The following is a 144179-nucleotide window of genomic DNA, read 5'->3' on the forward strand; positions in this document are numbered from 1 at the left end:
GAGCGCATGCACTTATCTTCGAAAAAAAAAATCAAATGTTATGTTTTTTTAAAGCCCAGGCAGCCTTTTTTTACTTGTTCTGCTCTCTGAGAGCAACAAACTTCTTGAAAGCTACAACACCTACATTTTTATAGATTATGCTCAACTGTTCGGCTACACAGATGGCCTGTTGAAGATGTTATTATCTTATTAGCAACCAAAATTAAGCGAAAACAACAGTAAGGACGCCGCCGAGCTTGGAATTGGCAGTCCTACTTAGATATGCCAGACTATGTATAGACAAAAAAAAAAAAAAAGATACATGAAAAGAGGGATACATGCAAAATGAAGTCGGTATAGGTGTCCTTCTTTTTTCAGTGTCTGCCTCCATATCTTGGGTTTTAGATAATGACAGCTTCAGCAGACCTGAGTAACGTCACAATACTCAAACAACTGTTTTACTGGATGCTACTTCGTTCCTACATACAAACATGACATACTGTTACTCCAGCAGCTTCCACTGCCAAAAAACCCGGCCTTCATTCATGAAATAGTCTCTGAAGACCACACGAGCAGCCTTGGTGTCGTCTGGTTATCCGCCACCAATGCGCTTTAGGAGGAAGACTGCATTGTCGTTCACACCCTTTCTCCAACTGCCTTGACGTACAGTGACTGCAACAAGTGAAAATGAAAATTGATCTGTTTTTAACACATTCACTACCAACTAACAGTATTAGAGATTAACCGAGTTTTTACCACAAGTTGCAAAGACCCTCACAAAAGAACCACGAATGCTATGAGGATGTAGAGTTTATCTGATGCCAAACATTCGCAAGGCAAGAGTCCTGCCAGGGAAAGACGGCTGCACAAAACATGAAGGAGAGCAAGGAATGCATGGCACGACACCGATATAACAAGGAATGTTTTTAATGGTGTTGCTTTAGATGGGTTGTTAAGCTCAAATGTGACATGACCAGCTACGTCCACATCCGGCTATGCACATCCTGCTTTCTTTGCATTTTTATTGCACGCCTTGCATCGCAGAATGCCTAAATTACGAACTTATTCCATAATGCACTTATTGCTGTGCAAGAGGTTGTCACACTCTTTGGAGGGAAATAGTGTTGTGCAATAAAAAAAGCCATGAGCAGACTGTTGTTCTTTTGGTCATAGTCATTTCAATTCGAAGGGAAGCATATGTCTTTTCACAACAGTGTGTTTGTTTGATGTGATATGTTGCAATCTGGCATTGGTACACTGAATAGTGCTGTTTACATTCAGAAATAGTTGTTTGCAAGCCATAATAATGAGTGGCATCGCCACGGCTGCTGACCAGAAAAACCGGGGGACCCTCGCTAGAGCGCTAAACATTTTGACTGTAAGAAAGCGAGCAACACGCTGGAGACGTGCCTAGTTGTGCATTACGAAACTATTGGTGTCTTCAACATCAAAGGTGTCGGAGGCATGCACCTTGCCCGCGTACCGTTCTTCGTCCGAATGTAGTTTTGCAAGGCAATAGTCGCCTTCACCATCTTCACAGCTCTGTCTGACTTGTGATGAAGAGGTGCCCCATACACTTGAAATCTGTTCCGGAGGATGCCGAAGCCATTCTCAACAATTCGGCATTCCCAGGAACGCCGGTAAACAAGATTGTAATCTTGTTCAATCAATGAGGGAAAAAGGCAAATTAGTCATGGTGTTGCACTACCCTAAAACACACATATAAAAAGATGCCAGTGGTCGATTGATTGCTAAGATAACGACTGAACCTGTGGATGACACTCTGCTATTTGACTTTCAGCAATATTCCTGTGCGCAGGGCCGAGCAAGCAAGGCTAGGTCACTGAATTCTAAAAGATTTGTGTTTATTCTTGCTCGGGACATAACTGTTATCATTTCGTCCTACTTTCTTGTTCTCGAAAGTGCCTGTTCATTCTCACCCCGAACGCTCTAACTTTTTAAGCCGAATTTTTAAGATGCTGACGCACACAATACTCTATCTCACAATAAATTGGCGAACTGCGGAGGCTGCGGCCCTTGCGACCCAATAAGCGTGTCGGAGCAAAGCATGTGACAACACTCAAAGGCAAAGGCTACGGAGGCCTCGTTACCACAACAGCAACAGCGGCGTCCACAACAAAAAGTAGTTCTGGGCATCTTTTTTATTATAACGGCAATTGAGGTTGTGCAATTGCATATCTACCGACACTACACTGCACTACACGGAAGAAAGACGAAGACATGTTACTTTTAAACAATACTTTAAATAATGCTGACACCCCCAAATGGTGTTTTTTTTTTTTTGGTGGGGGAAGGGGGGTGATCCATTATGGTGTTAAAAAAGTTACGCAATCAGTATTTTGGTACAGCGTCACAAAATTGTTTTGATAACGTAAAAAAGTGACACTCATTGAAACTGAAACCAAAACTGAACTGGGAAGGAAGAAGAAACAGAGGTAAAGTGTGTTACCAAAAGTCACGTGACTGTGCAATTTTTTTTTTTCAAATGAACATATTTGAAGCTTCCTAGAAGCCACAAAAAATGAGTATCATATTTTTCTTCTATTTTTCATATTGAGTGTGCGCCTTCGATGACCCACGACTCTGATTACCTTTGGTAGTTGTGTCTAAACCATAGAAAACGGCACATGACCACGGAGAAGAGAGTGAGCGCCACATGTCTGAACGAACGGAGCCCTGCAACCGACCGCTTCCACTCAAAATGTCACACCCGCAACAGATTCGCGGATAAATTGATCGTATGTTTGTCTCATGAACTGTTCCCAAAGATCTCACTACTCTAGCGGAACGCAATGTTGCGGCGGTAGACGTTCATCCGGAGAGTGCTGGTTTCGCAGCGGATGACCCTTTGCCAGCAGACGACAGCCAGTTCCTCCGGACCTCACATTTGGCGCAGTGACACGAATGTTCCCATGACATAATGTCATGTGCCTCACTCCGACGTTCTCATTGGGTCGCGGGGGCCGTAGCCTCCATAGTTCGCCAGGTTATTGTAAAATTAAGTATAGCTAAGGAGCTGCACGGGACCTTGTCAAGTCAGTCTCGCTTCAGCGCTTCATCCTTTTGGTGACGCTGACTTAGACGCTTGCGACGCTACTGTTTCTCTTTTGTTTACTCAGCACAAGTTTGCCACATTAAACGTTCAGTTTCATTCATTATTTATCGCTTTATGAATTGTCATTTGTGACAATATTTGCACACCCCTACTGATTTCTTATCACCATGGCTTTGCTACTTAACTCTCTTCAGCTTCGCCCACCACTGTACTTTCCTAGCTAATAAATTCACAGGTCTGGGATCGCAAGAAAAGAAACTTGCAGCAAGGGGGAAATCAAAATAATGAAGCTACAATTTTGGCTGATAACACACAAGATAGCAAAGCACACCATCGTGCTTGTAGCTTGCAACTTTGCTCAAATAAAAAAAAGTCACCTTCAGCAATTTTGCTAGCGAGATTGACATACAGCCATAGCATTCTTACGGGGCACATGTGTCGCCCATCTGAAACTAGTGTTCTTTATTAACACCACTTCTGTCTTTTCACCTGTCAGGAGTGAGCATTTGAAATTAGGGGTGTTGACTACGCGGAGTCGGGCTATCTGTGGGTCGGAAACGTCAGAAACCACTGTTTAGCTATCAAATGCAGGCCCTAGGGACTTTTCCCCGGTTTAGGATAGTTTCGTATTACTTGTCAAAGACAGTGACCAAGGAACTTCATTTTTTGAAGTATAAACAGATTTTATTATTTAATAATATGTTCAAACAACATAGAAATATTCCTCCGATAAGGAAACACGTTAATTGTTGCTTGCGAAACTGGAACGTGAACTCCATGGGGAAAAATGTAGGGATTTGTACCTAGATATTCAAGGAAGAAAGGCTAAGAAAAAGAGCCTCGCCCTCCATCAGTCATATGCATGCTCATTGTGCGGTGCGGCAGTTGCACTTCCAAACTTCCCTTTGTTGATATTCTCAGCGGTCCGAGAATGCCCCCGCAGCCATGCCGTCAGTACAGCGCGTCTTTTAAACGCAAAGTGATACTGTACGCCAAACAAAAAAACAATGTTGCAGTCGAATGCAACTTCGGAGACTTGTCAGCAGCGAGACAAGCTTTTTGCATGCGCTGGTTTGCGCCGGTCGTTCCGTGGTCCCAAACACGGACAGTACCCGGCAGTGAAAGAAGCAGTGAAAGAGTGGGTGCGCGAGCAACGATTGAAGAGCCAGAGCCTGTCGTACGATGACATCCAAAGAAAGGCACGCGCCGTCGCCATCAAGCTGGACATCGACAGAAACGAGTTCAAGGTATCCAGGAGGTAAGTCGCGAACTTAATGAAGCGTAACGGCCTAAGCCTAAGGAGGCGAACAACGGTGTGTCAGTGCCTGCCAGACGCATACGAGAAGCGGCTCGAATTTCACCGCTACGTCGCCGAGTTGCAAATGAAAAACGGTTTCGTGCTTGGCCAGATCGGCAATGCCAAACAGACTCCGGCCTGGTTCGATATGCCCAGCAGGAGGATCCCTAGTAGCACGAGATGTTGCAGGAACGTTACTGCAACGTGGCTAATGTTGTGCAACGTTATGCAACGTGTAACAATGTAACGACAATATTACTAAAACCGTATTGCAAAAACATTATTTCGAAACATCAACACAATGTTAGACAAGTGAGATGCAACGTTACACTACTTTTACGTATGTTACTGAAATGTTGCTGCAGAAATGTTAGGGCAATATAATCCAGAAACAAAGAGCCTATGTTTCAAAGGTAACATTAAGGAGATGCATCTGTGATAACTTATAAAATGTTACAAAAACATCCCGCAACTTGAGAGGACAACACACCTTTCTGTCTGCAGAAACATATCTCACCTGTATTTATTTCATAAGATCCACCACCACGACATCCCCCTTTGTCACACCTCCACCTATTGTCAGTCATTCCCGCCTATGTCATCACTAGGCAAGAATCATCTCCCCGTACTTATCGCTGGCATAGCTGATTGCACCGAATTTAAAGATGCAGTGTGTTTGTTTGTTTGTTTGCAATTAGATATTTCTGTCCACTCCACTCTGTAATGTCTCAATGCCCTAAGGAAATAAACCGCTACAATATTTCTTCGTCCGCACCCGGCGTGAAGCCCACAAGGGTTAATTTTGGCTCGAAAAAAGTGTTTTTCTTATACAGTCCCCACTCGGTGTATAGTCCACAGGGGCAAATTCAAACTGAATATCTGTTTCCTTAGACGGTCCACATTATGGGGAGAGGTCCTTTTGAGCCCGCTTGTCGTGGTGAATCACAGAGCTCATGAGGATTAAGCTTGACAAACAAAGATTGCCTGGAGGCACTTAAGCTAACAGCCTGTCAACCCCAAGACATCAAAGGCCTGGACGACACACTGACAGTATGACCTGTTTCTCACTTAAGCAAAGCAAAACATATTGTAAATATTGTATTGTAAAATATCTAGAACGAAAGACACAAAATGTATTGTATCCTCTGCACCTGCAGATAGTCTGCAGAGTGAAATATTAACTTTTAGGCATGTATAGTCTGCAGACTATGGTCTGGGAAGTATTGTACTTTTGTGTGTAAAGGGCTGCATTGAATGGATGTAGCAGTTTGGTTTTACTGAAGTAAAATAGATAAATGGGCTAGTTGGTACATCATTGAATGGAAAGCGCCGAATGAACAAAGACGAAGAAGGGGACAGAGACGAAGCGCTTCGTCTCTGTCCCCTTCTTCGTCCTTGTTCATTCGGCGCTTTCCATTCAATGTTTTACTGAAGTAATTTCTGAATTAACTAATGAATATTTAATTAAAATGAACGGAGCATGGCCTCCCAGTAATCAGAAATAGTAAACGGAATGCACAGTCTCCCCAATAGACCCTTTCCGGAATTCAGTCTGGCCACTTTGATCACTATCATCATCATCTGAAAACGGCATATGGCGGCCTTCTGTTTACTGATGAAGGAAGAAGTTGAAGATGCTCCTAAGCAGATGATTCGAGGCCTATATCATTGTAGATGTTAGCGCGGCGTGAAGCAGGATTTGGACGCAAGAGCTGCGCAAGCGTTCATTTCTAACTCCGTCCCAGTCAATGTGTTAGTAGAACACACTCGGCTTCAAAGCCCCCTGATGTATAGAACTCTTTCAAGACGTCTATGTGGGCTGGCGCTTCGTTCCGACTGGCTACATTTGTTTCGCAATCGACACTAAAAAAGACTGAAAAATAATTGTAGTGAAGTGCACATTCCCGTTTACTGTTAACCTTTAAGTGACGGTGCCCCATTAAATACTGCAGAGCACAGGTTCATTGCCGCCATTAGTATAGTAAAAGATAAACTGCCATTTGAGTCACCAGATGGCACTGAATTCCGGAACGGGTCTATTGCCGCTTCAGTTTTGGTAGAGCTACACCTGCATGCAGCACGAGCAAGCTCAAAAGCTTTTGAATGGCCCCAGTGAGCAAGCGCCCACGAAGCAGGATGCATGCACCACGTGCCCTTTCGCTCACTCATGTCCAAAGGGCCGTCTCACGCTGCAAAGCTGCGGTCTAGTGGCTGTAGCCTTCGCTGCACCTTATTTAAGGGTCAATGCAGTGTATAGTTGTGCAGGAATACTTGTCACCATTGTTTTTGTTTCTGTAATCGTAACTGCGATTGCAATTTATTTGCACACGGATTTGACGTGTATGCGACGACGTACAAGCCTAGACAAGAAGGTGATAACCCTTATGCATATGCGCCTACTAGCAGGCCGCCCCCTACAGTGCAGGAGACAGGAGAAAGGGGACTCAGTAGGGTAAAACAAAACAAGCACACACAGCAACAAGAAAAATAATGGTGCAAGTCACTGGTCGTCACGAGCTCAAAGCCAGTTGGCGAGAGAAGAGCTAGCAGTGGCGGGTGGTCCTCCCACGGAGAGGCTCAGGCTGCCCAGGGGTGCTATGTTGCGCTTTTTGCACTCCCAGGGGATTTGAAAGAGGGAAGTGACGTCAACAACACAGCAAATGCAGATTGGATGTTGACAGAAGAAAACGAAATCAACACCCAATCTGCGTTTGCTGTGTCGTTGACGTCACTTCCCTCTCCCTAGTCTCCTGGGAGTGCAAAAAGCGCAACATAGCCCCCCAGTTCTTTTGCTTGTCCGCACTGCGGAGTACAACGGGATCCCGGAAAGCGGTCCATCGAGCATCCGGCACAGTGCGCGCATCCGTGAGGCCCGTCGCCTCTCGGGGGGGGGGGGGGGGGGGGGGTCGCCGACCAAGGGCACCCGCACCAGGCGTGCATCGTACGAGCCGTCCGCTGTGCCACAGATGATCCGTGTCGCACGGCGCTGCACACTTTCGAGCCGTTCCCAGAGGTGCTGCTGGGGCGGGGACCAGGTCGCCGAGCAATACTCCAGTCCAAAATGGGAAGTACGAGGGCCGTGTAGAGCGCTCGCAGAGCTTCCGTTCTACAGTTTCGTCACCCGCGATATGAACTCACACATCTGAAGCGCCTATCAAAGAGTATGCACAGATGTAGCACTCGTAAACCTGAGTTTTTAAACTTCTGATGATGAAAAGCTTGTACGCGGATCACTTCGTCTGCTCTCAATCGGTGTCATCGGAAAAACGCTTAGAAAAACGCTTAGGAAGAACGGGAAAACACGGCTGCCATTTTGTGTACGCTGCCTGGATGGATAGATAAATACCCTTTGTAACGAGTAGTAACTAGGGAGGCTCAAGTGAGGGTGGGTGCAACTGCTAGATCGGCGATCACGGGACATGGACGCCATTTAATTGCTAAATTTTGCTGGGAGCCTATGGGGCAAAGGGTCGTTTTCTTTCCTAACTCGGGTCATAAAAGCCCATTAAGGTGCTTGAATAATTTACACAAGGTATAAATGATTACTTTTCCATAGCCACCAGTTTTGTTGCGATAGGTTAAGTATTTTTTTTTAACGCGAAAAATGGTAAATTCCGCCATCTTGGACGTTGCTGCTTGTCTGGCAACTTTGCTTTCTCCGCTCGACGTTTGCAATTCTAGGAGCGAGAAGGAAGCGAGAGAGGCTGCGCCAAGGCGCTCGTTGCTTGCAATGGGAGGCGAGAGGAGGAAAGGCGCATGGAGCAACAGAGTTGCAACAGAGCGGGCGCCTGCTCTCGTGCAGGCAACACTGGCGCATATCCTTTCTCGTATCCTCTCCCTCAGGCGCCGCCATTAAATTGCAAACGCTCTCCAGGTTTTGAGTTGCGCCCACCCTCACTACAGCCTCCCTAGTAGTAACGAGCGGTAGCTTGCGTCACCTAGCGACGTCGACCCATGTTCACCAACACAACCAAACTTTATTACCGACTAAAGTGCTAAAGTGATTAAAAACAATTTTATACTTAAAAAAACGTGTTATTTGGTACTATATACAATACAATTATTTATTTTGTTCATTAATAAAATGATCGAAAGCGGGGCCATTCTGGACTCTATCGGGCTCTAGGCCTTTCGTCTCTAGCCATAGCCAGAAGTAGCACTTTTCTTTTGTTTGCGCAGCCGGTAGTGTTCCCGCGCAAGGCCGAGGCTTTTGAAAGCGCTATCCGCACCATCGTCACCATCGTCCTATCGTTCAATCGCCGTTCTCCCTGCAAATAACACAAAACAAGGTACGTGGTATTTTGTTACTTGTTATTGTGGAGAATGGAGCGCGTTAAGCGTTCGCTGTCGGAGTTGTCCGATCGCCAGAAAAGAAGAATCGCGCAAAACGCTCAGAGGGAACTAGAAAGGTACTGCAAAGAAGATCCCGTGGACTCTAGCACCGATGAAGACGTTTGCGCTCCTCCGGTGACAACAGAAGGTGAGGCAACCGAAAGCTTGATTGAGGTCAGAAGTCAGCAAGGCTCCGAAGTTACTTCAAACGAAGACGATGACGTTTCCCTGATAGATCCTGTGGACTCTAGCACAGATGAAGATGTTTGCGCTCTTCCGGTGGCGGCAGAAGCCGAGGCAACAGAAAGTTTGATTGAAGTCCAAAGTCAACGAGGCTCCGAATTTACTTCCGAAGGAGACGATGATATTTCCTTGAATGACCCAGACTACCAGTTGTACTGCACTGGCTAAATATCTCATCTATAGCGTAGACGTATGCGCATCATTTGAATGGCTGATCAACATCACGCTGTCTAAATATCCACAACCCATTTTTTATTTTTTTTTTCCAAGCTTTTAAGATTTGAGCATACAGAATGTTTTTTCTTATTTTTTACAAAATCTTTTAAAAATAAGAGCTGATAGCTACGTGAATGCCGCTTCACTGTATGTCTCTGGGGCTCGGCGTACATTAGGTGAGGAGATAAATGTCAAAGTATGTTCACTAATTAACAAAAACTGATAATTAACTTTTTATTTGATGGCTTAATTGGCCATGTTGCAATTGCAGTTTTAAAGGAAGCAATCAATAAAGCCCATCCCAATCGAGGTAATTTGCGAAAAGACAATGAGCTTTGTGATACTCGTCGTTAAAATTTTGCCGTTCTTCGCTTGATTCAAAACGCGCACCTGATTATGCTTGGTAGAAGAGTGACAGCCACTCCTGTCCATCTGTCACAATCTCAGAAGAGTGACGCCGGCGCGTCTATGAAAGGCACGCTGTAGAAATAGTGACGATGAACCAGAAACAAATCCATCACTATTCTATGAATCCTAACCAGGCGCGGTTTTCAGCACGCGGTTTTTAATCAAGCGAAGAAAGGCAAAATTTCAACACTAAATATCTTAATGTTGTTTTTTTCTTTTTCAAACTGTATAATTTGGGTTAGCCTTTACTAATGGCTCCCTTTAAAACTGCAATTGCAACGTGGCGCATTAAACCGTTTATGAAAAAGTTAATTAACAGAATTTTGTTAGCCAACATACTATTTATCCCCTCATATAATGCCCTCCAAGCCCCACAAACATACACTGAAGGCGAATCCACGTAGCTAACAGCTTTTTTTTTTTTTTTCAATTCCGTAAAGAATTAAAGAAACGCCCTGTATAGCTTTACTCTTTAATATGCTTTTTGCAGGAGGGCACTGCTTCTGCCTAGAGGTGACTTCGTAGAAAGAGGCAAGCACTTTTTTTACTCTTATTATGTTTATAGTCAGCTTCTTTCACTCTTTCCCTTTTATAACTACTTTACAGGCATTGAGTGACCTTTGATGTGGAAATTATGTTCCTTAATATGTCAGTTTGTTTTGCTGACTTTGACTGCACTTTAGAAACAGTACTGAGAAAAGTGAGTGTTTATCTCGTTAATGTCATTACCAAGCAACATGAAGCCTGCCATGTGCGCAGCTTTTTTTAGGTTAGGGGGTGGGGACCCATGTAATTTATTGATCACAATAATTATGACGTTAATGTTATTGACAGAGGACAAGCAGGACATTTGCCTGTCTCATTGAGGTTTCTGAAAATAAGTTTTTGACTTCTGAGAGTAATCTACAGCTAATAATGACACTTGGTGTAGAGAAAGGGTGACACTCCGCTCAAGATGGCGATAAGGGACTGTGTGCCCTCTAGTTTTATGTAACTGTTCCTTTTCCTTCTCTGTTCATTAATATGACATATGTTTGTTTTATGATAACTTTGAGCAGCAACAGATATGGTAACATCAGTGGCAGGTTACTCTAGTGGTTTTTTTTATTGAACTTCTTTACCACTATTTTCACAATCTAATATCTGTGTATATAGAACTAAGCGAGTAGCTGTCACACCTATTCCTGGTAAACGTCGATACTGCCTATGAATAGGAGGTAAACATTTTTGTTATAATTTTCGTCTGTGTAATTACTTTTTTTTTTCCTCTTGCAGTTGCCCTACGGATGCAAGAATGATCCGTTTGTAACACACCTTTGTTTATATATCTAGTCAATTTTATTTAGTTCAAAGTTACTTTCAAACTACATGTTTCTTCTGCTAACTTAAGCTTGGTTGTTACCACTCATTATACTTTTTGAGAAGTTGAGTATGTTTCTTAGTGAATCTGCAAATGTTTCCGCAGTATATGTCTGGTCCAGTTGCTGCAACCTTTTTCGTGATGTTTTCTCACAGTTTATTTTAATCAAGTTGGCTGAGCTTACAGCTTCTACTGAGTGCAATGTAAAACTTGGAAGATTTATGAAAATAAACCCCATCTCAACAAATCCTTTGGATTCCTCTAAGCGTCCTACTTTATAGTCAGTGACAGGTGCCTCTTAGAGGGCCACTAAAATAGTTAGAACAAGTTAGAACGACATGGATAGGACTCCCATGTCATAAAATGCATTTTCCTTGAAAAAAAAAATAAAGTATAACTATTTTAGGGCGCAAGACTCATTTTGGCAAGACTGATTTTACATGGCTGCCTGAAAGGTGGTTGCTATTTCAAGGAGATAGCTTTCTTTTTGTAACTTCCTATTGGCTGGAAGGAAGTGATGGAGACGGATGTGCATACTCTTCCCAGCAACCCCTGCTTCCTTCTCTGCTTGCCACGAGCAGATGCGAGAGAAAAGTAGAGTGGAGGACTGCTTTAAATTGTGTCACAAAGTGAAAATATTGCTGAAATTATACTGTCTGGGGGGGGGGGGATGCATCTTGTGATAGGCATGTTCTATTAGTCAGTCTTCTGCTGTAGAGAGTAGATAATCCACTCCAAAATAATTCAAAATCTTGCATTTGGAGAAAAAATTGTAGAAGTTATCATGCAAATCAATTGCCCAATGGTTGGGGATACTGGTAATCCATGAAACCTTTTACTTTTGTGGGTTGTGAAAGTTTAATATAAAAGAAATGAAAATCAACACTAATTAATTTCGAAATATTGAGCCTGAATAGTTACAGTGCTGTCTCCACTATGCTCCGTTTCCCTTTAAGTTAAAGCATAGTGAACGGTATGGGCCATCCCAGCTGATCCAGCGCCGGAAGAGTATCACATGACTTTCCAGTTGTGTGGAACGGGAGGCAGAGCTCAAAGTCGCATCAGACTTGACGCTAAATTGACTGGGATGGCTCGTAGTGTATGCTGCGCTTCAACTGAAGGTGAAACGGAGTATAGCTGCTAAATTTGGCTTTGGAGTTCCGTGAGGCATATATATTACAGGCTACATTTCTGGTAACCGACATGTTGTCAACAAGTGCTGTGCTCAACAGCTACTAAGGTGTCAACTTGGGTATTAAGGCAACTTGGGACAAACATTTTATCTTCACTATACCCATTCATTAGCTAAATGTGTCTAGCCTTTGTTGGTTATAAGTGCTAATTATTTTGGGAATTAAAATCAATGTTTGTCCTTTAAGATCATCAGAAGTTCTTTATTTCTCTGTCACGTAAGAAAGATTTTTTTTTCCTCACAAAGTTTACTTCACAATTAGGCTAAATGTCTTTTTTAGTGACTTCTCTGCTCAGAAAATTCTTGTGCAAGAACATTGGAGTGACAAACATCTGAAAGTTAAACATTCTGATTGGCTGAAAAAAGTTTTAAAAAAAGTGGAGCTTTTTATAAAAGCTATTACCTCGAAATAAAACTGGGATAGATCGACATGATTGAAAGCAGATTACAGAAAAGAGTATTCACGTTTTTTCAAGTGAAGTGAATAACTTCTTAGAGCGGTTCAGCAGCAGTGCTATTTGATGAACGACTTTCACACAGGCGAAGGTGGGGTGAAATCGCTGAGAGAGCTAGTCTGCGACTAATTTGCCCGAGACGAGGAAAGATAGAAACGAAGCTAGCACACTGCGGCTATGTATATGTGCTTGTCCGTTTTTAGCTGTCCTTGTTGTGGGTAAATTGATTTTTTTATAATGTAGCTCATGTAGAAAAGTAGTGGTCAATTGGCAATATATTGGGTGTCTCAAATAGTGGCCAGTCTCTTTAAATCGACCACAAAATTCGAGTTTCTTAACCTGTCGCGCTAGAATTTTGTGCACCGTTGCCCACAGGTGGTGTATTTTTTTCTATAAAAATTGCAAAGAGTGAACTAACTGAGGAAAAAATAAAGAAAGAAAAAGGCTTAATTGCTATGGAAATGCAGCGAAGCCAATGGTGTTCAAAAATAGGGCGCCCTATTGTTTGAAGACTGGTGCCTTCGCTGAATTTCCAAAGGAGTTAACCCTTTTTCTTTCTTTACTTTTTCCTCAGGTAAGTTCGCTCTTTGCAATTTTTATAATAAAAAATGCACCGCCTGTGGGCAACGCTGCAAAAACTCCTAGCGCAATAGGTTAAGAAACCAAATTTCGCGGTTGATTTAAAGAGCTTGGCTGCTACTTGAGACACCAAGTTAATGTTACACGAATGTTGAGGACAAAACATACCACAAATGTTTGCTGTGTGGTCATTGGAAATATATAAACAATGTTAATAAATTATGTTCCACTAATGTTGAGGGCATAACATACCACAAATGTTGAGGGCATAACATAGCACAAATGTTGAGGGCATAACATAGCACAAATGTTTCCTGTGATGTTACGGGAATGTTTTCAGATAACGTTCCAGCGACATAACATTTTGCGGACATTAGCCACGTATACACAACGTTGGCGGAGCACATTCCAGTAACATTGTGGCAACATTCGGTGCTACTAGGGATTGTCTCCGAGAAGAGAGAGCGGCAGGTGCGCTTGCTGACGGGCAACGAGCACAACCGCTTCACCGCCATGCTGTGCTGTACAGCGGACGGCCACAAGCTACCACCCTTCCTCGTCTTCAAGCGAAAGACGATGCCGACAAATGAGAAGTTCCCGCCAAAAGTCATCGTCCGGGTGAACAAGAAGGGGTTCTTCAATGAGGAGACCATGCAAGACTGGTTCCGCATTGTGTGGTGCAGGCGTCCGGGTGCCCTGCTGAAGCCCTGGAACATGCTCGTCCTCGACTCCTTTCGTGGCCACATCACCGACCGCGTAAAGAAGACTGGCCAACCAACGCTGGATGTGACCTGGTCATCATCCCGTCATGCTGGTCTTTACAGCGTAACATCATGCTGGTTTTTTCAGCAGCAGCCCTGAGGACACTGGCTTCTATGAAGGCATTGAACACGAAATCAAGCTGATGCCCGACGCCAAGCCCTACAGTCGACAGCCATACTGCTACACAGCCAGTGACAGACAATTCCTCGAGCGTCAGACAGCATCTCTGCTCGAGAGTGACATCATTCGCCCATCCTCTGAACCATGGGGATTCCCACCAGTTGTTGCGAAGCAAAAATACAAAAAGAGGCTATGTGTGAACTACATACCTCTGAACCAGATGACAGTGAAAGTCCTGAAGCCACTCCCCCGAGCTGATGACATTTTTGATGACCTTGGTGGAAGCTCCCTTTTTGTGGTCTTGGACTAATGCTGTGCGTACTGGCAGATCAGGGTGAAAGATGAAGACCAAGAGAAAACCACATTGATCACTCACCAAGGTACCTTCAAGTGGATCTGAATGTCTTTTGGCTTGAAGAATGCACCGTCCACCTTCCAAAAGACAATGCACAAGATATTTTCTCAGCTGAAACCCCGACAGTCCAAATCAGGTGTGCGCACATACCTAGATGACATCCTCATCTTTGACGACACCTATTCGGAGTTTCTGGATCTTCTCAAAGAGACCCTACCCTGACTCTCCTGCAGCAGGCCGACTTCAAGATTTCCTTGAAGAAGTGCAAGTTTGCAGTTCCTTCTGTGAAGTTTCTTGAATTTCTGATCTCGGGACAAGGCAAACAACTAGACCCTTCAAAGATCGAAGCACTCCTGCGAATCCCAGCGCCAACGTCGAAACAGCTGCTATCGTGACTCCAAACGGCCAATTGTTACAGATGCTTCGTATGTGACCTTTCAAGGATTGCAGCGCCTCTTCAAGTCGCCATTGGGAACATCGAGTTCCAGTGTACACCTGAGTGCCAGCAAGCTTTTGAAACTATTCGCTCTGCGCTAACGTCACCACCAAATTGGGCCACTTTGATGCTGACGCGCCTACGACAGTCACCACGGACGCATCCGCTACAGCCCTTGGAGCAGTACTCACCCAGAAGCAAGACGGAAAAGAGACTGTGATTTGAGTATGCCGGCCGATTGCTCACAGCACCTGAACGGAAACTGCACAGCAATGTTTGGAAAGCCATGGATGGCCGTGCATTGGGCCATCACAGTGAAATTTCGACATTCCCTATTGGGACGACGGTTCCATCTTCTGACTGACAACTGGTCAGTCACCTGTTTGACCACGGACTTCAAGCCGTCGCGACACTTTACGGGAATGCTACTCCACCTAGCGGAGTTTGACTTCTCGGTTGAGCACCAACCAGGATGTCAGAACCATGCGCCTGACATGCTTTCGCGATACTCATGTGCCACGGTGTCCCAGGTCGACACACTCATCGCAATGCAAGCTGAAGACGAAACATGCAAGACTATTCGTGCAAAACTTCTGTCAGGATAGGACACCCAGAACTTTTTTGTGGTCAATGACACCCTGTGCAGTTGTGAATCCAGAACTGTGCACAATTGTTGTCTTGGACAAGATGACACAGCAGGTCCTTGAACTTGCTCGTGACACCAATGGACACATGGATGTGAAACACACACTCTCACAAAGGTCAAAGACCGTTATTGGTGGCCAAAGATGATGGCTACTACAAAAGAGTACGTCGAAGCCTGTCAAGTTTGCAAAGCGCACAACCGGCCAACCACGCAATCAGTCGGCACGATGTGTTACATGCCCACTACAGAGATCCCCTTCAGTACCATAGCCCTTGATCACATCACAATGCCAGGAACAGTAGAGAAGTACATACTCAACGTCATCAATTTTGCAACCAGGTACATCGTCCCAGCAGCAGTGCCTACAACTTCAACAAAAGATGTGCTGAAACGCTTGCATTCACTATTCTACAGATTCGGAGCCTGTGATGACTCTCTCCGACCATGGCAAGTCATTCGAGTCCCACCAGTTCAGGAGCTTCATGTGCGTGCAAGATGTAACATGCACTTTTTAGTAGCATACCGTGCAGCCAGGAATGGACTTGTTGAACGCGCCAACAGGACACTTGTGACAGTACTTTGGACACTGTATGACGGTGATCAGTCACTCTGGGTTACTAAACTAGAAGAGGCCGCCTTTGCTGTGAACACAACTAGCCATCTAAGCACCGGATTTTCGCCCTTCGAACTTTTGTTCGGGTTCCTACCAAAACTGGCACACCAGAAAGTCCGCCCACATCAAGCCTCCGACCTCAGCAAAAAACTTCAAGCACTACCAGACCTGCGAAGCGAAGCGGTCAGTAACTCTGAACAAGCTCAAGAAACACGTACGGAAGACAATATGTGACAGGACCCACCGCGATGCATCTTTTGACATCAATGGCTTTGCATGGATACGACGACAAAAGCCTATCCTTCAAGGATCGGGGAAGCTTGCTCCCAAATTCAGGAATGGAAGCAAGCTTCAGCCTTTTGGAGCAGGCCTGGGAGCAGCAAAGACGCCCCTTTGGAGCAGCTTTGGAGCAGTAAAAGTTCAGCTTTAGAGCAGCTCAGGAGCAACAAAAATCGAGTTTCGGAGCAGTATAAGCAAATCTTGGAGCTGCTTGGTGCTATAAGCACAGGTGTGTTTTTCAAAATAATAAAAAGAAATATAAATAAAACAGCATCTCCATGTGACGTTCTAGAACTATTTCCAAACATGACCTTTCCTTAAATATATTACAGCCCATAGCAAAAAAAAATATTTGAATGGCTGCCATTGAGTTGATGATGATGATGATTAGGAGTTTACTGGCGCAGCAGCAACGAGGGCCATAATGCGCCAAACTTAATGTATTTAGAGCATATTGTAACAAAAGTTTACTTTGAGGCTACATATTTACAAATGGTATAAATATCCAGTTTGTTTTAAAAAGTCTAAGACACGGCTGAATGGAACTAAAGGTTTATCACCAAGCAAAAAAGAGGGATGAAATGGGAGATGATCCCTAAAAAGTTCGAGAAAACATGATTGACGGAGTGGTTGATGGGGCGAACAATGCCACAAAATGTGCAACACGGTCAGAAGCTCTCCACAATGTTCACATAGTGCAACATCCTCACCACGAAGCAGATACTGATGTGTCACACGGGAGTGACCTATTCTTAGACGGCATAGAAGAACCTCCACACGACGTTCCCTGTTGTAAGAGCTCTCCCAAACGCCCAGAACGGGCTTGATAATGTGAAGTTTGTTGTTGCTCTCTGTATCCCATTCAAGCTGCCATTTGAGAAAAATAGATTTCCTCAGAAGTGGTTTCAAGTCTTGATAAGGTAAGCAATTGAATGTCATGGACGAGCCTTGGGCAGACACGGCCAATTTATCCGCCTCTTCATTGCCCAAAATCCCAACGTGGCTTGGCACCCAGCAGAACTTAATGTCCCGACCGCGTCGCAGGGCGCTATTGATCTTACCATGTAGATGTTGTGCAAGGCGGTTCTTTGTGGGCATCAGGGAGGACACAGCCAATAAGGCACTCTGTGAGTCGACAAAAATTACAGCTTTCGTTATACTATTGTCGAGTATATGTTCGACCGCTAGTAAAATAGCATAAAGCTCTGCAGTGAAAATGCTTGCCCTAGAGTCAACTTGTGTGGCTTTGCTGTAGGAGGCGGAATAGAAAGCACACCCTACAAAAGACGACGATTTAGACCCATCTGTATAAAACTCCAGGTAGTCTGCATATTTTTGTTGCAAGGAGAGGAACTCCTGCCGGAGGATTTGTGGTGAAATGACCCTCTTACTGTATTTTGCAAGTGACCAGTCACAGAAAATCGGCAGAACATCCCATGGAGCAACCCTATGAGTGTTTTTAAGCAAGGGAATCTCATGGAGGGGGATATTAAGGGATTGACAAGTACTTTGCAAACGGAGGCTTAATGGTCTAACAATGCTTGGCTTGTTTTCGAAAAGTTGTGAACTTCTGCAAGCATGAAGGGCACTGTAGGAGGGATGCTTTGGATTTGAAAATATTTTGGAAGCATAAGAGACGCTGAGGTACTGCCTCCATTTCTCAAGGGACATTTGATGCGTATCAGCATACAAACTCTTCACGGGAGATGTGCGAAATGCACCTGTAGAAAGTCGTAGTCCAAGGTGGTGTACTGGGTCAAGCATCTTAAGAGCGGATGGCCGCGCTGACCCATATACTACTGCACCATAGTCGAGGCGGGATCGAACTAAGGAGTTATACAGTCGTAGAAGACAGCGCCTATCAGCACCCCACGACATATGCGATAGCACTTTTAGGATGCTTGATGACATCAAGCATTTCCGTTTCAAATTCTTCAGATGGGGTACAAAGGTAAGTTTCTTGTCAAAAATAACACCCAAAAATTTGTGTTCTTGTTGGACTGATATCTCAATGCTATTAAGATGCAAGGAAGGATCAAGAGACAATCCCCGGCGTAATGAAAAAGGAACACAGACTGTTTTTTCAGGAGAAAATTTGAAGCCGTTTTCGTCTGCCCACTTACACATTCTATTGATTGTAAGCTGCAATTGTCGTTCACAACTGGAGAGGTTACAGGAAGACACAGAGATTTGCACATCATCCACATATAGAGAGTAAGTTACTGATGATGGCATAACCTTAGCTAGACTGTTAATCTTTACAGCAAAGAGGGTAACGCTCAACACTCCTCCTTGAGGAACACCATTTTCTTGAGAAAAAACATCTGAAAGTGTGGAGCCCAATCGGACTTGAAAGGTTCTTTCGCTGAAAAGCTCTGTATGCACTGAAGCATGCGGCCCCGTACACCACAGTTGTACAAGTCACGAAGTATTCCATACCTCCATGTGGTATCATATGCTTTGTGTAAATCAAAAAACACCGAGACACAATGCTGCCGGTGTACAAATGCCTCACGTATAGCGGTCTCTAGGCGAACCAAATGATCGGTGGTCGCTCGTCCCTCCCGAAAGCCGCACTGGTTTACATCAAAAAAATTCTCAGTCTCCAAGAAATGGACAAGACGACGATTCACAAGCCGCTCATAAGTCTTCCCTAAGCAACTTGTGAGTGCGATGGGACGATAGCTCGTAGGAATGGAAGGGTCTTTCCCAGGTTTCAAAAAAGGGATTATGTGGGCATGTTTCCAGCAACGAGGAAAGGCAGCAGCTTGCCATAGATGATTAAAGAAAGTTAACAAACCGTTCATAGATTCAGGGGACAGTTTCCTCAACATTTCATAGTGGAGTCTGTCTGGCCCTGGTGCAGACTGCTTCTTTGCACCAAGAGCGACTTTGAGTTCACACATTGTGAATGGTCTATTGTAAAAAAATGAACCACCCTCCGACATCGAGATGGGCTGCTTTTCAACAGTCGACTGGAACTTCTTGAATTTTTCGCTAAAATTAGAGGAGCTACTAATAAGATGGAAATGCTCCCCAAGAACATTTGCTTGATCTTTCAGCGATACAGAGGGGGAAGAAAACAGAGGAGTTCGGAAAGATTGGTAATCTCCTCGAACTTTCCGCAGGCGATCCCAAACTTCTTTAGCTGGGACAAAGCTATTTAGAGAAGATATATATTTTTCCCATGATGTCCTCTTTGCCTGTTTCCGTGTCCAACGTGCCTTGGCCCTACATTTTTTAAATTCAATCAGGTTCAAAGCAGTGGGATAACGGCGAAATATACCCCATGCCTTGGTCTGTTTCCTGCGAGTGACTGTGCAGTCCTCATTCCACCAGGGTTTGCATCTCCGGGGTAGGACGCCGGATGTTTGCGGAATAGAAGATGCAGCAGCATTAATTAGACATTCAGTGACAAACACCGTCGCCTCCTCGGGGGACATACTGCGAAAAAGCGATGGATCCAGTACGGCATTTAAACCAAAAAGAGCCCAGTCAGCCTTCTCTAATTTCCACTTTGGAAGGCGGGTCGAAAGCGAAGGAAGGGGTATTGAACTTTCTAAAATTATGGGGAAATGATCGCTGCCAAATGGATTATCTAAAACCTTCCATGAAAAGCATGGAAGTAAAGCTGATGATGATATGGAAAGGTCTATTGAAGTAAAGGTGTTATGAGCAGCACTAAAAAACGTTGGCTCCTTTTTATTCAGAAGACAGAGCCCGGAGGATAATAAAAGTCGTTCTAAAACTCCACCACGAGAATCCTGACGAACACTACCCCACAGTGGGTGGTGGGCGTTAAAATCACCTAGAATTAAAAAAGGCTTAGGCAGCTGATCTATGAGTCCTTGTAGCTCGTGGAGCTGCAGTGGAACGTTGGGTGGCAGGTAGAGAGAGACGAGGGTGACGAGTCGGTCAAGGAGAACGCGAACTGCTACTGCCTCGAGTGGTGTTTGTAGAGGAACCTGAGCACACACAACCCCGCTCTGCACTACAACTGCGACACCTCCAGAAGGGCTAGGAGAAAGGCGATCCTTCCTAAAAACCTGGTGCCGGCGTAAGACCTGTGTGTGTTTGTCGGTCAGATGGGTTTCCTGCAAACAGAGTGCCACAGGACGAAGCTCATCGAGAAAAAAATTAACGTCATCAATATTACGAAGAAGGCCGCGACAGTTCCACTGCATGATGCCTAATTTTTTAGTCATAGCAGTGCTAAAATTAAAATAAACTTTAACTTATAAACTGCAAGAATGGGTAAAAACGGGTTACTAAGGTTTAAAATCGATTTTTATGCGCGGAGCGTTTTTCTTTTTCGCGCAGTCATTCTGCTTGCCACTAGAGGTAGTGGGAGCAGCGAGGGAGGACTCCGATCCCGAGAGGATAGCCTCGTCGTCGGATCTGAGCCCACACTCTTCCATGGGCTCTTCCGGTGGTGTCGTCGGTTGACCCTTAGGGGCCAACTGCTTCGACGTCTCACCGGGCTTCCTCTGGGGAGCAGAGGAGCGAGGGGGTAGGCCTCGGCCCTTAGGGGCCAAAGGGCCAGGTGCAGCAGGGGGGGTCAGCCCCTGCCCTGAGGTGGATGCCGAAGAGGCAGCATCCACCTTACGGTTCGAAAGCGGTGTCACTGGCACCGCTCCCGAGGACGGAGACCTCGACGGGAGGCGCAGACTGTCCGTAGACGTCTGCGTTCCCGTCGAAACCATTGGCCGTACCGGTCCCCTGCGTACGGCCTCGGCATAAGAGCCTTTGGATACAAAGGCGAAACACTTCTTTGCATCAGCGTATGAAATATTTTCGGTAACCTTCAAGGTGAGGATTTCTTTTTCTTGTTTCCATAATGGGCAGGATCGGGAGTACGCTGGGTGCTTACCGCTACAGTTAGCACAGTGGGGCTCATTCTCGCACACATCAGCAACGTGCTCCTTGCTAGAACACTTGGCACAAGTGTCACTTCCTCGACAGTTCCGTGACCCATGGCCAAACCGTTGGCATTTAAAACACCGCTGAGTGTTTGGCACATAGGGGCGGACGCGGCACTGGAGATATCCTGCCTTCACAACTCCAGGAAGTGTAGTTGACTCAAATGTGAGGATGATGTGTTTCGTCTTGCGTTCAACACCATCGCGGCGAAGGGTAATACGCCGAGCAGCGATTACCCCCTGTGTGGAAAGGCCCTCAACTACTTCGGTTTCTGTACACTCGAGCAGGTCGTCTTCTGAGATCACTCCTTGAATTGTGTTAAGTGTTCTATGAGGTGTGACAGTGACTTTGTAATCAGTCACACAGTTTAGTGCTAATAGTGAATCACTTTGTTGCTTACTGTGTATCTCCACTAGGAGATCACCAGATGCCATCTTTTTTGCATTGTAATTCTTCCCAATCACTCCTTCAAGAACTTTTGAAATGAGGAAAGGGGACAACTTGCCAAGCGGTTTTTCATCCTCAGAGTGCATGACAACAAACTTGGGGAACTTTGAAAATGTGTATGTTGGTTTTTCTATCTGCAGTGCTTCGGTGCGGACCCTTTTCGGGGCCCGATCAAAAGGTTTTTTAGCTTGAGAACCCATATGAAGGGGGAGGGTTTTCGGAAACTGTGGTGCACCGCCCACCACCGAGCCCAACAAGGGAATAGGTAATGCTCCATAACAAGAATGGCTTGGCTGAAGACGTTACGCTATTAGTGCTGCCCAGTCTCTATAACCAAGAGTGGTTCTGGACAAGGTGTCTGTCGCCACCCAAGGTTAGCCCTTGCCGCCAAAGGAGTTGAAATTGAGAACTCTCCAGGTGGCAGCAGGTTGGTTTGGATTTGGATTGGGTTTTTATGGCGCAAGGGCTGCTAAGGCCAAAAAGTGCCAAAGAAGGAGACTATTGCATTGAGGGTAAGCGAGAAGAAAGGACTCTAGTGGTCAGGGTTAAAAGTAAAGGAATGAGACATGAATCGGATAATGTCACAAACAAAAATAGATATGAGTGAAAAGCTTTGAAGTTCACAGTCGATGTAGAAGACCAATAGCTTCTAAAAACTTAAAAACCTGCTTGTAAGTTACGAATGGTTCATCACCCATTAACAACATTGGGTGTAAGGAAATGTGCTTTCTGTATAACTGTGTGAAGTGAGATCGGCGTTCCCGTTCATAGAAAGGGCACTCAATTAGAAAATGGAGCACTTAGAGGTTTGTCACACTGTTCACACAAAGGGGCATCCTCCTCATGGAGCAGGTAGCCATGAGTCAGATGAGTGTGGCCAATGCGCAAGCGACACAGTACTACTTCATAAAAGCGTTCCTGGTGCCGGGCGCTCGCCCATTCAGCCAGGTTTGGCTTAATGAGAAGCAGCTTGTTGTAGATCTCCTCATTCCACTCGGCTTGCGTATGCGGGACTTCACAAAAGTGCGATAGTCCATGTAAGGGATCCTTTTAATATCTACCTCTCTGCTGACGCATGTGCGGGCAGCACGGTCGGCTGCCCGCACTGACTGGGCAGCCGACCGTCCCCGAAATCCCCGAACTGAGTTGCAGTTCGGGGATTTCGGATTGTTAGATCTGCTGAGACACTCGTTGCTTGATCTCAAGTGAACGATACGAGCCTGAATGTATAGCTTTAGAGAAGAAAATTTTCCGGGCAGCTGTCAGTTCGGAAGTTGTTATTGCGTATCCGCGAGGAAAGTTAAGTGTGGTTTAAGCATCTCAAAACTAAACTATTGCTGAAAACACTGACTGGGCACACTTTAAAAAATGAAGTTTTGGGATTCAAAATTAAGCAATTTTGGGGGAATTTTCGATGAGTGGGAAGTGGGGTTAGAAGGGGGGGGGGGGGGGGGGGGTCGGTGGGTCAGGTCGGGTCACGGGTCATTACCTCCGGACGTTGATGACTATTTAATAAAATAACAGTAGATGCCGAAAAATTTTGCATCTCATCCGGCAGGCTATTTGCAGCTATCTCACTCGGGGTAAGTTCAAAAACCTACCCGCGTCCAGCGTTGCCTCTGATCCATTCGAGTAAGATTTGGAACACAGCCTGCAAAGCATAATTTCTTTTCGAGATACGAGAGACTTATTTTTTCACCCATGCACACTTTAAGCATTTTTCAGGTGCACTGGCCAGCTTTACAGAGATGCCTTTGAATTGATGTTTTTTCTCCTTATAGCAGAGAATGTCTCACAGGCTCATAGGAAACTTGGCACTCTTAAACTATCCCACATGCAAATTTAGCCCAGTCTCGGCAAAAGCTTCATCTCCTAGTTTTAACCAGACTGTTTCAGTCACCCAGGGATGTTTGCCTTTTATTGCAAGGCTGTTTTCAGTGCAATGATTGCAGGTTTATACCACTGCAACTAATTTCTTTGCAGCAAAAAAAAATGTTTAGTATGTTTCTAAGCTTGATTTAAACATTTATAGTCCCATAAAGTCATTTAACGCACATTAATCCTTTATTTTAGGGAAGCTGCAGCTGCTATCCTGGAAGAAAACGATGATGCCTAGAAGCAAGAAATCATTTCTAATCAGCTAAATAAAAACTGTTGTGATTATCTACCTTTAGATCTAGTTGCAACTTTTTCTAGTTAGGGATATTCAAACACTAGTAGTTGTCCCAATTCATATCTGTCAATTAGATTTGAACAGTTGGACCAATTGCTTTTTTCCAATTGGGAGTCCGAGAACAGAAACAGATTTTTCCTATTGGTTGCATCCTATTGACAATACCAAACTGGTTCCAATTGGTGATGTTTAATTAGATTTCGACAATTGGAACCAATTGACTTTTTCTAACTAGGAGTCCGAAATCACAGATAACATTCCCCATTGGTTCTAATTGTCAATAACTAATTAAAACCAATTGACTTTCTCTAACTAGGAGTCCGAAATCACAGATAGGATTCCCCATTGGTTCAAATTGTCAATAACTAATTGGAACCAATTGACTTTTTTAACTAGGAGTCCAAAAAAACAGATAGGATTCCCCATTGGTTCTAATTGTCAATAACTAATTGGACCCAATGGTTATTTTTAACTAGGAATAATAATACTTTTTATTGCATTTGTTGTAGAAGAGGTGTATGCAAGGCAAAAGTAACAACTGATTTGACTGCCAGTCGGATTATTGCTCGTTCAAGCCAGCATGCGCACGCAGGGAACCCAACTGAGATCAACCTGCTGAAGACTCGTCATATGATGAAAGAAAAAGTGGGAGAGTGCCAAAAATGTTTTTACATTGAGTATTGTAAGATTTGTTTGTCTAACCATTGGTTTATGTCACAGTGGGAAGTCATGAAACTCCTCATTAGTGAATGTGGGCGGTTGTTGGAATTTACATTTTACTATCGTCCCCTGCGCGCTCCATGAGACCAGTTGCCCGCATGACAAGTCATCCTGTGACAAATGTTCCTATATGACCAATCGTCCTGTAACCAATCATCCTGTGACGAGTGCACATGTGAAGAATCGTCCTCATCCCAATGATTAGTAGAAGAGATTACTTTCAAAACAATTAATGTGATTGACAAGTTTTCTCTCAACCTTAAACATGGTAGAAGCTAGAGAGGTCTTGCATAACAAAACCTTCTTTACAAACTCAAATAATTCTTAATCCATCCCTTGTAGCATACAGCCATTGGACCCTATGCACAACACCCAGAGTAGCACATGTGATATGCAAGAAACACTCGCATATCACTGCTTCCGTAGAGACAGTTTTTTTGTGGCCAGTGATATGTTGATTACCGTAGTGCTACCTGAGGCCTTCCACATCCAGAGTAGAGGAAAAAAGTGTATCAGCGCAGTATCAGTGGCGTTGTCAGGCAAGGAGCTGGAATTCCTGAAGTTGACAATGAGGGTCCAGCACGTACCGTAGTCAGCTACCATGGGTGAAAGGTGCGCGTGTGATTGTGTACAGTAATGTCTTTTTTCTTTTTCTTTTCCTGTATAATTTGATATGTTTTCTTTCTCTTTGTCTTTCTCTTTTTCGTTGAGTAAAAAAGCCGTAGTTGCGAGTCAGCGCTCTGTCCTGTCTGGTGTGTCTCTTCCTATTTCTATCTTCGCGCTGTTTTATTCCATTATGTACTACGATCACCAAATAGCCCAGCTTTCAACCTTAGTAAACATTTTTGTTTTGCTTTCTGTATATTTTATCCCGCTAAAGCAAAACGTCAAAGTTTTTATTTTTTTTTTGTCAGTCCTGCATTTCTTGTTCTCGCGAACACTGTCGGCAAGGGAACATTGATAAGCAGAGAACAGTACAGGAAACGAACTGCGAGCTGGACGACCTCTCAAAATCCCAACAAAGCGCCCTCCTAACGCTGACTGCTTTCTGAACGCAACCTACTTGAGGAAGGTGCGACCACTGCCGTGGCTATTACGTGGGTTCTCTTTGTTATCCATGCACTCATATCCGTGTCCCAAGTTCGTTTATAACGAACTCCCGGTATAGGGAATATGGATTTTAGTAAAGCGATGCGTCTAATGTGCGCCGCAGCATGTGATATTCAGCGATGTCACGATTGACGAAGCGCTCTGACCCGTTTGTCGCCCCCACACCTCGGTGTTTACCCAACACAAGGCCTATGCACATACCCGCAGGCCTTGTGGGTATGTTCGTGTCATCTTTTTTTAATAGAGCATAGGGCATAGTGTAGTGAAAAGAATACCAAAAATTAGTGAAGTGACTGTAAATGCCGGATCTCCCCCGAAAGCAGTCGTCGGAGGATGCGAACTTGACCCACTTGGGCTTTTGTGCTGAGTTGGGCAGGGTGCGTGCGGCATCGTTCATGCAGGCCGGAGAAGTATCACTAGAGCCCCTCCTCCCCCTCACCGGAGAACACGAACTCCAGCCGAATGCTGACGCCGTGTTCGGTTAAGTCAGCCGAGCGCTGAGCCATTGTATATGTTGTCCCCATCCATCTAGTTCTAAAGTTAATCGCTTGGGGCGCCACGGTGTGATCTCCTCTCCAATAGCTAAAGCGACCTCTGTCGTCGTGTTGTCCCAGAAATGGTTTGTAACATCTATCAGTAATATTGCCATGTGTGTCGCCCAGCGTGGCCGAATGGTTACCGCGCTTGGCTCTCGCGCGGTGGCTCTGGCGAGGAGGCTCCGGGTTCAATACCAGAAAGCGGAATTCTTTTTTATTTATTCCTTCAACCTGACATTCTGGTATGTTCGAGAATTTTGTCGTCTGATTGAGTTACAAATGTTCTACGCGCCAAACTTTCTACGCCAAATGTTTCAGAAACCCATGCGGGTAGAAAAGGTGCTCCGAGTGGCGGCCCGGAGTCAGTCTCGCCCCAGCGGTCGATCCTGCTGTTTTGCCGCCATCGACGCCTGCGGCGCTAGCCTTTCTCTCTTTTGTTTTGAGAACAAGTTCGCCCCATTAAACGTTTAGTTTCTTCAGTTATTCGCCGCCTCATCATTTATCATTCGTGAAAATATTTTGCTCTTCATAGTCGGACTGCATAAAATAGCCCTGCAATATTTTTTTCTCGTTTTGTGTTGTTGCGTGCTAATAAACCCTTCTGGTAACCCAGATTTGCGTAGCTGCAGAATTGTCGTTGTCAATGACGTCGATACAAATTAAGCAATGTGGAATTATCTTCAAAAGTAACTGAAATACATTTCTAAGTATTTGTACTCTACTCAAGATAGTTTACACTGAAAGTAACTTGAATAGTATTTTAAATACTTTAGGACGCAGGTATTTAGTAACTTAACTTAAATACTTTTATCGAGTATTTTGTCCAACACTGCTCCAGACGCATGTCTCCCATTGGCCTTTTGATCTCCTAGCACTCCTTCCTCCTCTCCAAATTTCTTGCTTTGCGAATTGCCGCCGATCTACGTCCACTCTGTCGTCTGCTTCCATGATTCCGTTGCACATCACGTGCTCTTTCAACTCATTTTTCCATCGCTTTTTTAGACTTCAGAGCTAGTATTTTAACAGTTTGTGCATTTATTATGTGTTATTCTACGCTATTTAGTGATTTCTTTGTCAGATCATGTTGTAAAAGCGAACTTGAGAAGCTTCGTCACGTGTTACAAAATGCCGGGATCGGGATGCCTGGAGATCTTCGCCTGAAGACTACGCATCAGGCGTATGGCAAGAAACTAAAGCGTCCATGGAAGGCACATTAGAAGGCGTCGAAGAAAGACATGCTGCCAGGATCGCCTGTTACCCCCAAAAAGGAGGATTCTACTGAATAAGCTGCACGTCTCATTCTAATGCACACAGCGTCAATGCATCGTCGGCCCACGTCTCCGGTTACAGCAAAGACCACATCAACACCGTGTACTTCTTCGTGAAGGACTCTACTGAGCGTGCAGCAAATGCGGGGAATGTGAAGGAGCGTCTGGCGTCGCAGTCTCCAACAGAATGGAAGTTCAAGCTGCTGGATGTCAACATGGTGAGCGACGGCGACGACAGCTGCACAGATTTCGTGATCGTGGACTTGAGCGTAATCAACTTGTTCTTGGGGCTCATGCCCTGCCCCCAGTGTGGCGAAAAAACCGTGACCTTGTTCAAGGCCCCGGGGAAGAAGTATGGGCTTGGTGCTAAGCTTGTCCTCGCGTGCTCCACATGCGACCTGCGCAAAAGTTTTCTTCTCCCAGGGTGACTGGTGACGCCAAAAAACGCCGTTCGAAGTCAATGTTCGTGCAATGAAGGCAATTCAAAGCATTCTCAAAAGAGCAACAGCCCTGTTTGATTTCTTTGCTTCAATGAAACCATAGGACCTACACCAAGGCCATATGAACATGATGGTACAAGCCTGCAATGCCACTGCTACAGAATGTGAAGCTGCAAGTGTAGCCAGGATCAAGGAACAATACAAGGACATGGACAGCCCACCAGGGAACATCAATGTCGCTTTTGATGGTACTTGGCTAACTTCAAGACACAACAGCTCGCACGTCTCTGTTGGGTGCATCATCGAGATGTGCACGGGGCTCGTCATCGACAACGTGGTGCTCTCCAACTTTTGCTCGGGCTGCTAAACTGGACCGAAACCCGGCAAAGAACGGTATGCAGCCTGGCTAGCCAAACACACGAGTGTCAAAAAAACATTGACTGCAGGTCTGGCCGCATGGAAGTGGAAATTGCCCTGTGTACGTTCCGGAAGTCCCTGGACAAGCACAAGCTGCAATACACGACCATGCTATCGGATGGAGACAGCAGGACCTTCCACGTCCTGACAGAGGATGCGGTGAATGGGTTTGTGAAGGTAGAAAAAAAAAGACTGCATCAACCATGTGCTCAAAGGGATGGGGACAGCCCTGCATGGACTGGTTGACAGGAAGAAGGCCCAAGGAAAACCACTGGGAGGGAAAGGAGGGCTCACGCAGGACAAGATAAAAAAGATCACCAATTACTATGGCTATGCCCTGAGCAGTCACAAGAACTATGTGCCAGGCATGAGGAGAGCGGTCGAGGCCACGCTGCAGTACGTCGTCGACTGATGAGCTCCTGAAACACAGCCTCTGCCCCGAAAGACAAGTCGTAATGCAGCTACAACCGTGCCATGGCGAGGAATGAAGAGCCCACTCCTCACAAGAACAACCTGCCCGATTTCGATTGCGAAGTACTCGAACCAGTGTTCGCACTGATGAGTGAAGACGCCCTTCTCAAGCGATGCGGTGATGGCATGACGCAGAACTCTAATGAGAGCCTGCACGCCATGATCTGGAACCAAGTGCCAAAGAGCAAGCAGGCCTCGCTGCATAGAACCCAGACTGGAGTAGCTGAAAGAATCAGCCGTTTCAACCAGGGCGTGACAAGAAGCGACAAAGAAATGGCCGAGAAGCTTGGCTACTGCGCAGGAAGCCGCTTGGTGCGCCGGAGCCTCGAGAAGGATCGCTGCAGGCGCCAGGGGTGAAATGACGACCAGAGAGGAATGCTGTCAAGGCCAAGCTTGCAAGGAAACACAAGCCAACAAGGGACTCCGACTACAGCACTCGTCTACTCTAGGTCCAAGTAACATCTAAGGACAGTGCACGGCCTTATGAAGGTTCTAAATAAGTTTTTGTTGTGTTTCGACCATGAATATGGTGCCTTTATTCGTGGGAAACAGGACTTCATGGTGATGCTATTTAGGTGACAATTTTGCTTACCTAGGCATAAGGAAAGGTATATTAAGTGACAAATATAGTTTTTTCTGCTGTTTTGGTAGGCTGTGCATGATGTTACGGATATTTTTTGATGCTATCTTTGTGGGGTGGCCACAAACTTGGTATGGTCTTGTTCATGAAGAACAGAACCATATGGTGATGCTATTTACATTGTTGTAGCTCTATTAAAGTAAAAGTTTGGTGAGATGAAACTTCAAGTCCGTGTTTTTGGAGGTCACATTGCTGCCTTACGGAGGCTTTTCCAATATTGTTTTCGAGTGACAACCAGAAACTTAGTAACATTGTGTTTGTTATAATTAGATCTAGCCGATGATGCTATTTATAAAGGTCTAGCGCTCTATGCCATATCATAACAAATAATATAAAAAAATAATTCATGCAAAATTTTTAGGTTTCGCAAATGTTGATGTTTTTTTGCTCTGAAAAGTGCTTTTAAAAGAATACAATTAGCATCACCGGCTAAAGCAAGTCTTTGGCATTATAGCCATGTATTTCATGTTCATGCTTGATGAGGTGAAAGTACCCTAAACCCCGTAAGAAATACCCTAAATATACTTCTAAAAACTTAATACCTTTTGATTGCACGCAGCTATTTAAAAGCTAAAGACATTTGGAATCAGTGCAAGAAAACACATATGCATGACAAGTCTCATTAAAATGTGATCATAAGTACAAAAAGGTTCTAATACCCAGGCCTACTATGCCTAATAATTCCACAAGGAAAAATATTTTCTCTTGGTATCATGGAGACATTTACCCCTATGTCAACTCAACACATTAAAAATATATTGAGAAGTTTGTGTGCATGTAACAACCCAAGCAGCACGGATTTTGGCCAAGCAATGGGCAATGTCTGGCGATGGTCTCTTGGCCAGTGGCCAGAGAGTGGCCATTCAGTGGCCATTGGCCAATGGCCAGTTAAAGGCCAGTCACCGGCCAGTCTCTGGCCACTGTCTGGTCACTTGGCCAAGGACCATAGCCAGCCATTGGCCGATGACTGGCCAACTCTGTGCTGCTTGGGAAGGATCTTGCAAAACTTTTGTTGACCAAACTGAGGCTTTTCAGCTTGACGTCCCTCTCATAAAAGCTCGGAAAGCGGAAAGGTAATCCGCCATGAAACGGGGGAAAAAATGTCTACAAGAATAATTAGAGATTAGATCTCATTTACTGTGCACATAAATAATTGCATTCTGTAATCATTCTTGTAATTTCTAAGTAAAGTTAGAGGAATCTGATGCCCACTCATGTGGTTGGAACATTATTCCCTATGGGCATTTGATGAAGTTTAGTTTTTTATGCTTCAAACCGTGAAGTCCTCGTCTAAGGAACAGGCCTTGGATACACACATTTTTTATTCAGGGTGATATACGAGAGAAATCAGATGATGAGAAAGTGGCAAGCGGACACGGATACTTCCTACTTTTGCTCCACATAAAAACAGGAAAGAAAATCTGGCAAAAGCAATGCTAGAGGCAGTAACCTTGGCATAAAATGCCAGCCTCTTTGTAGATTTCATTACATCTGACAGAGCCACCTGGAACAGAAAAATATGGACTTTTATGGGCATTCACGCAACCGCATCAAGCATTGAAGTGTAAAATGCAGCATCCTGTTGACAGAAGACGGTACCTGCTTTTCATCCGATTCCCCCCCCCCCCCCCCCCTTCTCGTGAGATACGTCAGGAATGGTCTCCTGCAATCAGGCTTCGATACATCAGCCCCATATGTGAGTGCACACACTGGTATCTTTATCACATTAAGCACATTGTAATTGTTGAGTAGAATAATATGTTGCAACAATTTTATGATTTTGATCGTTCTTCCAAAGTTTGCCCTCAGACTAAGATGATGTATGAAATGTTCCTTTCTGAGTACAGTCCATCCAGTCATCTTGCTGTCGATGAAAGCATGACATTATTCAAAAGACGGTCAAGCATGAAACAGTACATGCCCATGAAACCAAAAATAAAGAGGATTCAAGGTGTGGTCGTTGGCAGACTCCCAGACAGAGTACGTTCTCAAGTTCCAGCTGTACGAGGACGAGAACGCCGAAAAGCAACTCGACAGAACGTTGACGGAACGTGTTGTTCTCACGCTAGCCGATGGAGCCGTTCCAGTCGGCTCGCAGTTGTTTTTGTTAACTTTTTCACTTCAACAAACCTGCTTCAGGAACTGTGCAACAGGGACATTCCCACCTGTGGAACATTCTGCACAAACAAGAAGGATCTTCCACCTGAGGTCAAGGTGGACAACAAACTTAAAAGGGGTTCCTACCTTTGGCGAAGAAAAGAGGACGTTGTTGCCTACCAATGGAGGGACTCCAAAAACGTGCACATCATGTCGAACTACCATGATCCTGAAAGCCACTCAAGTCCAGCGAACACTCCCAAATGGCAAAAAAAAAAGGCAGTGGAGTGCACTGCGGTGGAAAAGGATTAAAACAATTGGATGGGCGAGGACGATAAATTCGACCAGAAACGCAACACATATGCCGCAGATCGTCGCTCAAAACACTGGTGGGGTAGGATTTTCTACTTTATTCTGGATGCTGCAGTGTTCAACGCTTTTATTCAGATCAGCTGTTTGAACACGCAGACGCGTTCCAACCGGGAAGTGAGGTTACTTTATTCAGGCGAACGATAATATACGCAAGCAACGGAACGAGGAAAAGAGTGAGGGGGTGCCACTTGCGACCTCTACAGTCGTGTACCTACACTTCCACCTGAAGCTTGGACGGCGGCTGTAACAAAATAATTTAATTTAATTGTATGGCAGCTGATCGCACAGAACAGCATCCGGAAACGAAGGACAAGTCTGGTCCCTACCCCAGCAAACAAGCAAAAAGAATGGCCATGCGATGACCAGTGTGCCCGAGGAGCTCCGGTTCGCTGGTAATGCCCATCACCCCAGCTTGACAGAAATGCATTGCCGGTGCCGCTGGTGCTCAACAAAAGCCAAAGAGGCTCACACAAAGTGTGTGTGCTGTGTATGCAAGGTTCCCCTTAGTGCAGTGTGTGTTGGCCCTTTCCATAGCCAGTGATGGGGTGCCTGAAGTAGGCCTGGGACGTCCCTGTCCCAATTTGTCAAAGCGACCTAAGTGGTTCATGGGACATATGTGTCCCACTTTTATTTTGGCTGTGAAAGGCTTGTCTGCTTCCGTGTTTCTTGTTTCGTAAATAAAATGGCTCCAGAATGACACTGGAAATGTTAAAAACTATGTGCAATGTTGTATCGTCTCGCGTCCAACAAAGGGTTAAAGGACCTGTGCAATGATTTTAAAGTTGAAAGAATCTGCATCTTCTACTTTTGACATTGTATCTTGCCCCAAGGACAGACAACACATCTCCTTTCTTCAACATGTTGCAATTGCACCGCGTAATCGCGAGGCACAAATTAGAATATTTCCCGACCCGCAGCCGCGAGCAGCGGCCATGAAAACCACGCGGCATGACGTCAATGGGTGACTTGTAAAAAGATAGGAAGTTATGCAAATACCTGTTCGATAAAAGGTAACTTTTCGATGAATCTTGTCGTTCCAACATAAATATAAATGCGTCAAAAATCTGGTGTCATCGACAAAATTTTTCTTGTACGGAGTTTTAGTAGCACCATCTATCCGAGGTCAAAAAAACCGTCAGCTCTATCTGCTACCGCGAACAGCCGTCAGAAACCGGAGGGGGACAGGGGCAGAGCCGGACGTGAATGGCCGGACCTGGACGAGACTTTCCTCCTCTCGCCTTGTTGATCGCGCTGCGCAAGCACATGGTCACGTGGTCGACAGCGGGTGAGTTCTCGCTGCTCACTGATGGCTCTAGAGAGAGAGCTTCACCAGAACTCCGTGCGTCCCCCATTCACATCGTGACTCGGAAGATGGTGAAGGAGTTGAGACGTGCCGAAAAACTCAATCTCAGTCAATTTTTAAAATAAAAACTAGAACATGCAGGCAAAAGCGTTTTTTTCTTCTTTACTTCAGAAAGGTTGAGACACCAACTCCCGAATTATTTAAGCGAAGCACTGAAATTGTTGCCGATTACGTGGCGGAATCGCAACATTAAGGAAAATAACCATATATATTTTAAACTTTCTCCTGTTGCAGATATTGTTTCAGCCTACCCGAAATTTTTGAAGGATAATGTGTTTAAAGATTTCCTTGTGGTCTAGAAAAAGCCTTGCTGCTTATTTGAAGTCGCCACATCAAATAACACATAGCCTAAAAGCTATATATTAGCGGCTCTAATATTAGGAAAGTTTTTCTCAAGCCCCGAGTGAGCCTTTTAAAAAGGCACTGACACCCCAAAGGTCACATTTTTTTTTATTGTCTAAAACGATGCAAGGTGTAGTCATAGACAAGCAAAAAAAAACGCATCACAAAAAAAATTTTTTTTACGCGGACGCGCCTTTTTATTTTTGGCGCTTTTCTCTCTCGCTCCTCACCTCCTCGCCTCTTTTAAATTGCGACATCAAAATCATAAAATTTAGAAGCTTTGTAGGTGATATTTCTATGACATTTAATAATGGCCATCGTAACACATGTCTTTTAACGCAATTGCAAACGCACTACGGCCCTTTTTTTTTAAATACCACAAATCGAAGTACAGTGGGATGTCGCCTTCTGGATTTGTAACCTCCCTCGAAAAACATGGCAGCGCCCAAAGCACATAGCAGAGGATGATCGGTGAGTCGGCGAATCGGACGGTCTTTTTTTAGGAGCCCGACGACCTCTCAGACTTCGAAAAAGAAATCGTCAAAGGGTCAAAACTGGGTTTGATGTCTGTGTTTCGTAGTTTTGGCTGTGACTCCTCCCGGGCAGCCTTTCAGACGTCAAGCGTCGTCTGCTCGCTGCGATAGGCAGGTGGCACGGCTCTCATGGAATAAAACCGGTTCTCCCCAATCTCCTTGTATTCCCCGGAGCACCGGCACACTTCTCTCCCACTCCTCAACTCCTCGCTTCGGGTCGCGGTGGTAGCGGAGGCGGAGGCGTGAAAGAAAGTAGACTCTCAGGACTCCGCAATACTTACTGTCACCGCACTGGCACGGATCGCGCGAGAACTTCTAATTCGGCATTTGGAAATTGTTTTTTTTACTTCACAAATATCGAATTCCCACGTTCCGAATTTCGAGGGTAATGTCCCGGCATCGTTTTCGATCGTTTCAGATAATAAAAAAAAATGATTTTGATGTGTCGGTGCGCCTTTAATGTCATACTAGAGCTTGCGAACCTGTCTGGTGGCCCGGTTTGAGTTCAGAATTGGCAAATAACATTAATGATTGCCTAGAACGTACAAAGCTCCGTGTTCAAAAGGCAGAACCAATGATGCCGTCAGAAACTCCTGCACTGCCAAGGCAAAAGGTAGGGGCAAACCTTTTTCATTTTTGAGGTTAAGAGTACCTGGCCATTGTGGACTATTTTTCGCGCTTTTCAGAGATTGCACTTCTGCCATCAAGTTCTACTATGGTTATGATACAGTTGAAAATATTTTTTCCCAGACATGGTACTGTATTCCCAAAGTTCGGATGTTGGATATTGGCAGTTAAATCGCCTCTGGAATTCAGGGCGTTCTCAGAATGTTATGGGTTTCGCCATCTCACCTCAAGTCCTTGTTACCCGCAATCCAATGGAGACCGAACGCATAGTTCAGACAGTAAAAAGGCTGCTGGAAAAGTCAGCGGACCCATATCTGATAGGGGAAACCCGACCCCTAAGAAAGAGCCCATCTGAGTTGCTCATGGGCCAATGCCTGCACTCCATGCTGCCTGTGCGCCCAAAAAATCAAAGACCGTCAAGGCCGAACTGTCTTAAGAGCCTCGGACAGAAGGACGAGACCATCAGAGAAAAACAGGCGTAACTCTATGTGAATAGTGCTCGCAGATTTAAAGCACTCCAAAAGCACCCCTTTTGGAGCGCACATATTCCACTCAGAGATCTGGCTCGGTCATCCTTCGCTGGCAGATTTGTGGCAGTGCATCACTGCACATGTGCGCCGCGGGCCGAGCATGCTTGTTCTGGGTTTACGCGGCTGGTGAAGGGAAGTGCATGCGGCGAGTGATTGCGTCTTGTGTGGTGCTACCTCGTATGTTCAGGGGGTGCAGAGGCTGGACTGGAGCGTGGCAAATAGTAAGTGCTGACCTCTGCAATCCCGGGAGGAAGAACGAGAAAGAACACGACAGAAAATCTGAAGGGACCAGACGCAAGGTTAGGCGTGTTGATTTTGCTGCAACTGATAGTTTAACTTTGTGCACTGCATGCCGCAGGTGTCTTCTTGTGCAATAAAGCAAGAACAAATTAGGCAACGACCGCACAAGTGCTGGTTTGCTACCTCTGTCTGTTTATTAATGTCTTACCAGTGATCTGAGCTCCACTGCTAGCAATCACTGCGTGCCCCGCCGTTACAAGGAGATGAACACGGATCTATCTCTCTCTGCTAGCGACATGGACTCCGTGATTCGGCGCTCGACCTGTGTTGGGTATTGTTTCTGCTGGTGAACAGCAACAGTATTCATGGTCTTCAAGTTCAGCTAGTCAAGTTCAAGCTCACGCAAACTCAATCGGCTGCCGTTTTGAACCACAGACTGTCTCCAGCGGGTCACTCCGAAAATGCAACTATCTTCCGCTCGTCGATTTAGAGCGAGTGCCACAGAGCGGTCTTTCTCCTCCCTTGCAGATTTTGGAAACCGATCCGGATCTACCACTGTAATTCACCATACGACAGCCATCATGCTACCTGCCCACTTGCACCATTGCTACCAGGTGTGGGTAAAGGACTAAGGTCCAGGCTACGGTGTTGAGACCAGCCTTCCGGCGGAGGTCTTGTGCCATTCAAATTGAAACAGGAATGGAGCCGCAGAGGAATTGTTGAGGTTTCATACTGTTCAAAGAACAAGCAGGGGAGGACACAAATTCCTCCTACGAATTTCCAGAGGGTACTAAGGCAAGAAAAGACGGACTGCCAGGCAAAGATGGGGCTCAGACGGAGCCTTGTCCTCTTGATATTCAATCGGCATCTCCGGAAGAAAGCGTAAACAAATTCATATGGGTAGAGAATTCCAAGATTACAGAATTTTCAGAAAATGTTTGACGACCCCTTTAGCTATGAAGCTTGACAAGCACCAAGCCCCATCGGCAGTGGTAGAAAAATTTGTGTTGTGAGCAAGCTACTAGCGCCACCCACCAAGGTCCTCTGTTCTTTTCATCCCTTAAAGTCAAGCCTGGCCAAAAAGGTGTTCCAGCCAACTTCTGTGTTTTGGCGCGACCGAACCATGCGGCGCATCAGTCCCTCGTTGCTTTTCTTATGCGCCAATAATAAAACTTCTATTCCGCTGTTACTTGCCTTGCCCTCGCCTCATCACCCTACGCCTCACCTGGTCGACGCCCGGCCGTAGTCCTCACAATTGGCGCAGTTGAAGTCGCTACCTGCCCGCCTGGAACCTCCTGCCTGCCTCTGCCATTACCGACAAAACCGCCAAGCCGCTCATCGCATGGGAGCAAGCGACGCCAGAGGACTTAGAAACGTTTACAAGTATGTTCCTACGCTCTGAAGCCGAGCGCCGAAGCTTAGACGCCTCTGGAACCAAGTCCGAGTTAATTGATCGAATCATCCTGGACATCCGCGTCTGTGAGTCCGAAGGAACCCGAAGTTGTTCTACCAGCCAACAACACTGGAACTTTGCAAGTTGCGCAGCAGGCTACATCTCCTCCGTCACAAGTCCCCAGAGATCTTGTTGCGACTTTGGCAACCTGCCTTGAGCAGAACACTAGAATGTTGGCTCGAATGGAGGAGTCCCTCGCCCTGAGACCAACCGAAATGACAATGCTACCCGAATCGTCGCAAACGCTCTCACTGTTTCATGACTCAAAACAGCTGTCCTCACGTCACTGAATTGAGGAACTGGAGCGAGCCCAAAAGCTTGCATCCTGGAACGACGACGCCCTGCGCGCTACTGCCGAAGGTAAACTGCACGGAACCCCCAAAAACTGGCACCTGGCATGCAGCGATGCTTTCCCCACGTGGCCATCATGGCGTGCAGCATTTCTGAGACAGTTCAACGACGACCTAACGCTCATTGAATGGCAAGTGAAGCTGAGCGAGTGTTTACAGGCAAAGAACCAGACTCTGCATACGTATATATCAGACTCTGCATACGTATATATTCGCCAAACTGCAAATCCTTGCTCGAAGTCCCATCTAACTGACAGACAAGAAACGAATTGAATACCTTCTACAAATACTTTGTGACGATCACCTTGTCTCTGCCATCGCCGCCCAGAGACCTGCTACAGTCGATGAGTTTATCGCAATCGCTACCGACCTGGACAACACTGCATTGCACATCAAGCGAGCTCGACCAGACAAGCTATCGGATTCTAGACAGACCAAAGCCCCGCGCACCTTTGACACCGTCAACCTCCGAGAAGAGTGCACCGCCACAACCCCGTCCCAACTATACATCTAGACAGCAGCGCTCCAAAACCCTCTCAGCAGAAGTGCAGAATGCTTGATACGACGCCATATCACAGAAATAAGGTGTCGCAGCCTTTCGTCCTGGGCCGAATTTGGAAGAAGCTCTGCGTTTCCACTGTCGCCAAAAGAGACATCTCGCGTCCCAATGCCCATCCAAGTCATCTGCTGCGACGACCACTTTGACCAAAATGCCAGCACTTCATAGCAGCTCTGCTGAGATGCTTGATGGTTCGCAAGTACAATGTACTCTTGTGATTGCCACCATTGCAGGTATCAGCCCAGTTGATGTATTCCCTGATAGTGGATCCAAGGTGACACTAGTGTCCCATGAACTCGTTAGCTTTGTGCCCCTTCTACCTTGGACTCGAGCCCCCCTTGTTGTAGGTGGAGGAACGCCAGTTATCCCAGCTGGTGCCATCTGTCTGAAAATTTCCGTTGGACCAGCCACTGCACTCTAAAAAAAAAGGGAGTAGTACTTCCTCCCTTAAAGGAGGAACTCGCGTGTCCCTTATATTGCTCTATAAAGGGAGGAAATTTCCTCCTACAAAACGGGGAGGAAATTTGCTCCCCTAAGAAGGGAGGAAAATTGCCACCTTTTTTTTTCTCAATGGAGGAAACTTCCTCCCCTCGTGTAAGTGATATAGCTTTCAACAGATGGCACTGAAAACGGCAAAAGAAAAAAAAAAAGTCGGAGAGGCGTTGTTTTATTTTTTTATCTTTAGGTTTTGCCGACTTTCGAACGCCACATGGTAGAGATGCACATACATCACTGAACATACAGAATACACGGAACATACGCAGATCAACCATGCACACAGCAGCAACAACGCAGCAACACCGGGCCCCCTCGTCTCTCTACGTACGCCAGGTTCCCACTAGCTCTATATATGGCAGTCTTATTTTTGAATCCGACTTTTTCGGTGACTGCTATCATTTGGCACATAAACGCGGAAAGGTGGAGTAAATGTTACTCTTACTTAATACATTATTTGAATTGTCTTGTGGAATAGTCCCCATCTCTTAATTCAACACCCCGAGCAAAGCAAATGTAGATCATTAGGCTAATTAACTAAAATTAAATAATTTTCTTCTGAATAAGTTTGATGAATTATCTTCACAATGCAGTTCTGAAATGCAGTACACTGTGCTAAACATCGCAATCAAGCTATTGCTTGATTGCGGTGTTCAGTGCCAGTGTAATTATTTTCAGTTTTGGTGGGGTAATTAATCATTTTAATTGATGCACAAGTTCAACGGATTTCCAAACAAACAAGATTACTAATTTTAACAAGACTTCTTGAAACAGCAGAGAAGATATCTTGGTTCATGCTTTGTCACCGGTGTTACAGAAATTTAGAATTGTTTTAATTTACTAATCTGGAGCGTTTTTCCTATAAAAAGCAAGTGCCGGGCGTGGTAAAGGCCCACGAACCATGACTTTGGTATCCTCAGCAGACAACTAAAATAAGACTGTCTTTGGTGATATAATGCAACCGCTTGAAAACATCACATTGCCCGAGTCAGAAAGTTAAAAATCCCGTGTTGAGAGTTTTAATAGATCGTTTAGTCACTCCCGCAACTCCATACGCAATCCGTTATGGCTTCCGCTATATATACCGTAGCGGAGCCGCGTTTTCGTGTTCTAGTAGAACGTTTGCAGCCCGGTGCAGGATATAGCGGTCCGAAAGCTAACGCAACGGAACACTTTCGGACACTAAAGCTAAAATAGAGGTTCGTAAAGCAATTGTTAGTAATCTTCTATTCATGTCTCTATGTAAATAGTATTTAAATTTATTATCGAGTGCTTATGTTCATGTTTGCTTCCTTTATAACTACGTCCAGTACGTTTGCGACGAGTTTGAGATCCAGGTTGTTGACGCCGGGTTAGCTGCGCTCGTTTCGCGACACAAAAGGGATCGCGTGATAATAGACTAAGTCAGCCGAATAAAAAAAAAAACACGTAAAAAACTGAGTTTTTCTTTTCTTTTTTTTTTTAGTGCGAGTTTTGACATGTAGCAGGAGATGGGGCGCAGCGCAAACTAAAAAGAAGCAGCGGTGAACCGTTGGCTCTGTCGAATCATGCATTTCTTCAAGCCCGCGGATCTGCCCTCCGCCCCCACTTTGCCCCGCAACGACAATGGAATGTCTGTACTACCCTTTCTTCCAAGTGGACTCTTCCCGAATGCATAGTCGACCTTGCTTTCTGGATCCGTTGCCTCGTCCCTTCCCCGAATCGTCATTGCAGTGTCGTTTCCTGTGCGGGGATATGGTTTTTGAAAAACGCGTGTTCCCGCAAGCCGGTCGTTTTTCCGATGTGGACGGACTACAGCGTGTGTCGGACGGAGTCGCTCGCCGCAACGCAGTGCTCGTTCCTATCGACTGGATATGCTGTTCTGTTTTAAACAGAACTGAAATAAACGCCTCACGGATTACCTTTCGCTGTATGGTACGTAAACTTTATTTCAAGAGTATAAGTTTCTCGCGGAGGTGACGGCAACCAAGCTACCAAGCGCTCAAGTTGCCGTCACCGCCATTAAACATGTTTCCGGTGGCAGCGGCGGTTCGACCGCCGCTGCCGCCACGAATAGAGAGGAGGAATTTTCGTCCCTTTTTCAAGCGCCACTAGGTCGCGCTGCATGTGGATCGGTGAAAGGGAGGAACAAGGGCAATTTCCTCCCTTCCCTTGGCGACAGGGAGGAACATCATTTTTTTCCTCCCTTTCTCCTCCCTCTTTTTTTTAGAGTGTAGAGTGGTCAAAGCTGCAGCCCTTGACAACAACGCCCTCCGAGTGATCTTGAGTGAAGACTGGTTTTTCTCCAGCCAAGTACAGTTTATCTTCCAGCCACCTAACCCCACCGAAATTCACCATGCCCCAACTGGAACAAGCATTCAGTGCCATGAACGGTTGCTTCCTCGGACGGCAAATGCTATAATGTTGCAAGCTTCAACTTTCCGTTACTGTGTGCATGGACACCACAGCCCAGCGGGGCTACAGTAGCTGCCCTTACCAGGCCCAGACCAGCCCTTGTGGGCCACATTGACAGCCAAGCCACAGCCCAAGCAGACAGTGCCCTGGACAGTGGACGTCTGCATTGACCCAGCCCTGCCTGCAGTACAAGTGGAGAGCCATCTGCCAGACCCACAGAAGATAAAGCTCTCGACCTTGTTGTCCAAATATGCGGAAGTGTTCGCCCACAGAGAAGACGATGCTGGCTTGTACGAAGGCATGGAACATGCGATAGATCTGCTTCCAGATGCAGCTCCCTATAGCCGGTCTCCGTACCACTATGCTGCAAAAGACCGTCATTTCCTCGAAGAACAGACAAAATCACTCCTTCGCCAAGGCATCATCCTCCTAGCAACGGGCCCATGGGCCTTCCCAGCGGTGGTTGTCACCAGAGGTTCAAAGAAACGTCTCTGTGTCAACTATGTGCCCCTCAACAAGATGACTATCAGTGTCGTCCAACCTTTCCCCCACGCTGATGATTTCATGAACGATATCGCAGGCTCTTCGTACTTCGCTTGTCTCGACCTAAGGTTCACATACTGGCAGGTTCGCGTCCGTCTGGAATATCATGAGAAGACGGCCTTTGTGATTCATCATGGAACATTTCATGTAGACTCGTATGCCTTTCGGACTTAAGAATGCGCCATGAATGTATCAACGTGCCATGGACTCCATCTCGTCCAATTTGAAGCCACATTGCTCACAATGTGGCATGCGAGTCTATCTGGACAACGTCCTGATTTTCGCTCCCACTTTTGACGAGTTCCTAACACTCCTTGATGGCGTCCTTCGCCTCCTTCGCCCCAGCGGATTCAAAGTGTCACTGGAAAAGTGCAGGTTCGCCCTGCAAGTCATCAAGTTTCTTGGTTTTATCTTGAGCAAGAATGGAAAGCACCCTGACCCAGCCAAAGTTGATGCAATTCTGCACATCCCCCGGCCTACGAACAGCAAGGCTGTTTTGTCCTGGTTCCAGACGGCCAACTTCTACCGTCGCTTTGTCAAGGATCTTTCAAAAATTGCATCACCACTCCAAAGTATCACTCAGTCTCAAGAGTTCACTTGGACTCATGCTTGTGATGACGCCTTCGAGAAGATCCGCAAGGCACTGACAGAAGCACCTCTTCTTGGTCACTTTGATCCAGACGCCTTATCCACTGTGACAACAGGTGCATTGGGAACAGCAGTTGTGCTTTCCCAGAAACGACAAGGCAGGGAAACTGTCATTGAATATGCAAGTCGAGCACTCACTGCTGACGAAAAGAAGTTGCACAGCAACGTTTGGGAGTGTATCGGCGTACACTGGGCAGTCACGATTAAGTTTCTCCACTATTTACCCCTTGGGTTTGTGGTGAGGCATGCAACTAGACTGTTGCATGCCTCACCACAAACATCCGACCCTCTCGCCGTTTCACCACCATGTTGATGGATTTCACCGAGTTTAAATTTTCAGTGCAGCACCACCCTGGTCGCCAAAACGTGGTTGCTGACATGCTCTCCCGGCTGTCCGCAGCAGTTCTCGATCGGCCACAGACATTGGCATCAACGCAAACAGAAGACCCACAGTGCAAAGCTCTGCGTCGCAGCCTTTCATCTTCAAAAGAGCCACACACACACCTTGTGGTCATTGATGATGTCCTCTACTATACCGACGATGCCACAGGGGTACAAACCATCGACGCTCCGGCCAATATGCGTCGGGCAGTACTGGAGCTGGTTCAAGATGGTGCAGGCCAAATGGACATTCCTCGAACACTGGCCAAAGCACGAGAACGGTACTGGCGGCCAGACCTCGCTGCCGCAGTAGCCCGTTATGTGAGAGCCTGCCAAATCTGCCAGAGCAGCAATCGCCCTGTGTCTAAAGGAGTGGGCAAAATGGGACTGATGCCCATTTCAGATGTTCCATTCATGAGGATTGCTATCCACCACGTCTCAATGCCAGCAACACCCACCAAGAAGTACTTACTAAACGTGATTGACTTTGCAACCCGTTTTATTGTTCCAGCAGCTGTGTCTTCAACCTCAACCAAGGACGTTTTAACGTACATGCAGTCCGTGTTCCTCAAGTGTGGATGTCCCTATGACTGTCTCTGCGACCATGGTTCAGCCTTTGAATCCCACCAGTTCACACAGTTCATGAAGTTACATGGTGTGAGGATTCACTACTCGGTTGCATACCGAGCAGCCAGTAATGGCCTCATTGAAAAAAGTAACGGGACTTTAGTTGCAGTGCTTCGTAAGCTGTGCACAAAGGACCCGTCATCCTGGAACAAAAAAATGAAAGCCGTTTACAATTCCCTGTAACGCCGGTTAGAGCGCAGCTCTTGAGGAGGAAGATGGAAGCGTACTGAGGGATAGGTGACTCCTTGAGGTCACGTGACCTCAAGGGGGTCACGTGACTTCAGGGTGACTTCAGGGGGTCACGTGACTTCTGGGGGTCACGTGACCCCCTGAGGTCCCCTGACCCCTCGAGGTCACGTGACCCCCAAAATTCACGTGACCGCCTTGAGGTCACGTGACCCCCTAAGGTCATGTGACCCTTAGGGGGTCACGTGATCCCCAGAAGTCACGTGACTTCAGGGGGTCACGTGACCTTAGGGGGTCACGTGACCTCAAGGCGGTCACGTGACTTCAGGGGGTCACGTGACCTTAGGGGGTCACGTGACCTCAAGGCGGTCACGTGACTTCTGGGGGTCACGTGACCTCAGGGGGTCACGTGACCTAAGGAGATCACGTGACTTCAGGGGGTCACGTGACTTCTGGGGGTCACGTGACCTAAGGGGGTCACGTGACCTCGTGGGTCACGTGACCTAGGGGTGTCACGTGACCTGGGTGGGTCACGTGACCTCGGGGGTCACGTGACCTCGCGGTTACGGCGACGCCGACGGCGACGCCGACGCCGCTCAAGCCGGAAACGGGCCCCTAAGAGCTGCGCTCTAAAAGCTCGAAGAGGCTGCGTTTGCTATACACTGTACCTATAGAGCAAGCAGTCACTTTTCCCCATTCGAACTCCTCTTTGGGTACGTTCCAAAGCTCCCCCGCCAATGCCACCTTCCCATTGGAGCTAAAACTCTTCAAGATATTGCCTTCTAACGCTGTCAGAGCACCGCAGTACCGCAGCCAGCAACACCGGAGAGGCTCAAGAAAAATGTAAGGCAGCCTATGACAAAGCCCACAGGCATCATTCCTTCCGCGTCACTCAGTTCGTATGGGTTCGACGCCAGGAGCCCATTACAGATGGCACGACGAAGCTAGCCCCCAAGTTCAAAGGAGTCTACCAGATTGTTGACCAGAAGGCCCCGGTGACATTTGTGGAGTCCCGTATCACAGGACATGGGCCCCACAATCGGATCCGTGAACAGCTGGTCTATGTCTCCCTACTGAAGCAATATGTCCCACCATATGTCGAACCCCACCTTGTGAACGACCAGGCCGCCTTGGCTCCTAAAGCTACCAGTTCTCCAGATGCCCTTGGGAGCGGCCTGCCTGCCTGTCCAACAGCCAGTGCTGACCCCAAACTTCCATCCCCTGGACTCAGCTCTTCCAGACCCCAACGAGCAAGACGACTGCCTGACTACCTTGCAGACTATTACCTATCAGAGTGGAGACCACTAGTGACTTTTGTGCTGTTCAGACCAAAGGGACTTAGTGTTGTTAAAGAGAGGCCAGACGTGAGCAAACTACTAGCGCCACCTACCATGGCCCTCTGTTCTTTTCATCCCTTAAAGTCAAGCCTGGCTGAAATGGCGTTCCAGCCAACTTGTATGTTTTGGCACGACCGAACCATGCGGTGCGTCAGCGCCTCATTCCTCTTCTTATGCGCCCGTTAATAAAACTTCTATCCGACTGTTACTTGCCCCGCCCTCGCCTCATCGCCCTACGCCTCACCTGACCGACGCCTGGCTGTAGTCCTCACAGTGTAGTATGTGCAAGGTACATAAAAGAACAAAAATACCTATAATAGTAGAGTAATAAAGATTCTAGTGTTTAGGTACACGAGCCACATTACAAGTTAAAACTATCAAAACCAAAAAAGCTAAATTGTTTAAAGGAAAGTGTGTAAGGACTTGTATCTTGTCTATATAGCTGTAAAGGAACTTGTGCATGTTCGTAATTCAATCTACATTTAAAAGCCTATCAGTATTCACTGTGGTGAGTCAGGTAAATGGAGCTGGTCAGGAAATGGATGGGTCACTAAACCCAGCACAGTGCAATGATGTCTCCAGTGATGTCATTGGTCTGAGCCATTTTAAAGCAGCCTGAAATCCACTTTGGAGCAGCAAAAAGAACTTTTAAAGCATAAGAATACACTACATTTTTATTTATATCACTTGTGGGAAGCCGAGGAGGAAGATGGCACGCGAGGGGACAGAAGAAGTGGCCGGCAGGCCGGCGCTCGTGACAGAACAACGTTTAGTTCGAAGCGAGGCAGGGGCAAGAACGGCAGCAGCACAGCAACACCCGGACGATTGGGCGACTCCGAGATTAACGGCCAAGAAACGTAGCGCCACGAACAGTGAAACGTTTTTGCACATCTTGAACGTATATGTGACTTCTCGGGAGAGCGGACCAGACAGGGACCGATCGGGCAGCAGTTTACTAGAGCGACCTACGTTAAGATTTGCGTGTCATCCTATCCAACCAGAAGACATTTTCCACTTCTACTTTGTAGTTCCGCTTTTACGCAACCATTTAGCATCTACACACCTTTCCAAAAAATGCTCCTAGGGCACCGCCATGTTGCTGATGCTGAAGCGGCAAGTGCAACTCTCACTCCCTCTATCAGCTAGAAATTTTTCGCCACCCTCTTGGACTGTGAAAACCCGCTCAGCGCGATACTCTACCTATGTTTTGCCGTTTTGCATTCAACGTGTTTTGGCCCCCCTTGAAGTTTCCACTTAATTTTTTTTATACGTGCTGTGTACCCTTTCTGTGTTATCTTCCACTGTGAGAAATAGGGCTGGTAAGTGCCTGCCATTCAAGCTTTCCTGCTCAACATTCACGGGAAACGAAGGAGAGGAAGGACGTCGAACGGCACTCGACGTGATTTTGCAAACAATGACAATTGTTCTCCCCCCTCCCGGAGATATTCCGCGCAGAGTCCTCTCCAAAAATAATTGTCCGGATGGGGGTGGGAAACGGGTCAGTCACATTCGTTCCTTTGCCTTAGTGCTGTTGTGAAAAAAGGAAGCTCTCCCCAAAAAGTGCCTAAAAACGAAATCAGCTTGGATTCCGTTTGATCGTCAAGATGTGACTGTCCTCAACAGTGACTGTGTTATTTGAGACCTTTCTCAAATAACTTCTTTTCGGGTAACGCTGCATAGTGTGGTACGTACAATATAATGTTTGAATGTTAATACTTTCAAAATTGTATGTCTGTGACCTGTCCATCGGGAAACATGTTATTTGTGAGCGTGAAAAATGCATGACTTTCGGCTATCCTCTATCGTAATTTATTTTCAACAGCTAAGCGCTTTGTCATTTGACACGCGGCTAATCGAGCGGCACCTTAAGAAGTTATTGTAGAAAAAAAAAGAAAGACAACTAACATTTCAGTTGCATTCGCTCTGTTGCGCCCGTACCTAACAAAAATAGTCGACAGGTTTTTGTTTTTTTGCTGTTTTTGTTTTTCAAATGTGATACAATGCTTTCTCAATGTCCTCGAGAAAATACATGCACTATGAAACACAAAATATAGCGGGATAAGACGAGAATTTAGCCGCCAGCAGCGTTTGAAACTGCGCCTACGCAAGCTGCGCCTATTGAAATCACAGTCCACTTGGTTAGGATTAGCAGGGACGCTGGTGAGAGCCTAGTCTCAAACTCAGTGAATGGGCTCGAAAACCGTTTGTTGCCCCTGGGGTCGAGTGTTTCTCGGAAAGGTGTATTGCACGGCTGGTTCAATTCCCTTAAACACAGAACTAGATGTCTAGTTGCTCAAAGAAACACGAGGCACGTCAAGAGAGGCAAGAAAACTGGTGAGCGAGACGATCCATGACCGCAGGCCGTATCGCTACCCACCATGAACCCCACCTAAATCCACATGTGAAGTATATCACTCGCAGGAAGGCTGCAAAATAAAAAAAAAAATATTTGCAACTATGATACTTCCCAAAACCACACTTTACCCAAAGGCCTGCCCAGCGGGGTCCAGGCTCTTATTCATAAGGCCTGCATCAGAGCAGTCTTAACAGAGGACATTCTTCAAAAGTGGAGAGCATATGTCCGCAAGAAGGGGAGACCACGGTTGCAAGACCAACAAGCTGGTGGCACCTCCAATCCATCTGTGATCTCGCAGACGACTTTGCCACACGTGTGAACCTGCATGCCCTCGACCCCATATACGACACCTACCGTATAAACGCGTGTAAGGGCCGCACTCGTCTAAGGGCTGCACCCCAATATTCACAATAAAAAATTTGAAAAAAAATATCAAAAATTTTTTGTGTATGAGTCGCACCCCTATCTTCCGAGACCTCCGAGGCATGGCACCCGCACTATCTTGTTTCTACACGCTTCCGCAGTGTGGCGCGTGCTTAGTTTCTCTGATTTTTTTTTTCCTTCACTTTTCTTTTTTGTTGTTTTTGTTTCGTCGTTTTGGCTTGGCGCTTGCCTCGTTCGTGCCCTGCGCGTCGTGTTTCGTTTCTTCAGCTTGGCGCCTCGCCAACAACTTGTTCCAGAGTCGTGCCTGTTCCTACAACGAAGCAATGGGCAAGTATACGGTGGGGTTTAAACTGAAAGTTGTCGCCTATGCTTTGGGACATGACAAGCATGCAGCAGGTCGACAGTTCAACGTCGATGAGAAGTGCACACGGCGTTGGTGTGACCAGAAAGAGGCACTGGCCAGCACCAGCAAGATGAAGCGCGCGTTCTGCAGCAAGCCTTGCAAGTATCTGGAGCTTGAAAATGAACTTCTTGACTATGTCGTCGAAGTCCGCAGCAACGGTTATGTCTTGTCAACGGACATGCTATGAATGAAAGCGCAGGCGCTGGCATGTGCAAGGAACGTGCCTGCTGGGGACTTCAAGGTGAGTCTAGGATGGATTCGAAGATTCATGAAACGGAAGGACTTGCTTATTCGACGAAGGGCGTCAATGTGCCAGCGGCTTCCCCTTGAGTATAAGGACAAGGTTCTGAGCTATCAGAAGTATGTGACTGACATGAGCAAGCCGATCAGACTCCCGTGTCGTTTGATTCACCAGAAAACTGCACAGTGGAGATGGGGCAAGAAAACTGTGCTTGTCCGCACGACTGGTGCAGAGCGTGAGCGATGCACAGTTCTGCTCTGCATCACCGCAGACGGACGCAAGCTGTCGCCATATGTCGCCTTCAAGCGGAAGTCGATTCCCAGCGGCGAAGCATTCCCGAAGGGTGTCATAATCCGCCTCGAAAAAAAAAAAAGGGTGGATGAATGACGATCTCGTCGTGAACTGTTTGAAGACCCAGTCTCGGAAAACCGTCCTGGCGCTATGCTCATCAAGAAGCCACTTCTAGTGCTGGACAGCTTTCGCAACCACTTAACGGACAAGGTGAAGAAGAAGCTCCGCGAGGTGCACACGCACTTGGCCGTGATACCGGGCGCGCTCACGGGGATGCTGCACCCGTCCGACGTCAGCGTTAGTCGGCCAATCAAAGTGGAATTCCACCGGTGCTACGAGGAATGGATGGCCACTGGCCAACAATGCGAAGACGCCGACTGGACAGCTCAAGAGAGAAACTCTGGAGACTGTCGCCAAATGGATACTGACCGCATAAAACACAATCTCCGTCGACGTGGTCGCCAAGAGTTTCAAGGTGACGGGCATATCGAGCAACTTCGACGGCACTGCACTCTAAGAAAAAAGGGAGGAAAAAAGTAGCAACGGCGCGCCTTCCTCCCTTCTACCGACGCGCCTCCAAGCGGACACGAGAAAAGGGGAGGAACGAAATGTTTTCCTCCTTCTCCAGGCAGACGGGAGAAAGCTTTCGCCCTCCCGACTCATCGTCTTTCGGTTTCGTTTTTCGAGCAGGTCGCGCACGTTGTTTAATAAATAGCTGTTGAGTCGATTGAGCTTCAGCAGCAGCGAAGGCCGCCTGTAATTCCGTCTTCTAGTTTAAACGTCCAGAACATTTCGGTTGCATTGACATTTTTATCACTAATTTTATCAAACGAGCAAACGAAGCCGCTAGAAACAGCGAAGTCCCGGAGCAGTGCCAGCAGCGCCACGTACACTGGGGGATGGCCGTCTCCGGATTGCGTGACTCGCGCGGCACGGAACTACAGCCACTGCAGGCTGCAGCACTACAGACTACAGTAGCGAAAGCACGCGGAACTGTGTCGACGTTTTCGACGTTATGGAAACCGCAGGAACTGCGTCCAAGAGAGGCAGGTTTTGCTGCCGGCTGCCTGGGTGCCTTCCCCCCTGAGTTTGGTTCTGTTTTCCGATGCCGAGTGCAACCGGCGTTCAACGTGGTTTTGTGTTTGTGCGTGTCAGCAACATAGCTGCAACATCGTGATGACAGTGTCGGGTTGTGAACAGAAGACTGGAATTATCGCCGATGTGACCATCTGTTCGCGTATCAGTGGTGTAACAAGAAGATAAGATCGTAAACTGTTGGGCATTGATGCCGCTGGTCGGGTTGTGATCGGAGGGGGCGGGGTGTCGCAGGTTGACATTCCGCTTTACATTAAAAAGTTTAATACCACTTGAGGGATTACGTGCAATCGATCAACGTGCGGATAGTCATGTTGGAACGCTGGTCTGAACAGTAGAAGCTCCTATCGTACAGTGGCCAATGTGACTGTCGGAATTGTCTCGTCCCCGACAGCGATTGTGCTCAAGGGCAAGGACTGAACAGTACGAAATCGTGACGTAAAGTACGTATATTTACAGTATGGAATTTCGGCATTAAAAACAATAGTAGGTAAAATCGAAAAAAAAAGCTACCCTTTATTTTGCTGTTTAATTATACGGTTGCTGGAGAAACTGCCCTCCGTGGTGCGCTGGGATGAGCGCTAGAAGTTTTCGGGCTCGCCACGGCGTAGTTCCGTACACTTAAACCTGCCGCAAGTCGCGGCTTTGACTGCATTCAAGTTGATCGAAAAGCAATTTCTCAGTCCGTGAAGCATCACTTCCAGCTACTGAATATCCGCTCTACAGAGATTAATTCAAACGGCAATTGCAGCTTTGCGCGAACAGCACAAATAGAAAAACAAATAGAAATACAAGCTACGACGTGCCGCGTGGGGAAACAAACTCATGGCTTCGAACCGCATTGGAGCGGCTTGATTTATTGGCTTTCAAATAATTACGGCATGATTGAGCGTTTACTTTTTAATAAGAGATTCAACCCCTGAGCCATTCAAAATACTCTCAGAGGTATGACATTGCAGGGAAAAAATCAACATGCTGGGAATATTTTTTATTGCTTAGGGAGTCACCGAAAAGTTTCGCACGTTCAAAACGACCAGTATAAAAGACGGAAACGCAGAGCACGGGTGTAGTGTTCGGGTTAGTGTGGTGTTCCGTTGTATTGATATTTGTGTGAGCAGTGCATGTGCTTAATGTATGTTCACCTGATGCTTGTAATAATGTGTATGGGTGTCATGTGTGTATAGTAGAGGGTCCTCAGGCGCAGTAGTGGCCTGAAAGAAGCAAATTATTTTTTGTAGAACATGAATTGGGCGGTACCTAGCGCCACCTAGCCTAGCTACTTGCAATTACTCTGCTTGACCCCGCCATCTGGTGGCTAGCGATTTAACCTTCTTTCACGCTACGCGGTAAACAGCGGCTTCGAGTTCGTTCTTTCGAGAGCGGCTTTTAGTTTCGCGGAGTGAGTTTGCCCTTCTCCGTGATGTGCGGTTGACGAAGGAATTGTGATTCGAGGAACACCAAAGGTAAGACGCAAAGTGCGCGAAGTAACTGGGTATCGGTTGTCTCCGTTTAGCATCGCAGTGCTGTTGACGAGAAGACTGAGTAACTGCTTTCGAAACGCAGGTTTCTGCACCTGTGGGGGGAATCTAGCTTCGGAAATAAACACAGTTTGCGGAAAGCTCGTGTTACGCTTTAATTTGCTGCTGCTCTCGTCCCGTACAAGAGACGTAGCGTCCTCGTTAAGCCTTATTGGGCTCGATTTGCTCGATTCGGGGCCGCCATATTGAGATGCAAGCGACGGAGGAACTTTGCTCCCCTGCTTCAGGGACGAAGGTTTCTCCCTTTCTAAAGGAACATAGGTTACAAGACCGTTCCTCCCGTAAGGGAGGACTATCCGTACCCTTTTTTCTAAGAGTGTGAGGAAGACCTTGTGTGAGAACATGTCCCGGAAGAGGAGGGCCTTAGCTCCGAGCCTGAAGACTCAGCTGGCGACGACAAATAAGTCCAAAGTAATCGAAACAAAGGCGTTTTATGCACGTGTGTCCGACCGCAAGTAGTACATCCCTTTTTGAACACATTTGCAAATTTTTTTTTTTTTTTTATCCGTGTATCATTTTAAAAATGCAACCCCAAATTTAAAAAAAACAAGAAAGTGTGGCCCTTACACGAGGTCTTACGGTAATTTGGGACTGCCCAATGTTGTGCATGTTTAAAGCGATAAAGCCAGCACCCATTCGCATTACCAGGGTGCACTGGTCTTTGCCCTTGTAAATAGTGACTCCGCCGACCCCGTAAGATTAAACTCGTTCTTTGTGTGCTGTTCCTCGGAGTGGAAGCATTTTGTCTTTAGCGCTTTGGGCACGACACAACAATGGCAACGAGGATCGGACAAATCAAGCTAACCGAGGGGGTCGGTTAGTTCGATTTGTCCGATCATGGAGTTCAAGCCGGTGGAGGACGACATCGACGAGACAGACCTGCCAACCCTACAATGCTGAAAATACTACAGGGGATGCTAAAAAACACTACGATTGTGTGAAGAAATACGAAAACTGTTTTAGTCTTCAAAAACTTGGTTTAGGTAAGAAAAATGCCTCAACTAGGGCACAAACACATCATAGATTGCACAAAATGTCTTATTCTACAGAAGTAGAAGGCTGGGCCAACACTGAGGAAGTTGCAGCTTTTGCTTTTCTTAGGAAGTTGTTGCCGACCACTGGTTCATGGCACTTTCCGGACTGGCTGCATCTCACAACTAACAACTGTTCAAGAGTCTTTTTCGACATAGAGGAGCGGAACTGCGTGTGTGCCTTCTTCAATTTGCTGAAAACTCTTTGGCCTGTGCCTGGTTTAATGAAGACGTTAGAGCAAAGTTCTTGCTCCTTAACGTCTCCACAACAACCAACATGAACGGCTCGTTGAGTTCGATCAAAAATGCCGTAAAAAGGCCTTCTGTTCAGGTAGTGTCATAATTCGTTGATCGACTAAAGTACCCTCCAACCTTCTCGTTGGTTTCAACTAATTTTGCAGAGTCCTTGTGCTTTTTTTGTATTCAGATGACACAGAACGTCCCGGCGACCAGCGTGCGAAATGTTGACATTGCAGCGACACAGACTACCAAATCCGTACCTTTCGCCCTTACGCGACGTCTTCATATATAAAAAGTCGGTTGAATAGCTCGGAATTAACACTTGCAACTATTTTTTCCCGACATCTTGTACCGAAGATGGTTTCAAAGGATCATGAGTAAAAGTCCCAGTAACACAAAGCACAACGTTTGCCACAACCAACGTTGCCACAACAAAGGAGATTTCCTAAACAGTTTCGGATTAAGATGGATGGATGGATGTTAGCGGCTATACCACCCCTTACAACGCTGACCTCAATGACAATTGCCTAACAACGAGGAGCAGTAGCTTGCGCCTCCTGGCATACAAGTCGATGTACCAGTGTTGCCAACCCCAACTTGTAAACAACCGACACGCAGCTTAAACAAAAACCTTTTTCTTTTTTTTTTACACGGGGTGCCGAAAATTGTACAAATATTGTTGTTAATACAACAACCGTAAGAAAGCGCTGGAAAGCGGACACTTTTCAATAAAATCATAAAACTTGGCAGGTATGCGAGTTTCTCGAACGCTTCAAGATTTTCCTTCGACTAAATGCCGTCAAGACGAAGACAAGGACGTGACGCTGCTGAACTACATCGGTAAAGCGCCGTACTAGGTTCTGAAAACCTTGCTCGTCCCAGACTCGCCAATAAGATCGTACAACATACTTTCTGAGTTGCTCAAAAGTCACTACGCACCCAAGCTCTTAGCGATTGCAAAGTGCACGAGGTTCCATGGAAGAATCAAGAGGTTGGCAAGAGCCTAGCAGACTTCTCCTTGGCTATCAAGAAGCTTGCCCAGACATGCGCGTTCGAAGACTACCTCGACCAGGCTCTATAAGACTGGCTCGTGACTGGGTGTCGCGACCCTGAGGTACAGCGGACACTCATCCAGCCTATCGACGAGTACTTCGACAAAGTTCTCAAGGTGGGCCTGTCCGATGATCTTCCTCTGTGAAAAACGGACGAGATACGACAGCCCGGCGTTTCGGATTCAATGGACATGCACCGCGTTCAAGGTGATGGTGAAGGACACTCACGGTGGCCACCTTCTGCCACTGCTTTGCCACAGGCCCAGTGCCAGCACACAACAGGCCCTTATTTTTGATGCACTAGTACCGTGCATGCCTCCGAAAACTGCTCTTTTTTGAAAGCAAAGTGTTTCAAATTCGGGAAGCAGGGGCACATACACTAAGGCAGTGTGTACGGCTAAGCCTAAGCCTACTTCGAACACCAAGCTCAGACCTTGGAGCGTACGTAACCTGTAAACGAAAGAATGACACATCTGCGGCATTCCAAAAGGTATTGGAAATCTAAGGGAATTTGGTGACGATGGAAATCGACACTGGTTCAGTGGTCACTTTATGCCAGAAAGAATGTATTGGGATTTGCTTTCTCATGTGTGTTACGTTTTGAAGGGTTTACTGAACTGAGACATACCTACCAAAAATAACGGTTTGAAATCAAACCGGAAATCTAAATCCGGTTTAAAATCAAATCGGAAAGACACACTCCGGTTTGCACAAACCGGGATTTTTCGACTCGGGTTTCAAGTCAAACCGGAGAAAATCCGGATAGACAATCTCCGGTTAGCACAAATCGGAATTTTTCGATTCCGATTTAAAGTCGAACCGGAGAAAATCCGATATACAATTTCCGGTTTGCTCAAATCGGAATTTTTCGATTCCGATTTAAAGTCGAACCGGAGAAAATCCGACAAACAATTTCCGGTTTGCTCAAATCGGGATTTTTCGACTCCAATTTAAAGTCAAACCGGAGAAAATCCGGATAGACAATATCCGGTTTTCACAAACCGGATGTCAACAACTCAAGTTCTAATGCACTCTGGAGAATGCCTGAACTGAAAATCACCCGTTTCCACAAACGTTTGACAAAATCAGTTGAAGTAAAAGTAACTGGTCAAGTCTGTGAACAGGTATACCCTCCGGTTCGCACTAGCCAAACATTGACAAGTCCAGTTGAAATAGTGTATATGTCTGCCTCGTTTTGTTCGATACCCTAGGCATTGCGTGCTAAATGTTCCTAGCGGTCAAATGAAGCTATAAAAACGGCAGATTTGGTATAGTTAGAAGTTCAATGCCTTTTAAACAAGGTTAACCCGTTATAAATTCCCATTAAATTCAGTTGGAACCGCAACTGGTTTTAACTGGAACCAATTGGTTTCAGTGGGTTCTACTGGAAGCACACTGGCCAATGAGTCCCACAAATTGGAATTATTTTTCCAGTTGGATACTGAATGGGTTCCAAATGGTTCCTGTTGGTTCCCATTGGCAGTGACCAATTGGTTGTCCCAAAAACCTAATTGTTCGTTTGCGGAATTTTCGTCGTCGTCGTCAGTATGCGCACATACAATACATACAATAAGATAATTCCAATTAGAACTTGATGAGAATTTTCAACTGGGTTGGTGAGCCTCTGAAGTATGGCAACACACATATGGTTCATGAGCAAGTTCACGAGTGTAGAATCGCTGTTAACCTGGAACATTTAATTAATTTACATTAAATTACCACATGCCACTAATACACTCATTAAATATGAGAGGAAGCAGACTTATTGTCATGTGCTAAATTAACTTCACTAGCAGCATATACATTGTCATGTGCTAAATGAACTTCACTAGCAGCATAAACATTGTCATGTGCTAAATGAACTTCACTAACAGTATAAAGATTGTCATGTGCTAAACGACTTCACTATAAGAGCATGCAAAGACATTAGAAAATAATAATGCATTATTGCTTTTGACAGTCAAGTTGTTGAGTCATATTTATTTACAAACATTTTAAAAAGCCTAAAAGAAGCACACATACACAGGAAAGCATAAATACAAAGGCTGCAGTATGACCTGAAAAAGTTAATAGTATGTAGCAAGCTCACATTTTAATCAAGTTTTCAGAGCATGTAGCATGTCTGAGCAGGTCATAGAACATGGAGCATGTCTGAGAAATTGGAACATTCCCGTGAACTTCAGCCACCGGCAGACAACTTGATATACCGATTGTGTATAGTCGTGTTTAGTTTGGTTAATGACAGGTAGTCTGTGTCGGTGCCCATTATTGCATTTCACGCACGGTAATGTTGTTTCGACTTCTCAGACATGGAAAGACATACAATAGACAATTTGAGCAATGCACGCATGCATTTCTACTCCAAAGATGAGCTTACGTATACATGACATTTTTTTACTTGAATTTGATTAGTAAGAATAATTACAAAAGTTATAAAACAAATAATTAGGTCATCAACAATAAAAAAAAAATATGAATGTTTGCATTGGCATGCCTGCTGCATTACCATCTATTAAAACTACTTAAAGCAGTTATTGTCATTTTGGAATGCACTTTCAATATTTGAACCACTAGTACAGTTAGCAGACGCCTAAATCCATTCTGGTGAGTAGTGCAATTAAACAATCATCAGTTTTGTAGTAGATGTGCCCTAAAAATAACATTCATAAAAGAGCGGAATCAAATAAACATTCTTTGCAATATTTACATACACCATGCATACTGTTAGCCACCACAGCTTTAATTACAAGGCTGGATATGGCGGAGCAGTAACAGCGTGATAAGATCCAAGAGTCTCACACAAAAATATCAGATACTGTAAATCAAAATGGTACCCACATAGGCATCACTATACAGAAAGTAAATTAGGTAAATATACATTTCGGACGTAGAAATTGGGAACGTGCCCAATCACAGATGTTTTTACACGACGTCACTCACCCCATGCAGCTAATATATAACATTGACAGAAATCGCGGACGCCGTCAAACTTTTTGCTTGTTGCCATCGATACCGAATAGCGGTTACATGGAATCTTCAAATGTAGGCTGACATAAATTTTTCAAACTGCTTGGTTATTCTGACATTTTTAGGGGAATCCTTTCGAGTCCGAAAAATCAGTCTGCAACTATACAGAGGTGAAGCAAGCTTGCTTCAATCCCGTTCAATGCTGTTCGCCAGGTCGCAAACATACGACACGCTTGCACCTTGGTTCCGAAACTGGAAGAAAAGGCAAGATGCCTTGAGATCCGATGGCTCAACAACATGTACCGCACCCACCCTAGATATAAAGCATTCCTTAATGTGGTGCGGAAGGAGTTGGCTTTCGTTGATCACGATGTCGTCGCAAACAAGGAATACTTTCGAACTTACACACAGGATCTTTCGAATAACCCGATAGTCTAGGCCATGTGTCTGGATAACAGATGAGTCAGACTTCAGAAGTTTTTTGTTTGCCCTGCTGCGAAAGATTTGCCCTTTGAGGACAAATCTCTGGTACCCGGCAGCAAGGGCAGGGCACTCTTCAACATACTCTGCAAGTGCCATCCTGATTTCTGGAGAAAAGACGAGTTTTTTAGGGCACCCAAGCAAGCCAACATCACCTATGGAAACGAAGTTGACCAGCTTGGGATAGCCCAGCATTCTGTGGCACACGTCTTTGCTGCTATCAGGCACGAGTGGTGAGGCCAGGAAAGAATCTAACTGTTGTGCCATGAACACCCTTTCCACAATCTGACTGGGGACTGCGTTGGCGCCAGTGACAAGCTTTACTAGGCGGCCATTTCCACTTTCAAATACAAAGGCAGAGTGGCCCCAGAGCGGCCCCATCTGCCGAGCCGCCTCTGCCAGGTGGAGCATCTGGTGAATGTTGAACGTCATGGCTTGATCCTTGTACAGTGTCGCTGTGGAGGCTACAAAGGTCCGCAGTAGAGCATCTGTAAGTAAAAGGTGGTTGGTATTAAGTGATAAAAAACTAATTTCTTGGCTGTGCAGTAAGCATTATGTAGCGTCAATGCATAAAAGATGTTGACACCCTGTCTATTCGGACCTTTACTGAGAATAATATACCAAGACTTTTCGACACTTAGCATGCAATATTCTGATGGCTCTTAAGCAATGCCTGAAACATTTTACAATATTCTACACCTTCCAGTGTTATCCATATTGGCACAATCATCCAGGTTTACCTCAATTAGAATTATAGTCCCGGTCTATCCAAAAGGTAGACTTCTGTTCCTTAGCTCAGTTTAAACATAGACCAATTTCAATGCCAATTGCCTTAACTTCTATGTACTATGTACACATCACGACACTGCTAGCGCAAACACAACATCGGCGCATTTTCGCACTTTACCTCTAAATAATATAAGCAAGCACAAAATTTTATTGCTTACATTAAAGATCTAAATGAGCTCTTTTTGTAGCAATAACTTGGATGACGCCCTTTAGTTTCAAAGAGAAAAACTGGAAAAACCGGCGATCGCTCGTTCGTGCTAACAGTGTCGCACTCTGTACGTACCAAAAAATACCGTGGAAGCACCCACTTCGTTCAAGCGCCCACCATTAACACTTCCCAAACTTGGGGATACCGCAAATCATGCGTTAAGCACCTGATTTGACCGGACAAGTGCCCATCTCTAGATTAACCCAGTTTTTACTGAAAGTGGGGTGGGCGCTACTTTGGTATTAATGTGAAAGCATTAACTGGTCCCATGGAGCGAGCAGACGTCATCAGCCGCACCAAACGGCAGATAAATTCCTGAAGCCGTGATCTGAGGCATCCCAGCTCTGAAACTATGCAAAAAGTCATGCAAAACGGCTATGATATGAAGCTGACGTGTCTCAATCTCAATTTGGACCACCCCATGGCACTGCGTGCCTGCACCAAGGCAAAAATGGAAGAGGCGCCGAAAGGATTACATGCGGCCGTGGCGCCGAAAGGATTACATGCGGCCGTGGCGCCGAGAGGTTCAGAAGCAGCCTTGGTGCCGAGGGGATCAGAAGCGGCCGTGGCACGAAGAATGACATTCATGCTTCCGCATTCTCAACTCGTAAGTGCTTAGATGTACCTCGAGTCTTTTTTACCGGTGTTCCCAAAAATAAATTTCAAACCTAAAATGACCCACAAAAATCAAAGACTTGAAGAGTGAAGCTGCGACTTTTCTCAAATACATATTTTACTGATCCAAGTTACCTATCAAAATCTACTCTGAAATCCCACAACAGAGATTATAAATAAGTAAATGCTTGTACCAATATGGAGCCAATAGTCGCTGGGAGTATAAACGTCTTTAATATTGTCATTGAGACAGTGGTAGGTGGAAGTTTCTTGTAGTGGGAGTTGACACTATCTAAATATGTACCTCGGAGACATATTCAAGGTAAGTTACAGCTTATACGTGAATTCTTGGCTTTTGTGGGTTATCTAATTAGGTCGGGCACTATTGGGGAGACATAATGTACGAAGTAAAACGAAAACTATGATACAGATATTGTATCTGGCCCACCTTTTGTTTACAATGTTAGACGGAGACAGGGAGAGAAGCGGTTGTGTTGGCCGTGTTGTCAGTTATCACTGGACTGCCAATTTTTCTGTGGTTATCATCATCATCCCTATCTATGTTCCGCTGAGGGGCAGCATGGGCATTATACAAGAAAGTAGAAAAAAAATCTAGACTTGAATGCAATAACAAAAACAATTACAAACATCTGTGGAATCTTCTATGTTTATTGCGGGTGCTTCTTAGCCTTCAGCTAAAAAGCGCCCAAAGGTTTCTTTTTCCACCAACATAAACAAAATATGAAGTATTCTCAGGTAAAGTGCTTCCATCATGAGAAAGGATGCATGCATTCCATTCGTAAACAAAACTCAACGATTATAATGTCCCCTTGAAGTTTAAAATGGTCACCCAGATCTGACTTCAATAAAATAAGGATGAGCATTGTGACTGAGAGCAAAATATGCTCACAGCCAGTTTATTGCATGTAGTAACAGTGCAACAGCATGTTTGCCCTCACCTGCACGGTCAATTGAGGACGAAGTGAGCTCCTCTCTCAGGAGAAGGTGCACTCCTTCAACAAGCTTGGCCAGGTGGCTCCAGTACCTTGGATGAAGGATCCCAAGTGTACATGGGAGACAGTAGTAAAGGAGCCAATGCCTCCACTCGGACGCCTTCCAGTTGGTGCGAGTTGCCAGGGACCTCGGCAGCCTTGTGACACAGTGGGGAGGCGTGATGGAAAGCAGGCGCCTGTCTAGTGCAGCAACAGAGGAGGGGCTGCCTGCAATATTAAGCAAACAAGAAAAAAACATTTCGCTATGACATCACCTTTGACTTGTTCCAAGGGCTTCAGTGTAGTGACAGTAGTATGTTAAAGGGCAACTTAAGAGGTTCTAACAAAAAACGAGTTAGAGGTGGATTCTAGCGTAGTTTTACACACTGATTTCGGATAAGTCAACCATTTGGCCGAAAAGTATTCCTCTAAATGCAAAAGGAACACGAAAAAGAGCGCCGGTCAGCATCGGCTGAATCGGCCCTACGTTATATGCAGAGCTTTATGCGGTCATTTCGTATTGCTCCTGAATGCTCGCAGGTTCAAATGGCGACCCTGATAATCACCTATCACCTTGTATACACAAAGAATGGCGAGCCGTTAAGCACCTGAGGTTTAACAAATATAGAGGGCTCTTTACATGACTCCATATGCGTTTTAGCCCTTAGCCAAGTGTGGGGAAAACATCCGTGTGGGGGGGGGGGGGGGGGGCTTCGAGTCCAGAGGAGTGGCAATGCTTGCAGCCCCAGGCGAGCGGCATTGCATTCTATGCACGTGTGGGCAACCCATACTGGTACGTATCCTAATCTTTTCAGGTTGCGTCAGAACACACAAGAGAGAAAATTGAGAATGTGGGACTGTGCTGAATGAAGTGGCAGTGGCACTTGCTCGGCGCCACTATGGCGCTGCCATGCGACTGCCACTTCTTGCTCGCTGACCAAATGGCACTAGCGGGCAAACGTCCACAGACCTGTTGGTGAGTCTGTGAACATTCATCATGATTCAATTCCCTGGAAACCTCATTAGATCACAATTATATCTTACCCAACGGTAACAAATACATAGCATACCACTCAGAATCGCAAAATTTTTTAACAGCAAAAAGCTTCTAACCTTGCGCACTTTGCAAGATCTACGAAATATTGACCCCACTAAAATTCCGTTCTATAATTTGAATGCTTCCTATTGGGGTGAATATCGGCTATGGATGTGTTGCATTCATTATTATTTTCACAAAGAATTTACCAGATGCATAAATCCGTGTATGATTCGCTGCAGATTTATTTGCTTGGCCTATTTTACGCTGGCGTGATTTCCTTTCTCCAATTTATTGCCGTGATTAGCCTCTCATGATGGCTTCCGATTTACGTCAAGCTTATAAAAAGTGATGTGGAGGTCGGCCAGAGCTGGCTTGCCCGAGCCAGCATTTCAGCCGAGACTGCATGGTGAAAAAAAAGCACTGGCAGGGTTAGCACACAAGCGGAGACAAATATTGAACCATAACTTCAGCTCTCATGTGCACTGGGCCTTGGCAGTGATTTCTTTCACCCAGTTTCTGCTCAAATGCTGGATTGAGCAAGCCAGCATTCTTACTGCTTCACCATGTTGATTTTGCGACATCCGACTTTGCAAAAAGCAATAGTTAGTTCAATACTTTGTATAACTAAGGACTGTGGTATAACTAATCATGCTGCCTTAGAGGAGCCAACAGCCGCACACAGGGTCGGCATAATCGTGAGACTGTCATGGTACAGAAGACCGAAACAACAAAAACGAATAACAAAATTAAACCACGCACAATCGCAGAAAACCACGAGCAGTCACAGAAAACCAAATGGAGATACCAGCAAACAAAGCAGAGATGAGCAGACAAGCCGTACATTTGCATATAATGTCATCTGATATCACGCCTCTCACTTGCCTCAGAGAGGGCGGGGCTTCGGCGTTATTTTCAAAGCACTGTTACGACTGCTCCTTACATAAGATTGAAAAATAATTTAGATATTTGTGATCCTGAAGGGCACAAAGTGTTTTTCTTCTTGAATACAGAACCACTTAAGTCTCCCTTTAAACTCCAACAACCACACGGTGCATATGCCTCTACATCTCTCTGAACTAAAGATGCCTGATCTGTAACAGTACAATTGTTTTTTGCTTTTTTTTTGTTATATAGTTCAAAGCTCAGTAACTAAAAAACTGCCTGACACTCTCCTTATGTTGCGATTCACCAATGAACTAAATGCTCTATCAGAGCCGCTTGTCTTGTTCCTTCCTTCCCTTTCCTTTGAAGCTGATGGCTACGCGGGCATAAACAAATTAATGTTTGTTTGCTATGTTGTATGTATCCTTGGTACAGAAGGCTGGCTCCAAGAAAACGTTGAAGCCCTAGGCCCACCTACCACATCAAACATTGGTGACTTCATATTTATATGCAGGTTGCATAGTTTGCCTATTAGCAACTCAAGATTCATTTTTCCCCCTTTGGGCTGGTGCAGAACATTGAGCACAATGTCTGGTAACTGAGCAAATATAGAGCTAAATACAAGAACAAAAGCCTTAACATTTGCAATAGTCAATAAATAAACTGTTGCATCTTTCATAAATGTTTTACAAACATTTTAAAATGTAGGATTATAATATACATAAAATCGAAGTATTTTACAGGCACATTTGCAAAAAATGTGATAGTGAATGTTACGTCAATTGTCAATAATCTCACTATCCCCAGTTTTATAAATGCATATAGTGATTGATGTTGCAAATGATGGCTTGTATAGCCATCGTTTGCAACATCCTCTTGTGAATTTATAGAACCCGGTTGATAGTGAAATGATCAACAATTTTCCCATGAAAACCTTTACTAAAAGTTAAGAGTATTCGTGCCATCTTACCTATGTAGAACCGCTCGTTGGCGTTTACAGACGACAGCAGCATCTCCGTGATCTGGCGAATGACGCCCAGGAGTACAGCATGCATGTACTCCACCGTGAACCCCCACACCAGGTCAAAGTCTGGAAGGCTCACGGCTGGAGACGGACCCTTGTAGCCGTTGATGACCAAGGAGGACTCCAGGGCCACCTTCATGTCCCGTAGGACACCTGCTGACGTTCTCCCACGTGCATCCTCAAAGGAGAGGAATCTGAGGCTCCCTGAAAATGAGGTTGAAATGACTATACAAAACTTGCAGTGGTAGAACGTTTACATCCAAAGGTCAGATAGATACGTACCATCAACGTAATCTCCCTTGATTAGGCACCATGGGCACCCGTAGTACCCGTTGAACAGTACCATATTCTGCACAGATGCGCGTGCGGGGGCATCCACGCAGCAGCACAAGATGTACGCTCTAGACGAGTGCTGTGTGCCTTCATGCTGCCAGAGGACGGGTTGCATGCTCTTGACACCCTCTACAAACTTTCCAAAAAACAAAGTCATGTTGGGGTGTCCCTTCCCAAACCAAAGTCCAGCAAGCACTGAAACCTGGAATCGTTGAGGCACTGGCAACTCGTTGACAGTGAACTGAATGGGCCAGACGGATGCACCGGAAGATGTAAATACGGGGCTTCCATCAGTGTTCACTGTCAACGTGAGGTCACTGTCCCCCAGGGTCCCCGATGACTGCAGATTCTTGTACGCTTTGGCTTGAGTGATGTCACCGATGACACTGGTGGTAGCACCCCGGTCACTGGCAATCTGGTTCAGCTTTTCGTGAAGGGCTGCTTTGTTGTTCTGAATGACATGATTCAGCCGCTTGCCGACGTCTAGAACAACGAAGAAAGCCCCATCTTTCTTTGCATCTTTGAGGTTGCTAGACGTCTCGCAGGTCGGACAGACGCCATCTTCAGCGGAAACCTCCAAGAGATCATTGCATGACCGGCAGTAGAAATGTCGTACAGCTGCGGACTCCGCCTCGGCTGCAAACAGCTTTCGGAACAGGTACTTGCTTTGTGGGAGCACAGACTGCTCTGGAGCAAAGAATGCATTGACCATCAAAAGAAGGTTGTCAAGGCCCTGCCAGCTTAAGGCTTCACCAGCCACAAACGCCATAATCATCGCAACAGCTGCTGCCTTGGTAGTTGTCGAATGGGGCAGAGTTTGGGTTCCAAAAGCTCGTAAGCCTGCTGCCAGTGCATGTTCTTCACTCATATGTGGTGGTTGCTCGGTCTGTTCCCAAAAGGTTGAAGAATCTGCATGTGACTGGTGAGTCATAGTCTCCTCTCCGTTACTCTCTGAAGAGTCAGCGTCTTCCGCAGTGATTCTCGACTGAGGGTCACTGCTGCAGGAATCACAGTCACTCTCGAGCTCGTCACCATCGCTGGGGACATCATAGACGGGAGAACCGGCTGTTGCTGAATGGTTCCCGCTTGGCACAGCCTTCTTACACCGAGACAGAGTGGACTTTGGTATCTTGAAAGACGCACCCTTCTCTAAGTAAACAAATCGTAGACGCCGAGTTGCTTCACTACTAGCCATGATAACAAGTCACGGAGCAAACGCAGCCATCAAACCAGGCTTGTGAACACGCGCACGAACAACAGGCAACAGGAAAGAAAAATGTAGAATTGCTGAGGAACAGAGGGGAGCGAGAAGCAGAATGACGCAAATGACGCAACTGACGCACAAAATAAAATTTAAAAAAAAAAATAATAAAAAAGAACCAGTTCGAGTTTCGAACGATCAAAAGTAACGCAGACGACGAAAGCGAAAGTCACGCACAAATACTCCGCCTAAAAATGGTCCACGTAAATACGGAGCAATTAATAGAAGAGCCAATGGGAGAAACACAAACCCGACCACACTTCCAAGACGAAGAACAAGTACGAGCTGCCGAGCGTCGAAACTGAGAGCACTGTGCGGAACAACGAACAACCTCAAGGTAAACAATGCAAACCGAGAAACGGAACAAGCCGAGCCACTGAGCCGAGCGGACCAGTGACCACCGCGGTGGGACAAACTAGCAGACGCAGTCAGAGCCGAAGACCGAATCTATAATAAGCCAGGGCGATGGCCAGCGTCGAAGCTACGCTGTTTGGTTACATTTTAATCTAATTTTTAGCGCCCCCGAAGCACCGCGCAAATTCGCTTCCCTGCAATTAAGGAATTGTGCGTGCGTGCGTGTGTGTGTGTGTGTGAGCTTTTCGCGCCGAGAATTCGGGAGTTGCTCGCAGTCGTGAGGGGTTTACTTCCGACGACTTCGCGAGTTCAAGTTTTTGTTAAATCGACGGCTGTATGGTGTTTCAGAGGTCATAAAAATAATATTTAATAAGTTCTACTATTTTTAATAATTAATATGAGCCTTGATGATATTTAGGATTTTCTTCCAACGAATAAACACCAATAACATACCATCATGTTACAGCAGTTTCACTTCTGTTTTCAAGAGAGATATTCCAGGCTCATTACAATCCCGTCCAATCCAATCCAATCCACCTTTATTTTTCGGAGTTGCCCGAACGGCTTTCCTTTCTGGCTCTGCTCTTGCCTGTGCCTCCTAGTCCTAACAGGACCTCTGCTTTGATTTGGGTATCGTTGTTTTCACCTTTTTGTGTTACTGCGTTCTATCTTGTGCACTTCGTTTTGTGCGTTGTGCGTTTTTTTTTTTCTGGTAGCCCAGCAAGCGTTGCTTTATTCTTTTGACTTTCTTTTCGTATGTTTCTTCTGTTTTCGCGATGTTCTACGCGTACGTACATTACCCCGCCGACAAAGAGAAGGCGATCATGCCTGTGTGCCTGATCAAGGATTATAATCCAAAAACGGAGACTGACATCCCTAGTGAACCGGTGCAAGCGTATTGGCGCTCCGAGGCCGGCCTTGAAGAAGGCTACTACGAGGCGAAAGTGGTCCTTCTTGCAAGTAAGTACCTGGCCTTTGCTGTTCCTCTGTGTTTGCCCTGCGCTGATCTGTTTCCTCAAAGGAAGTGTGTGCAGTTTGTGTAGCTCAGAACTCGATTGCAATACTGGGAAATCGTACTTCCTTAACATACGATTGTGATAAACGCAATATCCAGCGTTACTTCCGACGTAACTACTTTTAATGAGTAAAGTTATTCGGACTCCGTCCTGCACCTCAACCGGAAAAGGGTGTACGCACTACGCGAAACTCGTATAAAACGAATAGTTAAAAGTTTTCTAATAAGCGGTGGCAAAGCATAGTGGCAAGGTTTCTGCTTCATACGCAAGTGGGCGCGGGTTTGATCCGCGGTGTGGGCCCACTTTCTTTTTTTTCTCGAACATTTTGTTTTGTCGAGGCGTTTGGCAATATTTGCGGCATATCTTTTTTATGCTTACTTGAATACCAGTTGAACGTTTAGGAAAAGCGATGGAGAGAAAAAAAACAAAGAACCACACTACTGGACTATCAACCTTTTAATAAAACTTTCTTTTCCTCAACACTATCCTAAAAGGTGTCTTCTTCTTCATCTGTGAGATCTTAGACTGAAACTTCCTTTTTCTCGACACTAACCGTAGAGTTTACCTCTTCTTCAGCTGTCGGATCTTACAAAACTTTCTTTTTTTCTACACTTTCGGTAGTGTCAACTTCTTTTTCCTCTGTCGGATCTTGGCATTCAAATAGTCCCGACTTGGTTGCTCCGAGGGGCCACTCCCTGCGGATATATTTTTTTTTTTAGGCGAGAGCGCAATGGAGGCGACACTTACGCATTCTTCCCCCCTTTCCTCAATGGCCAGTGACTCGAGTAATCTCCCTTCCAAGCTGTTTCCGGTGTCGTGCGACAAGTGATGTTTGTGAAGTGAGGACCACATTTGCATTCCCGACAATGTGTCGAAAAGTGGCCTGCCAACGTTAGTGTGGCCACAGAGGCTGCATGTTCTCTGGTGCGGTTGTTTATGCACCTCCCTGTTTGCCCTATGTAGCTTTTGCCACATGACATAGGGGTATTGTATACGACTCCTTTTTCGCATGGGGCATAGGGTGTTCAATGCGCAGTGCCGCAGGTCGTCGTCACGTTCTGGTCGGTCTCCCGGTTCACCCTACGGCACGTGGCGTACGCCTTGTTGGGGGCTGAGCACACAACGTGGATGCCTTGTCGGCCAGCGATCTTTTTTAGACGATGAGTGATCCCGTGTATATATAGTACCACTACGAAAGGCTTTGGTGGTTTCTTTTTCGTTGGTTCATTTTTCTCCGGATTATGTCGCACTTACTTACAAAGCTTCTCACATATCACATATCCCCATGTCATGTGGCAAAAGCTACATAGGGCAAACAGGGAGGTGCATAAACGACCGCACCAGAGAACATGCAGCCTCTGTGGCCACACTAACGTCGGCGGGCCACCTTTCGGCGCATTATCGGGAATGCAAATGTGCTCCTGACTTCACAAACATCACTGTCGTCGCACAACACCGGAAACAGCTTGGAAGGGAGATCCTCGAGTCGCTGGCCATTGAGGAGAGTTAGAGCCAGATTGTAGCACATTTTTATCCCGTGAATCCAAATATCACATTCGTTTTCCCTGAAGATGCAACTGAACACAAGAAAACTCGAAAAATTTCCCGCCAGATCTTTTGATTACCAAGTCTATGTCGCTCATGTGGGTAGCACGTGCAATTGCAAGCTTACCAGGTATATTCCCCCACACGTGACACCATTTGTGATGTTTTTTTGCTGACCTTTCTGAAAATATCAAGAGTGCGAGCATGACTATGATGGGTGCTCAATAAGGCACGAGAGAGCGGAGGTTCCAAGAACTCTGGGTGTGATGTCATGCTCAAAGAGGGTGGGACTTCGGTGCTATTTTCAAAATGCTGTGCGATGGCTTCCTACATCAGATTGAAAAATAATTTCGATATTCATGGTCCTAGAGGCCAAAGAAGATGATCCATGTGTTTTTTCAAAAATACAGAACCACTTTGGTTTCCCTTTAAACCGAATGTGAGTGCATCTACACTGGTAGTGCACACTCTAAATTTTTTCACTGAAATTAAAAAAGATGCAACTGCCACAAGGATTGGTAGTCTGAGCACCTACAAATAATTGAAGCATTTGTTAAGAGGAAGAATATGTGTGACGTAAATGCAGCTTCCAGTGACTTACTAAAATAATTGTAATGTTTTCGGCAGAGATTATCAGCAGAGTACAGGGCATAACACAGCACAATCACATGACCGCTAACTTTTCTTATTTTTCTCTTATAATTGAAATGCTGTCATTGAATCCATGGATTTATATGTGGCTTGCACGTGACATCATTCTGCAGTGTTGGCGGTTGTTTTACTTCTTGCAAACTGTGCAGTTCAAGCTTGGTGGTGTAAAATTACTATAGCATTAAATTAACACTAGTGGCTGATATGCCATCAGTATGCCTGACCCTGTCATGTCAGACTGACCTATCTGTTCTGTGGCTCTGTTAACATGTTTTTATCTTTTATTCACCAGAATCGAAGAGGGCACTTCTCGAGGAGATGGCCCACAAGAAGCGACTGGTTATTCCCCAGATTTTTGAGGAACCAGTGCAAGTAAGTGGGTCTGTTGCAGACACAGACTTTTGTTTCGAGTTGGTTATTGTGTTTATGACATTTGATACCTTACTTCAGTCATTATTCGCGATTTGTAATGCTAAAAACCTGAAAAGAAGTCTTGGGGATGTCTAGAAGTATTTTGTCGAGCCAGCGAAAAAAATAAAGGAAAGCTAGTTTGTAGTAGATAGACCTATGAGGTGGAAAATAAATTGTTTAAGATCGAAGTTCCACAAAAGAGGGCAGTGGAAAATGGCAATTACAAAACGGTTCCACTTTGAGCGGACCCGGGCACTTCCACAATATTGTATTGTATTTTGTATATTTTAGGCATCAACATCAGGTTCTGCGTCCAACAAGAACTTGAAACAACGCAAGGCTCTTGCCAAGAGGAAACAGATGGCGAGCATTCTAAGTAAGAAGAGGCCTTTAGCAGGAGACTCAACCGACGACGAGGACCCTGCAGTTGTGCCGAAGTCGGAGCTAGATAGGGCTGAAGAAGCTCTGCGATCTCTGCGGAAGAGGCTCCGCAAGGCGGAGGAAAAGGCTTGTGCCACATGTGCCGAAGGCGTTGTGTCGAAAGCCGAACATGACGCAGCTCTTGGAAAAATTGAGCAGCTTCAAAAGAAACTAAAGGAAGTAGAAGATTCCAACTTTCGACTCATGCGTGTCGTCCTCGACAAGATCGGTAAGCTACCAGTCATGTTTACTTGAATGTTTCGCAATTGTGCTTTAGGATTATGCACCCTTATGGCTAACAATGGACCTTTTCCACATACCGACGGCACCAGGCGGTGGCTGCACAAACTAAAAATCGAGGAAGTGACCTACCTGCGCTACCAATCGATATAGGGAGCTAGGCTACCAGTTTCTTCGCTCTCCGAGCAGCGGCGCGTGCCCTACGCGACTTCAAAGAGGGGCATCTGTGGCATCCACCTAAACGTCGTGTTTTCCTTTCCGTCGACATTCTCTTTTCATGTAACACAATTATATATATTCTTCAGTTACGTGTTGTGCTCGCTGATATACGGCCTCCTTCCGAATTTCCTCGATTTTTCGTTCTGACTTCCGCCGCTTAGCATCGGGTGCTCGCGCGTGCGCAGAACGCTTCTCGGAAAAGGTCCATTGCAGTGGGCCTAATTTTTTGCTTGCCTGGTGACTATCGATGGACACATGGTCACTGTGCCTTCTCCAGAGATCACCAGAGAGGCCAGTCACCAGGCCACTCACCAGCTGCAGGGAAGAACGTCAGTGCCTGCTGCACCCATCCCTGTCCCCGTCCCCGTCCCTGTCTCTGTCCCCGTCGCTGCTCCTGTCCCTGTCCCCGTCGCTGCTCCTGTCCCTGTCCCCGTCGCTGCTCCTGTCCTTGTGCCCGTTGCTGTCCCTACTTCGGTGCCTGATCGTGTGATGACAGAGGCCGGATGTAAGGGCAGGATAGCTGAATTTCAGTTTCCATTAATTAATTCCCAAGTTTCTTCTTGCTGTTATATTGTGGATGTAGATATTGTTTCAGAAGTTAGCTTTTCTTTAGGAGTTACATGGAAAAAAAGGATCCAAGGTTTCAAATGTGCCTACAAAAATGAGATGTTCCTTATGTGCTACATATGTCAGCGTCATGTATTTAACATGGTTTGCAGACACTTTTTTTTTTCACTTTTAAAAATTTAGTTTTTACAAATTCTTTAAATTTTGTGAAGAAATGAGGACAGAAATACTTTTTCATTTGCGCAAAGTACTGCAAGATACTAAAAAGAATGCATGTCTACTTTACTGCAGATCATGTGAATAGCGTCACTGCTGTTCGCAGGAAGGGCAGCGAATGACAAGGTGTTGACAGCGTTGAGCGTCTTGACACAGATGATTTTTTCAAGTATATCTGTTATCAGTGTATTGTCAATCAATGGGCCATTTCTGTACATGGCAGTGACTGGCTGTTCATGTGCTCTGAGGTAAAGTAGACATGCTTTCTTGGTTCATATCAGACTCGCAATATTCATTACTTTACAGTATGTAACTTGCTGAAAGTATGAAGCCAAAGGGAAACTCCGATCAGAAGTTAAACGAAAACAAATGGCCGATATCACTTTAGTGGCACGAAATAAGACAGCAGCCTAAGTGCAGTAAACTCACTTGAGCGAGCGTCAACTTAACAAATATTTCAGGATATTGAACCTTAAAAAAATCACCGGCGCTTCTCCTATGCATTCTATGCAAAAATGTTTCAGTTTAACGAAAAACAAATTCTGAATAGCAAATATTTCAGTTCAACAAACTTGATCGATGGTCCCAGGATTATTTTTGCAATCAGTTCACTGAAGTTTTGTGCTCTGCAGTGCTGGCGTAGCCGATGCCCGCCTATTATCGCTGGCTTTCACAGTACTGCCGAAGCAAAGCGGCGGTGCGGTAGACGAAAACTAACCATGTGGTGCGTCCGTTTTTTCTTTTCGTCGGTTGCATTTGGCCATCTTTGTTGTGGGTAACAACAGTAGGACGGCAGTTTGTGCACCCACTTTCGTAACGAGCACGAGACGGAAGTGGTTGTCTTTATCACACAAGCTCAAAATTCCTCAGTGTCTGGACAATGATGAAAGGCAAGTGGACGTTGCGAAGGACTATGAGATTCCACCGTCAACGTTGTGAACGACAGTGAAGCAAAAGTCAAAGCTTGAAGGAGAAACTGCACCTCAATGGCAATAGCAAATGACTCTGCACGGGATATTTCCAGTCAGTGGATGATATTGTTGTGGTATGGCTTTGTCGCAGCAACAAGCTGTGCCAGAGAGAGAGAGAGAGAATAAACTTTATTTTTATTCTCGAGGAAGTGCAAAAAAACAGAGACTCTCTGGACAGCCTAGTTACTTCATGCGCATTAAGAGCGCCGGTGCAAATGAAAATTCGATTTTTTTTTAAATGAGAAAGGCAGCATCATAACTGTTATGCACTTTGTATATATCAATGTACATGACTTCATAAATTACATTTCACACTTTTGACTCAATATATGCTGTGCCCTATGCTGTTCTATGTTCTAGTGAAGATATTCAGTTAAGCACGACGTGCACAGTAAGCAGACGAACTTGCACGCCGTATAATCCTTCAAGTAGCCTCGATGCCAGCCGCCTTTAGTGAACTTTCAGATAAGTGAACTATTTCCTTGGGTCCCTTGAGTTCGCTCAAGTGAGAATTTACTGTATTGCATCAAGGTGACGCTGAATTCCCTACTAAAACCAATATTATGATGTGCCCAACGGGTGGCCACCGTCACTCTGGTGCAAACCCCTCTTCTTCCTGCCTTTTCACTGTTGTGTAAAGTGATAATTATAGCCGCTTTCCACCTTTCCTTGTTGTTTTGTTTCGTTTGTAGAGGATCCACACACCTGGATTATCCCTTTTCACTGTGTGTCGACCAGGTTGAGATACTTTGCATTGTACAATGAGCTATATCCATACTTTGTGTGCCACTTGCTATGCTACGTTTTGAATTGGTTGTCATGCTCAATTACAATAAATAAGTTTGTGTTTTTTTGCAGAATATTTTTATGCCCCTTTTCAGGTATTCCCTTTGGGGTTTACACGCTTGATCGCTTTTTGATCAGTCAAATTTGACCTTGGAATTTTTGTTTTCAGGTGTGTCTACAATGCTGTACCGCACAACTGGGGCATCGGGCAGCACGCAAGAATTGACAGACTCCGAGGAGTGTTCCCATCTGCAACCTGCAGGGAACCTATCCCCGCTCCCTGTGGAGGCTACAGAGTCTGAGGAGGTTCTTCCCGCTGAACCACACAGTAAGTTTGCTGACAATGTAAATTAGCTGAACATGAAAAACTACAGTTCATTCATAAATAATGTGTGGGTCAACTTCGTATAAACACCAAAGAGGAATGTATTTCATAGTACTAACATACATAGAGTGTAGCAACAACATCCATGTCACTATACAAGGCCAGTATGACCACTGCAATTGCACAATTATTATTTCTTTCTAATGGAGCTGAGGGATTCTCTGTCTCAAGTTTTGTTTTGCTATTGGAAAGAGATGTAGGTCTGTTATGAGCCTATTAACAGGACTGAAGTATTTTAATGGCTCCCTTTTTTCTATCAAAAACAGTAACGAGACCTGATTAACCTAGGCATTGCCTAATTATCAGGGACAGACAGCTCGAGTATCTCTCGTTCGGTGCAGTTGTCGAGGTTTAGAAAAACAAAAAATAGTCAAACTTCCCTTGATCATTCGATAAACTCGGGAAGCATAGAATGTCTGGTGTGTGCGTTACGCCTGCATTATGTATGATTGGGTATGCTCAGTTACGAGGAGCTGTGAGATGTTTCAGATAGAAACTCGTGCAGGCATTCCATGCACAACACATTCATGTTCTCCTCATATTATCAGAATGATCAAGACAAGTTTAAATTCGTTCAGAAGTCTAGTGTATGAGCAGTTGTGGGATCATGTGCCGAGCTGCAATTAATCATTCTCAGGGCAACTGTGCGTGCTATCAGTCACCTGCTATGTGTATGCATCTGTTCCGGAGTACTGACATCAAAGCAGTTTCTTAAGGCTGGTTGACACACTTACGTTGAGTCTGATCGAGTGCGACTGCAACCGCTTGCGGCACTTAAGACAAGATGGCGGCGTCTGCGCAGTTCAGCCAATGGCAGTGTTACTATGGTGCCTGGAACGCGTTTTCGATTGGTGTTTTACTGTCCTATATCCCCCCCCCCCCCATATTGCGTTCAAAATGGTCCGGAAGTGGCAATAAAATTTGCCACAAAAGCTAAAAGTGTCATGCTATCGGGTGTCGCAATCCTTGCGGTTGGTTGTCGACTCATTAGGGGCGCCGGCTAACAAGATGAGCGGACATAAATAGTTGCTGTTATCGGAATGTCCCGTCTCATGTTCACTTGAGTTTCCATCAACTGTTGAGCAGCAGAGTCAGACAAGGTAGAACAGTCGTCTGCCAACTGTACCTTTGCTGTTGGACCGCCGCCAAGATCACGACCAGCAACAGCATGACATTTTTGTGACATCACAAGGTGTAAATCGAGGGACCAAAATGAGGACGCCTTAACACACCTGTCGAAGACGCGTTCCAAGCACTGTAGTGTTACCAACACATTTACTGTTTAATGCAGTGAATGGCATCTGTGGTTATGTCCGAATGCATTTTGATACAGTAAGTGCGTTCCCAACACTGCCGTTAATGCCATCTCACAGACGCCGCCATCTTGTTTTAAGCGTTGCAAGTGGTTGCAGTCGCACTCGGTTGGATGCAACACAAGTTTGTGAATTTGACTTTTTGCAATGCTTCTTTCTCTTTGCTCTGGAGCACGTGAGTGTCTCAGGTTTGAGCTCATATTTTGCCTGCACTACAGCAGCATTTGTGTTGTGCTATCCCTTTGTGTTCTCTCCAAGAGTATGTGCTGTTGATCAGGTACTGCAAAGAATAATGCAAGGAGAACATAGAGGCGCCCTAGTCATCCTTAGCCCAGCTGGTTCCGCTCCCCCTCGGAGCCCTAAAGTAACGCATCGGCATTTGGGTCACTAGGTCTGCTCTTCGATTCTCATCGCCACCCAGGGCCGGTTTGCTCATCTCGCAGCTGCTGCTCCAATTGCGGCCAACTTAGCCGCAGGTATTTTATTTCATGAGACCAGCTCCATGGAGGCATGGAAGTACCTAGCGTCCCTGCCTAATGGCACAGACGTTTGTGTCGCTTCAACCACAAAAGTTAGATTTTGCTCCCAGAAACTGACTGCAGAGGCTTGCAATTCAAGTTAAATTAACTGCACTCTTACATTTTTGGAGTGGCAGGTAAAGTTACAGTCGGGGTAGACTGTCCTTCATTTCTGTATATAACTCCTTAATTTCATAAAGCCAGCCAGGTTTCTAAAGTTGCTGATGTTGAGAATTTTCAATTTGCACTTCTAGGTGATGCCGGGGCTGCTGGCTGTGGGGAGTCTGGGGATGTTCCTTATCCTCCGCTTCTTGCTGTCCTGGATGGTCAAGTATGCATGAGAGCCTACAAAAGATTTTGTTAAATGTTTTCATTGAAAGGACAGTTTTTGGAACAAGTGTTATTGATTATATTAACAAAGCTAATACCTAGGCAAGCTTTTTACGTATGCATCTTAGTATCCTAAGAGATGCCCCACCACCTAAAGGTAATCCAATGGTCACCTCCGCAGAAACGGGGCAACCACAAGGGGAGGTGAGCAAGCCATGAGGGCTGGAAACGACAGTTATCCTACATTCAGTTAACCCTTGCAGCCATAACAGGCTTGACGGCCCACTGCGTCTAAAATAGCATAATGTAATTCACTAGTAGGTAGTTCATCTTGCCAACTCAACTGCAAATCCGCAGGCTTTAAAGTTTGTTAAAAGTGTATGTGTTCTTGGCTTTGTTGCAACAAGATTTTTATATTTTTTTATCAAGCTCTAAAAGTTAGCTTTCCCATTATTTTCACTTAGTTTGCTCTTAAATTGAGGTGGCTATCTTTTAGTATAGTATGGTATGTCTACATTGTCTAATGAACCATTCAGAATGGGTATTTGCTGTAGATGTGGAAGTGCATTTATTATTTTTTCAGGTGGCAAACAGTTCAATATGTGGTGTGGAAAAGCTTAATTAAATAAGTTTGCATTTTTTAGTGCCAGCACTAGGTAAGTTGGATCGAGGGCTTTTGAGAGCACGGTGCACCACTTATATAGGCATAACGGAGGGTGCTTGCAGCCAGCTCCATGTAACAAAATATTGTGTCTTCTACTCGGTCACACCACAGACAAATGCCAAAAGCTCTACTACCTGAAAATCTGTACTGTTAGGGTTGAGAACTCGTGACTAACCAGTCCACAAAATGAATAACCATGCGTCCTGCTAAATCTGGTACTTTGGGGCTAATCAAATTCATTACCAGTGCTAACATTACTGGTGATACAGTGGCAAACTGTTGCCTGGTTAAAAGAATAAAGCCAAAAGAATAGAGGATAAATCTTATAAAAAATGCAAGTAGTAAGAGGGATGCTGTACCCCCCCGGATAGAAAAGTTGTGTCAAAAATCTATTTTGCATGGAGAAAAATGAAAACAATATTCAGGGTGTGAGTAATTTTGCAGTAATCTGTGTTTTCCTTCATGTATCCTCTTTCATTTTACTGTAACCATACCAACATGGTGCAAACAAGTGCGACAGAGAGGAGTGGAGAGGTAGACTGCTAATGTAAATTCCATTGTGCAGCATAAATAGTGAGCTAAATCGTTTCTTCAAGGAAAATGCATGTTTGCAACATGCGTGTGGTATACGCACTGTTACAAAAGTTCTTTTTTTTTTTTGGTTGCAGTTGTTTTTTGACATACGATGCATTTACAAGTTTTGCATAGCTGATGGTATCTGGACATACAGTAGTATCTCGTTAATTCGAAGTCTGTTGGACTGAGAAAGATATTCCAATTAAGCGGGATTTAAAATTATACGAAAAAATAAAAACAAATAAAAGAACCAAAATCATGTGCGGGTAAACCTTAAAAAACTTTTTATTGCAAAACATGATGCAGTTACATGAAGTAATCGTCAATCTGCTTAACGCTTCCTGTGGTTGGTGATACTTATCGTGTTTTCAAAAATGACGATTGGGCAAATGTTTCCGTACAGCCACTGTATATACATACTCTAAAAAACTGCAGACAACCCCTAGCAATTGCACGACTTCTCCGAGAGCAAAGGCACGGGTAACTCGTAGTCGCTGCCATTTTGGGTTTCAACAGCCACACTCCCAGCAATATCACTTTCAGTGTTTGCATAGCATGTCTGCCAGGTGATCAAGGCGCCTTCCACCTCGGCATAGGTAGGAAGACAAATTAGTGAACGCTTTGGTGAGTGTCTTGTTGCAGGCCTAGAGAATTGTCGTCCTTGTCGAGAGGCAGCTTATGTTTCTCGGCAAGCTTCGTTCTCGAAAATGCAAACTTGTCTGCTTTCTCGATGAGGCCCACTTTCTGGCGCGGCGTTAGGGTTTTGTGCTTCAGCAGGTTCCCTCCGCACTACAATCGCACATGAGATTGACATCACTGACTCCCAGATCACAATGGAAAAAGCAGAAAAGCACACAAATAACTTTTATGCATGGATTCGCATGCAAGCAGGCAACGGAATGACGAAAACTCGCCATGTTATTGCATTTGGGTGCTGATTTGTGCCACTTAGCATGTAAAAAATGAGCCGGGCCGACGAAAGTCCAGAAACTAATGGGTAGGTGCGCTCTGGTCATACATATTATTTGGTCATATTTATACTTGATACTATATGGGACCATAGAAATTCTACTAGTTATCCTGGATTTTCAATAAACTGAGGTTCTACTGTATTACTATAGTAATATACTAGTGTGTGGCATACGTGGTCTTTCTTTTCCACTTTAAAATAATTAGTTTTAACAAACGGTGATTACAGAAGGTTTTGTCATCTGATGAATAGCATTATGCTACGAGTACTGTAGAGCAATAAAAACCCATCTTTTGTTTGCATATTCCCTTTTTTACTGCTTATTTTGATATCAGCAATGGGGTACCGATTTTTTTAAACTTAAGTCATACAGGTCAAACTTACAGCAGCTCTACAGAGGAATAGAGAGAGCCCTCTTCTTGTATATTGAAACTGCCTGTCATGCTGCAGGTTCATCTCGGCCACGGCATAACTCTGGCGGAGGCCACGATGACCCACGCTCTCACCCATGCGTCCACTCCTGGACGGTTCGTGAGAATGGTCAGTTGAGGCCTCTGGGAGCCTGCAGCGCTGTTTGACCGGAGCGTCACCGGACAAGCCTGCAGGCGCCTTCTCAAAAATGGGGCAGTGGGGAAGACACCCCTCACCCCAGAAAAGATTGATGCCGTCATTGGTGAGTGGATTATTCATTTAAGGGACCCTGCCACGGGTTTCCAACTAGGTTTGTATGTGCATAACCTACGCCCAAGCTAGTATTCGTGACTCCAGCGACCTATAGGGGGCGCCACCACCAAACAAACATGGTGGCTGAGTCCAGGTCGTGTCGGCTCGACTGGACCGCCTGAACAGGTGGCGCGTTCAATTGAACAGATTTTGTTTTGTTTAATGCCCAATTTTATAGGTATTTGAACTGAGACGGTTAAGTGTAGCCGGTGCACATAAACTTGCAAAGCATAGTGTTGTTTTCCCGTTTTTTTTTTTTTTTTTTTTTCTTTCCTTGTTAAACTTTTGTTTCAGAGATTTCGTTCAAAACCGAAACTATGGGCTCCGGAGAGACGGTATTATACTAATCAGTTTTGGTCGTCTAAGGAAAGCGGCGATTACTACAGTATTGTTCCACCAAGAGCAATTTTCAGCTAACTCGCATGCCTCGACCATGCGACTTATCTGTCGGCGAAATCAAGCTTTTGTGCGTATCCACATTTAGGAAACAGCTCCAATCGTCTGCCCGGTCAACAACACAGGCTGCAGGAAAGTTACGAAAATTAAGCAAGCGCTTCTCGAGCCAAGGAGCATGTTAACCCGCCGGCACCCCACTAAGCAGCTGATACTCGTATTTCATATTCAGGTTTTAGTAGCAATCGAGAAGTCATTTTGTCAAGCGGGTTATGTATTATATTACGTATTATGTCCCACTAAAGCAATCTTAGTATATTCTTCGGGTTGAAATATGGGCTTAGTTGACTAGCTATTAGGTGAACTGCTGAATAAAAGTATATTTGACAGACAGAGAGATACTACTTAAACTTAGCCAAATGGTTCTAGCCGGCAGCACGGAGACAAACTGAAGAGAGTCTTCATTGGAGATTCACGCAGAACCTCTCTGCATTGAACTTTGCTTCGAATCCTGAACTATGAAAATGAGCATTTTTTGTCGCCGGTCAACCTGATCAACGTAGACGTATATTGCTGCTGGCTTTGATGGGGGTATAATTTCAATATTGGAGGCGTGATAGATCAAAATGCCGTGACAGCTTCTAACGTTGCGAGACGCGTCCCCCACCTTTTGAAAACAGATAATTTCCCTCATTCATCATTTGCAGCGAGCAGGTTTTCCTGAATCAAGTGCGAAAGTCAGCCCAACTCCTTCAGAGTGGTACAGAGGCTTTTTTGGCGAAAAGCAGCCAAGATGAATAGCCAACACACCGACCGGCGTGGGTGGCTCAAACTTGAAGCTAATCAAACACAACCAAACTCCAGAAAAGCAGCTATCGAACCTTCCCATTCACTTCACTGCCACATTGGTGTTCCCTCCAGTGAAATGCCTCGTCTGTCGTCCTCAGTTCACTGTTCTACATCCTTATAAAGAAACCACATCAGTTACCAAGTAGTCGTCACTTTGAATGTGATTAGAGACAGACAAGAAATCAAAACGTTTTTTCCGTGATTCCTCCCCAACCAAGAAATCGAAAGCACACGACCGTGTGTTGTGGAGTAAACGGACTTTCAACCACGTGATGGAAGGAAACAATCTACTGAGGCTTCACCACACTAATGAACACTCAGGCAAACTCAAGAAATTTTCGGACCTTCGTCAAATTACATCGTTCGCCACAGTGCCGACAACACGCATCTGAGAAAGCCACCAGAGACGCGGAGGGGCACGGAGCGACCTGGTCCGGCTGGTCCCCGGTTTTCCTGCTTGGTGGCGTCCATTTTGCTGGAGTCGCGAATATGAGACTTCAGTAACACAGTAAAATATATTTTTTAACCAATTTGTGTTACTCAGAATATAATATGTGAAATGAACTCATGATTGCAGCTACCTTTTCTCTTTGGTGATGGCACAGTTGTTGATGGTGCAGCCAGAACCAGCAGCGTTTGTAATTGTTGGAACATCTCTTTATGAAGATGTGAATGGCATGTGGATAAGCGGGTGCTTCAGGTGAAGGTGGGAGCAAAAACCACTTGGCAAAAGGCATGCACATTAATGTCACGTGCACTTTTCCAGCCAGTCTGGTTGCCAATGCCGTTGACAGGATGTCACCAAGCTTACGCTTTAGCCACCGATTGGCGCTCCATTTAAAACACACTTTAATTTTCTTATTGTCTGAACTCCAGACAATAAAAACTAAACACGCTGCAATTCTCTGGTTTTGCAGCTGCGTTTGGCTGCTATGCAGAAAAGCAGGCCAAAATCAAGAAAGACAAGGAGGACGGCAAGAAAGACAAGGAGGACGGCAAGAAAGACAAGGAGGACGGCAGCAACAAGCCAGGTCCCAAGAAAGGCAAAGAGCCGTCCGTCAGGGACGTGGTGAAAAAGCTCTTGGGTGACTATTTGGTCGATAAGAACAGGGAAGAGGAGAGGGCGAAGAAGAACACAAAGAACGCCCACGAATCTCCGTTAGCAGTTCCCCCACCCTAAACGCCAGTCGCTTCCGCTTTTCGTCCTTTTTTTTTTTTTTTTTTTGCTGCAATATTTTTTTTTTTTTAATTTTTATTGTGTTTTGGCATTATACTTATAAGAACCTTGTGCAATATGTATTTTTATTTACAAAGCTATATTTTTTTTATGATTTATTAATCATTTTTCAGTCTTGAATGTGTTAATGGTACTGACGGGATAAGTTGTTTCGTTTGTTTTAAATCGAAAACATGCTTTTACGACAAAAACTTGGGCAGCTTCGAAATGCCTCCGCCAGGTGCCGTCAGCCGTGGTGCTGTATTTTGGCTTTTTATCAAAGCTAGACACTGATCTCTGGGGCTAAATATATTTAAAAAAATAGTTTATCATGTTTTTACTGCAATCGCAATAAAAATCTCGGCTTAGTTTTGCGTAAAAACCTCAGTATTTCGTACGGTCATGTGTCCAGCGGTCAAACAACATGGCGGCAGCCAAGAGGGGGTCAGTTTTGCTTGGTGAACGGAATACCACTTTATCGCTTTAAACCCCTCTGTATACCTAGTTGGCTCTCTTGTATATATTTGTGGTTTTGCCTTATTTTCTTGATTTTTTTTGTAGAGGATTTTGTGTGTGCGTGGTGCGCGGGTCCTTTTGAAAACTAGCACCTCCTCGGCAAATGCGCCTTTTCCTAGGTATTGTGCAATAAAGAATTTTCGCAGTGCATTTTAAAAAGATGATATATTACAAATTTACTAGATGAGTATTTCAATGTATATTTACAGGTCCTTAGAAGTTCTTAAAAACCCTTGAATTTTTTTCTTTAAAGCCTGTACGAACCCTGGTGTGAAATGTCTGAGTTTTGAGCCTTAAACATATTTTTTTTAAATGTTTTACGAAATTTTAAATGTATCATTCCTCAGATTTTATGCGATTGTGTGTTTTCAGACTATATAAATGAATCTTCTCGTTTTTTTCACAATTCCCTGTGTGGTGTCGTACCTCATTATTTGCAGTGATATTGATGACTAACCAACACTGACTATGTTCTGTTTTACCTCTGATGTAGTGCAGCAGATGCTATAGCCATTCCTACCAACCAAGCGCAGTGAATATGTTGCATGGCTCAACGCATTCCGCGCCGCTGGGTGTTGCCAGAGAGTCGGATGACATGCTCTCAAGCACTGGACTGACTCAAAAGGCTCTTAGCATCAGCCTCAGTACACCAGAAGGTGAAACTGAGCATTAGCTCTTTATTAATCTAATTCCTTTTTTGTCCGGAGTGGCCCGGTACGGCCTAATCTCCGGTGTGATTCATTCCGGTTAAATTCTCCGTATTGGCCACATCCGATTTGACCAAGTACGGTTAGGCCTCCGGATTGGTTGTCTCCGGTTAAGTTTCTGAATTGGTCGTCTCCGATTTAGTTCCCGGTTCCATATGACGGTCTGAAACTCCGGATTCATTCCGATTTAATTTCAAACCGTTATTTTTGGTAGGGATCAGCAGTTACAGACAGAAAACATGCGTTCGATCGACCGGTTTGGCATTCCAGAAGATGGAGACCTTCTGCGCCGATTTTGTGGAAGGTAACCGTCGAAGATCATATTTTCAGTGACGTGATTGGCCTAAGCCATTTGGGAGCACCTTTCAGAGCAGCCAAAACAGCGTTTTGGAGCAGCAAATATGGCCTTTGGAGCAACCGAAAAGGTGTTTTAGAGCAGCAGAAGTGACTTTTGGAGCAGATATTCTTAGAAACACAAAAGTATTTGTTTTAAGGGCTCTAGAAACAAATGTACTTTGTGTTGTGTTCTGTTCTGATGTGACGTGTTGTGACGGAACTCGCTGCCAGTGGTTTTACTGCTGAGACATCCCATAAGTGTACAGCGCTGTAGGCATTGCCGAGCAATTCCAAAAAATGGCTTGCCACTGTTTTACTGATTCCCGACGTGCCAGATTTTCGTCAAAAGTAAGCAAACATACAACAATGGATTGCAAGCCTCCCGGCTGTGTCTCTGTCGTGCAATCATGATCGCATGCACGTGAGGGCAACTTTGGCAGGCTTGCAGTTGCGCGTGCTTCATCGCACGAGCGGAGACAACGGCTATTCGATCGAAACCGAAACCATGCCACTCCGCTTCGTCACCAACTGATTCCCAAAATTGTATGCAAAATGAACTGTTGAGCATACCATAACAAAAAAAAAAGAAACAGCCCAGTGGCGCGTGCTTCCCAGGTCGGCAAACAAGGTACAAGCTAAACACACAAAAAAAGATCCTGAGCACATCGATGCAAGACATCGCGAGCCAGGGTCAAAACGTTAATGGAGCGCTTTGTGCAACGACTGAACTCGAGAGAAACAAGCGCGCTGTGCGGGTTCAGCATGCAGACGACGACCGGTGCGGACATTGCCTTCTTTGCTTTAGCTCACTTCTCTTCACCAACTTTCTTCCGCAACAGATTTTTGACGTACCAGGGTCCCTCTCGAAAAAAAGCCCACCGAGAGAAACCCACGTAATCAATGCTTGGACATAGCAATCTTTGAGTTAAAGGGGGATTTTTGTAGCAACGTATGATCTACACAAGAACAGAAAGTTTGATGAACATGTGGCGGTACTTAGTTTCAGTTTAGAAAGCGCCGTATCTGCAGCGACATGGGGATGGCAACACCCGACGTCGCGCGACCACGGTGACTGGAAGGCGGGGACCAAATATAGTTCTCCCACGGCCATTGCTTTCAGGAGCGAGTGCTTCAGCTCACAAAATAACTCCCGCCGTGCAAAAACACATGCTTTCGTATCACAGCATGACGGCATGGCTGGTACCCCGGCACGCTAGCGTCGGAGCGTCCGCATACCCCGCGTCTATCGTTGAAAATATTTCAAGAAAAGACGCAAGACGAGACCGAGACGACGAAAGCGCGAAACGCGAGGCGGCGGGAAAACCATGCAAGACCGAATGGACGATTGATGCAGGGTACCAAGCAAGAAGCCAAGGGGGGGGAAATAGTTCATTTTGCTGGGATCTCCTCTCCTCCTCTCCTTCATACAGCATTTTGTCACCGGGCGGCCCCCCCCCCCCCCCCCCCCCCCCCCCCCCGAATCAAAATCCTGGCTACGTGCCTGTAGGGTACTTTGTGTCGGGCGGCAGCCACTTGGAGCAGTTTGGCGCAATCGGTGCAGCAATCACATCACTGTATTTTAGCAATGAAACTTGACACTGGCGCTGTTGTGTCTGTTATTTCAGACAGACAGCAGAATTAACTTTTCCATCAGTGAAGCTTGAAACTACGCCACTAACCTTGCAGACGTACACAGGTGAGGCGATTCACCCTGCGGGTGCCATCACAGTCAAAGTGAAACACAACAATCAACAGCAAATGTTACCACTGTTTGTACTGAGTGAGTCATGTCTGTTTATGATCGGGCACGACTGGTTGCAACATATCCATTTAGACCGGTTGCAGCTCAAGCTACAGGTTAGTTATCTGGAACAACAAAGGAATATTGCACCGATCAAGAGGAGTTACGGACACTGCTACGCAAGTTTGACGCACTTTTCTCTGGAAAGTTAGGCAAGATAACTGGTGATGAAGTGAAGCTTACATTAAAGGGGCCCTGCAGGCACGTTTTTACTAATTTTTAATTTGTACCAAACCTGAGCGCACTGAACGTAGTAAATTAGTGTAACTTTTATTTTCTTGAAATTCGCTTTATTTTAAAAGTTGTAGGCAAATCAAAATTACAAAAACAAGCAAAAAATAACCTCCCTCATGACGTCCTTGGTTGCTTGAGCGGCCGTGAACTAGAGGAGGGGTAGTGAGTTCATCGCGAGCGCTCACGGCTACCGCACTCCGTGTCAACGACGCGAGAGAGCGCCACTGAAGCATGTTCAGTACAGTCTGTACGCAGCGGGCAGCCAGAGCGGCTCTCATTGCATTTTCTGCGTGATTAAACACTAATTCGGCATGACACTTCATTGGCCGCAAACGACAGCAAACACGAGGTAAAGATCAGTTCAGAGTGAAAGCCACTTCGCGCTGCCATACCGCGAAACGGCCAAACCGCAAGACAAGCATCTCGCCGAAGGCCTTCGGAAGGCTCGGAGCCGGTCGGATCCTCCTGCCCAAACGACCGCAGCGCTGCCGCGTACATCCGGGATTTTTCCGTGTCGGCGCCTGATCCCACTACTTCTTTCTAGTATGCGCCGCCTTTTCCACCGCTTGGTGGCGGGTATGTCGACGGGTCATTTCTTGTTTCCGTACTTTATAAACTGCATTTGTTTCTTTTCTCATCTAAAATAGTGAACAAAAACTACTTTTATAAGTAATTGAAACGGTTCGCGCCACTTATATTTTGTATTTCGACTAAAAAGAAGCTTTTAGCGGATCTGACCAGTAGTAAGCCAAGGACCAAAGACGTCACATTTTGCGCACTTTCGGTACCGCGGGTCGCCCTCGTCGGTGGAGGAGGTTTCCTCGTCGTCCGGTTAAAATATGGCGCACTGATATTTAGTTACTCTCATTGTGCCCGCTGGCTTGCCCGAACTTCAAGAGACGTGGAAACCGCAAAAAAGGTAGACGCTTAAATATGATTGAAGGGCCCCTTTAAGGTGGCAGGTGGGGACGGAAAATTAACTTTTTTATTCTAGAGATACCTGAATGAAAATTTTGGGGCATGTTCATAACACTAACATAAGACTAGCTGCAAAGTTTCATGAGGCTGTGATTATTCATTCTCAAGTGATGAGTTTATCAAGATGGGTTATATGTAGGACTCCGTGTTTTCGGAGTTTATTTTTCGTCAAATTCGGAGAGTGTTTTTCGGAGTTTATTTTTTGCCGAACATTCGGAGTTTATCAGAGTTTATATTTTTTTCATTCCCAATTCTCCGAAATTCGGAGTTTAATTTTGCAATGTTTCCTATCAAAAATAAATAAATAATAACCGGATGTAAACGTATGCCAGATAAAAAATGAAAGGTGCTTGTATCAATCGAACTATCTTCAGTTGAATTTGGCGTTGGTGTCATTGCCATTGACAATACTAATTTATCCACGACAAATGTCACACACAAGTGACGCTTCGATAAACGCCGATACCTTATAATCAATAAACTCCCGGAGGTAGTCGCTAGGAAGCTCGTAGTCATCCCGTCCTATTACAATACAATACAATACCGCGGCCGCGCGAGGTGGAGTGGTTAAAGAGGTAATAGATTTGATTTGATTTTGATTTGATTTGATTTATTTTGCACAGATCAGGCACGTACACGGCAGCGTGCAAGGCGAAGTTTGGACTGCGCTTTTCCCCAATTTTATACAATCTCTATGGTCCATAGCTTTCCTTGTTACTAAAACATACCCTTTCCTTTCTCTAAATCACAAATCGCATGACCCAAACAGGAAACCAAAAGAGTTGCTTTTGTCGTGACCCGAATGTACAACGAAAGACCTGTTGCCCTGAATAAACCTTGAAGAGACAAGCGGCAAGACCCCTTTTGACAACGGTCCGAGATTTGAAAGATAATTATGGTGAAATTTTCCCATGACTATTGGCTCTGTGGTGATCAAACTGTAAAAAAAAAAAAAAGTCTTACTTTTTTTCTGTTGCCCCAGGGCAACAGAAAAAAAGGAGGGGGGGTGAGGTGGCATGACACATAAATATTCGGAGTTTATCGGATAAATCCGAATTGACCAAAATTTTACTGGCGGGTGTTTTTCGGAGTTTTTCGGATTTATCCGAAAACACGGAGCCCTAGCTACATGTCCCCCTCATCCCCGTCCTGGAGAACCTGCGAAAGGCATTGGCAGTGTAAAATTCGTCATGGTGACCGCTGGATAGGTAGGGGAGGGTCGGGAGGTTTGGGACAATTGAAGGAATGGGACAGCTCGTTTATCTCTCCAGGAGTTAGTTCAAACACGTTCATCGACTGCTCACGAGATGGCGCTAGCATACCGATAGCCTGGCTGTAATGGTGGCCTTCTTCACCGGACGGAGCTTTCTCTGACTACAACTCTCGTTTTTCACGTGTCAAAAGCAAGTATCCGCTTACTCAATTACACCTCTCTCAGTTTTAAACTGCCCTGACTATGCTGATACCAATTTTTCTTCGAAAACACGCGTTAGGGTCGTGCTTTATGCAATAACAAGTTTAGCCCTAACAAGAGAATTTTCGCCGTTGAATGTATTTTTCGTTGGGCGAACCACCTGGGGAGGAATGGGACATTTGAGTCGCGGGTGGAATGGGACAGTGTCCCATTCCTCCCCACCATACGCCTGGTGCTGTGTCTAGCGAATAAGCTTCAATGCTGCGCCGCTTTAGTTCCGAAAGCAGTTATTTTTTTATTTGTTATTTAAAGTGTACAAATGCTTGGTGCCGTGATGTTAAATAACAGACAGGCTGTTTCTGCGACACTTGACAATAAGACGCGCTAAACCAACAGGGCATCATAAAATGCAATGTTTCTCCACTAAAAAGGTGTGATTACTGTACACATTTGCGAGAAACCCGGAATAAGCACGTGAATAATAGGCAGCAATATGAGTGCTGCTACGTGCATGCAAGGACGTTAAGCGTGCTTGGTGTGCGTGAATATTTAAATTTGCCAATTTTTGATCCATTTCCATTTTCAGGAAGATGACGCGGGTTTACAAGAGGAAGCATCCCGACAGAGCTCAAACATCGAACGATTTGATCCTGGATGCTGTGAGATTGGTGTGCGATGAAAAGAAAAGTAGAAGAGACGTAGCAGAAGCTTTTGAAATATCAAAATCATCGCTTGGCCGAGCAGTGAAGAAGTACAGAGAATGCGGTGACACAGGTGGCATCATGTTCAAGTCCAATTTGGTCTGCGGAATGGTCTTCAAAACAGAAGATGAAGTACTCTTGAAAGAATATTTGCTGAAAGCAAGCAAAATGCATTATGGGCTTACGAGAATGCAAGTTCGTTCACTGGCGTACGAGTTTGCAACAGCCTTAAAGAGGAAGTGCCCGGCATCATGGGAGCAGAAGAAGGTAGCTGGAAGAGACTGGTTTATGGGCTTTATGGACCGCGATCCCGAGCTATCGCTTCGATCGCCAGAAGCGACCAGTCTGGGTCGGGCAACAAGCTTCAATAAGAACAACGTCGATGCTTTCCTTTGAAACCTGAAAAGTGTCTACGACCGATACAAGCTAACTCCGGACCGCATCTACAATTGTGATGAAACGGGTTTCACAACTGCACACAACCCACCAAAGGTAGTAGCAGCACGTGGAGAAAAGCAAATCGGTCAGGTTACATCCGCAGAACGCGGCAAACTGGTGACTGTTTTGTGCACTGTCAATGCCATCGGAAACGCCCTGCCACCAGTGTTCATTTTCCCACACGTGAGGTATAAAGATTTTTTTCTAAAAGGCGCCCCGGCAGGAAGCCTCGGTTTGGCAAGCAAGTCGGGCTGGATGTCGAGCGAACTGTTTTTGCTGGCGTTAGAGCACACTGTGAGACATACGAAGTGCTCGAAGGAGGAGCCAATTCTCTTGATACTCGACAATCATGAAAGCCATGTGAGCATCAACACCATCAACAAGGCCAAAGAGAGCGGAGTCATCCTGCTGACCTTTCCCCCACACTGTAGCCACCGCCTGCAGCCATTTGATGTGTCCGTGTACGGACCATTTAAATCTCGGTACAACGCTGCTTACAATGATTGGCTCATAAATAACCCCGGGAAGACCATCTCCATCCACAATGTTGCACAACTAGTTGGATCCGCCTACGTATTAACGGTGACACAAAAGAACATAATCTCGGGCTTTCAAAAAACTGGAATTTGGCCTTTCAATAGCGAGCCCTTCACTTCGGATGACTACATGATGTCATCAGTCACTGACAGACCCTTAACGTCCGTAAGCGGAGAGGTGTCACGACAGACGGCCACCATCACCGAGAAAACGGACAGCGCAAGCCGACTGGAAAGTGATTTGAACTTTGAGACAAACGGCCATGGAGCTAGCAACGTCTCTACAGATGTCTTCCCACCTACTGTCGCCAACGCAGCCTCAACGTCAACTGTATCTCCCAGCCGGATTGTTCCGAGCGACCTAAGGATCTACCCTAAGGCTGCACCGCGTAAGACAGGGCAAAAAGGAAGGAAGATAGGTAGGACAAAAGTCCTTACGGATACACCCGAGAAGCATGCGATTGAACAAGAAGCTGCAGAGAGGCTGGCACGACAGAGTCTGAAAAAAAGAGCGCTTATCACAGCTAAGACTGTCGCCACTACCCGCCCAAAAAAGAAACGGCGACTTCAGAAGGAGTTCAGTTCTTCAAGGGAAGACGACACTGTTGCTGTTGCATTTGATGATTCAGACAGTGACATGTCGGGTTCCGATAATGAGAGGCGGGACATTTCTGAGGCCGATTGCCCAAATAGAACTTTTCAAGTGACAAAAGGCGATTTTGTCCTTGTCAGATTTGGTAAGAAAAAATCTGACGTTTATTACACGGGTAGAGTCGAAAGTAGTGACAATATTGACGTCAGTGTCCAGTTCCTTCGAAAGAAAGAAGAGAGCTCAAAGTTTTACTTTCCTCCGCAGAAAGATATAGGGACTGTGCCAATAACGGATATTGTGAAGAAGCTGCCAGCGCCAAAAACTATTGGGGGAACGAAGCGCCTGCAAGCTTGCTTCAAGTTCGATGTGGAACTATCAGCTTTTAATGTCCGCTGAAGACGTTGGGACCGATATTTTACTGGGGTCCCATTCCTCCCAAAGGATGTCCCACTCCACCCGAAGGGACAGGTGGAATGGGACAGATTTTAGCTGTTAGAAACTATTTTTTAGCAGTTGCTCTAGAAGTGGCAGTAACCTGTGTTTCGCAGAATTTGCGCAGCTTGTTTCGACTTGTACTATCCATCAACCATCTTTTTGCGTTCAAAATAAACAAAACTAAAAATGCATTTGTGAAAAGCGTACCATTCCTCCCGACTCTCCCCTACCCCAGGGCATAACAAAGCATTTTTTAAATTTCTTTGTACACAAATTTTAGCACAATGTTGAAGTTTCAGTTTTCAATCAAACACACACATTCATAATTTTTTTTTTTATTTTTAAAAATTTTTAGTTTAACTTTTGAAAAAAAAAAATGAAAGACATTTACAATCCCCTGTAACGCCGAAATAGAGTGCAGCTCTTGAAGAGGAGGAGAAGGTAAGGGGGGGAGGCTATGCCCTTCCTCCTTTCCTCCCATTTAGGAGAACGTTTTCCCGTTAAATGAAATTTTTCTGCTATATTTAGTGGGGAATTTTTCCGCTAAATTTAGCATGGAATTCTTTCCGCTAAACTTAGCGGGGAATTTTTTCCGGTAAATTTAGCGGGGAACTTTTTCCGCTAAATTGAGCGAGGAAATTTTTCCGCTAAATATAGCAGGAAATATTTTCCGCTAAATTTGGCAGGAATTTTTTTTTAAATGTTTGCGCTAAATTCAGCGGCGAATTTTTTCCATTAAATTTAGCGGAAAATTTTTTTCAGATAAATTTAGCAGAGAAACTTTTTCCGCTAAATTTGGCGGGGAAAAGTTTCCGCTGAATTAAGCGGGAAAAGTTTCCGCTATATTTAACGGGGAACACTAAATTTACAGGCGAAAATTTTCTGCTAAATTTAGCAGGGGAAATTTTTCCGCTAAACTTAACGGGTAAAATTTTCCACTAAATTTAGCGGGAAATTTACCCATAATGCACCACGCGGTTACGCCGACGGCGACGCCGCTCAAGCTGGAAACGGGCGCCTAAGAGCTGTGCTCTAAAACAAGAATGTCATGCCCTCACAAAGTTATTTAGGAACAAAATACAAAAGACAGCACGCAAATCGGATAAACAGTTCCCGAGATATGACGGGGATGAGCAGCCACGGCAGAGGAAAAATACATTTTGAGCAAACGGCGCTAGAAATTTAGACACACATTCCGCATAAGAATGACCCTGTAGAGTAGGTAGCTGGAAGTGTCCCTGTGCACTTTCTTCTTGTTCCGCCTCTCTGTCTTATCTACTGTTGTTTTCTGGCCTTGTGCGTGCATTGGGCATCTTTCTCGGCGGCTCGCTGGAGGGCTAGATTGGCTGGCTGGAGTTCCACTGAGACCGAGATCTCTGTTGTAGCCTTGTAGCAGCCAGCATTGAATCTGAGAAGAATCTGAATCTTCTTGTAGGCTGTCTTCGCAGCACCGGCTGAATCAGCGTAAAACTTGTCCATGCACAGGGCCTTTTGCTCTCTGAAGGTCTTCTTCAGGTGCTCCTGGAATGTCTTGTGGTGGAGACCTGTGCGGGGGACATTCATGGCAGCCCAAAAATCATTGAGAGCTGTCTGCCCCTTTCCAATCTGCTTTATAGTCATTATGGATCAAATGTTGACTTTGAAGGCAATCGAGTCTTGTTGGTGCGGTGAACCCCAGTCACTTGCAACAATGTCACAAAGTGGGTATATGACCTCGAGTTCTGTGGCCAGTCCCAGCTTGATGCCCTCTTCTACAGTCAACCCAGTCCTCAAGCAATGCTTGCACACAGTGCAGGAGAGCAGGTTGCTCAAAACGTCCATCTGAACGAGGCAAAATTTCGCACTTTCACTTGTAACAGTGGCAGGTGTGGGATCGGGCTGCATGGCTTGAAGCTTCCTTTGGGTTGCTGGCATGGCACCAAATTCGACTTGAACAGTCTCAAGATGTATTGTGGCAACTTCGATTTCTTCACGCGTCAGAAAATGCATCACAAGATGGGCCCTGGACGATGCACTCCCACTCGCAATAGGCACCAGGCGAGCACTGGAATCTGCAATCTCGGAAGAAACTGCATCGGTAGATGCGCTCAGGACACCACGCATATTCGCAGCGACTGCTCCTTTCTCGGAAGTGGCAGCCGATGACACGGAAGATCCATTACTGGAGGCGTCGACGTGATAAGCATTGGCGGCACGCTGTGCAGAAACTTTCAACTTTGCCATCCTGATCAGCTTTATGCCGAACACGCGCATTTTACGCATTGTGTGCGGTTACGAAATAGATGGGCAAGCTACAAGAAACTGCTGAAAGTTCAGCGGGAGCGATCGTAAAGAAGGGGAAAAGCGAAGTGGAGCTAACAATGCCCAGGGCAAGCAAGGAGACCACTACCGTAGGAGACGACATGACTGGCAGCGACGAGAGAAAAAGGGAAAGGAGGACGCGCGCCGCGGCCAATAGTAGTTGCATGCTCCTCCATGCGCTTCAGGAGCGTGCGCTTTGTCCAACCACGGTTGTGCAACTGCAACATGGCAAAACGCCGACCGCACAGAAACCACGAGGCTGACGCTATTTACAAAATCAGGAGAAAGAAGAGAAGGAACTCACGTTCAAAACAAGACAAAAATGGTGGTCGTTGGCCAGACAGAACGGGAGCACCGATAGCGCAAGCTTTTAGTTCATTTTGACACTGGACTGCCACTTGAAAGCTACCCAGGCCCCGTAAATATTTTACTTTTTAATATTTTCTTAGTGATTTTAGTGGTGATAATTACAGAGAAGGTAGATTAAAAGATATACAACCCAGAAATATGTTTTTCAAAAACTCGCCTTTTTCGCGATTTTTCAGTTTTTAAGGCCAACGTCCCCCCTTAAGAAAGATGCTACTCCGCAGTTTCTGAAGGAAAGGCCAGTTTTGTATGCTCTCAAGCCAAAGGTGGAAGAGGAGCTCATTACCACGCAAGAGATGCGTATAATTTCACCAGTAACTACAAGCGACTTCGCTACACCAGTGGTCCCCGTCCACGGTGTAGGAAGGCTTTTTAGGTGTAGAGACTCCGCTCTCCGCCGCGACCAGATAATGACACCCCACGCGCTTCGCTTCACGGAGCCACCCCCAGATGGCGCCATAAGTTTCAGGCCATCCGGCAGTGCACCGGGCCGCCTGTGCTAGCCGCCTGCTTGGCGTGCAGATTGCTTTCCGGTGGCTACCGGTTGGCGTACGATGTGGTATAGAGGTGGGGCCATTCAACTATCATCTCACTCAGCAAACTGAAGTTTTCATAACCAGAGCAATGGCAGGCGGACAAACAAGAGTAACTCCCTATACCAGCCAAGGCGGCGGTCTACGAGTGAAAAAAAAAAAAATATCTTTCTCCTGTAGATAATTTCTAGCCTAGCTTACATTCCGTCGTTTGTTTCCTCAGTAGCGCAAAACTAACGTCGGTAAGCGTTTGTAAAATGAATAAACTCTGATTGTACCGCAGGTAAACGATAACTTGAGTGCGACCGAAAGAAGAAAAAAAAAGAATGCACAAAAATTAAGAATGATTAACACAAACCTTGTTAACGGATAGTACGGAACTGAATTGTTTTAAGCACCGCTCAAATGACTTTTCTAAAAAAAATATATATATATTGGATTCGCAAATTCCCGTTGATTCGACTGGACTATTAATTTTTTTTTCAACATGTAGGGCAGCTGTTGTGATTATTCTTTTACATTTTAAGGCAGTTTTTGAGTCCAGCTGAATTGATCTGCTGGCCGAATTGGCACTAAGTTACCCATTTAGCACGCAGAGGTTAATGACAGCAGCATTCTTTGAAAGGTTCACTTTTAGTACACTTACATATGCATGTAGCAGATTGCAGCAAAAGTTTATAGTAACCACACTCGTCAAGGAAAGCAAACTGGCACTTCTTATATAAGTATAATAATATTATCATCACAAACTTCAACAAAAAATTTTAAAAATTGCTGTAAAAAAGTGAAAGCCGTTTACCACTCCCTGTAACGCCGAATTGGAGCGCAGCTCTTGAGGAGGAGGAGGGAAGTGTACTGAGGGCCACGGTTTCTCGGGGGTCACGTGACATAGGGGAAAGGGTCACACATGACCCCCCCGAGGGTGCGTGACCTTGTTGGGGTCACGTGATCTCAGGGGAGGGGGTCCACGTGGAGGGGGAGTCACGTGACCTCGGAAGGGGATCACGTGACCTCAAGGGAGGGGTCACGTGACCCGCCAGGTCACGTGACCAATATTTTCCCACTAGATTTAGAGGGGAAATTTTTCCACTAGGTTTAGCGGGGAAATTTTTTCCGCTAGATTTAGCGAGGAAATTTTTTCCGCTAGATTTAGCGGGGAAATTTTTCCGCTAGACCTAGCGGGGAAATTTTTCTGCTAGATTTAGCGGGGAAGTTTTTCCGCTAGATTTAGCGGGGAAATTTTTCCGCTAGATTTAGCGGGAAATATTTCCGCTAGATCTAGCAGGGAAGTTTTTAGCTAGATATAGCGGGGAAATTTTTCCGCTACATTTAGCGGGGAAATTTTTTCGCTAGATTTAGCGGGGAAATTTTTCCGCCAGATTTAGCGGGGAAGTTTTTCCGCTAGATTTAGCGGGGAAGTTTTTCCGCTAGATTTAGCGGGGAAGTTTTTCCGCTAAATTTAGCGGGGAAATTTTTTCCGCTAGATTTAGTGGGGAAAATTTTCCGCTAGATTTAGTGGGGAAATTTTTCCGCTAGATTTAGCGGGGAAATTTTTCCGCCAGATTTAGCGGGGAAGTTTTTCCGCTAGATTTAACGGGGAAGTTTTTCCACTAAATTTAGCGGGGAAATTTTTTCCGCTAAATTTAGCAGGGAAATTTTTCCGCTAGATTTTAGCGGGGGAAATTTTCCGCTAGATTTTGCGGGTAAATTTTTCCGCCAGATTTAGTGGGGAAATTTTTTCCGCTAGATTTAGCGGGGAAAATTTTCCGCTAGATCTACCGGGGAAGTTTTTCGGCTAGATTTAGCGGGGCAATTTTTCCGCTAGATTTAGAGGGGAAATTTACCCATAATGCACCGCGCGGTTAGGCCGACGCCGATGGCGACGGCGACGTCGCTCAAGCCGGGAACAGGCGCCTAAGAGCTGCGCTCTAAAAAACGCCGTAAAAGAAAAAACGCCCTTAAAACATTGTTTAATGTATGACACACTCTATAGCTGCTTTTGGAGTTCTTTTCCACATTAGGAGTCGCACAGTCCGGACTCTCTTCTTTTCTCGAGACTGCTTCTTTGCATCTCGGTTTTCTCCTTTGCAGTACTGTCGCATTCTCATGTGATCCGAACCCTTTTGCACGTTCGACCGAAACCGGAGAAGCGTCTGCCTACCACGGAGGTGCCTGCATTCCACGAGAACGCCAGACAGAATCCGACTCTCAACAGATGGGCAGTCTGAAGTGTCTGCGTCTACCGCATGCAAGACAATCCCCTACAAGGCGCCTTCAATTCGGAGAGAACGACCGAGCATCGGGGCCGAGAGGAGGTTGCTGACGTCGAGGCCAGCTTTTGAATGCGGCACTAACCGACCAATGGCACGGCAGCTCCAGAACCCCGAGTTTTAGTATCTTGCTTTGATTTTTCAAATCAAAAGTTTCATTTTTGTGTATGGATATGCATTCCGTCTGTTTTTCGGACCACAAACCCCTACAGGCTATCTTCGGACCTAAGAAAAGTGTCCCAAGTGTAGCCGCTAGCTGGCTACAACGCTGGTCTCTTATACTGTCCGGGTACCAGTATGAGCTAGTGTACAAGACGTCAAAGGACAATGCTGAGCCTGATTGCTTCTCAATGTTTTTCGGACCACAAACCCCTACAGGCTATCTTCGGACCTAAGAAAAGTGTCCCAAGTGTAGCCGCTAGCTGGCTACAACGCTGGTCTCTTATACTGTCCGGGTACCAGTATGAGCTAGTGTACAAGACGTCAAAGGACAATGCTGAGCCTGATTGCTTCTGAAGGTTGCCATTACCGACAGTGGATAACGAAGAACAAGGTGACCATGCTGACCAATTTTTTGGTCTCTGGTTCGACGTTCCACCCGTCACATGCAGAGACATTGGTAAAACAAACAGTGAAAGACTGTTCTCAGCGATACGGCAAAGTTCACCGCAGCTGGCTGGCCAAGAGGCCAAGAACAGTGGACAAACCGGAAATGGTGCCATTTTCAATTGAAGAAACAAACTGTCTTTGCAACAAAAATGTGTCACTTGGAAAATGCCACTCGTTGTGCCTCAAACCGTGCGTGCCGCTTTTTAGTCAAAGATTGTCTGGTAATGACGCTGGCTCTCGGCACCGTATGCTCGTTTGTTGGCAGCAGATGACGGCGCGACCGCTTCCGCCTTGCTCACTCGTCTCCCGTGCCAAACTTCGCCCAATTGTTTGAAGACCGGGGGTTTCGCTGCATTTCCATAGGAGCTAAGCCTTTTTTTTTTTTTACTTTTTCCTCAGGTAACTTCGCTTTTTGCAAATTTTATTAAAAAAATGCACCACCTGTGGGCAACACTGCACAAAATCGTAGCGCTATAGGTTAGGAAAACGATTTTTGTGGTAGATTAAAACAGCCTGGTCGCTATTTCAGACACCCTGTATATAAACGTTATACCTAGACAAGAGAGTTGACATAAAATATAAACCTAGAGAGCAATCCATATAAATCTCGCAATACCTAAGAATCTTTGTGAAATCTCGAATCTGAATGATATTGTCATAGTATCATAGTCTATTCTTTACGCTAACCACAGTTTTTAGAAATTTTTACCACAAGGTATATATAGTTATTACATCAACACTTACTAGCTTTTGGTATGTCTTATTATTATGCTTATTTGCCTTGGAGGGATGTTTTCTCCTGAGCACGAAGGTCGCACTGCGGCAAAGCAAGATATGCGAAATTGCAATGCCTACTCGGCGGTTGTTGCTTCATTGCGGCACATCAGTAAGCGGTGAGAAGCACAGTTAACAAAACTGACCTGCCAAAACAGACCACAAAACTTCCGAGTATTGTTAGTGTTCAATGCAGCAATAAAACCAAACAGTGTGTTACATCAGACGATCGTGAAAAGTTCTGAAAATTTGCACAATGTGATAGCAAAGCAGGGCCTGTGCTATCATATTTTCAGTATTAATAAAGTGAAATTAAGTTTTTGTGCGATATTGCTGCAAATTCCTCACATTTTGACGAAATGTAGCATGGTAAGCACTTTGGTGCAGTTTGGCACAAATGGCACAGCAATCACATCACTGTGCCAATGTACAAGAGATATTCGTGTTTGTGTAGTGTAAAACACCCCGATGCCATGTACTACTAGTAGGTCTCTAAAAACAAAACATTGCAATACAAAAATCCCTACCAATGAAAGGATTGCCAAATGCGGCAATATGTGATGACTTGGACTGACCAATGAAATAAGGCTAAATATAATGGCAGGCCTTCGACCCATTGCAAGATGAGCAGAGGCAACAGTCACAAAAACGCCTGCAGTCAGGGACTGCGTTCTTTTTCAGGGGGCGCCTTTGTGAGCGCACACCTCTGTAACGATGTAAGCGGTGTGCACTAGTTTCATATTTCGAAATCCAACATTTTTTCGCCAGCATGAGACGCAATGGGTATTTACATCCCATTTCAGCTTTTGTCAGATTTTTATGAAAGCTTGTGTGACTATGTGAACGTGACCTCAAGCGGTGAGACGCCGCAGTTGAGGGTGAATTCGAGCTTCAGCTTGTGAAGGCATTGCCATTGCAAGGGATGGACATGAATCAGGTTGAGAACTTGTCACTGGCGGCCAGTCTTGGGGGCAACACGTTACTTTTCATGGTAACAAAGGGACACATTCGTTACATTTTTAAAACGGTAATCAGTAGCATTCTTATGTTACTTATTTCTAGTAACACGTAACATAGTTACACTACGCATTACTGTATTTACACGATTGTAAGTCGACTCGATTGTAAGTTGACCCCCCCCCCCCCCCCCCCATTGCACATCAAGAAAAAAAACAAAAAACTTTAGATGCGCATTTTACTGCAAGCACATGAGAACGGCTAAGTATCTGTTTCGGATGCCGAGCGTCCAACACGCAATCGATGCCTTCTGGCGTGCTTTGGCTGCACATGCACGCGCAAGGTGCATAAGATGCCCAGGTGTTATCGAAATTAGGAAGTTCACGCTGGAGGCGGGACAACAGAAGCAGCTCTCATGTCGTTCTCACTCCATCCGCGACTAGACTATGACTCATCCGCACTGGTGATGTCAGCCCCATCAACATCACTGCCACGTTCTCGAAGCACGTCATCGGCGTCGTCTAACGAAATCTCGCACTTCGCAAATGATCAACCGCATCTTCCGCGCTTGCTCGGCAATCGCGTTCGACGTCACGGGTAGGGACCAATTGCACACTTTAGCGCTGTACGTTGCAAGCCTGACCTCCAACTCCGGAAGGCATCCCCACCTATCCAGACTTTGGACTGCGGAAGCCTTTTTGTTTGCCGTCACATTCTGCGCCACTGCAGACCCTACTGGAGCATCACCCGCTTCGACGTGTCGAACTTGCGTCCACCAGCGCACTTGGTTGCTCCTGAGTGAAGAATGGCCATAAACGAGCACCGAAAACCTAAACTGCCCGGATCAAGCGTGTCAATACAAAAATAAACATAGCTAGCGCTCCAGCATGATTTCGACACTCGATCAAACAATGTGCGACCGTGAATTGCGCGAAAAACTGCGAAGGGAAGCCGCGGGGTGAGTGAGCCGTAAGGATGTTCCAGCGGCCTCCGGAGTTGCCAGAAAGACTCTTACAAGAAGTGCCGCCACCCCCCGGGAGTCGGGCGCGCCGTGTGTTGTTCACCACGTATATTCAGGTAAATTTGCAAATCGCTATCAATAATACTCGTTCGCACAAATAAAACAATTAATTTGTAAAATGAGCGCACAGAGTAGTGCAGTGCTAGAGGTACAACCAGCTGAACTCGTAACAAGCCGAGGTGTTCATAATATCGTCACAATTGTTTCGTTTTTGCCAGCGGTGGAATGGTTTGGTTTGATTATAAGTTGACCCCCCCCCCCCCCCCCCCCCACCACTTCAGATTTTCAAATATTAAAAAATGGGTCGACCTACATTTGTGTAAATACAGTACATCCATTTCCCAGGACTTCAAAATTAAAAAGGTATTACACTTCAATTTTTAGGAGTTTCTCGGCACCAAATCACAATTTTTTTTTCCGTAATAATAGTATGTTGGAATTGTAGAAAATAAGTAGGTGAATATGATAAGTTTCTGTATGGACATAATGCTTTTTTTCAAATATGGTGTTGGTTTACCTGTAACGTCAAAACAGTAAAACATTTCAATTCATAAATAAAAAGTAACAGAAAAGTAATGTGCTTTACGTTTTATAGTAAGATGCATTACTTTTGTTCGGTAGTGGTAACGCAATCCTTTTGTTTTGAGGTAACATAGGTTGGTAGCACATTCCTTTTATTTGGAAAAAAACAAGTAATGCATTTTGTTACTTTTTTCCCGCAACGCCTACAACACTGCTAGTAGGTGGGGAGGTGGATTATATCAAGAGGTGTGCCAAGTTTGTATAAGCATGTGCCGGCATGCTGGGCGTGTTTTATCAAAATAGTTTCTTCCCATCTTTTCCTGTCCCTTGTTTACTTGCCATTTCGAGCAGAAGTAAAATTTTCAGTTGCCAGTCAGTGCTGCGTTTATCTGCTCACTCCTTTTTTCTCAATTAAGCTTACTATGACAGCATGCTCATCCTGGGGATGTGATGACGATCAATATTGCTGCAAGCTGTGAAAGAAAAAGCTGGTAAGGTGCTTCAGTTCATACACCTCGATATCGGATAGTTTTCGCAGCACAAATAGGTATTACGTAACTATTTTTATTTTTAAGTTTGAGTAATTCAAGGACCCCAAGAAATCCTTCTCGATGCAGCAGTGTGTGCAAGCGAACACATGGCTTTGCAGATACCAACCACAAATATACTGCATTGTACAATACAGGAACAGAAGCAACAGAGTTGTAACCCATACCCCCCATTGTCATTCTTCTGGAAGAATGTACGCCAAGATTTGTATTAATCATATTGTCGCAAAATAAATAACTCTGTTAATCTTCCTTCTTTCATGCCTTCACATGGATTGCATATATACCATTTTATTTTTTACTTGCAGGATATCTTAAAATAAGAAACCTTCATCATCTAGACAGCGGAGGTTGCAATCGTAACAACATCTTGGTTTTCGTCACTCAGCATATCTTGATTGTCTTTAGAGATTCAAAACTTGTTTGTATATACCACCCATGGAGTATGCAATGTGCACAACTGTTAAATACAGATCAACCCACTTAAACGAACCAAGGTATAGCGAAATATTGAATATAACAAACAAATGCTTGTTGCACGCTACTGCTGCTAGGCTTTTAATGTAATTTATTCTCGTTTTTTAACAAACAAAATGGAGGCGGGGCTGCAGATATAACAAAAAAAAACCTCGAAACACCGAGATCATTATTTTGCAAAAATTACTCGAAAATAGCATTCCAGAATCCCACGAGTAAATAAAACATGTTTGCTGACTTCTCTCGCGGCATGCTTTAGCACCGAGCAACTTTCTCGAGAGTAAATTATGCAACTCCGCACTCAATGAGTTCAGCTTCTTTGTGTCTCTAGTCATGCATTGCCATCTTGCGCGCCGAGTGCTAAATTGCAACATCACTCGTCGCAGAACAGAAAAAAAGTGAGGGTCTTCAAAAGAGGATTTTGCCATTGTTTTGTTACGACTCGACTCAGCTCGCCGCCTCCGTCCATTTTCCAATTTTAGTAGTCACTCGGTTTCAGCAAGACGAGTGGCCGCAGTTCGAAGTGGAAACAGAGGACACTTTTTCTCGAACAACTGATTATCCAAGCTGTCGCAGCAGGTGCGAAGAAAATACAAGTCGCAAAAGACATGGGCCGAGCATGCCGTCCACAATCCTCAGCAGCGAGGAAGCCACATAAAATGATGTCGCACGTGGCGTCCAAGGCAGCGCTTGTCCTGTGCTCTACTCCCGTTGTCCTCGTCCTTTTTGCGCGTTGTTCCCAATTTCTCAAGTCATAAAATTCAACCACTCTGTCGCAAGCGCCGGTTGGCTCCAGCGATTAAAGGAGCGTCACGACATCGCCAATAAAGTCATTAGCTGCGAATCCCAGTCTGTCAACAAGGAACAAGCTACCCAGCCAACATTGGCCGCTTGTTGGAAAGTATGACGAGCATGTGGTGTGTTTAACCTTAACGAGACAGGGCTATTCTTTCGAATGCCACTGCAGCCAAGCCTAGCGGAGTGTGTCATGGGGGAGCGAAGTAGGGCTCTTATCACTGTCCTCTTGTATGAACATGGACAGTTCGAAGAAACTGCCACCTTTGGTAATTGGAAAAAGATCAACCCTTGCACTTTTAAAGGTAAGCAAAATTTCAAGAAAACAATTGAAAATAAGAAACTCAAGCAGATCCCAGGACGTGGACAGACACAGACATGACACAGCATGGGGAAATGAAAGGGGAAACTGGACTACATTTGTAACGGAAAAACTTGGATGACGAGAGATATTCTTGGGTTTCCTCCGCAAGTGGGACGAGAAGTTGAAAAAAGGAACGAGAAAGGTGGGCCCACTCTTGGACAACTGCACAGCCCACCACAGCACTGCTGATCTTAATCAAATCAAAGTTTGCTTCTTGCCTGCCAACGGCACGTCAGTAACTCGACCGCTTGACAAAGGTGTGATCATGGTGTTCAAGGCAGGCTACCGAAAGCGACTAGTTCACCGGTTGCTTCTCGACATGAGTGTCAAGCGTGAGACAAATATTAATCTGTATATGGCGATCGAGATGCTCCAGGCCACATGGATCAGCGTTACCACCAACACAATTGCAAACTGTTTTAGACACTGTGGGAACCGTTGGTCGCCCTACCCCAGTAGTCGATTTAACGGCCGTGGTTCGGAACGCTCGGCCTGGTTGTTGCGAGCTCCAACCAGTTTGTAAAGCATAGGAGAGCTGCCCTGGCTTGCGAGGCTCTCCCCTTCACTCACTTCCGGGAGGGACTTTTTCCGTCCCCCAACTCACGCGGGAACCCAACGGTTTTGGGTGATGACGCCGCCAGCTGGGGGAGAAGGTCGACGCGTGTTCCTGACTTGAGGAATGGGGGGACTCCTCCCACGGATGTGAAAGAGATCGGACGTGCCATAACTATCTTCCTTCGCTCGCTCTGGACTGCACTCTCGGGAAGATGTTGACAGGGTGATCCTTTCATCTGACCTCGTCGACGTAGGGGTCTTGGGACAGTGTGTTCTTGGCGTTTGAATAAACACAGTTGGGCCCAGTCCTATTGTGGTATGTGCTCCTCCTTTTTAGAGAAGCGATCAGTTGGGCGGCTGACGTTCGGACCCGCCCGTAGCAGTGTTCTCCAGAGAAAGCTGCAGGGTGTGGTAGTAGGCCTGGCGTTTCCCGGTTAAAGACTGCCGCTGAATCATTTGGTTACTACCACCCGTGAACATCTTACATATTCGGATGTCCCCCTCCTCAAAACACTTGATGGGCCAACCTGATGCGGGATGGAGGCCCACCGGCTCTCATAAACAAATAAAAGGAACAGCAGGCTTACTAGAGCCCAAAGGGGCTCGAAGTTGTCGTCCCTGCTCAGCGGTCTCCAGGTCATATCGGGTGGAGGTAAATGTCCATGTCAATCGGGTCCTGGAGTCAGCTGGGCTTGGCCTGGTCTTTGGTGGGCAGCGTAGGCGGTCTCGATGGCACAGTCGCCAGGGCCAGACCAGCCACCCCCTGTAGTCCAAACTGCCACCAGGGCGGTGGCAGCAAAAATGCACTCCCGGGCCAGTCGAGCGCCAAAGCACCAGATGGCGTCTGAATGTTCCACCGAGTCCTCCACGCGCCAGGGCCCAAGGACGTCGCTGTTCTTGCCGTTGGCCTGGCTCCGGTGGAACAGGGACTGGTCGTGTCCATCGCCATGAAGCCGCAGTCCGCCACAGATGCGGCAAAAAACGTCCTTTAGCCGAGGTGGGAGGCAAGCGCTGCCGACCCGAGCGGCCATTTCGCTCACCGTGCGGCCACGGAAGGGTCAGAGGATGCTGTCGAATGCCTGCCCCGGCTCCGGTCGTCTCAGGACCCTCTGGGTTCTTCCGGACACAAAATTCGAGGGGGCTCAGTGTGTTCCTGGGAGGTCCAGGTGGCCACAGAGGGTCTGACCGGAGTTGCTGTAGGTAGGGCAGCTGAGCAGCGTCCACCCCGCAGTATCTACTTTTGTCCAAGGCCGCCACGACGATTGCAGCGGCGGCACCCATGTCAACCTCCAGCCTGGGATATCGACGACAATGGCGACCGCACCACTCCCGGCCCACCACGGTGATCTTGGCGACGCTGACCCTCGGCCCAAGTACTTGATGGGGATGGCGAAGATGACGATGACACTGCATGCTTCGTGGTTGGCGACGTGGTGGCTTCTGGTTAACCCCTCCAATGTGACGGGTGGTCTCTAGGGTCATAAAGCATCCAACTATCCCTGATCGCCCTCTCTGACAGTATCAGGTGTCACAGAGCGAGCGAGCAAGGTCCTGGTTGGCCAGGCTTCAAGCCATTCAAAACAGAAACAAGCCTGTGGATTAACCAAGTCCACCGGGGAAAAGCTGCTGCCACCAAAAGCGGTGGGCAACCGACAGGAGCCACATAAATCCCCTGGAGGCCCACTATCAGGCGAGCAGTGAGGCAAAGCTAGGCCATGCCGCTCGAGTATTGAGTTGCTGACAACAAAAAGATGCCAAAGGCGTCCTTTAGTAGTTTGTACGCACTGCGCTTTAGTTTCACACGCTGGCAGGAATGCGGTCGGACAAATCACGCTGGAAGACTCCCTGTTCCCTCCCCCCCAACTCCCCTCGCAGAAGCAGATTGTGGGTAGGGCTTCCGGGAAGAAAGACAGCCATTGAAAGATGATAACCAGAGAAAAAGCTTCGGCCCTTAACAAGCTGTGCTTAAATTTCTCAGAATGCAAGGTCTGCTACGATGCTCCCAAAACGTGCGGCTGAATACTTTGTGCGTGTGTCCAGCCAGCCGTGTGGCAGGTCCACCCACGCTGTGGGGCGGGATGTGGTGCTCGGAGGTGCCTTTTGTTGCCGCTCTCCCCGAGCTTAGGGTAAGGGTGTTAGTGGCGACATCTGGCCAAAGCAAGGAACTGTATTCTCACTTCCAATTTTGAAACAGGGGGGGGGGGGGAGGGGGGGTCCTCGTTAGGTTCCTAGAGAAAAGAGTGAGCTTTTGTCAGATTGACTAGGGGCGCATGGCCTCCTGTACCCAATGGGATCTGCGTTGAACCCGGATAGGACGGAACAGGTGGTGGTCCACTGGTACCCTGGGACGACCAACAGGGGCCAGTGTGAACGAACTTGGGTCGAGCTAACTTGATTCGTGCTCCCGCGGCGTGCCCACGAGACTTCTGTTGTACGTGGCATGTGGCTGACGTTTTAGAGTCACCTGTAATGTTTTGTTCGTAATTGCTTTGCAAGTAGTAAAAGTCATTGTTGTTTTTGTTTATGGCGAGTCTCTTATTTGTGTAAATCTTCGTCATCGTTGAGAAAAAGGACCTCGAGAGCGTCCTCCTGCCGCCCACTGGCCGCATCATCGACAAAAACACATCAACACTGGAAAAAGAACTTCACTGCAAAAATGACATCATTGCTGTGGACTACTACTCAAAGATTTTTAAGCTCTGTTTGGGCTTCATGGGACACAAACAAACCATTTTCTCGATTTCCTCAATCGCCTCCACTCGTTATGGCGTCCCAGATATGATTCGGTCAGGCAACGGTCCACAGTTTGGTTCACTGGAATCTGAACAATTTCTGAGTGGCTGGGGTGTGCAGCAGAAGACATCCAGTGCACACTACGCGCAAAGTAACGACGAAGCCGAGAGAGCTGTACAGACTGCCAAAAACATCCTCCAGAAACCCCCGACTTGCACACCAAGCAACACAAGAGGCCAGATTTACAAAACAATCTTACACCAAAAAAGTTTGTTTGCAGATGCTAGCTTCCTTGTATTTACAGAAAAGCTTGCATTTGCCTCTGAAAGGAGAACCTAGCCAGATGCAATTTCATCCATATTTTTGGCAGCCAGCCCCGTCTTGACCAGTCATTGAGCACACACAAGCATAGCCTTCTATGATCCCAAGCGCCTTTCCAGGCACTGCTTTTCTTCTCCAAGCTTGATTCTTTTCTCCACCCTGGCACCATATATTACGTGTCACCATTGCTGTCGAGCTCGTCGAGCACCGACGCGTTGAAAGTCTTGCGCCCAACAGCGCAGTTGTTGGTTGCTTCTGAGTGAAGAACGGCCATAAACAAGCACCGAAAACCTAAACTGCCAGGATCACGCGTTTCAATACAAATGAACATAGTTAGCGCACCAGCATGATCTCGTACATAGACGATTGCTTTTGCATCCTAAAAACGTCGGAAGTGGACACATTCCTTACCCACCTCAACTCCATCGAAACGTCTATACAATTCACCGTGGAGCATGAAAAGGACTCTACCTTACCTTTCCTCGATGTGCTTGTCAGAAGACAAAATGAAGAGCTCCAGTTTTCTGTCTACAGAAAACCGACACATACTGGACGCTATCTCCATTTCCATTCCAATCACCCAGCCTGTCACAAGGCATCAGTGGTCAGAACACTCTTATCTAGGTCAAAAAATATCTGCTGATCCGAAGCAGACCGTAAAAAAGAGGAACACACCATCTTCGCCGACCTACAACATAACGGTTATACAAGCAGCTTCATCCGCCGCATTGCGCGTGATCAAGCCCGAAATCGCCGACACCTGCAACTACCAGCAAGTACACAGACCCGTCGTACCTCACGCATCAGCGTTCCTTACATAAAAGGTACAAGCGAGGTGCTGGCACGTGTACTGGCCAAAGAAGGGATCCAGGTGGCCCACAAGCCGATGTCTACGCTTGGAAGACTCGTGCCCCGTCCAAAGGATCGCCCGCCTAAGGAAAAAGCACAAGGCGTCGTTTATAAAACTCCATGCGCGGACTGTCCGGTCACATACATGGGGGAAACGAAGAACTTTCGGGAGAGAATCCGCCAGCATATGAACGATGTTCCAAAGTTGGACCATGAACGAAGCGCCGTAGCCGAGCACTGCGACGTCAAGGACCACAAAATTGACTTTGCCAACACCAGCATCCTGGCTGTTGAGACCAATCCAAGACATAGACTTTTTATTGAATCGTGACACATACAAACAACGCCAGAAAACATAAATAGATCCCTCGGCGCTCTGTTGACCGGCTACGTGAACGGACTTCGCCACCTCACCGATGCAAAACGATAGACACTGCCACAGAAGAAGAAGAAAACAGATTGCTGCTCCTCAACGGCCATAGCCGCAGTCAACCCCTGAAGAAGAGACCGAGCTGGTCTCGAAACGTAGGGTTTTGCCTTTATACAAGGATTTGGTTGGTGTATATTTTATTTATTATTACATGACAAGTTCCTTGAGGTTACCATGGCACCACGTCTACTCAAGGATATTCGGCAGCTGGCCCCTTCCACACACACATTCAGCCTGGAATCCTTCTATAGTGTGCTGAACGGGTTTGCGCCCAAGTCTGTGTCCTTCTCCCCCAACGGCATACGTGCAAAATAAGTGACAAGCAAGCTTGTCTGCAAAGATTCAAATTTACAAAGATCCTTGGTTTATTTGTCTCATTCCAGAACACAACTGGCAATATTGCACTTCAACGAGAATGCGAACAATCCGCAAGCGATCACTGCTGATGGATTGCCTCAGTGGAAGATCTCGTATTCGAAATCGAAAAAGGTAATGGCTGTTGCCCGTCCCAAGCAAGATGGGCCCTCGTACATTAAGTGGATTGCTTAGTGCTGTGACGAATCTTGTTTTTAGAGCGCAGCTCTTAGGCGCCCTTTTTCATGTTTTGCGGCGTCGGCGTAACCGCGCTAAATCAAGTGGGAAAATTGACGTCACGTGACCATCTAAATGCCTACTCTCACAGCGCCATTCTCTTAGGTTTTTATCCGTTATATTACGTTACATATAAGAGTGTGCTGAAACTTTGTATGCTGCATGCCAAGCTGCTCCTTGAACTGGTTTCCATGTGAGATACGAAACATTGCTTTTATCTATCCAAGTAAGATGGTAATGTAATGTCAGAAATGTTGCTATGTTGAATTAAGTGTACACATACAATTGAGAAAATTACAGACAAGTGGAAGTCTACTTGCATAGTCATTTAATTGTTCACATTGACTTGTACACACCGACATTGTATTTGTAGTAGAACTGCTTGCCCTACGTATCTGCACCAAACAATTTTCAGACTATAGCCTTTAACAGTATTTTGATGCCGAATACAGTGATGTGATTGCTGCACCAAAGTGGTAACCCTACTACATTCTGCTACATTTTACCACAATGTGAGGAATTTGTGCCCACATTGCGACAAAACTTAATTTCCACTTCAATAGACCCTTTCCGAAATTCAGTGCCATCTGGTGGCTGAAATGGCGGTTTAACTTGTGCCATACGAATGGCGGCAATGAACACGTAGCCTGCAGTATTTTATCGGGCACCGTCACTTTTGCATGTCAACGGCAGACGAGAATAAACTTTTCGCTATACAGGTTTTTCTGGGTCATCTCTTCCAGTGTCGATTTCCACAACGATGCAACCAGTCAGAACGAAGCGCCAACCCAGACAGACGCCTTGATAAAGTTGTGTAAGTCAAGGGGTTTCGAAGTCGATTTTGTGCCACTAACAGGTTCACTGGGCTCGAAGTAGAGAAATGAACACTTACGCAGCGCTTGCATTCAATTCCGGTTTCGCAACGGGCTAACATCTAGAATATATAGTCCTCGAATCCTCAGCTTAGGAGTATCTTCAACATGTTCCTTCATCAGTAATTAGAAAGCCGCCATTGGTATGGCACATATGCCATTTTTCAGATGATGATGATAGTGATCAAAGTGGCCAGACTGAATTTCGGAAAGGGTCTATTGCCTCCGAAAATATAATAGCTCAGGCCTTGCTACCCGGCCGGATCATTACGATAGGCTTATGCGAGTTTTTAGAACTTTTCATTATTGCCTCAAATAATGTTGCTATTCGATTCAATTTCACATCAAAGACTGGAATGATTTACAATAATTCTCACATTTGTGGTCTGTTCTGGCAGGTTAGCAAGTGTCGTTGAGTGCGCTTCTCACCGCGCACTGGTGCATAGCAGAGAAGCGGCAGCCGCAAAGTAGGCATTGCGATTTTGTGTTTTGCTTCGCGGCAGCGCACCCACGTGCTAAGGGGCAAGCACTCCTCCAAAGCGAGACCATGGCACACTTTCTAAAATAAAATTTCAGCTTGTATACGCCTTCCTGATGTATACAAATCCACAGCCCAGTGGCCAACGCATGAACCTTAACATAATATTTGCAATAATATGAATGAAAAATAAAGTGTCCGCTTATGCTCCAAAACTTCTTTTTGCTGCTTCAAAGTTGACTTTTGACTGCTCCTAGAGCTGCTCCAAAATGGCTCAAACCAATCACGTCACTGCAAATATATAAAGTATTAAGACTCTTTAGTCTCACATCTGTAAGTTTGGTAATGGACACCCAGGAAAGCGTCAGTCCAGAACGAATGTTCTGCTGTAATGACCTAATCCTCACAAAAGTACTGTCAGTGTCCGATATGTTGCATGGCGAGAATGTACTGTCTTGTGCTATCCGTGTCTGTTCATTCAATTTCGGACTATGTCAACCTGCTGCTGAAAGAAACGACAAACTGCTGCAAAATGTGGCGATCGTTCAAAGTAGCTTTTGCAGCAAACCCCTCCACTGCCCCCCCACCCATGAGCCACTCCATTCCGAGGCCTTCGAAGAACAAGCTGGTTGCAGCAAGGAGGTCTAAGTTCGCCAAATCCACGAAGACACGAAGCACAGGCTGGGAAGACCTTACTGTGATTCCTGCCCAGGCGTCCCCAAAGCCAGTGCGCAAGTTGGCTATAGCTGATGTACCGGTACCTTCTGTTGACATGGAGAAAATTGTTGCTTCATATCATCGCAATTTCATTCAGCACTGTTAATTGAAAATCAAAATGTCCAACTTGCTTACAAGATGGGCAACTTAATGTTGTTAGACTGTAGAGGCAACACATACCAATATTCAAAACTGCACACTGTATAGAAATTTGTTTGCATCACCAGGTACGGGCGCTACACTTGCACGGTGCCACAGACACAGCTCACATACTATGTGGAGCACAAATCCTTGTTTTACATTTTGTAACGGTTTAATAAGAATCGTTCTGAACCCCAAACTGCCCCTTTTGTCGACTGTAGCCTCAGCCACTTGTCTCATGTGCTGTCTTTTTGTTTCTTCCGCTTCATTGTATTCTTTCCATTACACATCCTCCCGTGAAAAGGTTCACAACCTGTGAACTCATGTGAGGATAAAGTCTCGAAAGTGTGCCGGCAGAGAGAGATTTGTACAGTTCCACAAGTTCATACTAAAGCCAGTGCTCGACGTCTCAGTTGGCACAGGTGGCGCCTGTTGTTTATTTATAGGTTCTTCTTGTCTCTTGTTTCTCATTGGCGACGATGCTCGGGGTCTAACGTCTTGATTATTTAGTCAAGTCGGGCCTTTGAGTCACATAGTATTCCAGATGACTGATGTTCCTGTGTGTCTTCCATCGTGATCTTGTTGAACTGGTTGTCAATGTAGATTGTTTCAACTCCGTTAGAAGGCTGCATTGTTTCTTGACTTACCGAAGCAAGTCAGGCGGAGGGTCTTCCTCGAATTCAAACAACTCAGGTGGACAGTCGTCTGTTTCCATGTGGTTTCCATTCCTGTTCGGAGATAAAAGGAACGTCCCAGGAGCCTTCTGTAGCACTTTCGCTTGCAAGTAGGCCACTGTCGTAAAGTTGTCTAGGGCACCCAGATGATTGGCGTTGCCGATAAGGTTTCAGTCTGTTATGATGCTCAACGATCCGCATGTGTCTAGAGGCCTTAAACTCAATCCGAAACATTGTTTCTGAAACTTTCTTGACAACAATATAGGGCCCCTGCCATGGCAAGTGGAGTTCTAACAATTTGCCCTGTTTCGCCGCTGGGCAGTAAAGTAACGCTTTGTCTCCAACTTTAAAATCTTGCTAGTGAACGTTCCGATCATAATACTGTTTTCTGACGGTACTCTGCTTCGGCGTTATGCAGCGTTGCAGCTGCTAAGATGCGGCAAAAGTCATTGAGGAGATTCTTTCAGGGGCTGCGAAATGCGAATTTCGATATGGTGTTCGATCACTTCTGTGCGGCCAATATCGAAGTCCCCCTGGGAAATGACGTCCTCAAAGGAAAATAAGAGGTTTCCTAGGTGCAGGAGATCTTGGCTAGGTATTTGTGTTTTAAAAAAAATAGTACGGAGCAGATGTTCTTTGTTCCACTTGTTTTGGTGAAGTGTCATGCGTGCGGATTCTTGTTTGCTGCTGGCATTTTTGGAGGAGTCTTTGCAAATAAGAAGTCGTCATTGGCATTATTAATATCATCAATGAGCCCTAGCACTGTCCCTTGGTATGATCGGGCCGCTTGTTCTGTGTCGTTCAAAACGCAAACTGGAATGGTGCTCCGAACCACAGCATGCTCTAGAGTGATGTCGCTCTTTTTTGCTAAAGGACATCTGGACAAGGTTGCAAGACATTGTCAAAGGCCGGTCCCGCTGTTAAACCTGGCCATCGACAAAAACTCCACTGTGAGGCAAAAGTCTCACTGGAGTAAAAATTCTTAGTGGCTCCATTTTCGCGCCGGTAGTTTCTGCACATGGTTTCTTTGCTTGCAACGAGAAATCCAAAATGTTAAGACAGAACCCGTACTAGTGAGGAAGGTAGTGCCAAGGATGCACTCCTGGGTTATACCGCAAATGACCAACACCGGATGTACAGTCTCGATGCCTGCAACCTTGGTTTGTGGGTAGCAAATGCCTTCCTCGTTCAAAGTCCCATAATTCAAAGCGTGTACATTGCGCTGTTCTGGTACGCTTGCGGGCTTTGCATCCAGTAATAGCGTCCACGCATTAAAGCTAATGATAGCCACTGACAACCCCTAATGAAAGAAGAAGTGTAGTAAAACACCTGCGATCGTCTCTAGTACCATGACAAGCTCTGTAGTTTTTGTTCAGCACCGTGTTGGTAGGGGTGCCTGCGCAGGGCTCCGGGGTGCCTGGGCAGGGCTCCAAGTTGAGGCACCAATCAGTTTTCCGAATGCCATTGGTTCCAACGTTGGTTACAGTTGTCTCCTTCTCCGTTGTTCTCTATCCTGGCATTACAGTTGCATGCGAATGTCCTGCCCTGCCACAACGGAAGCAGTGTTGCTGACATGAGACCTGGGCCGGATTGCTAGAACAGTCTCAGCTGAAGCTGGGTGAAAGGAAGCACTGCAAAGTCTGGGGCACGCGAGCGTCTTCAGACGCGGTTTAAGTCCCGCCCAGCTTGTGCGCTGGCTTTGGCAGTGCTTTCTTTCCTCCAGTCTACGCTGGGACGCTGTTTCTAGCAAGCCGGCCCTGGTGTTTGGTCGTTTGCCCCCTCTGGAGGTTCTCGATCCTGTCTGCGAGAGCAGCCATAGAAGAAGTAAGGGATGCTATGTTTGCTTTTATGGCATGCCGTGTCCTCGCCCGCAGTAGTAGTGAACGATATATCTACTGATGCCTTGCCAAGACGGTTGATGCAGTTTGCAGCGGTTACTGCAGCTGCCAGAGGTGTTGGAACAGCATTGAGTACCCGGCACCGAAGGTCATTGCCGAGTCCCGCACTGAACTGATCCTGCACAAGAGCGTCATGGTCTTTGTGGGGCATTGCAGGGTATGCCTTGGAAAACAAGTCGATCAGGTCGTAGGCGAGCATGTCATATGGTTCCCCAAAACGGTGTTTCCATGTTCGGAATTGCGTGGCAGGGACTTCTCGTTGAGCAGGAGATCCAAAGCACTTTGACATGGCAGCGGATAGACAGGCGAAGAATGCACGATCTTGCAGATCCAGATGCTGGTAAACCAGGAAAGCTCGTCAGTTCAGTAGAGTCAGTAGGAACAGCAGCTTCTTGGCGTCATCCAAATTGTTTCCCGCAGTACAGACGTTGAAATGGCATTCCCAGGCATCATAGTCCTCATCTCCAGAAAAATTATCAGGCACTGACCTGTAGCGCTGTCGCCATCCCACCGGTGCAGCAGTCGCCATCCCACCGGTGCAGCAGTCGCCATCGCACCACTGCCACCAATCTAAGGATTGAATCAGTCTGAGCCGTCAACTGCCCCTTTCGCCAACCATAGCATCAGCCGCTTCTGTGGTGGCTCATGTGCTCCCTCTTTGTTTCTTTTCCTTCGTCGTCTTCTTTCCATGCTACACATTTTATGCTATGGCAAATGAGTCATCCAGTGAGTTGTCTGTGTGAAATTAGCTTCTATCTTTACTATTGTGATTCCATCGTGTGCAGTGCTGTGTTTTCTGTCTGACTTAAGAACTTGCTTATTTTCTTGTCCTAATTTTTGCATACAGTATGTGTCGAGGTCAATTCCAAGGTCGAGGTCAATTTATACTGAGGCAAAGTGTTTGTTTTCAAAAGTGATACAAGTGTTACAAGATACACAATAATAAAACAGATAGATCTGTATGGACTGCTTCCTTTCTTTGCCATTTTTTGTATATCCATAAGCGGACACTTGGTCATACCAGTTGTAAGTCTGGAGGTACAGCTTATTAACACTCGCATGTGCTCTCAGCGTGCTGACGCTGTAAACGAAGATAAAACTAAACGTACTGGGTGTCAAGCTCAATGTTATTGATACTACGTCTCACCTCAGCAGGGTCTATTACGCATGCGTGCGAGCTTGTTGCTTTGCGTCACGGGCTCGGCGGCTGCATGAGTGATCGTACAGCGCGAAATCCATGCACAGCCTTCGCAGTTAGTCCACGCTACTGTGAGACGAAGTACAGGTAGAAATATATTTGCACCCGTAAGCGCAGGCACCTCTAGAACATATAGGCATGTAGCCTGTATGTGACATTACCTTGTGTTCTCGACGCGTACGCCGTGGTCCTGGAGCGTATGGAAAACGACGTCGAGCACCACGTCGTCCAGGCACAGCGTGTGGAAGCGAACATTCCTGGTAATGCAGTCCGACGGCTGCTTCTCGGTCGCTGCCGGAATTTCGCGACAGCAGACACTCTCCAAGATGGTCGGCATCGCCTTGCACTGGCCGCAGGTGCACCTATTCGAATGTTTGGGTCAGCGACTGCGCTCACTTGCGGGTTGATTTACGGCGTGCAGAACAGGAATACATACCAGTTTGTACATCCAAGTCGACCCGGTTCAGGAGGTTGATGATCAGGCTCGAACGGGCTCTCGTTGAGCCGCGCGCATTTCGCTGCTCAGAGCTCGCCCCGTTTTCACTGTCGGTGTTGCCGTCGGATGGTGAGCGGTCTCGTACTCCTCGGAGGGGGGTGTCCGCATAAGGCACAAAGCCGAGAAGTCTGCTTCGCTCGATTAATCGACGTTGAAGCTCGAGGAGAGCCAGCCGATCGGACATCTCGCATCTGAGGAACGTATCTGGTTCGCCTTTGACTTCTACGCGTGATGTCAGAAAGCAAAACTTTCCAATTGGCTGTCTTAATGTGACGCAGCTGTAAAAGTATGAGGCAAGCTGCCCGGGAAACCGAAATTGTTGTTTTATGCTAATAAATTATTCCGGACGATAAAACTAATCCGCGTGGGTTACCTAATAGAGGACCGGTAATCAAAATATCGCACATAGCACAGAATTTTCAAAAACGTTTCACAACCCCTTTAAACTGCCCGCGTCGCGGGCCGCTTGACGTTCGCTCTTTTCGTTCGTTTCCTGCGAAGGCAGAGCAGACTATGAGCCCTGGTATTCCCTGGATCTCACAGTGGAAGATAACACACAAAGGGTAAGCATCCTAAACAGGCAAATAAAGTAAAAACTTCCAAGAAAAGCCAACGAACTCGGAATGCACAATGCAGCTGGGGAGTCACGCTGACCGGGTTTCCACAGCTCAGGCAGGTGGCAGAACTTTCTGGTTGATAGGGGTCGCTCGGTTCGCAAAATGGCGGCGGCCAGAGAGCTCTTTTTGCAAAGGTCTATACGCTCCGTGCGGGAACTATAGGGGGCACTTTGAAAAACACGCGTAGCGCCACTAGCGGAGGAGCTGGCGTTCGACAGTAAGGCGAGCTCAGCAGCCAGCGGCGCTTTTTCGCGTGCGAAGCTGTGGCGGCGGAAGCGCGCACGGACGGAACTTTTGCTTTTTGAGCCGATAAGTTGAGGGTGACGTAACATGAGTGCTGGGGCAGATTTAAGAAGGGCATTTAACTGTTCTCTGCTTCTTATATATTGAGTTTGAGTCGTTATTAGGTGTAATTTCTTTAGTTGCGGTCGAAAAAGGGGTTTGAGCAATATTCCGAAAAGCAAGACGGCCGCCACCGTAATTGCTCTCAGTGGGAAATTTGTTTTGCTCATCGCTGTAAACGTAGGACTGCTGGGGCGATGATATTTGGAGGCGAGTGAGATGTTCACTAAATGTGTGCACTTAGTGGGCCGAGTTTTATTAAGACAGCAGGTGTGAAAGTTATAGTTCGAACGAATTAAGGAATAAAGCTGTCAGAAATATCCAATATTAGACCCAAAATGTTGTGTTATAAACGGGCTGTGCGAAGTGCAGATTTGGACACACAGGTTCTTGGACATGACCGTAACTTGACACAGCGGCTATAATACCAAAAATAGGTGGCATACGAAAACCAGGTGGAAATTTGGTTTGGGCGGCGTAACTGAATGGGAAACGGTTTTGATCGTGAAAGGGCTTTAAAGACAATACCACTCGTCGTAGGAGATGGAGACTTTACAGGTAGGAAGGGACTAGTGTACTTTTCAATCGAAACAACGTTACGAAAAGCGGTTTCAAAGCTGAGAAAACCAAGTTGCCGGCCAACACACGGTTTGGCCGTCAAAGACTTTTGCGGTCAGCTGTTGTGTAGTAATCTGGTTGTGCGAGGTGCTGATTTTCGGCACACACGTACTTTGACAACCGTAACTTGACAAGACACTTATTATATCTAAAAGAGGTGGCATAGGTTAACCAGATGGAAATATTTTTGGGCGGCGTAACTAAATGGGAACCGGTTTTGACCGTCAAAGGCTGTCAAGAGAATATCACTCATCATGGCCGGGAGGTGCACACTTTAACAGGTAGAAAGGGACCAGTGGAGGGTATTTCCAGTTCGAACAACTTTGCAATTGGTGGCTCTAAAGCCGAGAAAAAAAATTGTTGTCTACAAGACTCGGTGTGCGGCGCTCCCCATCCAAAAGGAGGATGATCAAAAAAGAAAGCACACCACATAAACTTCCAAACTCAAACATTGATTGTCCAGTGTTTCCAAGTTTCATTGTAGCTTCCCTTAGATTCATATTTGTCACTCTTTATACCGTCTGAATCTTTCTTCATGAAGTACAGACTGCGTGCCATACTGGTTCGGAAATATCATCGACACGTACCATGGGGACGAAACTTCTTTGGAGGACATTCCTTCAACGAAATTCGCACTGCATACCCGCAAGTGTGGGACGGCATTTCAGTTTGAGCTGAGATATGTAGGCGTTATTGGTACGAAAACAAACGCAGAGCGCAAAGCGGCAGTGCAGAATATCTCAGCCGTGCCGACACAGTGGCAGACATGATCGGGAGACCAAATTTTTTGCGTCGTACGGCACGGGTCCATCATTGTCGCTGTCCCACAAAACAGCGGCGAGGTGAAAAACTGAAATTTCGTCCCCATGAGATACGACGCATAACTATTGGAGCACTTAACGACGCAGTAGTTCATGCATTCAACCCAGCGCAGCCGCACCGCTCCGAATTCAATGCGTACCAATGTACGCGGCGTGGTTTCGTTTCGCTGGGGCTCTCACTGCCAGCCTTCGGTAACGACCGCGCGACGGCGCGCCCGTCGCGTCGCACGGAGTGTATAGGAGCAATGTATTTTGATACGGACAATACAATCATATTTTTCCTTGAAATCGGATAATGCAACTCTGAAAGCCGGTTCTCACGGGTATTTAAAAAAAATATGCCTTTACATTCCAGCATACTGGAATCACAAGCTCGAATCACATTCTAATGAGCCCCGAACGGCACGTTGCGCGGCCACAGCAAGAGAGCCTTAGTTAACGCTGGGGTGTTCCAACATGGCCGCCCAGTCGGGCGTTGCTGTTCGCCATCAAGTGGAAAGTAGTGCACTCTTGTTTCACGTGGCGGGGTGTGCGTCGCGCCCGGTAGGTAGCGTTGGCAGTGTTGGCCGCCTCTTGTGCAATTTCTTCTGTTTTTTTTTTAGTGCGCTTTGTCTCGCTTTGTTCAGCGCCTCGCTGGTTTGTTTGTTCTTTGGTGCTTCTTCTCCGGTACTCCCTATTACGGCTCTCGTGGTATCGCTAACCACCATGACAATGTCAAGAAAACGCAAGCCGTTGTCCCTAAAAGCAAAAATGGACATTATCTGCAAGGCTGAAGAAGATCTGAAGAAGCGCGTAGACCTGGCATGCGAACTAGGATTGCCGGTTTCAACTCTTAGCACTATCGTCGGCAAGCAGGAAGAAATCCGCAACAAGCTGCAAGTCTTCGGCACCAGCGTCAAACAAACGAGAGGTGCGCACCATGCACAGATGGAAGAGATCCTCCTGGCTTGGTTTAAAGAAGTACAAGCAGCGAAGTGAACATCGACGGTAAAGTTCTCCGCGAGAAGGCCGATGAGATCGCGTTCTCCATGGGCATCACAGGTTTTCAAGCATTGGGTGGCTGACTGCACCGGTTTAAGACACGACATAGCTTGACCTACAAGACAGTTTCTGGCGAGGGGAAGAATGCCGACACAAGGGTTGTCTCAGACTGGATGTCAACTTTGCCAGCGCTGATATCCCAGTATCGACAACAAGATGTGTTCAAAGCGGACGGAGCAGGTCTCTTTATCAGCCTCCAGCCCGAAAAAAGTCTCAGTATGAAGGGTGAGACATGCCAAGGAGGAAAAAAAAAGCAAGGAAAGAGTGACAGTCCTCCCCTGTTGCAATGCCAACGGAAGCGAAAAACTTAAACGAACTGTAATTGGGAAGTTCTGGAAGCCGCAGTGTTTCTCGCGTAACCAGTTCCTTCCGATCACCTACAAGGCGAATAAGAAGGCATAAATGACTGGCGCTTTCTTTTCCGAGTTTCTCACTGTTCTCGACTCCAAGATGCGTACCAAGAACAGAAACATTCTTTTGTTTGTCGACAACTGTGCCGCATACCTGGTTGACGTCGGCTGGCTCCGAAACGTAAAGGTAATTTTTTTGCCACCAAACACCACCAACCATTTGCAGCCCCTGGACGAGGGCATTATCAAAAACGTGAAGCATCATTTTCGAAGCTTGCTGGTGAGGCGGCCTTCTAGCCAGTATCGATCGAAATGACACCAACTTGAAGACTGATCTACTTGACGCCATTCACTTTTTGGCGATGTCCTGGGATCGTGTGAAGTCGGAAGTCATCGCAAACTGCTTCAAGAAATGTGGACTTTTCAGTGCACAGGACGATGCGCTCAGCATTGAGGAAGACGACGGTGGGCTTCAGATTCCAGACTGGGATCACCTGAGCGTGGACGTTTCTCCAGAGGAGTTTGTGTCAGCGGATGACCACGTGGCGACATGCGAGTTGCGTACTCTTCAAGATATTATTGCGAAAGCCACCAGCACGACCGTTGAAGATGGCGACGACGACGAAGACAACGACACACAAGGGCTTGGAGACGACTGCGGGAATTGTTGTGCGGTAACTGTAGGCGACGTGCTCGAAGCGTTGGACACTCTTCGGGCTTTAGTCACAAACGCTGAGCTGGCCAACCAAACTGCAGATCTTTTTTTTAAACTTTCAAAAGAACTTGTTTATCGATATTGAAAAGAAGAACTCAAGCCAAAGTGACCGACTATTTCAAGGCTGCAAAATAAAAGCAAGTTTCTCACCGGGTATGAATATTCTATTACATTTTTGAGCTCATTTTTGATAATACGATTTTCGGGTAATACGTTTTATTTTTCAGTTCAAGTGAAAATCGTTTAACGAGATTGCACTGTATGCTGAAGTATATTCTATCTTGAGGATAAAACACAATCGGCTTGTCATGATCCAACCAGTGTGCCTTACAGTGATGTCACTCCTATCGAATGCCATTCTTCCAAACGAGTTATAGGAGGATATGTTCCTCCTGCTGATCAGAGGCTCCAACGTCCTATCTGCTTTTTTTTTTGAGTCCTGCCTCTTGTTAACATAGGCTTCGAGGAACTTGAACTGGTACACCAGAATCCATTGATTCTTACCAGGCCCAATCTCGTACGCATACAGTACGTTGAAAACTCGTCATCCACACTCCATCAGATCTTCACCTAAGTGGGATCGGACTTTTGATAAGCAAACATCCAAGACACTCTCTAAACCAGATTTGCCAGAACTCGTCGGACGCATTATAAGAGCATGAGTTTTCTTCGACAAGAGGATAGAGTTGCTGACTGGCAATTCATCACATCCCAGGTCGATGTTATACTGCCCCGACTTCACAAAAACTTGACTATGAAGGTCATTCTGTCTAACACGGGACTGCGTTTCCCTATGTTTGGAGACAGACCTGGTGTGTGGAAATCTCCCATACATAACCCGACGATTGAATGTAGAAGTTCTACCTAGTGACAGTGAGAATGACGACTTAAATGTGGGAGCGTGGATGGAGTGAATGGTTTTGGCAGGGAGTTGATCTTTAGACCTTGTTCTGATTTCGTTTGCTAGTTTTCCCTTACTGATCCATACCTGATATGGTATAAAAATACATTTTGGAGATTAAAGAGACTGAATGATGAATATCTAAAGACACCCGATGGAGCATTGAAGGCTGGTGATGCTATCCTACAAGGTTTCAGGGAGTTGTTTGATCAAGTGCAACAGAAACTCATTGCTTGAGCACAACAATCTCGTGCTCTGGCGTGCATCCTATCTCAAATCGATCAAGGAGCACCGCCACGATAACACGCCCATCTACCGTATTTATTCGAATCTAGGCCGATCATTTTTTTGAAAAATGAGAATACGAAACTGGGGGGGTCGGCTTAGATACGAGGATGCGGTTTCGCTGTAACCGTAATACGCCACCTCGCGGCGGTCATGAGCAAGCACAATCGCGGAAGCAACGCCATTACGCCATCTTGTTTCGCCGCATCGGTACGCCGTCTTTGTCTTCCGAAGATCAGCCCGTTTTTAGTCACTTTCGCTCGGACTGTGTCGCAATTGTTCCGGCTGAATGGCGCCGACTAGCCGATCTCATTACACAGCAGCCTTCAAGAGAAAGGTGATTCTGGTTGCGGAGCGAACATCAAATCTTCAAGCCCAGCGAGATTTCGGCGTCGACGAAAAGAATGTGCGCCGCTGGCGAAAGCAACGGGAGCAGCTCTTCAACTGTGCCGCCACAAGGAAGTCATTTTCGGGACCGCAGAGAGGCGGCACCTTGATGTGGAAACCAAAGTGGCCAGCTTCATAAGAGCGCAAAGAGCGGCCGCTCTTCCCGTCACTACAGAGACCATCCAGGCGAAGGCGAGGGAACTTGCGAAAGCACGGGGCGTACCTCGAACCGAGTTTAAAGCAAGCAGGGGTTGGCTCCAAAGGTTTATGAAGAGGTTCGGATTTAGTCTGCCACGTCGGACGTCCGTTTCCCAAAAGCTTCCCAGTGACTTTGAAGAGAAGCTGATAGAGTTTCAGCGGTACGTGATTGCAAAAAGAAAGGAGAAAGGTTACCTTCTCGGACAAATCGGCAACGCCGATCAAACTCCCGTCTACTTTGACATGCCCGTGGCATACACCGTGAACGAAAAAGGGGCTAAAGAGGTGAAAGTACGCTCGGCAGGGTACGAAAAGCAGCGCACCACAGTGATGTTGTGCTGTACTGCCGATGGAAGGAAACTGCCAGCCTATGTGGTTTTCAAGCGGAAAACCTTGCCTGCTCAGGAAGTGTTCCCGAAGAACATCATCGTGCGGGTGAACGAAAAAGGTGGATGAACAGTGCCATGGTCGAGGAGTGGGTGAAGTTGGTGTGGCAACGTCGTCCAGGCGCGCTATTATGCCGTGATTCACTGCTCGTTTTAGACTCCTACCGTGGACACTTAACAGATTCTGTGAAAACCGTGCTGAGTAGAGGTGGTACGGATCTCGCCGTCATTCCCGGAGGCATGACTAGCCAGCTCCAACCCCTAGATGTTTCCATAAACAAGCCGTTCAAGGATAGGCTCCGCAAATTTTACACGGACTGGCTCACCGAACAAGAGCACGAGTTAACCCCGGCCGGTCGGATCAAGCGCGCCTCGTTGGGGCAGGTGGCGAGCTGGATCGCCGCTGCTTGGGACGACATACCGTCGGAACTTATCGTAAAGTCGTTCCAAAAGTGCTCTATTTCGAATGCGCTTGACGGCACGGAAGACAATGTGTTGTGGGAGGCAGACAGTGACAAAGAGTCAAGCAGCAGCAGCGACGACGACAGCGACTACGCGTGAAGCGGTGGGGAGTTCTACGTCACTACATTTTCAAATAAATATTCTGGCTTGTATCGTTTAGTGTTTCTAGTTTTCGATCGGCTTGCATTCGGGGATTTTTTTTTATTTTTTTCAACCTTGTGATTTCGTAGGGTCGACATAGAATCGGCGCCGGCCTAGATTCAAGAAAATACGGTACTAAGGTGAGACGTGGATCAATGCCGGACACAAGAGCCGAGGTATAGAAGGACCAGTCAATCACATCTTCAAGTGATGCCCAGAAGAAGGGGATTACAACCAATCTGAAGAACCTTTCTGGAAAAAGCAAGCGGCTCATCTTTGTTCATACAGGAAGCAAAAAGGGCTTTGTTGTGGGGGCGGCCGAGGTGTTCCAGGACATGTCAACTGCGTCTCGGGAATAGACGACAAGATCAGGATTATTCGAGCTCTATCACATTGGCAAGCTCACAGTTCGGAAGCTACAGTGGTTCTCCAGGGCAACCCAGTCAAGTTCAGAATCGACACAGGAGCGGATGAGACAGTCTTCCCAGCAAACATGTTCCGGGACCTAAAACAAGCCGGTGCTTCAGGAACAACGACAACACCGCATGCTTTGCCAGTTAACCCGGCAGCAGGAGCCTCACAGCTGTCCAGATCTCCCGGCTTGTAATGATGGAGCGCTTGTTGTAGTGAGCCAGGCGGGGACAACTCTGCTGCGATGCATGTGCCTGAAAATGCCATTCACGAAGCTGTTCATGATCGACATGCCCTTGCTGGACACTCCAGTGTTGGAATGGACCTGTTTGAGAACCTTGTAAAAGTAGATTCTGAAACTCTCCTTCCTCCCATGCCCCTTCGCTATCACTGGGATGAAGAGGATCCTGGACCTTCCAACATCTTCCAAGTGCCTTATGAAGATGTGTTTGACATGGAGCTGTTGGAAGATGTTCACGAGGCAACCAGATTTACAATCAAATAACAAGGCCCACTCATCAATGTAGATAACAACCTTAATTCTCCTCTTTTGGACGAGCGCATCCAGGCTGTGTTGGATGGACTGAGGGGACAATCACTAGAGCCTAGACTGTCATCTATCCCCAGGGTCAAATCTGCCCTGACAGCCCTCAAAGATGTACCCGTCGATTGGGATCCTATCGAGTCGGCTCTTGATTTTCCCAAATAGATAGAGTTGAACGTCTTCCAGGCAATACAGGCTGCAAAGTCTTCTCGAAGAGGTTATCCTCCATGATGGAAAAAAGCAAACTCACTGACAGTCTTCAAGGCATTCTGGGCTAACATCACAGGAGATACAACCCCCTGCCTTCCGATCAACTCAAGACAGTGGATTACTGGATCAAGAGAGGATCCAGTCGCACAGAAAATCTGAGAAGATGAAGAATGATTCCGCATATTTCACCGACTAGCAATGCTCATAGCAATGCTCTGAAGAGGAAAGGAATATGTCATCAAAAATGAGTTGACTGGATTCAGCTGAAAAATCCTCAAAGAAGAAATTGGATCCAAGGCCAAATCGAAAACTCGGGAACATGGCACCATGTATGTTATCCCGGGATTTGTGTCGCTGATCAGACACAAAAGACTCCTCAGTAGAGACATGGTACTTATAGCCAAAGACATACTTCTGGAATGATATGCCTCTAAGCTGAGTCTTGTGTGTTGTACTGGTGGCTCTCGTATTATGGAGCTTTTCATCATTAGGGTATTCCTTTCCTCAACTATGAACAGGAACTTAAGAACTTGTAAGACCAGGTGCATATGTCTAAAAACATTGACACCAAATGTGCAGAGACACTTGCCAGCGATCTCAGCTACATCATCTTAGAAAGAGTTCTTCAATCATTGGAAATGGTTCATTGACCTAGACAGCATGGATCCAGATGACCCTTTAAGGAGACATGTGGCCAATCAGACATGGCCAACTCCGCTCAAAATTTGTTATGGAGATTGCTGGCACTTACTACAATTCTGTCTTGCTATACTATACCTCAAACCCTTGACCCATCCACTCTCTACAGGAATTGGAGTCACTCAATGACGAGATCTGAAGTGATCAGTCATGCAAGAAATTATCCTGAGAGGGAAATCCTATCACAAAGGTGTTAATAACAGCACAAGAAACATCACAGGTGGATGTACGATCATTCTTGCAAGGAGTCAACGACCAAGGTTTGTACCGAGAACATCTGATAATCGGTCTGAAAGGAAAGGAATGGGAAATCAAGAAAGAGGGACGATTCTTCTCCCTTATGTTATGGGAGTTAAGGAAATATTTCATAATAAAAGAACATCTTCTCAAGGAATACCATGTCCACGGCCACTCGATGCACACGCACGAGGTGCGGCCAGGCGTCGCGCCTCCATACACGGGCAAGAGCGTGAAACTAAAGTTTCCAGTCGCGGCCGTTATTTTCGCGGGGGCGCTCCTGTTCCGAGCTGGCTAAAATCGAGGCAGGGGTGAGATTTAATCTTGGAATTCAAAACATATAATTAGATTTATAATGTTGGCTAGGTGGCGCAAGCCACCGCCCGATTCACAGGGTTTAGCCAGATCCATCCATCCATCCATCGTGCCGGCAGTCAGGGAAGACTCGCCCATGCCGGGACGCGTGCAGCAGTGAGTAAATCGAGCGTGTTTGTGATTTATTCGCTACGAATTTGTCCGTGCAAGCGTGTACCAGTTGCCAAGGCTTCGGAAGGTGTGTTTTATGTGTGTGACACAATGCTGCAAAACTGTTGTGCCCCTGTGTGGCAAAGCCGCAAGGAAGGATCCCGGCATCGGGTATCACGAGTTTCCCTGTGACCCGGAATGTCGACTACCATGGCTGAAAAAGATTTCTCAAGAAAGACCAGGGGCCGCTTGCTCGAAAGAGTTGAGACACAACTTGAGACAGTCTCAGCCGAGACCGAACGTGAGCCACTTGCTCGAAACGAAACTACCGTAATATCCCCGAGTCATCGCCCATCCCCGAGCCATCGCCCACCCCATTTTTTGGGCCAATATCGATTTCCGAAAAAACACCGAGTCATCGCCCACCCCTTCAAATACCCCAGCGCGGACTCAGCGATCGGCGAACACTCATCCTACCCGAATGACGCGGCCGCGGACCTTACAGTTGGAGGACGTCCGTGACAAAGTAAAACGAAGGAGGGAAAGACACTTCTTTTTGTTTACGAAATTCGGTCACCGCGAACCCGCTCCTTCTTCCCGCCCGTCGCGACCGCGGTTGTGCAATATTTTAGGCAAAGCCAACGCGTAAATAAAGCTTTGCTGGAACGCCCTACACAGACGTTTGCAGAGCGTCCCAACCGTGCACTGATAGCCCGCCGTGCACGGACGCACGTATGTACGCACCAAACAAGAAAGTTGCGCAAGAGCTTGCAATTGACAAGGCGCCCGACTTGGCCCGCCGCCAAAGTATTTGCCAACGCGACCGCCGGCTTTCCCGCTTTCCCAGCATTGCTCTTGGTCGCTTCTTTGGTCCCCTCGCTCGCTCGCTCGCTCGTTGCGCCTGGTCGGTTTTTCTATTTTCTTGTAGACTTTTTTTTTTTACTAACTAGGAGAACATAGTGGTGACATTCTTTCACGGAACAAACGTTCGCGCTATATGCAGATCGGCGGTGTTTCTAGCGCGTATGCAAGCAACGGACTTCGCTATAGTAAAATATTCTTTCGTGAGCATTTTTTTCTACAAAACAACGAAACTAAATCGAGTTTTGAGTTTGATGTATCTCTTGTACATCAGCGCTAGACACGCAGAGAAAAATAGGCGGTTTTTTCCGCTTTTTTTCATGTGTTTGTGCTCACCCACCGAGACATGGCCCACCCCACTTTTTTAATGAATTTCAGGTGGTAGGGGGGTGGGCGATGACTTGGGATATTACGGTAAGTCTAGACTTGAGACTGAAACCGAGTCTCTGACTCAACTTGTGTCTCAAGCCGTGAGACAACCCGGTAGCAAATTAGCTGGCGGCTGATTTAAGACCCAAACTGAGACCCAAACGGAGACCGAAACTGAGACAGTCTCAGCGGTTAGCCACTTGCTTGAAACGAAACTTAGTCTGGACTTGAGACCAAAACCGAGTCTCAGCTCTAGTCTCAGATCTTGAGACAGTAACCGAGGAGGCTCACTGGCGGTCTCAGAGTAAACAAAATGTCGGACGTGGCCACAAGACAGCGGCTCCAAACAATCTTCGCCGCAAGAATGCACTCCGCGGCACCGTCAGACCGTGTTTTCCAGGACCGATTTCGCCCCTTCGACGTTTCTGACGAGGTTTCGGTTTCGCCGCGACAGCAACATGCGCATCACCAGAGTCTTGGAGGTAAGAAAACAGTCTTATTTCTAACGTTCCTCTTCGACTATATGTTACATTTATTAAGCGGCCAGTTGCAAAGTAATTTTGGAGCAATCGAGACTTTTGTTTTCGTTAGTTAAAAGCCTCTTCTGATCAACATGCAGCGCCGTCATTGCGTCCTCAAAACGTTGTGTAGTGGTCCTTCCCCAAGCTCTCTCTATTTTTTATTTTCTCTGGCTCTGGTGTGGCACGGTCTTTCGTATCACGGTGAGTTTCTCATTGGCAGTGTCTATTCTGCCGGCAGCCGGCAGAATAATTTTTCCGAAATTATACCGGCAGTCACCTCCGGTGCGTGTATCAGTGGGGCGCTCGTAAACATAGCCCCCCCCCCCCTCCCCCTCCTTTAGCGGCGACAGTCTGCGGCTGCTCATCAGAAATATATTGACCTATTTGGCCCACCAGTACCACCGCATCGCGGCGGTGTGCCGGCCGGCCCAAGCACTGCAGTCCTCCATTCACCCCCAAAAAGGAAGTGTTTCGCCCACAACATTCGTTTTTTTTTTTTTTTTTGCATGTTTTTTTTGTAGTGTTAATTCTAAAAGAGAGATGTCGTAAATATCGCCTAATACCTCAACAAAAAACAAAAGTCCGAAGAAAAAAAAAAAACAAATTTCCTCGGGGGATTGAACTAAGATCCTGCTGTGTACGAAGCGCACATCTTACCCACTGAGCTAATCCACAGCTTAGAATTGGCGTGTTTACAATCCGTTTTATGCGAGACCCAATAGGCGACTACTGCCGGCACTTTTTCCCCCCGGTTATTTTGCCGGCTGCCGGCAGAATAGACACTTCCTTTCTCATTACGAAAACAGTTTTGAAATACGAGTTTCACAACTTGTCAGTGGAAACAGCTGGTGGATACTTGAGTGAGTTTTGAAAAGGAGCAGACTCTTCAAAACGGTAGCGAATGACATGTATTGATCATATCTCGCGGCAAGCGTCATTCTTTTGAGGACTATGTCGGCAATGGAAACTGCTATAGTATTCAACTGACGGTGCAAACCACGTTTCCTCTTTCGGGCGGTCAACAGCAGTGGAACTCTCCAAACTGCAGCAGAAGTTTTACGACATCGGCGGCTTTCCGGGCGTTGTGGGAGTCATCGACAGCGCCTACGTTCGGATCCAAGGGCCGCCGTGCACGAGGAACTGTTCGTGAACAAGCACTACGGTTACTCTATCAACGTGCAGCTGATTGTGGACGCGCGCTCGAGGAACCTGAATGTGGCGCCATGTGACCCGGAAGCATCCATGATTCCTCCGTGGTGTCGCAGAGCAGTGACGGGGAGAACGTCGCGACGGGCACGTACGGCGGCCTCCTCCTAGGCCATTGCAGCTACCCGTGCAGAGCGTGGGGCGCCTTTCCGATCGCCGACCGCGCCAGTGGAGTGTATGTACAACCAGGCTTACGGAACAACACGGTTTGTAATTGAAAGGTAGGTGTTATGGAGAGCTGCTTTCAGAGAAACAGTGTGCCTGTGAGATGTCACGGAGCTACCTTTTTCTAAAGCGCAAAGGGCACACTGCGCATTGAATAGCCAGGGTAGGAACAAACTGGTTTATGTGCACAGCGTATCCTACGATAGCCACCATGTTAGGTTGTAGATAAAATTTGATTGTAGCCAGACTGCACCGAATGGCAAACAGCAGCAGTATCATGGGGCCTGGCAAAAGAACTGCTGAGTACAGTTGTATCGAGCATCACAATAAGTGGAGTCCAGAGTTCTGTTTGTTGTTGTAACCCCACAAATAATGAGCTGAAACACCCGATCCTAACTTCTCTGTGTCCATGATCCTCACAGGCCCTATTACCTCAGTTCGCTAGATTTATGGCTTTTGGGTACATCACGCTGTTTTCTGTTCTAAAGGGTGTGGTACGTTCTGAGTATCTTAATTTTGCGCCTCCGCCAATGAGCTTTCGACTTTTTCCAGTAAGAAATAATTGCAAACCTAGAAGCGTGACCCTATTAAAATACACTCTGCGTTTCTTACGCTGTCAGACACGATAATGAGGCACATTAATTTTTCTGATGCCAATGAGGGGTCAACTTTCTGCAGAAATACAGATACAGAGCCAAAGCATGCCATTTCACTGCGTAGCTAAATATAGTTTAACCAAAATAATTTGCTGGGTATAACTTCATTACTTTAAAAAAACTCTTATTGTTCTTTTTAGCCTTGTTTCCGCAACATTGCTACGATATTAGTCAGAATGTGTCAAACATGTTTTTTTCTTTTTTAACTCCCTTGGGTTTCCTTCGTTTGTTTGCCGCAGGTTTTCTGTACTCCATTACATCATAACTGGGTTGGGAAACGGCGAAGGCTACAGTCTAAGCAAACCAATCAGCAGGTTGGGAAGAGACACTTGACTCACTAGGTGCGTGCAGTGCTGTCAAAGACATGGGCAAAAAAGAGAAGAATGCCACTTTTGTGAAAATTTTGAGTTACAGGTTAAGTTTCAGAGGAGAGAAAGCAACTTCCAAGTTCCTCCTTTCCCACTTCTTCAACTGCTCGGGTTACGCTTTGCCTCTGTCACTGATTGAATGGAGGGGACCGTAGCACTTGCTCTTTGCCAAGTGACGGTGAGACAGAGTTTAGCTTCCTGTTGAACAAACATGGCATCTTTCTCTTGTGCAATGGGCAGGGGTGTGGATTGAGCTACAAGCTTTGAGCCGAGGGTCCCTGGGTTCTGCATTGAGAGTTTTTGCTATACAATTTCCGAGCTGTGGTACGCCACTGACTCTACCTAGAGCCAACAGTAATTGAATGTGATCCAAATAGGATTTCGCTTTGTGCTGTAGCTTGTGCATGTTCCTATTTTGGTGTATTGCGCAGATGCTATGATTTTCCAGCACCAGAACAGTTATATCAATAACCTCAAAACTGCAGTGCCGGTGAACTTAACGGCGTTGAACTTCACGGCATTCACGGCACGACAAAAATACTAAACGCATTGATGCTGTCTGCATGCCACTCGGCGGTGAAGTCTCAAAAAGCCTGTACAAATGCGGTGGTGCGGAAGGCAAACCTTTTTCTTGAGGTGCGGCTGTGGCAGGCATTTTTGTGGTTTTGACGTTCGCTTTTAATTGGCTGAGTGTCTAAAAGTTGTTGCAACCTTTCTATGAAGCCATAATTTCTTTAGTTTTGCATGCTGCCAAACAAAATAATGAAGTGGAAGGGTTGTGCATGCTAGAAACTAAAGGTGGGAACATTGAAGAAGACTAAACAGAAAAAAATTTTTTTAATATGTTTACAATTCCCCCCCCTCCCCCCTCTTTTTTATGGGCCTTCTTGTTGAGCAGCCTGCCCAAGCAGGGCAAAGACTTTTTTGCACCGTTCTGTATAAAAAATAGCCGCAATCTGCGTCTCCCTTGTTGCTTTGTGCACTGCGCCTGTGCCGTTCTGAGCTCCTCGAGGGCTGTATTTAGTTAAGGAAGGATACATTTTCATTTGAGTGGCATGTTTTCTGCCTGTTGCGCAAACAGGTATTTATAATACTGCCTGTCTGCAGCCTGCAGGCGGTATGCTGGGCCTCCAAACTGGTTGCGGACAACACGGTCCCGGTCGGCGTGGGCCTGGTGGTGGTGGTCGCCCTTCCAACGGCAGCAGTGCTGCCTCAGGCTGAAGGGGCACCTCATCCTCGTCCAGTTGCCAGTCCAAAGGCTGGTAATCTTTTGTTCCCCGGACTTCGGCATCTTGAGGAAAATGACCCTGGGGGCCACAAAGACCTTGTGGCCGAAGGCCCAACCTTCCGGGCCAACCCTTGTTAGTTGCTGGCCGCACATTGACTGGTGCTTTGCTAATCCTGAGGACAATCCACAAGAATGTTTTTAATGTCACCCCTGTACATAGTTCGAGTGCACTCTTATTTGTTTCTCAGGAAATCGTTTTGTGTGCATGTGGATAAGCTCGATCACTCAGCTTTCAATCATTGTGGCTATTGGTTTTGAAAGTAGCTAGGCTTGAGCGCAGCCAGTCTACGGTGTAAAAATCTAACCCTGTCGTAGCTGTTGCGGCTATTATTTCTGAAAGTAGCTGGGTTCGTGTAGAGCCAGTCTGCAGTGTGCATGTCAAGCCCGATCATAGCTGTTGCGGCTATTAGTTGTGAAAATAGCTGGGCTCAAGTAGAGCCAGCCTATGGTGTGCAGGTCAAGCGCAATCTTAGCTGCTGCATCTATTTTTTGTGAAAATAGCTTGTTTCAATTTGGGCCAGTGTGCAGTGTTGATGCAGGCCACCCAATTTCTTGGTTGCTTGTCCCTGTGCTGCTTTCCAGTGATAAAAAGAATACCATGCTAAGTAGCAGGTGTGTTCAGGGTGATACCAAATTTAGTGAGTGTATGCCGGTCGGCGCTTAATAGATGGTACTAGCTTACTGCTCAATATGTGCAAGCAGAGGATGACTTCTTATTAATTGTGTTCCAAAAAAATGAGACATTTACAATTCCCTGTAATGCCGAATAAGAATGCAGCTCTTGAGGAGGGTACGGAGAGGAGGGTATTGTTCGTTTATCTTAAGTGCGCAGAGTGACCACATTTCTGGGACGCAGATCAAGTGGATTTGGGGATGAAGAAACGACATACAGCTGCCAAGCTGCCATCTTGTTTATCAGACGGGAAGAGGGGAAAAATACAAACAATAACGGAACGGCTGCACGACCTTAGCGCTGGATTCGTGGCGCCATCTGGTAACGGTCCATTACACTACCAACACTCCCCCTTAATAGACTGTCGCCACGTCCATGTTCTTGACACCCAAACGTTCACAATGCTTGAGGGTCAGCCTTCCCTTCAAGGCCTTGGTGAAGAGGTCTGCAGAGTTACTGGACGATTCGTTGTACTGGAGTTGCAGCTTTCCCTCTTCCACCTTTTCTCTCAGGAAGAAGTGCTTCAGATCAATGTGTTTGCTTCTCTCTGACGTGACTTGATTTTTCGCCAGCGCAATTGCACCCTGGTTGTCAACCAACAAGACCTGTGGTTCCTGTAGAAACTCGTGCACACCAAGCTCCTTCATGAACTTCTGTAGCCACATAACTTCCTTTGTAGCATGACACATGGCCACATACTCTGCTTCGACGGTTGACAGTGCAGTACTTTGTTGTTTCCTGCTGCTCCAGGAAATCGCAGCGCCGGCTAGCGTCAACAGATAACCATTGAATGACTTCCTGTCAGCCTTGTCTGCATCGCAAAAGAACTGCACACACTCCCCAGTTCTTTGGTAGATCAGTGCATAATTCTTTGTATGCTTCACATAGCGAAGGATGTGCTTTATGCCACTCCAGTGCTCTTCTGTGGGATGTTCGTTTAACTGACTCATGTAAGTGGTGGCAAAAGCCAAGTCCGGTCTTGTTCCTTCGACAAGGTAAAGCAACGCACCAGTAGAGACGTGTCCTCGACTGTTCATTTTTCTTCTACTTTGAAACTTTCCTCTTTTCCTGCCTCAGTCTCGGGCTAAGAACAAAATGGTTAACATCCACCAGCTCGCCTGCGCAATCACTACATTACCAATTGCCTGTCTGTACTTGCGCGGCAGGTCTTCTCTCGTTCGGTTGTCGCTCTCTCCTCTTTGGTACTTGCTTCCAGGATCCAAAAGAGATGATGCTGCCTTAGCATCTGCCATGCCTCAGTCAGTTTTCCATCCCTTTCTATTTTCACTCGTATGGAAACGATGTGGCTAGCTTCCCCCAGGTCTTTTGCGTCAAATTCGCTTTCTCCTCTTCTGCGATGATCAAGAGGTCATCAACATAGACTCCTATGATGAGCTTCTTCTCTTTGCTGACATATACACAGGGGTCTGCTTTCAATCTTGTCATCCCCTGCAACTTCAGCAGTTTGTCCAAGATGAGATTCCACTCCCTTCCAGACCGTCGCTGTCCATACAAGCTCTTCTTTAGAAGGCAGACTTCATCCTTCTTGCAATCGCCGAAAGGCTGCGGTTGTTTCATGTAGACGGTCTCCTTCAGTGTACCGTTGAAGTATGCTGCCGTGATATCAACCTGGTGGATCTTCCAGTTTCTTTCGACTGCTATGGCCAGCAGCGTCCCGATGGACTTCAGCTTGACAACAGGAGAGAAGGTCTCCTTGTAGTCGGTTCCTTCCACCTGGGAGTATCTGCACGGTACTAACCGTGCCTTGTACCTCTCCAGGTCACCGTTCCCGTCGCATTTCTTGCGGATTACCCACTTGCACTTTACGACCTGTCTCTCCTTTCGTCGTGGCACCAGTTCCCATGTTCCTGAAGCTTCAAGGCCGTCCAGTTCACTTTGTATAGCTGCTTTCCATCTCTCTTTGTCTGATGCAGAAAAGGCTTCGTGTAGAGTTTCTGGATCTTCCCGGTTGTTTTGGTTGGCTATGCAGCAGCCGTGACATTCACTTTGACGTGTTCCCTTCTTTGCCAGTCTCGCCAACCTTCTGTATGCTTGCGTACCACAATCTTTCACGTTGGATATCTGCTGTGTAGCTCCGTTGTTGTCTTCATCAGCTGATGAGCTAACCTCTTCGGCATTGTTGTGGCCAGTATCATTTCGATCTGAACCACCAACCTCACGTGACCCGCTCCAGCTGTCTTCTACTTGAAACATGATTCTTGAAACATGATTGTGCCCTCGGTGTCACCACATGCATCAACGTCAGTGCTTGGAACCTGGGCAAGCTTGCACGGGACGGAGTCTTCTTCAAAGGTGACGTCCCGACTCACAAAGAAGTGGTCTTCTTTCTGGTTCCACAACTTGTACCCCTTCACTCCTTCTGGATAGCACCAGTATGCACTCCTCTGCTTTCGGTTTCAACTTGCTTCTTTTGCATCGTCTGTTTCGCAGACTCCATGTTCTGCATCCGAACACTCTTAGGTGGTCCAGTTTCACTTCTCCCCCTGTCCACAGAGCTTCTGGCGACTCTCCTTCGACTGCTTTCGATGAGCACTTGTTTGATGCGACTTGCAGTGACAACGGCGTCAGCCCAAACTTCTTTGGGGACGCCTGACTGGATGAGGAGACACTTCGTCATGTCAAGCAGAGTTTGGTTCATTCTCTCGGCAACTCCATTCTGCTAAGGTATGCCAGGAATGGTGAGCCGACGCTTTATGCCATGCTTGGCCAGGTACTCATCAAACTCTTTGCTTGTGTACTCTCCTCCATTGTCACTACACAAAGTCTTCACCTTCGTGTTGTGGAGAATCTCAACCATTCGTCTGTACTGGTTGAATCTGTCCAGCACTTCATTCTTCGTCTTCATTGGGCACACTACAGTGAATCTGGAGTAGTCATCAATGAATGTGACAAAGTAGTTTGACCCTCCCTTCGAGGCAGGAGGGATCTTTCCAACCACATCCGAGTGAACCAGCTCCAGTGGGGCCTTAGCCCTCGTTCCACCCTTCTTCGGAAGCTGCTTCTCTTCAAATTGCCGAGCGCACATGTCGAGCACTTTGCATCTTGACTGCTTCTCCCACTTTGGCAAAGTTTTCCACAGCTTCATGGTGATGACCGAGTCGTCGATGCCACAAGGCGACGTCTGTCGCCTGTGCTAACTTCAGTGCTGCAAGCGACTTACTCACAGTGTACAATTTACCATCGCGCTTGGCTGCGAGAATTAGGTCACCATTTGCTTCAATCACTTTAGCTGTTCCGTTGCTGAAAGTCACGCTCAGTCCACGTTCCTCGATCTTCCCAACTGACAAGAGGTTACCGTCTAAGCTTGGTACGTAGAGGACATCTTGGAGCTCGACGACAGTGCCACTGCAGTCTTTCGAAAGTTCAATCTCTACCTGTCCTCTCCCGACGACTTCCATGACCTCCTTATTTGCTGCCTCAACAGTCGAACAGCAGGGCTTGAAAGTGGTGAATTTGACTTTGTTTGACGTCATGTGTTTAGTTGCTCCACTGTCAAGGTACCAGATGTGTGACCCTGAGGAACTCCCACCTCTGGCACAGAGCGCCTTCTTCGGTTCACTGGAATTTTGTCTTCTCTGTAAGCCGCATCCTTCATCATCGGGACCCTCCTTGCATTCCCTGGCAATGTGTCCAAATTTTCCGCACCGAACTCGTTGTTTCGGTTCAAAGCACCTTGTACCAGTGCCAGTTGCTTTTTTCCTTGAAAAATGTTCTTGCCCGTTATGTTTGTGGAGCTGACTGCTCTGCATAATGGGCTTGTTCATGTCATGAGGGCCTTGTTTTCTTCACTCTCATTTAGTTTGTCTTCTTCACGTTTGACTTGGCGCTTTTCTTCTACCAGCAGCCTTGCTTTCACCTCCTTCGTCGTGAGTGTTCCTTCGTCTTGCTCAAGATTTAGGGTAAGTGATTCATACGTTTCTGGCAAGCCCATCAGCATCACCAGTGCCACTTCCCTGTCAGTGAAGGCGTATCCTTCCTGTGTAGGTTCATTGTTCGATCCAAATAATCCTTCATGGTTTCATCTGGCTTCATTCTGGTGTTGGAAAAGTCTCCCACCAACTGAAGAGCATGCAGTAGTCCACACTTTAAATGTATCTCTTCCAATGTATTCCAAGCCTCGCGAGCTGTCAAACATTCCCCAATGTCGTACAGGTAGGTGCCTTCCACTACTAGGAACATAAATGTCAAAGCCTTGTTGTTTAATGAGAAAATTAGCGCAAATACAAGGAAGGAAGGAAGAACGTTAGGACAGGAAAGAGCGCTACTTACAACTGACTTTAATTATAAGGTGAAAAAAGAAAAAGAAAACAACCCCGGAGAGGGGAACAAAGTACTGACAAAAAAGAAGTGATACAGAGAGCGAAAATAATTAAGGTGAAAATACAAATTAAATAATAAAATAGAATAAAATAAAATAAAGGCAGATCTGCAGAATCGCATCGGCAAATGCGCAGGCAGCAGCACTAGCAGCACACACACACGAGACACCGGCAAATCCTTTGCGAGCATGACGAGGCGAACTGCTGCCGGTGACCATCCCGCAGTTCTATTGGTCACACATGAGTCACTTGCAGTAGCCGCACACACACACACACGGGACACCGGCAAATTCTTCCAGCATGAAGTGGCGACACTGTTGCCGGTAACCAAGCAGCAGGACGCAAATATCAGGGGCACGTGTCGAGGTATCTCAGCTCTTTCTCTGAAAGGAAGACTGACGGGGCACTAACACATTTGCTTTCTTCTTTCTTGATCTTGTACGCTTCATAGATTTCTCTAGCTCTTTTGTCATTGAGATGTTTTAACACCTTCGTCTGATTAAACAAAGGGGTACAATGACAGTCACGAACATGCACCGCAAGATGTCCAGATGGAGAGGCTTTCAGTGAGAGGTCATGCTCTCTCAATCTAACATTGATGCAGCGACCCAACTGCCCCACATAGACCTTTCCACAGGAAAAAGGTACTTCATAAACGACATGACTCTTACAGTCCACGTACTTATGTTGGTGACTTGTTTGGCATTGGACATTTTCTTCTTTTGTGTTGTTTATTCTTGGGCAAAGTTTTTTGAGCTTGTCCGGTGCTGAAAATGCTACCTGTACATCATACTTGGAGGCTACTCTCTTGAGATTGTGTGCCAAGCAATGGATATAGGGAACAATAGCAGGACGCCGTGTCTTTTCTGATTTTCGTTGCTTTTCTGTGACGTGAGCAGACGTTCTGCAACATCAAATAAGATTGAGTCAGGAAAACCTGAACACCTCAGTCGGTGAACTTGAGCGTCAAAGCTCTCCCCCGCTGAATGCGGACATGACTTTTTAAGAGCCGTGCTGAAGCATCCAGTGCCAATAGCTCTCTTGATGAGTTTAAAATGAGCAGAGTCATACGGTAAAAGTCGTTTCTTGGAGCGTGGGGAATACGTCCAACAGGTGTGGTCTTGCAGGAACGACAGTCTCAAATCCAGAAACTGGAGGGTGGCATTCTCCGGTGATTCATCAGTGAACTTAAGACCCTCTGCTTGCTCGATGAAGGTGGATCGTATGTGGCTCAAAAACTGCTTCTCGTTGCTAACAGGTCGTTGTTTAAGGAGGACAAGGTAATCGTCCACGTAGCGAAAAATGTGTGAGACATGTGCGTCAGTGAACCTGTCGGCTATAGCCCTATCACATTTGGCCAGAAAAATGTCGCAGAGGACAGGCGCCACGCACGACCCTATGCATATACCTTTCTTTTGCAGGTAAAATGCATCATTGAACGTGACAATTGTGGCTGACAAGTAGAACTTCAGTAGTTCTAAAAAAGATTCGACCTGAACGCCACATTGATTCTGAAAGGAGATGGTCCCGTTTTCTTCGATGGATTCCCTTACGGCTGTGAAGAGCTTGACGTGCGGAATGGAGTAGAACAAGTCTTCAACATCCAGGGAAAACCCATAGCGAACAGACGTGTTGTTTTGCTGCAGATATTGAACCAGCACGTCAGAATTTGGAATCAAAAAAGGGTCATTCAGTGGAAGGGTAGACAGATGACGGAGGAGGAATCGCGACATATTGGCCTGCCACGATCCTTTTTCTGTTACAATGACTCGGAAAGGACATCCTAGCTTGTGCGTTTTTTGCAGTAAAAAACATGTCCAGTTGGTCTTTTTTTGATGTGGAGATAAGCTTCCTTAGAGGCACCAAGTCCAGGCGGCTGCACAACTGAATGGCCTTGGATTTGACAGCCTTCGCTCTGAAGCCTTGCAACTGGTTGAAACTCTTGTCTATGGCACACTGGGTTTTTTCTAGGTAGATAGCTCTATTTGTTACAACGAACCCCCCTTCCTTGTCAGATATAATTAGGTTTAATTCATTTTTTCTGAAATAATCAACAATCGGATAAAACACTGTCTGGCTTCCTTCAGAGGCAGTAGCTTTTTGCAGGACTTCAACACAGTCTTCTATGCATCTAGATTTATTATTTTCATGAGTTTTGGAAGCTATGTCGTGCACAGTTGACAAGAGATGAACACCTTCCCTTTTTGGAGGAGTAAAAAATTTTGGACCTTTTTCAAGGACCTTCGTAAATTCTTCAGGTAAAGAAGGGACATCCAGCAATGTGACACACTCGCCTTTTTGCTGCTTGCTTTGGGCACGAAGGCTCTTGAGTTGAGGCACGTACGACAACCAGATAAACTCCGTCAGCCTGCTTGCTGCTTCCAGGAAGGCCTTGTGTCTTTGTCTTTGACCGCCATCGTGGTACCCGCAGCCACCCATCACCCAGAGGCAAGTTCTGTAGTACCGGACTTGTCGCCACATCTCAGATCGAACAATTCTGCAAATCCTCTTGGAATGCTGAATAGACGGCCTTGCGCAGCCGAACAACCCATAGAGGTCGTGTGGGACGACTCCATTTCTGATGGCGAAGGAATAGAATCTCGCCTTGCAGGTGGACATGGCGATAACATTGATGTAAAAAGAAACTGAATCCAGGGGAGAGCTACAGTACGAAAAAGGGCCCTTTGTAGAAGAAAGGAACTGCATTAAAATCATCTGGTGGGCTAGTTGGCTAAACATAATGAGAAAATTAGCGCAAATACAAGGAAGGAAGGAAGAACGTTAGGACAGGAAAGAGCGCTACTTACAACTGGCTTTAATTATAAGGTGAAAAAAGAAAAAGAAAACAACCCCGGAGAGGGGAACAAAGTACTGACAAAAAAGAAGTGATACAGAGAGCGAAAATAATTAAGGTGAAAATACAAATTAAATAATAAAATAGAATAAAATAAAATAAAGGCAGATCTGCAGAATCGCATCGGCAAATGCGCAGGCAGCAGCACTAGCAGCACACACACGAGACACCGGCAAATCCTTTGCGAGCATGAAGAGGCGAACTGCTGCCGGTGACCATCCCGCAGTTCTATTGGTCACACATGAGTCACTTGCAGTAGCCGCACACACACACACACGGGACACCGGCAAATTCTTCCAGCATGAAGTGGCGACACTGTTGCCGGTAACCAAGCAGCAGGACGCAAATATCAGGGGCACGTGTCGAGGTATCTCAGCTCTTTCTCTGAAAGGAAGACTGACGGGGCACTAACACATTTGCTTTCTTCTTTCTTGATCTTGTACGCTTCATAGATTTCTCTAGCTCTTTTGTCATTGAGATGTTTTAACACCTTCGTCTGATTAAACAAAGGGGTACAATGACAGGGGCACTAACAAATGTGTTAGTGCCCCGTCAGTCTTCCTTTCAGAGAAAGAGCTGAGATACCTCGACACGTGCCCCTGATATTTGCGTCCTGCTGCTTGGTTACCGGCAACAGTGTCGCCACTTCATGCTGGAAGAATTTGCCGGTGTCCCGTGTGTGTGTGTGTGCGGCTACTGCAAGTGACTCATGTGTGACCAATAGAACTGCGGGATGGTCACCGGCAGCAGTTCGCCTCTTCATGCTCGCAAAGGATTTGCCGGTGTCTCGTGTGTGTGCTGCTAGTGCTGCTGCCTGCGCATTTGCCGATGCGATTCTGCAGATCTGCCTTTATTTTATTTTATTCTATTTTATTATTTAATTTGTATTTTCACCTTAATTATTTTCGCTCTCTGTATCACTTCTTTTTTGTCAGTACTTTGTTCCCCTCTCCGGGGTTGTTTTCTTTTTCTTTTTTCACCTTATAATTAAAGCCAGTTGTAAGTAGCGCTCTTTCCTGTCCTAACGTTCTTCCTTCCTTCCTTGTATTTGCGCTAATTTTCTCATTATGTTTAGCCAACTAGCCCACCAGATGACTTTAATGCAGTTCCTTTCTTCTACAAAGGGCCCTTTTTCGTACTGTAGCTCTCCCCTGGATTCAGTTTCTTTTTACATCAATGTTATCGCCATGTCCACCTGCAAGGCGAGATTCTATTCCTTCGCCATCAGAAATGGAGTCGTCCCACACGACCTCTATGGGTTGTTCGGCTGCGCAAGGCCGTCTATTCAGCATTCCAAGAGGATTTGCAGAATTGTTCGATCTGAGATGTGGCGACAAGTCCGGTACTACAGAACTTGCCTCTGGGTGATGGCTGGCTGCGGGTACCACGATGGCGGTCAAAGACAAAGACACAAGGCCTTCCTGGAAGCAGCAAGCAGGCTGACGGAGTTTATCTGGTTGTCGTACGTGCCTCAACTCAAGAGCCTTCGTGCCCAAAGCAAGCAGCAAAAAGGCAAGTGTGTCACATTGCTGGATGTCCCTTCTTTACCTGAAGAATTTACGAAGGTCCTTGAAAAAGGTCCAAAATTTTGTACTCCTTCAAAAAGGGAAGGTGTTCATCTCTTGTCAACTGTGCACGACATAGCTTCCAAAACTCATGAAAATAATAAATCTAGATGCATAGAAGACTGTGTTGAAGTCCTGCAAAAAGCTACTGCCTCTGAAGGAAGCCAGACAGTGTTTTATCCGATTGTTGATTATTTCAGAAAAAATGAATTAAACCTAATTATATCTGACAAGGAAGGGGGGTTCGTTGTAACAAATAGAGCTATCTACCTAGAAAAAACCCAGTGTGCCATAGACAAGAGTTTCAACCAGTTGCAAGGCTTCAGAGCGAAGGCTGTCAAACCCAAGGCCATTCAGTTGTGCAGCCGCCTGGACTTGGTGCCTCTAAGGAAGCTTATCTCCACATCAAAAAAAGACCAACTGGACATGTTTTTTACTGCAAAAACGCACAAGCTAGGATGTCCTTTCCGAGTCATTGTAACAGAAAAAGGATTGTGGCAGGCCAATATGTCGCGATTCCTCCTCCGTCATCTGTCTACCCTTCCACTGAATGACCCTTTTTTGATTCCAAATTCTGACGTGCTGGTTCAATATCTGCAGCAAAACAACACGTCTGTTCGCTATGGGTTTTCCCTGGATGTTGAAGACTTGTTCTACTCCATTCCGCACGTCAAGCTCTTCACAGCCGTAAGGGAATCCATCGAAGAAAACGGGACCATCTCCTTTCAGAATCAATGTGGCGTTCAGGTCGAATCTTTTTTAGAACTACTGAAGTTCTACTTGTCAGCCACAATTGTCACGTTCAATGATGCATTTTACCTGCAAAAGAAAGGTATATGCATAGGGTCGTGCGTGGCGCCTGTCCTCTGCGGCATTTTTCTGGCCAAATGTGATAGGGCTATAGCCGACAGGTTCACTGACGCACATGTCTCACACATTTTTCGCTACGTGGACGATTACCTTGTCCTCCTTAAACAACGACTTGCTAGCAACGAGAAGCAGTTTTTGAGCCACATACGATCCACCTTCATCGAGCAAGCAGAGGGTCTTAAGTTCACTGATGAATCACCGGAGAATGCCACCCTCCAGTTTCTGGATTTGAGACTGTCGTTCCTGCAAGACCACACCTGTTGGACGTATTCCCCACGCTCCAAGAAACGACTTTTACCGTATGACTCTGCTCATTCTAAACTCATCAAGAGAGCTATTGTCACTGGATGCTTCAGCACGGCTCTTAAAAAGTCATGTCCGCATTCAGCGGGGGAGAGCTTTGACGCTCAAGTTCACCGACTGAGGTGTTCAGGTTTTCCTGACTCAATCTTATTTGATGTTGCAGAACGTCTGCTCACGTCACAGAAAAGACAACGAAAATCAGAAAAGACACGGCGTCCTGCTATTGTTCCCTATATCCATTGCTTGGCACACAATCTCAAGAGAGTAGCCTCCAAGTATGATGTACAGGTAGCACTTTCAGCACCGGACAAGCTCAAAAAACTTTGCCCAAGAATAAACAACACAAAAGAAGAAAATGTCCAATGCCAAACAAGTCACCAACATAAGTATGTGGACTGTAAGAGTCATGTCGTTTATGAAGTACCTTTTTCCTGTGGAAAGGTCTATGTGGGGCAGTCGGGTCGCTGCATCAATGTTAGATTGAGAGAGCATGACCTCTCACTGAAAGCCTCTCCATCTGGACATCTTGCGGTGCATGTTCGTGACTGTCATTGTACCCCTTTGTTTAATCAGACGAAGGTGTTAAAACATCTCAATGACAAAAGAGCTAGAGAAATCTATGAAGCGTACAAGATCAAGAAAGAAGAAAGCAAATGTGTTAGTGCCCCGTCAGTCTTCCTTTCAGAGAAAGAGCTGAGATACCTCGACACGTGCCCCTGATATTTGCGTCCTGCTGCTTGGTTACCGGCAACAGTGTCGCCACTTCATGCTGGAAGAATTTGCCGGTGTCCCGTGTGTGTGTGTGTGCGGCTACTGCAAGTGACTCATGTGTGACCAATAGAACTGCGGGATGGTCACCGGCAGCAGTTCGCCTCTTCATGCTCGCAAAGGATTTGCCGGTGTCTCGTGTGTGTGCTGCTAGTGCTGCTGCCTGCGCATTTGCCGATGCGATTCTGCAGATCTGCCTTTATTTTATTTTATTCTATTTTATTATTTAATTTGTATTTTCACCTTAATTATTTTCGCTCTCTGTATCACTTCTTTTTTGTCAGTACTTTGTTCCCCTCTCCGGGGTTGTTTTCTTTTTCTTTTTTCACCTTATAATTAAAGCCAGTTGTAAGTAGCGCTCTTTCCTGTCCTAACGTTCTTCCTTCCTTCCTTGTATTTGCGCTAATTTTCTCATTATGTTTAGCCAACTAGCCCACCAGATGATTTTAATGCAGTTCCTTTCTTCTACAAAGGGCCCTTTTTCGTACTGTAGCTCTCCCCTGGATTCAGTTTCTTTTTACATCAATGTTATCGCCATGTCCACCTGCAAGGCGAGATTCTATTCCTTCGCCATCAGAAATGGAGTCGTCCCACACGACCTCTATGGGTTGTTCGGCTGCGCAAGGCCGTCTATTCAGCATTCCAAGAGGATTTGCAGAATTGTTCGATCTGAGATGTGGCGACAAGTCCGGTACTACAGAACTTGCCTCTGGGTGATGGCTGGCTGCGGGTACCACGATGGCGGTCAAAGACAAAGACACAAGGCCTTCCTGGAAGCAGCAAGCAGGCTGACGGAGTTTATCTGGTTGTCGTACGTGCCTCAACTCAAGAGCCTTCGTGCCCAAAGCAAGCAGCAAAAAGGCGAGTGTGTCACATTGCTGGATGTCCCTTCTTTACCTGAAGAATTTACGAAGGTCCTTGAAAAAGGTCCAAAATTTTGTACTCCTCCAAAAAGGGAAGGTGTTCATCTCTTGTCAACTGTGCACGACATAGCTTCCAAAACTCATGAAAATAATAAATCTAGATGCATAGAAGACTGTGTTGAAGTCCTGCAAAAAGCTACTGCCTCTGAAGGAAGCCAGACAGTGTTTTATCCGATTGTTGATTATTTCAGAAAAAATGAATTAAACCTAATTATATCTGACAAGGAAGGGGGGTTCGTTGTAACAAATAGAGCTATCTACCTAGAAAAAACCCAGTGTGCCATAGACAAGAGTTTCAACCAGTTGCAAGGCTTCAGAGCGAAGGCTGTCAAATCCAAGGCCATTCAGTTGTGCAGCCGCCTGGACTTGGTGCCTCTAAGGAAGCTTATCTCCACATCAAAAAAAGACCAACTGGACATGTTTTTTACTGCAAAAACGCACAAGCTAGGATGTCCTTTCCGAGTCATTGTAACAGAAAAAGGATCGTGGCAGGCCAATATGTCGCGATTCCTCCTCCGTCATCTGTCTACCCTTCCACTGAATGACCCTTTTTTGATTCCAAATTCTGACGTGCTGGTTCAATATCTGCAGCAAAACAACAAGTCTGTTCGCTATGGGTTTTCCCTGGATGTTGAAGACTTGTTCTACTCCATTCCGCACGTCAAGCTCTTCACAGCCGTAAGGGAATCCATCGAAGAAAACGGGACCATCTCCTTTCAGAATCAATGTGGCGTTCAGGTCGAATCCTTTTTAGAACTACTGAAGTTCTACTTGTCAGCCACAATTGTCACGTTCAATGATGCATTTTACCTGCAAAAGAAAGGTATATGCATAGGGTCGTGCGTGGCGCCTGTCCTCTGCGACATTTTTCTGGCCAAATGTGATAGGGCTATAGCCGACAGGTTCACTGACGCACATGTCTCACACATTTTTCGCTACGTGGACGATTACCTTGTCCTCCTTAAACAACGACCTGTTAGCAACGAGAAGCAGTTTTTGAGCCACATACGATCCACCTTCATCGAGCAAGCAGAGGGTCTTAAGTTCACTGATGAATCACCGGAGAATGCCACCCTCCAGTTTCTGGATTTGAGACTGTCGTTCCTGCAAGACCACACCTGTTGGACGTATTCCCCACGCTCCAAGAAACGACTTTTACCGTATGACTCTGCTCATTCTAAACTCATCAAGAGAGCTATTGTCACTGGATGCTTCAGCACGGCTCTTAAAAAGTCATGTCCGCATTCAGCGGGGGAGAGCTTTGACGCTCAAGTTCACCGACTGAGGTGTTCAGGTTTTCCTGACTCAATCTTATTTGATGTTGCAGAACGTCTGCTCACGTCACAGAAAAGACAACGAAAATCAGAAAAGACACGGCGTCCTGCTATTGTTCCCTATATCCATTGCTTGGCACACAATCTCAAGAGAGTAGCCTCCAAGTATGATGTACAGGTAGCACTTTCAGCACCGGACAAGCTCAAAAAACTTTGCCCAAGAATAAACAACACAAAAGAAGAAAATGTCCAATGCCAAACAAGTCACCAACATAAGTACGTGGACTGTAAGAGTCATGTCGTTTATGAAGTACCTTTTTCCTGTGGAAAGGTCTATGTGGGGCAGTCGGGTCGCTGCATCAATGTTAGATTGAGAGAGCATGACCTCTCACTGAAAGCCTCTCCATCTGGACATCTTGCGGTGCATGTTCGTGACTGTCATTGTACCCCTTTGTTTAATCAGACGAAGGTGTTAAAACATCTCAATGACAAAAGAGCTAGAGAAATCTATGAAGCGTACAAGATCAAGAAAGAAGAAAGCAAATGTGTTAGTGCCCCGTCAGTCTTCCTTTCAGAGAAAGAGCTGAGATACCTCGACACGTGCCCCTGATATTTGCGTCCTGCTGCTTGGTTACCGGCAACAGTGTCGCCACTTCATGCTGGAAGAATTTGCCGGTGTCCCGTGTGTGTGTGTGTGCGGCTACTGCAAGTGACTCATGTGTGACCAATAGAACTGCGGGATGGTCACCGGCAGCAGTTCGCCTCTTCATGCTCGCAAAGGATTTGCCGGTGTCTCGTGTGTGTGCTGCTAGTGCTGCTGCCTGCGCATTTGCCGATGCGATTCTGCAGATCTGCCTTTATTTTATTTTATTTTATTTTATTATTTAATTTGTATTTTCACCTTAATTATTTTCGCTCTCTGTATCACTTCTTTTTTGTCAGTACTTTGTTCCACTCTCCGGGGTTGTTTTCTTTTTCTTTTTTCACCTTATAATTAAAGCCAGTTGTAAGTAGCGCTCTTTCCTGTCCTAACGTTCTTCCTTCCTTCCTTGTATTTGCGCTAATTTTCTCATTATGTTTAGCCAACTAGCCCACCAGATGATTTTAATGCAAAACCTTGTTGTTTATCTTCCTCTCGTCGTTTGTCATTTCTCTCCCACCATAGCCAGGCTCGATGGCTTCCCAACAGCCTTTCTAGACGGGTGCCGCTCTGGCTCAAATCACCCACGCATGGTAATTTTCGTTTGAGAGTTTTGGTATTTTGAATTCGTCCAGTGCCGCCATCGTATTGCTTTGCTTCGTCGAGAGCAGTTCGAAGTAGGCTTACAGCGATGAACTTGCGTTGGGTTCCCGTTGCACGTCTTGTGGCACCCAGCGAAGCAGGAACACACGTACAGGTTTGGCGACGTCTTCCACGAACCATCGACGCAGTTCTCCTTTGTTCACTTCTTTGCCGAGAAATTCGTCATTGGGGTGTCAGTTACTTCTTCCCGACACTTTCGTCACTGGCGCGCACTGAACCGATGTCAGTACTTCTTTCCGACAACCACAGGTGTTGCACGATGATCCGTCCTGCTCGGAAAGTGCAAAGGTCACTTCTTACCGACAACTTCGCTGTACCCACGCTTGGTGTGTGTAGACGTCTTCCGAACATAAGAGCCCATGGAGTCCGCAGTGAGACCAATGTTTGGCGACGCTCTGTCCGTCTGACGAAGAACGTGCCACCTTTTACTTTCTTGACGGGCACACACCACTTGTCAGTCACTTCGTCCTTGACAGTTTCACTACACTCACGCCCGTCTAATCTTCTTCAGGCATCGGCACGACGTAACGAAGACGGTGTTGCTTGACAGTTTCTTCTTCAACGTGGTTGTACCTTTTCATCACTCATTAAAGGTGATCCCTCTTCTTCCGAAATAATGGTCGATGTGCCGTCCTGGGCCCATAACCTGTTTGTTTATCTTAAGTGCACAGTATGACCACATTTCTGGGATGTGGATCGAGTGGATTTGGGGATGAAGAAACGACATACAGCTGTCAAGCTGCCATCTGAGAGGGGGGAAATGCAAACAAAAGGGGAACGGCTGCATGACCTTAGCGCTGGATTCGTGTCGCCATCTGATAACGGTCCATTACACTACCAACAGGTATGCCCCTCTCTCCCCCCTTGTGACCCTAGTGACGTCACATGTAGTGTCATTATGGGAAACGTCCCAATGGAACGGGCAGTTATGCCAACACCGACGCCGCTGACTCCGGAGACGGGCGCCTAAGAGCTGCACTAAAAGACATTCTTCATGTGGGCAATGTGCATGTTGCAGGTGTTGTGGAAGCTTGCCGTTAGTATATGTGCTCTGCAGCTGCGAGTTCAGCTATGGCCGCCAGTGAATACTACCTGTAAAATGAGCTAGATGTAAAAGCACCTACACATACATATTTATGTAAGAGACTCTCAGCTTTGTGTGTGCATTTGTTTGACTTGGCATCTTAATACAATGGACCCAAAGAAAATGGGTCCCAAAGGAAATGAGGTCCAAGTGTTTGTCGCCTTTGGACCTACGGAGATGTAGAGTTCTCGGCATAAAACATCAAATTCATGTTACTGCTTGCCATGTTTCGGCTTTACTTCATAAGCTTCTAGCCTGTGTATTTTGTGGTGATGGTGCAATGGAAACACAATAACCTTTGTGTTGTTTGCATTGCTTAACTTTTTTAAAATGTACCTTCTAGCATTTGAGCAGTGTACAAGATTAATTCTGCTATCGATAAGTGCAGTGTTCTTTCATTAAAAAATACCGACCTTGACTTCTAACTGAAATGACATGGCTCAACGTTTCAGTGTTCTTGAATGTGCACAGATCCTTCTTGCTTTGGAGTGAACTTGCCGGAATGTTTCCTAGAGTGGGCTCAGTATTTAGTATTTGCATACCCAAGATACAGTTATGAAATCAATGTTAGCTTTGCTAGTAGAACCCCCAATCATGTCAACCTCAAAAGGCTAGACTTGTCTGCATCAAATGGCACATACTGCATTCTAGTGTATTTGTAGAAACAGTAGTAACATGACAGCTCACTGGTCCTGTGCCTGTGGAAGACGGCTCTTTTTACATTTTCTTGGGTCATTGGATTTTGTCTGATTGCAGCAAGTGCATTCATTGTTTTGATTTGTTTGTAATAAAAGTTTTCAATCCAGAACTCTTGACAACTTCTATAATTTAGCCAGGAAAATTGGAAGTGAACAAAATTTCATGAGCTCATAAAAGGTGTTCTTGATTGTATTAAAATGTTCAAATCCAGAGCTCTTGACTACTACTATAATTCAGCCAGGAAAATAAGAAGTGAAAAAAATTGATTGAGCATATAGAATGTGTGCTTCATTTTTATGTGCACTAAAGACAAATTTATAATAAACTCACCCTTATGGTAGGTGTCAACTCTGCAGCTAAAAAGTTGTACGTTCTGCAACTTTTTTTTTTTTTACTTTTTGTCTCGTGCGCAGCATCGGTTGGTACCGCGAGTTCAGTACGGATAATATGTATGATCTCTATGGAACGGATGCCGTGCTTTCTTTTTAGCAGCTTTTGTAATCTTGTTAAATTTCTCTCGAATTACGCGTTTTCGTTTCTGCATTTCGTACACCAATTGATACTTTTTATCTTTGCACCAAATTACATTCGTCTTTACCTTTGAAGGGACGTACAGTGCTGTTCTTTTTTCTTAGAAAATGCATCGGCACGAACGGACATTTCTGTGGACACCTTTATTCGGCGTACACACTCAACGTTGACGATGGTGGTGACAGACATGTCCAGAACCGCGGCTTGCTGTCGCTTTTCACGTGTAACCACAGTTTGCACGAAAAACAGGACGCAGTTATGAGACTGTCGTCGTTTATCGCTGCCCAAAACGACCGCGGCGTAGCAGAAGCAGACGACCCCGTGTCACATCCACGTCCGGATTCTACGTTTTGCCTAGATTCCCTCTCGAGGCACCGCTCACTCCGTTGTAGGTACCGGACTCAAGTCCTGACTTGGCTGAGACGGTTC

The 144179-nt window shown here is 46.1% G+C and overlaps 4 protein-coding genes and 1 pseudogene across 6 annotated transcripts; 3 read left to right on the top strand and 2 right to left on the bottom strand.

Moving 5' to 3' along the window:
* Window positions 1-31368: 31368 nt before the first annotated feature.
* On the top strand, window positions 31369-47897 carry LOC121048117 (annotated as a pseudogene).
* An 8738-nt stretch (window positions 47898-56635) lies between these two features.
* LOC121048111 lies at window positions 56636-62600 on the bottom strand. The gene is made up of 5 exons (XM_040504034.2): window positions 62477-62600; window positions 62141-62398; window positions 59217-59477; window positions 56796-57133; window positions 56636-56752 (listed from the first exon to the last, which is right to left on the bottom strand). Exons 1-5 carry the CDS (start codon window positions 62538-62540, stop codon window positions 56636-56638), a joined length of 1038 nt encoding a protein of 345 aa, XP_040359968.2. The 5' UTR covers window positions 62541-62600.
* A 2083-nt stretch (window positions 62601-64683) lies between these two features.
* LOC120846023 (translation initiation factor IF-2-like) lies at window positions 64684-80043 on the top strand. 3 transcript variants are annotated; one of them, XM_040217673.1, is made up of 8 exons: window positions 64684-64772; window positions 67647-67726; window positions 68057-68414; window positions 68922-69149; window positions 71354-71512; window positions 73655-73731; window positions 76391-76613; window positions 78823-80043. In XM_040217673.1, exons 2-7 carry the CDS (start codon window positions 67673-67675, stop codon window positions 76487-76489), a joined length of 975 nt encoding a protein of 324 aa, XP_040073607.1. In that variant the 5' UTR covers window positions 64684-64772; window positions 67647-67672; the 3' UTR covers window positions 76490-76613; window positions 78823-80043. The 3 variants fall into 3 exon arrangements, with proteins under 3 accessions (XP_040073607.1, XP_040073579.1, XP_040073637.1); XM_040217645.1 differs by having other exon boundaries at window positions 64711-65102; XM_040217703.1 differs by lacking the exon at window positions 68922-69149 and having other exon boundaries at window positions 64711-65102.
* A 5466-nt stretch (window positions 80044-85509) lies between these two features.
* Window positions 85510-87994, top strand: LOC120846822. Its single transcript, XM_040218717.3, has one exon. It carries the CDS (start codon window positions 86502-86504, stop codon window positions 87768-87770), a length of 1269 nt encoding a protein of 422 aa, XP_040074651.1. The 5' UTR covers window positions 85510-86501; the 3' UTR covers window positions 87771-87994.
* Window positions 87995-106458: 18464 nt separating this feature from the next.
* LOC121835796 lies at window positions 106459-111483 on the bottom strand. The gene is made up of 5 exons (XM_042290291.1): window positions 111450-111483; window positions 111240-111321; window positions 110965-111165; window positions 106839-106939; window positions 106459-106466 (listed from the first exon to the last, which is right to left on the bottom strand). Exons 1-5 carry the CDS (start codon window positions 111481-111483, stop codon window positions 106459-106461), a joined length of 426 nt encoding a protein of 141 aa, XP_042146225.1.
* Between the last annotated feature and the right edge of the window lie 32696 nt (window positions 111484-144179).

The sequence above is a fragment of the Ixodes scapularis genome, unplaced genomic scaffold (assembly GCF_016920785.2).
Source record: "Ixodes scapularis isolate PalLabHiFi unplaced genomic scaffold, ASM1692078v2 PGA_scaffold1__304_contigs__length_218370807, whole genome shotgun sequence".
NCBI classification, from domain to species: domain Eukaryota; kingdom Metazoa; phylum Arthropoda; class Arachnida; order Ixodida; family Ixodidae; genus Ixodes; species Ixodes scapularis.

Coding starts and splice junctions, on each gene's coding strand:
- LOC121048111 (XM_040504034.2), bottom strand. CDS start 62,540: ATGGTACTGTTCAACGGGTACTACGGGTGCCCATGGTGCCTAATCAAG. Junction 62,399..62,476: donor CAAGGGAGATTACGTTGATG/GTACGTATCTAT, acceptor CCTCATTTTCAG/GGAGCCTCAGATTCCTCTCC. Junction 59,478..62,140: donor CAACGAGCGGTTCTACATAG/GTAAGATGGCAC, acceptor TTAATATTGCAG/GCAGCCCCTCCTCTGTTGCT.
- LOC120846023 (XM_040217645.1), top strand. CDS start 64,919: ATGTTCTACGCGTACGTACATTACCCCGCCGACAAAGAGAAGGCGATC. Junction 67,727..68,056: donor TTTTTGAGGAACCAGTGCAA/GTAAGTGGGTCT, acceptor TGTATATTTTAG/GCATCAACATCAGGTTCTGC. Junction 69,150..71,353: donor TGTGATGACAGAGGCCGGAT/GTAAGGGCAGGA, acceptor TTTTGTTTTCAG/GTGTGTCTACAATGCTGTAC.
- LOC120846822 (XM_040218717.3), top strand. CDS start 86,502: ATGTCGAGCGAACTGTTTTTGCTGGCGTTAGAGCACACTGTGAGACAT.
- LOC121835796 (XM_042290291.1), bottom strand. CDS start 111,483: ATGTCCGATCGGCTGGCTCTCCTCGAGCTTCAAC. Junction 111,322..111,449: donor GGCTCTCCTCGAGCTTCAAC/GTCGATTAATCG, acceptor AGCTCTGAGCAG/CGAAATGCGCGCGGCTCAAC. Junction 111,166..111,239: donor CGACTTGGATGTACAAACTG/GTATGTATTCCT, acceptor ACATTCGAATAG/GTGCACCTGCGGCCAGTGCA.